This window comes from Chamaea fasciata, unplaced genomic scaffold (assembly GCF_029207755.1).
Source record: "Chamaea fasciata isolate MVZ Bird 193981 ecotype frontalis unplaced genomic scaffold, bChaFas1.0.hap1 SCAF_9, whole genome shotgun sequence".
Classification (NCBI taxonomy): Eukaryota; Metazoa; Chordata; class Aves; order Passeriformes; family Sylviidae; genus Chamaea; species Chamaea fasciata.
Genome location: NW_027094094.1, coordinates 25,385,951 through 25,512,125, shown reverse-complemented (window position 1 = coordinate 25,512,125; position 126,175 = coordinate 25,385,951). Strand labels below are relative to the sequence as shown.

Sequence of the window (126,175 nt, the reverse complement as noted above, 5' to 3'; positions counted from 1 at the left end):
GTTAACATAAAATTCATTAAAATAACCACTAATCAACACCTGAGCAGGACTTGCCTGGATACCATAACCCTAACATGCATAAAATAGCTCTTAAACATCATTAAGAAAAAGAAAAAGCAAAGAATTGGAAGCTACTTTCAAACTCTCTCTACCCTCAGAAATCCCAGGAGAGGTTGATTGGGAAGCCCATTTCCTGAAATGAAGGTCCAGAATTCCTGAGTTTGGTTCTTGAATTTATTCCAGGTAATCCCACTAACGTTGATGGATTTACTCTCGGTTTGCTGATGGTGCCTTGAAGACATGATCTCATGGCTGATTAACATTCATCAAAGTCCACAAATAAAAGGGAAAGTCCTGCCTTCATTTTTGCCTCCTTAGGGCTGTCTAAAAACTCATCCTTCTGATATTCCTACCTACCCAGCCGCCCCAAGCCAAATTCTGTTCTTTTCACAAGCCGCACTCTGGAAATCAGTTCAAAGCTACTATGATACTTCAGGAGCCACCAGAGGAAGCTCTTAGCAGCATGAGGAGCCAGTACTCCTTGAAACATTTTATGTGATAAAATTTGGTCGTCTTTTGCTCTTCATTTGCACTAGAAAGTACTACCTACCAGTTTTAGGTACTTAGATGAAAGAGGAATGACAAAATCTGACAGGTATTTCCTTGTACCTTAAGCCTCGTTCTTTGGAGTATTGTGATACTTAACTGGACTTCATTATTACCTCACTATTGCTCAGAATAATAACAATAAGTCATTAAATGAATTTGTGTTCACTTTAAACAACAGCCAATTTCTTCTCATAGTGCTCTGCATTTTGATCTATGAAAAACTACCTGGTAAATGTTTTACCCATATTAGAGGCGAACAGCATTAAAAATTGTCTGATGGCATGCTAAAAAAAAAAAAAAAAATCTTTTCAGCTGAAAACTACAAATCCCCAGAATAGCAGTATATATTTTGTGCAAAGAGGAAGCAGTGGAGATGACAGGTTGGGGGGAATTTTATATTTTTTATTGCTGTTCTCAGCAATTTACTTCACCAGTCAATGAGACAATATCCAAAGGTCATAATTACTTTGGGCCGGATATGATAAAAATGGCTTTGTGATGAAAAATTTCTTACTCTATAGCTGCTTAAATTATTTTATTGCTTGGCTGATTGTTTATTAAAAATAGCAAAATAACTCTACCAATGCTATTACTCAGAAAATATTCATTGCACGGAAAACTTCAAATTAAATTGAAGTAAATGATAAATCTGAGAGAAATCTAGACAAACTTTAATGTACTTCTGGGTAAAATTAAGAATTTTAGTTAAGCCTGACTACTTTTTTATCAAAAGGGGAAAAACTGAAGGAGGAATGATGGAGCATTTTTCGAAATCTCCCTTTAACTGACAGTCCAAAAGAAATTCCGGGGCAAAGCAGGTTTGACATCAAGGCCACCCTTCCCCCTGAGGCATTTTGAGCTTTTCTCTCTCTGACAGTCTCCAGTCAGAAACCGAGCAAGGAAAGAGCTTTATTCCCTAAGACATTCACTTGCAACACAGGATACAAAACTTCCCTATCTTCTGAGGCATGGTTATTACTTCCAGAAGCAGGCAGAGAATCCACAGAAGACTGACCAAGAGCAACAGAAATGTTAGCAGTGAACAAGATATTCTTTTGAGAAGTGAGAAGTGAACCAGAGTGCTGTGTTTTGTGTGTGTAAACAACAGTACTTTGAGTATGTAAAATGTGAACACTACTCCTAGTCATTCTCTTCCAGCAGGTTTTTGAGTAACATTTATTTTGCTTTGCTTTTGAGTACAAGACAAAATATTCCCCTTTGTTTGTGGTTTTGTTTTGTTTTTCTTTCAAAGCAGAATGATCAACTCAACTCCCCAGTTACTGTTTTGACATCAAGTACGTGAGCTCTTTTCCCTAATTGGAAATGGTATTCACATTATTATAGGTAATATTAGTCTGCCCAACTGACTGTCAGTTATTTGCACAGTCTTCCTTACTTGCAGGTTTGTCACCGGCATGGAGAGAGCTTGTATTTGTCGTCCCAGAAATAAGCTGTGTAAATGCTAACAACACGGAGAAGGCCATCTGCTGAAGCACACATGATGGCTGCAGAATAGCTACACCAAAGTGTGCAAAAATACCCCATAGCTGCAAAAAGGCAATTTCACTGCTGCTTCAGAGGTGTTTAAGCCTTTTGCTTGCCAGGAAGACCTCTCATCAGCATTTCCTGCCTTTACACACAAACCTTCTTCTACCTTTCAGTTTATGCAGTTTACTGTGAGCCTCAGTCTTGAGACAATAGCACCCTTTAAAGATGCAATTTTAAAGAGTCAAAGAAAATTAAAAGGAAGAACAATGGAGAGAAAGTCTTGTTGCTGTATTTTGTAGTTTAGTTGCTGAAATCAAACTGTGTTGATTAACAAATCTTAATGAACATATTTTGAGGGGAATAAAAGTCCAATAACAAGAATAACATTGAGTCCTGGGGAGGATTATAAACAACCAATGCTAATTTTGAACCCATTCTGTGAAACCTAGTATTTAAAAATATTTTAAGTTTACAAACTCAGCAAGATTAACAGGATTGGTTTTTTCATATCCTTAATATGTTCAGCATTTCATTGGTTCACAGGCCAATAAATTCCTTTTCTCTGCTATTTTCCTTAAATCCCCTTTGCCTTGAGATCTGAATTTTTATTATTTTTTTAAATAATTCTATTTCCATACAGGACTTGAAAAAAGCCCAGGACAAATTAGAAGAAAGCTTTTATCCTTTTCTTAAAAGACTGAATTTTAATATATTAGGAAAATCAGAATTACCATCTGAATAATGACAATAAAGGATCTGCGTTTTCAACCGTTAGGTGGAAATTTATTGTTCCAAGAGATATTATAAAGAAAGGGAAATGGACATTAATGGCTGCGTGTGGTTGGCTTTACTCATTCCCCTGCTGCAGTGGTATCTCAAGATAAACCATTTTACCCTCTTGGGATAACAAGAAGAATTCAGAGTTCATAAGATGGATGTACCAGCAGTGACTGATGTAACTGTAAGGAGAACAATTCACTAAGCATCACTAGTTTGTACAGATAAGCAAATAGTCTGTTTGGAAAGGGTATGGTTTTAGGGCAATTAATCTAATAAAAGGTATTGATACCTGGAGATATTACACAAAAATAGAAAAAAAAAAGATGCATTAGGGATGAGAAACTTGGGAATTATCTTCTCACAGTTCAGTCCTCAACTAAGGTCACACAGCACACACTCATTCACTTGCATGGTTTCACTCTATAATGCAAACAGATAAACTGACTTATTTTGTCTCCTAGAGGTATGCAGAAGTGGATAAATTTGGTACAGCTCCACCTAAAAGTAGATAAACTTATACTCTTGCCCACACTGCTGTATTTACTAACTGGAGTGACTTAGAGTTTGCAGGCTGGTTTGCTCAGTCCGTGAGTGACAGTGCTGGATTACAGACTTTTCTTACCACTACAGTCCCATTTACTTACACAGGTTTCAGAAAAGCTGTGATACTACTCCTATAGCAGATATGTTGCGTAATTTTAGTTTTACACCTTCATAAATCTGAAAATAAGATATAGTGCAAGAGCAGTTATAGCAGAATGCATCTCAAATAGATCCAATTCCCAGCTAGTTTGATAACACTTTTGACACACCTGGATATCCAACATTTTAGCTCCCTGCTTCAACTTTGGACTACATTCAGCTTCATGTCATTTAGGTTTCTAATCAGCAGTTTGTCTTAGCTGTCAATGGCTGCCTGCTAAAGCGCACAAGCTGTTAAACACTAAAGCATCACTGCAACTCATCTTCCTAAACCTTAAAATACTTAGTGAGGGAAGAATTCATTTTGTTTCTTTTAAGTAATGCAGAATTTGCTGAACTAAAATGCTATCCTGGCTCTTTAAAGAAGCTTGATGGTTTTCCATCAAGTTTAATGTATATTTAATTAGAAAATACTTGTTTCCTTACACAAATTTCAGCTCAGAACAGAAACTAAGATATTTTCAAACATGGAGACAAGGCCACAGAAAAATCCTAGAGCACGCAGAGAAAACAAACGTAGGCAAGCATATGGGTCCTGACATGGGTGCAGAGGGGAAACATATGGCTACGCTCGCAGAAGATATTCTCTGCATCCTGACATGTTTCGAGTAGAAAAAGGAAAGCAGTCTGAAAACAAGCTGTGCATTTTGTTCCACTCAGTCACAGAGGCATCCTTCTCTACAGTACTTAATATTAAATTATATTACTGCAAACTAAGTGTCAACAATGAGGAAAATTCTAGAAATAGAGCACTATGCACTTCTGTCATCTATGTACAGAACAGGGGAGGCCAGATGTCCACTGGCACTGAGTGACCAACTCCAGGGAAAGCAGCAGATAATTTCTGGACGGAAAACAGAAGACATTTCTCCCCTCAGTTTGCCAGAAGGCACAGTGATGGGAGGGAGCATTGTCTGAACACTGCCAGAATCTCCAGCTTGCTCCCTGGACAGTTGCACTGATATACACAGAATATACTCAGAGAATTTTTTAACTTTTAATGAGATTTATACCATGTGCTGCTGTTTCAGTGGCTATCTTTTTCTGAATAAACAAATAATTCTCTTCAAAACTGTATTTGTGCAAGTCTTACATCCTCGGGGGACTCTATTATCCAAGGTGTTATTGCAGTACCTAACGCAAATGAAATATCATCAATAAATAAAACAGGATTTTACTAATATTTCAAATTGGATCTCTTTGACATCTGTTTAATCAACTTATATTCAAGTCAGAATTCACAGATATTTCTATATCACCCATTGCTTTAATTCTAAACATTTCAGATAAATTAATTAATGGGAATTCCACAATAATCTCTCCCAGATATATTATTTTCATTTTGCAGATGTTGGATTGGGGCACAAAGACTAAGAAATGTGACTAAAGCCTAGTAAAATCCATTGAAGAGGAAAGGTAATAATTTGTATTTCCCAAATTTCAGGCTAAATGTTCAATTGAATACAGTTTTTTCTTGGGTTTTGCATATTTCTGAATATAGGGTAGAAGTTCCTTAATTAAATGCTTAAAATTCAGACTGTTTGGGTGTCAGACAGTTTCTCTTCCAGCATACGTTACTTGCAATATCTTTATATTCCCTGGAAAAGACAAAGTCTGTACAAATATTTATCAGGTTACGTCATACACAAATACAGCAATTAGAAAAAGTGCAAGCTGCTCTATTTAAATATTTTAACCTCATAATAATTCATTGATATAATTAACATTAAAAAAAATTAGAGGAATACATTACACTAGTGTTACTGTTTCTACTACTTCATTTCAGAGAATTAATTATATCCATTATCTTGTTGCCGTTATGAACCTGTCGAAAGTTTCAGAAAGTAAATCAAATCAAATTTTCCTTTTTAACGATACAAAATTATCAAGTCTCTAAAGTTCCAACAGTAACTGCTGTTGTGCAACAGAGGTAAATAGAGCTTTTTGGGGTGTGCTGATGAGGAAAGCTGGTCCCTCACAGCAGAGGGGTCGGGGACAGCTGTGTCCCTGCAGATGCAAACCCAACACGCCCTTCTGGCCAGGGGAGTTAAACAGCTGCCTCTGGGGTGCTGTGCTAGGGGAACACTGGAAACACACTTTTTCTTCCTGCATCTGGGAAGATTGCAAAGAAATTGTAAGTTTGGGACTTGTATGTGAAGTCACTTCCAAATACAGAAATCCACATTAAAAGGAGACATGAGGCCTTGGGATCACTCCCCAAGCTAACAGAACTCAGAGGAAAAATTGGGGATGTTCATAGGAGTGGTTTTATTGACCCATTTGACAGCAGATGAATTCTGACCCTCCTCCCTGAAAGTACCTGTTGAGAAGGCACTGTTATTTGAGGCTTTCTTCAGGAGAGAATGATCTAGCCCAAATTAATTATGTGCTCCTATAGGCTTCTAGGGTTTAGTTAAAAAAACCCCAATTTTCTTACCAACTACTCTTTAATTTAGAGCACATAAACAATTGTGCAAACAATTTTATACCTAAACTAGCAGTGATTCTGAGATATATGACTTTATTTGGAATTTAACCTACTTGCAACAAGAGAATTTGGCCTTTTATATGGGTGAAATTTTGTTTGAGATCACTATCCATGTGATCCACTATATCCTTATCCCTCCAGGGAAGAATTTAACTGTGTGGATTAGAGAGCAATATGAAGGTAGTTTCACTTTTCAATTCAAATCAATAAAACTTCAGATACAAATCTAGTTTGCAAAGAAATTGGACACCATTTATGTTTTAAGACCCTGCCTTGATGTTTTCATTACACTCTGTGCTGGTATTTTTCATTAGAGCAGTATAAATGTAGAGTTGTTGCACTTTACCCAGATTTATGAGAATGTCACAGAGCTCAACTTATTACAATTAACATTCTAATTACATTTCCAGAAGAATTTTAGAAATGCCATTTAGAATGCTTTGACAGGAGTTTGATGCACAGTTCACTACGACAGCAAATCACACTTGGAAAGAGAGCTGGAAATTGTACATGCTTTGAAACTTGCATACTGATTTTGGCTGAGCAGTCACAATGGTTACCTTCCAGAAAATTCAAGAACAAATTGTCAATGTATGTTCCACCAGCTTTCCCTCTCCCTAAGTGGAAAATACAACTCAGCAGACAGAAAGTGGCACGTATGTAATTGTACTCACATGCACTTCAACCACACAATCTCCACTGATGTATTCTCCTTACACAGCTCATTTGCAGCCTTGATTGAAAATAATGAAGAACTAACATACACAAAATGCTTTAGAATGTTCTAAACCTTATCCTTTATGTTGGGCACTTAAATTTGATCTACTGACTCTTGTCCCTAATTATGTCTCCGGAGTTCAAGAAAGAGTGACACACCTCGAAGTACACCACTGAACCACACTGAGCTCTCCCCTCAGCTCAGCACAGGTGCCAATCCCAGAGCTGGGCTCCAGCCGGAGAAGAAGGCAGCCTCATAATTGGGGCAGGCTGTGGTGGGATGGTGGAAGCTGTGGCCCAAGGCCAAGGTGGATGGGCTCCTCCTGCCCTGGGCTGGGAGTGACAGGGGCCTCACTTTGGGGAGGGAGCTGCAGCTGAGTTACAAACAAAATCACAGACTTCTCAAGCTGAGGAAGACATTTAAGATTGAGTCCAAGTGCTAACCCAGCACTGCTGGTTTGAATCTCTGCATGTTTTTTGAGCACTTGAAGCAAAAGAGTTTCGGCAGAAAGTGAGCAGATTATAGCCCTGGGGAGGATGAGTGAAAATACAACGTGGACACCAATGATGCAAAGAGGGAAAAGCAGCTGAAAACCATACTTGAATAAATAGGGGGGACAACTCAGAAGACACGGAAGCTGGAACTTGTGATTTCAAATGGCAGGAGAAATTCTTCTGCTCTTCCCTCACATCTGAATGCACAGGATTAGTTCAGTTCTTGGCAGTTAATAGCAAAGGGAAGTGAACAAATTTTGTGGAAGGAGGCTTAAAAGACATCTCAGTTAGTAATGACCGCCAAGAACCCTCTCATCTCAGCTATCACTTGAGCTTCCAGCTCCAGCATTTTGCCTTTTGCCAGCTGCTCCCTTTACTGAACAGTCAATACTGGCTTTCCTTTCACTTAGGAACCAAATTCTAAAAATCCTGCATAATTTTAGGCAGTCTAAGAACAATTTGCTGTTGTACATAGAACTCTTGGGAAATCCTTCATGCACCCAGCTATGTCGCAGTCTAATAGTTTAAGGGATTTCCCAGCTCAGCCATGACTTCCCTTTCGGGTGGCTTCTGCCTGCAAAATTCAGCGTATTTGATATTTTCACGCGTGACTTTGGTTATTACCTTTGTTACTGTTCTAGTTTTATTTTTCTTGTTTTTCACTAAGTGTGCTTTTAAGAAAATCTTCTAATTCATAATGCGAAAGGATTTTATCAAGTTTCCAGAGTTTGTCTTAAAACCAACACTTAATTGGAGTCATACCAAATTACATTAAGCCTGATACATAGCATGTGCCTGACATGCATGGATCATTTCCCCCTTTGGAGTTAACTCTTGGCTGGCATGAGTTAGTGCCACTGAAGATAACAGCACTAGATCAATTTCCACTTTCCAGTTCTTTAATGGCGCCCAAGTTAAAAATATTACCGTGAACTGCTCAAAGCAATACAAAAGCACTCCACGATTGTCCAGACTGAGAATATTTTATCCTATTCCATTCTGAGCTGGGATTCACGGACCCTTGATGAACTATATTCTTAGCACTTACATGGTTTACCTCCCCTCACCCCACCCCATTATGTATATGGAACCAAGAAAACCCCTATTCTTACACATTAGTGAAAAGTCTGAATGGATGTAAATACTACATGAAATAACTCACTGTGAAATCAGGATGTATTTCAGAGGAAATGCCATTCAGAGAGATTCTCTAATTGCCTTAGAGAGTTAAAAGATTGCCCTGTGGATTTCCCCACTCAAAACCTTTGAGTATTTCCTATGATCTGCTGCTTCATTTATTCAAGAAAAACTTAGGAATACTAAGATCACTATCAAAATTAGTTTTAAATTAGACAACAACATAAAAGACAGAGTTATCAACTGTGTTTAACCTCAACCCATGAGTTTTGCTGCATGGTTAGGAAGGGCACCTCCACGATGTGGGAAGTGACTGTTTCCGAAGCACTCTGTCATGTCCTCTAGCTTTTGTGCCATGCCAGGATGGAATCTGGGCCTTTCCCATGGCTTTTTTTTCTCCAACTTTCACTTTTGTAAAGACATAAACAACAGTGAAACTTTATTCCTAGCCACTCCTATCATACTGTGAAGTAACACCTCAGGCATGCTATTCCCCCCATCCTCTTGTGGCCTTATTCCCCCAGGCATTTCAGAGAATGCTGCTGCAGGTCCCGTGCCCTGGCTCTGCTCTAGGAGTTGGCAAGAGGCCCCACTGAAATCAATGGTAAAATTATTCTTTCATCTCAAGCTCCATATGGCAATATCCAACTGATTGCCAAAAAGAGAAATTATTCACAGCTATTAGCAACCTTTTCTCACACCAATCTTTTTTTTACTTTAAATACCTTGTCTTTTTGTCTTTTTTATTCTTTTAGCTCCCTATAAAACCGTAATCATACCAAAGTTTTAGTAAAAATCCATAAAGGTGTAACATCAAATAGGCAATTATACTTTCCTTAGAAACTTAGATTTACAAATAGAAACTATTTGAATGAAGCACTGAGAAATCAAGGTCTCTGATTAATCTATTTATATTTAGAAGCCTATGACTGATGTGTTATTTTTTGAATGTCAAAACTTTTTTTATATTAAGGTGAAAATACATGCATATACAAGCAGCATTCATTATCTCCAGATAATCATCACAGGAAGCGATCCTGAATGTCAAATTCACCTGCGAAATTAAGAGAGAAAGTTCCAAAGAGAGAGCAAAACAAATCGGATATGACAGAGCATGACTGACACCTGATCATGCACTGATGGGTGTACATCTCAGGAGCAAGCAAAAATATAATAAAAGTGCAGCACAGTGTGGAAAGAAATAGAAAAACTTTATGTGTTGTGCTAACGAGAACAAATAATCTTTCCAATACAGAGCCCAGAGAGAAATGGGTTGAGCTATCCATTATTCAAACAGCAGCCAACAACAATGTCTGTATTGCTCCTGCTTTTCTTGAAATCCAACTCGCCATACGTTCTAGTCCTTAATAGGAATGTTATGAGCCAGAATTTGAATTCTATTTCTAACAACAATGACACAAGAGATTCAGTGGAAATGCCTGGTAAAAATCTCATAGAAACCAAAGTCCATCAGACTGGCTATATAAAAGTATAAAAAAGATGTCATGAAGTTATTGTCACATTTAAAATAAGCTAAGGCTGTTTCTTCTCTAGTTTAGGCTATCTATTTTTATAGGTTTGTATAATAATAATAGCAACAACAATAATAATACTTCTTATAGCAAATTAACATTTGTGCACTATTTCACAAAGAATGAACTCTTTTAATAAATAAAATAAAATTCTATTTTATTATAGATTACATAATTACATAGATTTATAGATTTAATGATGAAGTAATAAATTTTATTCACTGAAATTAATTATTGTGAATGTACATTTCACTGTCCTGAAATAATATTGAAGAATAAAATTACTATGTGATTGGTGTTCAGTCTGTGATACTATGGTTTTGGGGTTCTGAGTGAAGGAATTTGTTTCTCACAAAGTTCTACAAAGTCATAGTGCAACGGCAAGGTTGTAGTTTAGAAAAGAAACAGACAGGAATAAATAAGTTTTTCCATATGAAGAAAATCTTTATGAAGGATCTGAAAAATGCCTGTAAATACTGCACCAGTTTGCAGTTACAGTTTTTGTAATTGCAAATCTCCCAGAAGTCATAAGCTAAATCAATGTTTATTTGCACATGTTATCTATATTGCTGGCGCTGCAGTAAATCATCTTAAAACAAATGCACTTACATGACCCTCTTTTTCATGTCTACAACACAGGGAAATAAAGACTCAAGAAAGAAAAGGTACTAATCCTTTCATATTGTGACATACACACAACAATAACCATAGGCAGAATAAAATCCAAATCCATAATACATGCTCACATCACAGTAGGACATGGACAAAATCCAACAGCATAAATTAACTTACCACGATGCCAATGCTTCATTATGCACTGACAAATAAAATTTTTAAAGCCATAAAGCAGAACAATAGTTTACTCTGTTAAAAATATAAAAAACAAACCACCAAGCATAAAAAAGTTGATAATTTTGTCTTAAGATTCTTCTTTTTTAAAGCGATACTAAAAACTGTAGGAACAGATATTTTAAAACCAGTCCGCCTCAGAGAGAATGGAAAAAAACCACTTGAATGAATTGGGGGAGTGGGGGTGCAGGGAGAAGAAAGGCAAAGGAATCCCAGCAGATCACTCCACTCCAAAACCTTTGGATAAGCATGAAGCCTCATGAATGATGAGATAAATAAAGCATAACTCAACTCCTCTGTAAGCGTTGAACATCCTCCTAAATTGAAAAGCTATGTTAGCTTTCAATACCCTTCATTTTGGAGAGAATTCAACAATACAAAGACACAAACAAAATAATATTCAGCACTGTGAACCTTCATAATGTGCAGGTGTAACAAGGGATGCTATTTGACTTGCATAAGTCTAAAGGTCATGTTGACATCTAGTACTGAAGATTTTTATACCAGAAAGATACCAAAGAAAGTCACAGTACTTTTTTTGCAGTTTGCCAACTATAGATTAGTTCAGCTTGAAATGCAAAAGTAACATAACTCTATATCCTTTCCATTTATGCTCATACTTACCTAGAAATTCTTATACTTCTCTGTATATTCTTTTTCTCTTGTGTATAATTGCAGTAATCTAAGCAAACAAGCAAATCAAACACAAAACCAAACTAATATAAAAACCCCAAGAACAACTTTAAAAAAATCCCCTAGTGGATAGAAATTTGCCATGACAGAAACAGAGAATTTCCTCTTTTCTATTTTAAATTTGATGCTACAGGATCTTGTTGTAGACTCACTATGTTTATAAGTACTTTAAAATGAAAATTGTTTTAATCCATAAATGTGCACTTCTAGACCGTGGGCAAAATACATTTCAGTCCTATTGATTCCTTGAGTCTCACCATAAAATATATTTATATGTCTTCATTAAGGAGCTTTTCCTAAAATTTGCCATGTTATCTAGGAAGAAAACTACAACATTCATTCCAGTAACAAACTCATCTTTGGTCTATACAGAGTATTGTTGGTGTTCAATAGTCCATTCTTTCCACAACTAAGTCTCCTTTTTACCTCTTCTCTCAGTTCTAAAATATTAGGGATTCATTTGCCCAAAGGAATTTTTTCAGCTGCTTTTTCCCAAATCATGTTCCTCGTGAAAGTGTGGCCTACATTTTTCTCTTAGATGTATGCACTTATATTTCTCTGTGCTAAGGTACAGTTAACTCTTTAATTAAATAACTCTTTCCCAGATGGCTGAAGTCATATCTAGGGGATAGTTACAGCCCAGATACACAGCAGCAGCTCTCCTCAAGCACAGGAGAAATTCTCATGCGAAGAAAATTCCCCCCTGAATATATCAGGAGCACAAAGAGCTGTTCCAAATTCCACTGATTTCAGCATGAAATGGATTCAGCTCGGGAGACCTAAAGAGAACAACACAATTTCAATTCTCTGGGTATCATAAGGGAAGGGGGGGGGGAGTACCGCTAATGACAGTGTGGGAGTAGAGCAATTGTTTCCACAACTCTCAAATCAAAATGCACTAAATTATGTTTCAGACTGGGAAAAGCCTGAAACTTTGATGCAGAAAAGAGAGGTTTAATTTTATGTATCCAGGTCTTATCAAAACAACAGGAAGAAATTCTAAACGTGAAAACTTTAACCACACTTTGGGTCCAAAAATCCCTTAAAAATAAAATCTAACTGATGGTTTTCATGGTGGAAATTATCTTTTGAGTTTATTACCATTGTGCTACGAGGTTCTGGTTGTGATGTACTTGATGTACATTTCTTTGCGTGAAGCTTGACAAATTCTGTACATTACCTCCATGCAAGTTAATATACTGGATAGTTTTAGAACATGCATGTTCATTTTCCCTACAAATCTTTGACAGAGCCCCTTTGTTTTTTTTGATTCCTTATATAACAAGCTACACCTATAGGAAGGCACAAATGGTGGAACATCAGGTTTTACCAGACCTGCTGTTTCCAAACCTTCTTGGTTGAGTGCTTTAGTCTAGTGCAACCTTTCTCCCTTGCCCCTTCTCCTTTTCCACTCTACAGCCTAAGAAACTGTAAAAGCATCCAAGAAATGACAATACACAGCAATGCTGTTTGCCATCATTTCTTTTAAAGATGAAATAGCAATTTAAAACAATAACTGAAATTATGCTGCAACAAAATGTAATTAGCTACAGCTACAGAAGGAACATAACCTCTCAAAACGTTACAGTCACAGGAATATCGTAAATTGGGCATAATGGGGCGTGGCTGAGGCAGATCTATATATCTCTAAAACTGATTTATAACACAGTAAAAGAGATTCCAGCTCTATTTTCCACAAAACTCTAAAAAAAACCCCTCCACAAATCGCTTCCTAGTGTTCGCACTGTACAAATACAGGTGCCATATGTACAATTCGATTTGATTACTTCAAAAACCAAACAAGAAAAATAACTCATGTATTCTTTTCCTCCCTCAATTAAAAAAAATCTCCAGGTTTTTTTTTTTTTTTTCCAGATTAGATCCACCGCCCTGACAAAATCAAATGCATCCTAAAGGGCAAATAACTTCACCCTACCCATCCCAATTACAAACTTCCTTTTTTAATAGTTATTCATCCCATGATAGGTTAACAGTGTGCATGCTTGTAGATCATTTTCCTGTACTTTAGGGCTTTCATTCTGTTCACAGTTGAAACAACACCCACAGTAACCTCACTGACTGAGCAAAGGACAGATCCTACTGGTGCTTGTTCTCCAGTCCCCTGCTATACCTGACTCTGTTAAATGTGGGAGATTCTAACAGGCTCTTGCAATTCCTGTGAAAGGCAATGTTTTCTCCTCAGGGTTGGTATGTTAGTAGGTATGAAAGAGCTAAATGCCAATTTGCCACATAATGAGGGAAGCATGTTTTCAGAAGAGGCAAAGAAGCCACGCATTCCTCCCCTCCACTTCTGGTCGAATACCATTTCCTCACCATTAGCAAATGCTTGTGCACCAGGCTATCTGTGAAACAGAGAAAAAGCTACTGATTGTACACAGGCATGCAAAGAAATCCAGCTGCTGCACTTAATCCATTCCTTGTGGAACTTTACTGAGTTCTAGGATGAGATGTGGCCCATTGCTTGCTGACCACGACTGAAAATGAAAAGGACTGCCACGCTTGAGCCCCATTCCCCAGAGTGACAGCAATTCTCACTTGTTCAAAACAATTCCTGATACACACAGGTATCTTAGAAATAGCTAGATGCACTATGTGAAAAATAAGGAAGTCCTTGTTAGGGCTATTCTTAGAGGTGAAGGTGAAGTAGTTAAAATATATAACCATCCATTCATAACAAAAAATATTTTCTCCCTCAGTGAGGTTGAAAATTGGATTCAATAGCAAAGCAATTTAAAGTGAATTTCCCAGTTTGCGAAGTTTATATGGCATGCAGCAGATTATCTTCCGTCTTCAGGTACAACAATTAAATCCACTGAATGAAATTAAACTATCCGGGCTATGCAGATGAGTTCTGTTGCTATTTCTCCACCAATACATTTAATGAGGAATTGTGTCCAGTGTTGTGAGAACAAAGAACATTTTTACATTAATTCTTGTCAGCCTTTTCATTTGATAGACTTTTCTTCATCACTCTGGGGATTTATAGGATTTAGTATAATGAAGAAAAGAACTAAGTTATTAAGTCTGATATCCAAACCACAGCAGTGACCACCAAAGAAATTATTTACTCTGTGATATCAAGGAAATTATTTATTCCCTCAAGCATAAATATATTTTCTTTCTTTTTTTTGTATATTTAAAAATAATTTTTCAGTGCAATCATAACTTACTAAGGGAGCTAGAATTTAAGAGTAAAAAAAATTTTGACAGACTATTTAAATAGACATGGAAATAACAAGAGGCCTTTGCTCTCTTCACACTGAAAATAAAAATTGAAGAAAAACTCAAAAGACAGTTTAAAAACTCCAGATAGGAAATTATCTACAAGAACTGCCTTTCTTTTTCAGAATTTTCTTTTCTCTTAAGAGAACTAGCTTATGGAACTAGGCATTAAGATATGTTAAACCCCCAAAATCCAGGAAAAAAAAAATCAGCTAAAATATACTCTCAATGACTGCAGTCCTACAACTCACTTTGATTAGATTTCTGATTTTGATAGTGAGCTACGCTGTGTCAATGGGGTGAAAGAGCATTCTGGCATTCCACAAGACCTAAATATTGTGTTTCAAAGTAAAATGAAGTGTGGAACGTGCTGTTCCATATCCCTCCTTTCTTCTCCTGATAGTCAATCTACGTGTCTTATCTGATTTAGGTCCTGTTCTGCAAATCCCCCTCTGATTTGAATCTAAAATGGGACACTCAAGGAAAGAATAACAACAGCACACATGAGCCTTCATTCAACATCTACATTGAAAAAACTACTTCTACACAGGGGGTCATTTGAATTTAAGATTTCACTAAAAAGGTGATTTCTAGAATTTTAACAAAACATAACACAATATGCTTTTAATATATGCCTTATATATAAATTCAGAAATACTGACAGATTACTTTGGAAGTCTGGGGATCACAGCATAGGTTTTTTTGTGGGTATTTTTTTTTTTGTTCTAGCCTTTTCATCACAAAATTCCTAGACTGGATGATTGCAAGACGCAAACAACTGCCTGTTCTCCATTCTCTTGAAATAAATTAAAGCAAATGATTGAGTAACAAAAGAAAGGAGAAATGTGTCATTCTTGCTCTTGTGAAACATACAACTACTCATTCTTTTTTGCATAGACACAAAGAGCCCTGGTCGTGGTGATATGTTTTGGCTCCACTTGTGGCAACTGCTGGAGATGTGGCTGGTTACAACTCTGCAACTCCTGGAGCTTCAGTGGGGGACTGCTAAGGACAAAGTACTTCTAGGAAGCAGCAAAGAGCCACTTAAGTGGACAGGGATAACTCTAAAGGGATTATTCAGTCAGGAGGTCAGAGGCAGGCAGGTGATGCTGAAGGCAACAGGACACACACGCAAAAAGCCTCACCTATGATTCCTTCTGTATAGAACCATGCTATGAGGCCTCTGAATGCTCATCATCTGCATAAAAAACATTCACATTTCTAGCTAAATACAGTAGCAAACTCCCTCTTGGGAAGACAATGGAGATTACTTCAGAAACCTGAGCCAAAACACAGTAAATATGTAAAATTATTTTGCTCTACAACTACTTGGGCACAAAGCTGACAAACTGAAGTGTAACTGATACAAAGTCCCATTTTAAAGAATGACAATTATTTTCTTTGCTCAAGACATATCAGCATTTCAGCCAGGTAGCTCTGTTCTCACAGCAGGTTCTCAGGGGATTCCTTTATAGCTCCCATTTTTAGAGGGACATGTTTTCCTACTCTGTAGCCCAGGTGCCATCAAACAAGTGGGTGATGACATCAAACAAGCACAACAGAGAACTTTTCACCTAGAATGTTTTTCTTCTCTGTATAAACCCTCGGCAGGCAATCCCTGAATCAGGCAGTAATTTGCAAAAGAGAAAGGGGTGCAGTGTTTGCTAAAGAAGTGTTTGACAACGACTGAACACGACAGTATGCCTGGCATGAGTTAATATGATAGATTTTGTTATCCAGGGAGCAACAAAGTCTGTTAACAATATTTAGCATTTCTCTGAAAATTTGTCAACTTTTTTTTTTCAAAAATTGTGTTCATTTACAATTGACTGATAAATTTGACTCAACCACACAAAACTCACAGGAAAACATGAGAAAATCATTTGGTTGAAATCATGTAAATTCCTACAATTTAATGTCAATATCTATCATTCATCCAATGTCAAATAATATGGTGATCTGTAGGGGATCTTTGTTTCCCTAATGAATAGGCACTAATTAAATTACTTCAACTAAGTTCACACTGTAACCGCTCAACTTTAAGAGCTACAGCCATTTCTCTCTGGATTAGTTGGGCAGACTCCCCTGGAAAAACCTGAAATCTCATGGTAATTATATAGTCTCCTTTCTTCAGCTTGCACTAAAAAATGCTATCAGACTTAAAAGTTCATGTGCCACTTCATCAGACTTTTAGCTGGTGCAAAGGTCGATGATTAAAGAATGTCAGAGAAACTCCTAAGGTATTCTAATCTGTTTCCAGGGTTATACCTGCCCATGGATTGCCTCACTTTGTAGCATGACACTTTTCCTTTCTTACTTTGCCCTTGGCTGAGCTGAATACAAATTCATAGTTATTTCCTTCTCCTTCTTCTTGTAGATGGACAGAAATATCAATGAATTTCAGCTGTCTTTTGAATTTACATTGGCAAGTAAAATAGAACTTAAAAAAAGAACCCAACAAAACAACTAAAAAAGCCAACCCCAAAGTGAGCAAAAGTGAAATATGAAGGTTGCCAGCCTTTATTTGTAACTCTGAAGCACTTCACTATGAAAATTGGAAATTGCACCCTTTGTGCATCTGGTCCAGAGTTCTCTTATAGCTCTCTCTCTAGTTTTAGATAAGGAAGTACTGAACGAGCCTGAAAAAAGTGGAAGCTTAAAGGACGTTGCACACGAATTGGTAAAGATTCCTTTACAACTTTTGGATACTCCTTTGAGCCTGCGAAACAACTTCAGCAAATGGCAAAGCCACTGTTTGGAAAACACTTAGTGGAGAAAACCCCTGGACTATTACATCATGATTTCAACTTTGATTCAGTAAGCAATGCAACTATGAAGTTCTGTATATATATTAATAAGTACAGACTTGAGGGAGCAGAGATGAACTGCCCAGTGTCTAAAAAATTCCCACATGAATTCTGCCTGGCTAAGCAAAAATCACCTGTGAATTCTTTGAAATGTACATTTTATTCATGTTACTCAAAAATACTTTTATAGTAAAGTAAGCTTTATCTAAATAAAAACTAAGCCAAACTTCTACACAGAATGCAAAGTTTCAAAAAAATTCACTCCTACTGTACTCTTCCCAATCACATTTTAAATTCTTTTCAAAACTACTTTTCAGATTAAAGATTTTTCTCTTAAAAAAAAGATTTTAACACTCAATATTTTACATGCTGAATAAATATTTCATAGATTTGACAGTGTCAATGATATTTGAATATAATTATATTGTATAAAAATGCATTTCTTTGGCACACTATACAACTTTGAATATGTCAGAGGCTGCAGAGAAAATGTAGCAGACATTATTTAATTAGTTGCATTCAAATAAAGCTTTGCAGAGCAAACATGAAAATATAGAGCTTCTTAGTCCTTCTTTACTTTCCAGAGGAACTGTAACAGATACAGTCTCATTTTCTACTTATCATAAAAAGTAGAAAACTAAACACTTCCAAGACCTTTGCAATACAGATGGTAAAACAAAACCTTTTTGCATATATCCATAGATTTTAGCAGCAGACAGAAGAAAAAGTTATTACTTTGCTCATGCACTCCCAGCACATTCAGCTATGTTTTTTACTTATTTTTCATATCCTTCTTGGTTAATCAATGGTCATTCTTACTTATAGCATTTCTTTAACTCAAATTCTGCTATATCTTTAATAAATGGGTAAAATAAATATCCCTAGTTTGACAATACTACTGCCTATAGGAACAAAACGTAGCACTGAAGTTTCTCAGGAATATATTGCCTGTTCCTGCAGCTGTTGAAGTTAATAGCAAGATTCCCACTGGATTTTCAGAGACAGGATTTTACTCCAAAGTTCCTGGCAGGTCATCAAACTGCTTGAATTAAAAGGCCCGTTCTCTTAGGAAAACTCACTGGGGGTTTGGAGCTCATTTTGTGAGCTGCATGCATGCAATTGCTCTTTGGGTAATATAAGCTGGCCATGCAAACTTACTTGAACAGGGTGCAATTCCACCTGCATCCCCAAACAGCTTCTGTCATCACATATGCACAAATGCTCTAATACTGCAATAATTATTTGTAACCAATGTGGAAAATTACTCAATCTAAATGCAGAAAGTAATAAATACAAATTTACATCTCTCAAAAGTTGGGCTTATTCACTCGTTTTCACTTAAATCAAAAAGTAAAACGTGCCAGTATATTCATTCTCTCTGATTGTCCAGTGCTTCCCAGTGGAATTCCACTACATAACTCTATTTTCAAGGAGATTCTCGTCTCAACATAAATACTGTAGATCACCAAGATATCACATCACTGCATATATATGCACAACTCAGAGGTGCTAAGAGAAAAGCCATAGCCTTTCCTCGTTTCCCTACAGCATCCACAGTGGAATTCATAATCCATTTTTTACCACGCATATAAGTTATTTCACTTTCAAAGGAATATAACCTATTGGTGGTAACCCATCTCTTCCAGAGATTTTACTTCTTTGGGCATTTGCAGAAAAAATAACTATTTTTTTCAATTCTTAAGGCAGAACACCAATATTAGAGAAGTGCACAAAAGTAAATAGAAGACATACCAGGCTACCAGTGCTTAGGTAGTGTTTACAGTTGTCATTGTGTGCTGCCCCTCATCACTACTTGTTGGATGTGCCTGTAGAAAGGTTGCTGGGACAGCTGAACAGAAACAGGATTATTCTTGGTAGTAAGATCTGTAGAGTTTCAACGATTCTTCTTGTGTGAGAGCAGGAGAAGGTGAAAAGGCAGGTTTCAATCTAATTCTAACTCTGCCTTTTCTAATTCTAACATAAAGAAAGTGACCTTTATTAAATTACAGCAGTTATATGTTATATATTTGCACAATATACTAAAATGCCAAATACCACTGTCACCCACTTAGTACGCATGCTCCTGGAAAGATTAGCATGATACTGTGCCTCATTCCTCATGTCACTGTGGAAGAAAATAGCTGAAAAAAGTCAAAAGTATTACAGGATTCTGTAGTAACATTTCTATTTATTTTTCCTAATAATAAATCATAAGAGCACAAGATGTTAAAAGGCATGTCACCCTGTACCTCCAGGTGGGTTAGAGCAAAATTATTATTCCTTGATCAGCAGGGTGTCTGCTCTTTAGCCTAATCTATAAAAAGTATTTTTCAGTAGATGTCAAAGGATTTTAAGGCAGTAAAACTTCTCTCTAAAACATGACAGAAAAAAACAAATTTATAATTACAACCTCACCAAGGGTAACTGTTCCTCTTTCCATAGAAAGAGGATTCCTCTTTTTAGGAATCCTGTGTTTAACACCAGTCATGCTACCTATAGTTATCTGAAATTCTTTCAGCGAAGTAATTTTTCTTATAAACTTAACCAAACTGTTCCACAGCCAAGAGTTGATTCAAGGTCAAATCCTGAAATGAAGGAGGTTTACATCTCCTCACCCAGGGTCCTGTGGTGAAGAAACTGAACCTGATTTTATGATCAGAATCAGTTCGAGTAATGAGGCACTTATAAGAGAACAACTGAACTAATATTGATTGTTTGGCCCCATTTTCTCCCAGCTTTGTCTTTTTTTTTTTTTTTTTTCCCCTGCAGAACTGACTTGCTGGTGCTCCTTTGCCTGTTACATGCCCACACACATGATAATTTGTGCCATATGCAGCTTTAGCACTCTCTGAACAAAATCTAGCTATGAGGGCTGAAAAAGTTCCTCCTTTGCTATTCACATCTGACACTGAGAAAAAAAGAAAAAGACTCAGACTTTGTTTTGGCTGGAAGATGAGGATCTGAGTTTACAGAGTGGAGAAGACAACTGTTGCCAGTTCATATGGTTAAAAGTCAGAGCAGCTCCTACTCTGGCATAGTTCTGGGTGACAGCAAACATTTCTGCCAGGGCAGAGCCCAAGGGAGACAGGACAGACACAAACCACATTTTGTGTGCCTCTTCTGCTAAAGCACAGGAATTTAAAGTTTATTTGAAAGTGGCAACTATCAATACCAAGCGTACGCACACTTTGATTGTAACTCCAACGTTATTTTAGTGTTTCTCAGCCTGCCATCAAATCATCTTAAATGTAGATGGAACACTGCAAATCAGAGACATGGCTAAGTAGTATGCAAACAGAGCTGAATGATGTCTAACTTGCTTTAGTTCCTGAATTAAACAATGCAGGTGTTTGAAATCAAAGCTGTGAAACTCTTCACAGCCTGAAGGAAAAAAAATTTAGTAAGCTCATTTCTGATGCCACAATTATCTGTACAGAGCTTCGTTTAAAGCTTGTTTAATTCTATCTGGTTCAGTAGGGTCGAGGTCAGCTTCTTGCAGGCAGATGGCAACAACCACCACCCCCCCAGCCCATCACCCCAACCCCAGAGGAGGTATGTACATAAATCCACTGACTTCTCCCCCATCATAATTGTTTTTATCTCAAAGAAAAAGGCACATTTATTTAATATTCTGTTAGAGTAGCTGTATTTAAGAACAGCAAGAAACAGATATAGGCATTACAGGTAAAAACCATTATTCCCGTGAACAATATGGGGGAAAACGCAACAAATGCTGTGCAAGGTATAATAAATAGACATAATGTTAGCTTAAAATTCTCTCTTTGAAAAGGTAGCTGATTACAAGGCACACATTATGAATCTGAATTTTAGTAATGATTTTTATACGATTGCACAAAAATATTAGTTATGGTGAAGGAGGAGTAGCTTCAAAGAGCTATGGACAATGTTATTTAATGAAAATATTATAAGGGATAAAACAAAATCAGATGGCAAGGAGGTTACCAGTTCTTGAAGGACTGATATGAAGATTAATATTTTACATATTGATATGTTACATTAACTAATATGAAGTAGGAATGCATTAATGACAGCCATTATTGACATAAAATGTGGCATTTTAAAAATGAATGTGGATTATGATTTTACAAAGATAGTCTGGTTGGCTTTTGGAAGAGAATAAACAGAAATGAGATTAATATGGAGGGACTAACTTCTGTTATTAAGTGGAAAGCTCGTCATTTGGGGATGATGGGGGAGGAAAAGCTCACATGTGCTAATTGATAAAGAGTCAAATACAAGTTTGAAAAAAAAAGACATTAAGAAGCTGAGAAAATCTTCAGCATCAGCCAAGTGCACCTGTGATATTGCATGAAGTATCTGTTCGAGACGAGAATTTATCCCAGAGAACAGAAGAGCTTAACCTACTTTGTATAGTAAACATAAAACGTCAGAGGAGATGGAATTTCTGCCTTTAAATAAATCAGATGGGTAAACTCTGGGGGAGGCAGAACTGGGGAGAGCATTATTTCATGGTTATTGCCAACCTAACACAGAAACAAACAATGTGGTAAAAAAATCGTAATGTTCAGTTTGGTGTTTAAGAAAGGGATATCAGTAAACAGCCACCAAAGACCCTCCAGTGTCTCCAGAGGCTTCAAGCAAGAGAAAAACCTAAAATTTAATTCAGTATTATTAATTAGTGAATCCTGCATGTATAATTTAGCTTTCACTCTTCCAAGATATCTAGTAAATATTAATCCTCCCATAAAGCTGCCCAGCCTAAAACTTTTGTATAGAAAAAACTACATGGAACATTTCTGTCTTAGAGGGGGTATGAGAAGAGGGTTTATGCACAATAATGCTTTGAGTACTAGTTAAATTTATTTTCAGGTTATTGGAAGTAGAGCCCAGAAAAGTCACAACAATGCCATCTAAGTATAAATCACAGTTTCCTATTACATACACCATGAAGTTTTACTGCTTTTTATCACAAATAAAGTGCTCAGGCAACAGAGAGTTCAACAGGCAAGAAAACTTAATAAACATTTTCTTTTCTTATTTTCTTGTCAAAACAAAGAGACAATTAAAAACCATGTTCATAATGTTTCAAATACTCTAGTTGCCTCTGAATTGATTCATCTGGTGTTTATGTGAAAAGAACTAGAAAAAACAGTCTGATAAAACCCAAATAATCACCCTTGTCAACTATACCCAAATGTTTTAGTTCTAGGCATATATTGATAACACTGATCCAATAACTTTCTGGCAGATGACAAAGTACAAAAATCATGTTGACATCAGGGGAAGGTGCAGCTTTTTTAAAGGAATCAACACTTATATCTGATGCAGTAAATTCTTCCTCAAGAGATTAAAGATTATTCTGCCATTCTGCTATATGATACTGTTTTGATGGAAGCTGGGGCACTAGCTAATCACAAGTTATAAAGAGATCAAAAAATGTTTTAATGTAAGCCATGCACATAATCCTAAAATTTCAGTGATGGTTAAAGGTAGTTGTATATAATTTATCCAAGATAAATCTAAATACGGAAAGGATGAACAAAGGTAATTAATTCTATTAAGCGGTATTAAATTCAGATTCTGAGGGAAGGTGTGAACAAGCTCCTCCAAATTACTGGTTTTTTTTAAATTGCTATCTATGTTTATCCAACCTACAGCTATATTTCATCTTACATATATAATTTAAATCACTAAGATCTTGTATAATAAAAACAGCCAAACCCCTCAACATCTCTTGCAACCTACAGGGGATACAAAGAAAAATTCAGACCCTTTCAACAAAAAAACCCCCTTTTACCTCTACACTCTCTCATGAAAGGGCTAATTTAGAGACTGACATAATTTGAAAAGACAAACCATTTTTAGATGCTAGTATATTTTCCTTTCAAGAACTGGTGTTGGCCTACTACTACTTGCATTTAGCCATTGGTGGCATTTTGCTGCAGGGCAATATATAAGCAAACTACAAGTTTGATTCAATTTCTTAACCTATAATAACCAACACAAAAACCTCCTGATCTGAAAAAAATCTAAAATTGTGTTTAAGATCAGTGATGGAAGACAGAAGTAGTTATGCTTTCTTTTTTTTTTTCCTTCCCACCCCTAACCAGAACTCCTCTGCTCTTTCCTGCCAATGGGTAAACCAGGAAACATTTGAGAACTAGAAAATGTTACAGGATCACAACATTCTTCCTTGCTACCTATTGGTGATAAGCTTATATGGATCTATGAAAGTTACCCATTCTTCAGCCCCAAAAGAAATTGGATCTGACCATAGTATTTAACAAACCGGTATTTCTTAGGATACTCAGTTCTGGGACTAAAAAGTAATTATTCTGAGATGAATTCACTACTACTTCTTCTCTTGACTTGAGAAAAAACTGCAACTGCTTCAGACCCCACTGGGGCACACCCCAACCTGGGCAAGTGTTCTTGGGCCCTGTGCTGATGCTCTCAGGGCTGGAGAGAGCTGTGCTGCTGCTCTCAGGTTTTGTGGTGGCAGTTTGTAGCTCCATGCGCGATGGAAGGAGAGGAAAGGAGTTTGCAATGCACAGAGAGCATGATGTGGACAGAGAAAGGTGGTTGTGCCTTTGGAGGCAAAGCTGCATCTCAGTACCTCTGCCCACCTCTGTTGAGTTCCATTTCCAGCAAGGCTCTGGCTGATGGTGGAACATGATCCAGGCTCTCAGCTTTTACTCTACAACAGAACTAATCCAATTCACCTCTGCCAAAAACCAGTGCAGCTACTGTGGAAACATTTGTGGCTCCAACCTTCCCAGACTGTCCTGACAAAACAAGTATTTTCAGAACCTCACTGTTAGGTTAGTTAACATAGTTAAATTTATATCCCCGCATTTCAAAAGTGTTTCTATTTTTAGTATATTGGCATTTTTTAATCTCTGCTAGTGGGTTTTGAAACATAATGTCTCATTTGAATATATTAGCATATCAGTACTACAAGGTCATTTCAGAATGCACGAGAAGAAAGCAGTTTTACATGCTGTTATTTTCCAAGAAAACTGGGAGAAGCAAGAGAGTAAATAGCCTACTATTGTCTTAAAAAGACCCCCAAAACAAAACCACAAAAGAAACACAAAAGCAAAGCAAAACAAAACAAAAACAACAACCAACCAACCAACCAACCAACAAAAAACCCAAAAAACAAAAAACCAGAAATGATTCAAACAATTCATTCAGCATCAAAGTGCATTGATGCACCTGTGTCATGGATAGCTCTGATCTAAACTGTTCTGAATCCTTTTGCTTTTATGGATTCTAAAAACACCTAATATTGTTTTTCACATGTGAACATCACAAAAGTTCTGTGATGACAAATACAACAAAATTAAAAGGACTCACAGTAGTTTATTAATTGTTACTAAGCAACTCTACATTTTTAGACTATTACATTTCTGGTCAGTATGAGTAGCAGAGCAATCAAAAAAAACCCAAAAAAAAAAAGGGACAGCCTGTTCCATACCTGTGCTTAAGAGAGAGTGCACAGGTACTGGACTGGGCTTGCTTTGACAATCATTGGAGTCAGGAAAATCTTTTAACCAACAGTGGTACCACGACAGAGTTAATTACAGTCTCCTGTCTTTGCCAATTCAAAAACAGTCTACAGAGATGAGCAATCCAAGATAGATGGTTTCTTTCATTAAAAGATCCAATTCAATATTTATCTGCAGTAAATCGGCAGATTTGAAAATTTCAAAAATTATACCTGCATATAATCATACTGTAATCCAAAACAGAAACTCAGGATGGTATTTTATATTACAGCTATCCAATAAATTCCAGAAATTCAGTGGAAGGCTAACAATTAGAGGCAACATGACATTAATTCTGAATTGGTTTAGTTCTTCAGGGTAACACTAGCTTTAAAATTTGCCAAGGAATTTGATTTTGAACTTACTTGCTCTTATCGTACATCTAAATCCATAGCTATAATTTGGATCCATCCATCCAAAGTATGTTTGAGAATACACAAACCTGAACAGGAAATGAACCAGTAGAATATAGAAAGGTCATCATCAAATTATAATTCTTTTTGATGTTATCAAATTCCTTCATCGCTCATTTACTTTCATTATTCTTCAAAGAGACTTAAAGAATTACTCCTCTTTTTTTGATCAGTACAGCAATCAGAAAGTCCACAAGTTAATATTTTCCACTAATATATTGAGAAATTAAGGTGAAAATTAATTTAGGAAGCATAAGGGTTTTCTTAAATTATAGGATATTTCAGCGGGTACTTACACTGCTTCTTGAACTTCTGAATTTTCATATTGAAAGACTGAGCAAAAAAGCTTCTATTTGCACTTTATGAGGCATTCATGTATCCAATTAAGATGTAATAAAGGCTACAGAAGTTTGCAAAAGCATCCGAGGAAAGGATCTGAGGATTCAAATGAAGTTTTCTTTCACTTTTGAGTTGTGGTGGAAAAATAATATACTTGTAAGTATGGCACTTTAGGGAAATAGAAACACCAGTGTATGCTTTGCCCATTCAATTTTTTTAAACTGTTTCTTATGCCTCCATGTCATCAGATGTGCCCTACTCCTTTTGACAATGAGAAAATTTGCTTTCCAGACTTCTGTCCACACAGATGTCCTCTAAAGTGTGCTAGATGGAGGGGATTACTCTCTCTCCTTGCTCTACTGGTCATGCTCCTCTTCATACAACCCAAGTGGACGCTGCTCGACTTGCTGCTCATGCCTTAAGTTTTAGCTTTCATGATTTTCAGATACTGTGCTGCCTAGGGCTGTAGTTCTGGGTTCTTATATTAAGTGTTAGTCAGCTCTCTTCACAGAGTAGGCAGACAAAACAAATCCTTTTCGTGCTGGAGACCAAGGACAAGGGTTACAAGTTTTCAGGCCCAAGAGCAAAAACAACAGTGGACTGAAGAGAGAAAACAAGAAGGATGGGACTTCATAATCTGAAGCTGTAATTGGACAATTAAATCCGAATATGCAAAACTTATAAAACTTATAAAAGTGTGAGACCTCATGACCAGTTGTCCATTTTGTGACCATTTAAATTCCACCTTGGGGAACAGCCTTGGTCAGGGCTCTTGTGCTGCCCAAGGTGTTCCCTTAAACGCCTTTCAATAAGTATCTACTTTATTCTCTAGCTCTGTTCAGTCTCTGTTCCTGGTCAGCCTTCCCAAAGCACCACTGCCAGGGCACTTTCCTTGCCCACATTCCACTTTCTGCCCAGCAGGACCCCCATGGTCTTTTCCAGAGCTGCTCCCGGGCAGTGCCCAGCCTGCCCTGCTGGCAGAGCCTCCTCCTTCCTGGGCCAGGACTTGGCCCACGTCCCTGCTGAGTTCCTCATGGTCCCCGTCAGACCGTTGCTCCAACCTGTCTGGGTGTGAGGGACAGCGCAGGGTCAGGAGAGGTGGACAATGGGACAGGGGAGGGGAAAACCTGGAGTAAAACCAAAATAACCCAAACACCTGGGGATAACATGATCAAACCATAACTCATCAAAACTTATCAAAAACCCACCACCACGGACCTGCCCTCAAGCAGATGAGCTGCTCCCCCCAGGTGTGTCACCTGCACATCTGCTGAGCCTCATCCACCCCTCTGCTTAAGAAAATACAGAGGATGGGGCCCAGGACCGACCTCTGTGCTACTGCTTGTCTTACTGGCACCCAGGCAGAGTACAACCCCCTGCTCTGGGTTTGAGCATACAAACTCTTTTCTTACTCATCTGCTTGTCCACCCATCCAGACTGCAACATCTCAGCTAGGAGAGAAGAATGCTATGTGTGACTGAATGAAAAATCACAGCAGCACTTTTTTAAGCTGGTGGCTTGGCCATCTCTGAGCACTGAGAAATGCTACAGGTTCACAATTGTTAATTATTTCTTTTTCTTTTCATGTTCTTTTACTTCTACCTGCTCTAAATAATTTTATGCTCATGTATACAGCAATTATTATTCTCTCACAAGGAAGAAAAATTAACATCTAAATTACTTCAAAAAGCTAATAACCAGTAAAGCTGTTTGAGCTACTCTGACTGCAGCAAATTAGTAGAAACAAAACACTGTAGGATATGAATTGGACTTATTTTTAAAGAAGAGTATTTAATTGAACCAGGCTGAATTTATGAAGACTGCCTTTTATCTGACAGGGTGCATGACTATATCTATTGATATTTAGAAAAAACCTTCTCTTGTTACTATTTCTGTAATGAAGGGAATTATCTCAGCAAAGTATATCCAGTTATCAGTTCATATTCCAGACCCAAGAAGAGGTTACTTAAAAACCTTTAATTAAGAAAAAGAAGGAAATTCACAAAGATTTCAATACTCATTTTCATATCAGCAACTTTTAGTTAGCAGAAGATAATTTTTTTGTCAAAAGCTAACAGAATCCACAAGTCCAGAAGTAAAGTGTTGGCAGCAATTATTTCAGTAGGGAATTACTGACAATGTTATATAAAATTTCCTCAAGGGAAATGTAAAGTCATGCTACATTATTTTAAAGTGAGTTTTAATGTCTTAGAACTAGAATTTAGGAGTTTAAGTATGGAACATTTACGTCATTACCAACACATGCAGTTGTTACTATGACTATGTACAAAGAACAAAACCAGACAGGGTGTTGCAATTGATTTAAAATATACTAGCAAGCTTTTCAATGACACCAAGCTCTGTGGGGCAGCTGACACACTGGAGGGAAGGGATGCCATCCACAGGGACCTTGACAGGCACGAGAGGTGGGCCCACACAAACCTCACAAAGATCAACAAGGCAAGACAAGGTCCTGCACCTGGGTCAGGGCAATCCCAAGCACAAAGACAGGCTGGGATGGGTTTCAAAAGAGAAAATGGATTGAGAGAGCCCTTAGGAGAATGACTTGAAGGTGTGAGTTGATAAAAAGTTCAACATGACCTGGCAGTGTGTGCTTGCAGCCCACAAAGCCAATCGTGTCCTGGGCTGCATCTAAAGCAGCATGGCATTTAATTTTTCTTTTTTTAATTTTTTAATTTTTTTAAATTTTTTTAAAAGTAAAAGGACACAGAAAGGAAAGTACATTACCACAACTCTGGAAAATACAAACAGAAATCTAAATATTTTAGCAAACAAACCATTCTGTGAGCACAACCTTAGTACAAGAAAGTTTCGAGTCATCTTGAAATGTGCAGTTAAAGTGCAGTGGAAATTATAAAATAGACCTCTGCTCTGATTTATCTATATCTCCCTATATATGTATAATGATACCATGAACACATTATCTGTCCTAGTGTGTAGGACTATTGTCACACACAATTTCACTATTTCAGCACAGCATTTACTCCCAAAGTTTGTACCCCTCTTACTTTCTCGGAATTGAGAATTATTAATTCCTGTGGCCTTATTCACCACAACATCTCCAAGTGTTTTATAAGCATCATTGGACAGATGGGAAAGCTGAGACAGAATTGTGAAGCAGCTTTCACAAGGTGATGCAGTAAGACTCCAGTAAAACCAAAAACAAATGTCATGGTTTTACCACCTATCTGTGAGACACACAGATATACAAATATTACATCCCTTCATCATTCCTCCTACCTTGGATTTAAAAGCAAAGACTCTTGTAGAAATTTATGTTTACCTTGACAATATATATATTTTATAGTCCTTCATATATTAAAGATTTTAAGTTTATCCTACCTTTTGGTTTTGTTCTGAATTAAATATTATAGAAAATATTGCCCATTCTAGTCTTCTAGCTTGGAAAATTAGCCCTGGGAACAGAGACTGAAATCTACAAACTGATGGAAAACACAAGTTCTTATGACAGATCAGAGGCAGTCACAGGTGATTTTTCAGCAGCCTGACACAGCTGGAAGAATACCGGATCAAAGACAGACAAAGAACAATATCCAACCCTGAGATAGCAGTGTTGTTTTGCAGAATGTGTTTCCAGGTGTCTGACAGCCTCCAACCCTCCTCGTGCAAAGACAAACAGGGGGTGTGTAGAACAAAATGCAATGTGCGTGTATTTTTTTTTCTGTGTACATATTTTCTGGTTTCTGTGTACACTCTCTCCCTGGTATTTGTTTGTGACTCATGGTGACCACACCTCTAAGGAAAGCAAGGACATGTGTCCCTGGAATTTCTGCATACAAGCACTTCATGGACATCTGTAGTTTAACCACTGAGCTCCCTTAGGTTGATATAATCCTTAAACTCAAACCCCACCAGCAAGCATCACTCATGTATGGATCTTTCTAGCTTTTCCTGGGGAATTTATCCCATCACTGATCTTTCAACATTTTAAATAGCTTCTCTAAGAATTCACAGCAGTAGCTATTTCAAATAATTTTATCAGTGTCTCTACTGCCTCTTAAGATGTATTCATCTTTTTTGCAAGCATGCTTTTCCTGTAGTTTCTAGACAGTAGTGCAGACTACCTATTTTTCCAGTAACTCTATACAGGGATGAGAGACATGGTAATAAATCGATTAATATTAATCGGGTTTACTCCTGTGGAAAATGAGGAAATTGGGATTTTCAGAAACTTCTTTCAAATTAAGTTTTACCTTTTGTGGGTCCTTATTTACCAAATATTTCTGTAGTTTCAGCTCTTTATACACTTTTTTTTGAAAGCAAGTTATAAAAGTCTGTCATATAACCCAGAGTTAGTAGCCAGTCCGTGACAAATACTTTTGGTATCATTTCATGAAGGTCAGTTCACCAAATGTGCATGTGTCTCTCTGCTTGATGCCCCAGATATCCAATCTTCAATATATATGAGTGTATTCAGTGAAGCCTGATTAGCTTCTTCCCTTTGGTTCAAGTTTCTTAACTGCAGTGCCCATAAATTCTGTTGATATAGACAGGCTCAAATTCTAGTAAGATAAATTCAATTTCCCTTCATCTAGAAATACAATTAAAAAAGTGAACAAAGAAGTAAGAGGAATATGGGGAAATAAAACTAAAAATACAGCTCTCCATGAATCTGAAATTAAATTAAATTTACAGGGACAAATTGGGACTTGCCTTATGGTAAGCACTAAGCAGATCAAGGTTACAGAAGCCATTAGTCCCCCACAGAGACCTCTTCTTTTCTTTATTCTAGTGAGACCTTTGCTGTGTGATGTCTCAAAGACACAACATGAAAACTTGAACTAAAGATTAGTTTTCCAACTCAGCCACAAGTGCATATTTATATATTCTTAAGTGGACAAGTATCTCAGTGCCTTTGGGCAGTCCTGAGAGCCACAGACACGTCCTATTTGGAACCAAGCCACTGCCCTTAAGCTGAGAAAAAGTTTTTGATATATTTAAGATAAAGAACTATAAATCTATAAATATGTTCAAGGTAAAGGTTAATGACTGACTGCATACTTGGGAGTTCTAAAATATAACATTGCTTACATGTTTAATTCTTGCTCTGGAAATATTCTGCTGCGGTACAATAAATAATTTCCAATTGCACTGGACCCTAAAGTGATTGAAATATTTATATAGTAGCAGAGTTAGAGGAATTATTCCATACTGAAAGATTTAATTATCTTGAGAAAGGTTCCCAAAACTGAATGGTGTGAAAAATTACCTTTTAAAATCCATTTTAGAGATATTATTACAATCTTGATTAAAGACAAGACAAAGATTATTGTGGCATGTGAAAGCCCCCAACAAGAAGTGGATTATTTTAGATATAAATATTGTGCAATTAGTAATTGCAAAGACAAGACAAATTACATTTTCTTCTTCACAGAAGATTCTAGTGCATGAGCAGATTGAGCATATTTGTATGTTTAATATAATCTCCTCTGCTCCTCACTTCAATGCATTCTGATATGGCCATTACTATTTACTATCTCCACAAACAACATTTAACCTCCCCCAGCTCAGAAAAGTCATGAAAAGACTATCTTCTTTTAGACCTCACTGAATTTCTACATATTCATTTTACTTTCCTGACATCTCCCACACTTACGAATTATTTTAATTTTTCTAAACAATTTTAGCAGAATGATGAAAAGGAATGTGATAGAAAAGAAGCATAACGTCCCAAAGACTTTTAAGTATTTCTAGAATTCCACTAAACTACAATCATATATATTCTTTCCTAGCTTATTGGCAATCAAGAAAACAGATATACAATGGTGCACATCGAAGCACCTTAAAGTATCCAAAGCACAATTCAGAATAATATGTGTAGAAGCCAAAATGTTCTTTTTAGTTAAGACATATATTCAAATCAGAAACAAGCTGCTTTGAAAATATTTTAATGACTTTTGTAGAGATTCTAATTACCTGGTTAGATACCACTGGTTATGTACCTTTATTACATGAAAACTCACATAGTGTTCTGAGGGACAATTCTGTCCCAGTTTTAAACTGGATTTGTCAGCAATGGCATAGATGGGGGAGTATTTTGTGAGAGAGAATGTCACAGTAGAAATAGAAAAAAAAAGTTTTGAATAGAAATAACACAGTACACAAAGCTGTGAGTGGTGTTTACCATAATGTGCATGACACACTTCATAGCTTTGCAGCCTCACTTTTACGGTAAAGGTAGCATCACTTAGAATTTGGTACCTTAATTAATGTATACACAAATTCTTTTAAGATATAGAAAATCTGCTGTACATAGGTGGAGAAGGAAAACATTTCTCAAATACAAATAAGCACACCTTCAGTGCTGAAAACCAAAAAGAGCAGCAAATTACAATATAGACTGCGGGATCCTGCTCTCTCTGCACTGCTTTTTGCCCAGAGAGTTTTGATGTTAAGCAGGTTTCACACACATCCACTTTTCAGAGAGTCACTATGGACAGATGTTCCCTGTTGTACTGGTTTACACGAGGTATTAAGATCAAAGACTGCCAACAGGAATGGTCTTTTCCCACCAGATCCTCTCAACAGACATGAAGAAAGCAGATAAGAGCCATCTGTTATTTTGCCAGTACAGATGTTAGTTTGTTTTGTGAGACCTTTGCTGCATATCCCCTTCGACTGGGATAAACTTCACTTTGTTTACACTGGGAACGAGGAGCAGTGTGTACATTCTGAGAGGCAGCTAACAGCCCATTAATGGAACTATAACTTCTTGTAGTGAGACAGAATGGCAGGATGTACAGTTCCAAAACAATACTAAAAATAAGAACCAGTCAAAAAATGAGAGTTGGCAAAAAACTTGCATCACTTTTGCCAAGAATTTGATTAAATGTTTGCTTGAAAACTTGGTTTGTTAAATTTTGAATATAGTCTGATTAGCAAGAATATTCAGGGGATCTCTCAGCTACATGGATATTCCTTTTATTTCTATTTTCCCTTGTTTCTTTTTCCATTATCTTTTCTTAAAATTATTTTTGCAATAAAAGTCTTACAGCTGCTCTGTTCCTTGTTAAATACTAACCCAATCATCCTCCCCATTTTAACCAAGGTTTCTGCTTTAAGTCTTGGCTTTCTGTTAGGAATTCTATCCTATTATAATGTCACATGTTTTTATCTCCCTAGTCAGAACTGGGGAGATAAAAACCCCAAAAGAAAACAACTTTATTGTTCTATAGAAGCAGAATAATCTGCTCATTCCTAATCTCTCAAATTGATGTTATGATTTGGTCTTGGTAGTAAAACTGGGATAAATGCTAATATTCTAATAAGAGCCCAAAATATGTATATATATTTGCATGAAAAAGATACAAAAATTTTTTACCTGTAGCCTAAGACAACTAACACAATTTTAAGTATACTTTCTTAATACCACTCTAATAATTTTCAGTTGTTTTGTTTTCATACTACTAGAAACATGCAAGTTCTTTTAAATACAACATTACGAAGTACAGCAAAAGCATTTCACCTCATATTGGCAAAAACTTACCAAAAGGCAAGTTCCTTATTGAAGGTCCCCTAGTCATTTGAAGAACAGGCAGGAAGGTCAGGACCACCACATCACACCATCAAGATGCAAATTTCTCTAGGAAGAGTTTTTCTCTAGGAGACACATGTCAATTCTGAGCATCAACTCTGTAACTCTGTTCTCTCTCCACATGCCATATAAATTCCCCTGAAATATGGCTGCAGCTTTACTTTGCTCTCAGGGACAGCAGACACACATTGCAATGCAAATGGAGTGCACATGTGACACTATGAGATTCAGAGACTAAAGTTCCATTTCTGCCTTGATTTTCAAAGCAGAAAAAAAAAATTTCCCCTCACCTAAAATTTAAATTTCCATGCACCTTCAATCTCCTTTCTTGCATAGTTTCATAGCCCACCAGTCAGAAGCTCTCATGCTGGTTGACTGTGAGACTAATCAACATTCCAGCTCTGTTACCTGCCAGGTAAATACAGAAGATTCTTTATCCGAGCCAAAACTCATATTTCTTTCTTTGTGGTTTCCTTACAGCACCATAGATCAATCTCTCAGATTCAGAAATCTTCAAGAGACTTTGATTTCGTACATTATGAGGCCTTTCCTTTTAAATTGCTATTAGTGCCATTTCAACATAATTATCTCTTCTGACAAACAACTTATAGAAATCTTGGCAGAACACAGATTTTTGCTATATCAGCTAGAGACAATTATTGCACATGCCCGAGACCATAAGGTGCCATTCCACCTTTCCTTACGTCTAACCAACCAAAGATTCAATATGTAACCACAAAACAGCAAAGCCAGCACACCAGTAATCTAAAAGACACTCTGTGAAGTAGCATATTTTCACTTTCACTTGGTTGGGCAGATGGAGACACAGCAAGTTTTTCCCTCGGTAGATCCGCTCCACATTAGCTATGAGCCCTGCTCTTTATAAGACATTGTCACATGATGCAAATCCTCTTCTATTCCAGATGTAGAAGCACAAGCTAAACTTTCGATGAAAATTCAATAATGAAATGGGAATCATGCACATTCTGATCATTACATTATTTTAATTTTCCCGCAGTATTCACATTGAAAATAATGCAGTAACATTTTGAAAGTTGTGTGAAAGACCAATTGTCACATTTCTATACACTTGTGCCTTGGTAGCTTTTAAAAAATGCATCTCTTCTGCCTGTTGTCAAAGTACTGAAAATAATTAGCTGATAATGACTAGATGTGGCAACTCTAGGACTTCAGACATATAACATTTCCATTAAACCATCTATAAATACAGTCATTAAAAGTAAGTAATTACTCCTGAGAGATTGTCACTTAGCACATGTGAGTCAGACTTCAGAAATACAGAAAGACCTTGTTTCTACAAATGCCTGTTCCAAAAACATTTAAAATGGTGTTCTCCAACATAATTAAAGTACAAAGAAAAGGATATTTGTTATTCCAGTTGATATATCTGGTGGCTAGTAAAGTAACTTTAAAAAACAATAAAAGCATCAGTTGCAGAGTATTCCTTTCTGAAAGGGAAGTAAAACAAAAGAAAAAGAAAGGAAGCTGGGAAACCTTTCAGATGTTTGTATTTCTCTGTGCAATCACAGCTCTCCAACAACTCTGTCCATGCTCCTAGTCCTTTGGGGATTGCAATTATTGAACTATTAGATCTGCCCTGCTGCCAGTCTGCTGAAAAATTCTCAAAGAGAAGTGCATTGATTAATTTTGCTGTCTTGCAGAGATTATCTGGTACATATCTTAGTCCAGAAAAAGGAGAAAAGAATGTCAAGTTGAGCACTACCATCATCAACCTCATATTTAGGTTAGAGCGCAGTCCTTGAACTAAAGAATTTAGTCCAATACTGTGAAGAAATACAGGAAAGTACAAATACAAGCCATCAACATTACAAAGGTCTTTGGATGCCTCATCCTAACAGAAAAGTGGAAGAACCTGTCCCCTTTTCTTTTCCTCAGCCCAGATATACCACTGAGTACCCATTTACTAAAGAAACAGCAGGCACAGGGGCAGACTGGCTAAATGACACTTCTGCAGTAACAAACTCCTTCCCACACATCAGCACACACTTACTGTAGTAATGATCAGCAAGGTTCAGCAGGCAAGAGAATATATCTGAAAATTAGAAAAAGGACTAAGTTTTAACTTCTACACTTCCTCCTTCTTGGGTAATACCCACACCTGTAGTTTTCATTTTTAAGTAGGAGAGAAAATAGCTTTCTGCCTTCAGAAAGTCCTGCACACGTACAATGGAAGCTGATATCCTGTTCAGTTACACTTGCTAAATGAGAAGGCTTTTGTGGTGATGGTGCCTCCTTTTCTTCCTCTCACTAGAGAGTAAAGATTATTTGCTGAAGTCAAGAGGGGGCTTTAGTGATGAATTTGAGAATCAGAACACTGAGTAATTTCAGAAACAAAGAATGATTACTTTTCATACCAGAAAAAGTGCAGTTTTAATTTTCGATGGAAAATTAAGCAAACATTTCCATTTCCTGAAGAAAGATGACAGTAGTAGATATGATGAGTGAGGACTAAGGAAGTAATAGTCTAAAATAAATCTAGACTATGATCCAAGTCCTTTTCCAGCACTAAACATTTAATATGTTGTATTCAGTAATTCATGCAAGTTCTATTTTTTTTCCAGAAACAGGGAAATGCAGTTGCGCTGCTCCAATATTTTAGCGGATTCTAAAATTTCTTGTTTCTAAGCCATCCTAGATTTACACTAAAATTTAAGTAGTTATATAATGTTATTTCATGCTATGAGTATGCTGAGATGTGGAATTGTATATGCTGAGAGGACTAGGTAAACTGAGATGACCAAAAACAATATATCCTCACTTAGGTTTCAGTCTCTGGTGCAAGTTCTTCTCTGTGTTTACTTGATAATTCCTGGGCCACCCCTGGGGATGAAGTATCTCATTTCCACAGCAGGATTGGCAGCTGTACAACTGGTATTGCAAACAGCATTTAGATCAACAATTCTCCAGAACTGATTAGACTCAAGTACAGACATGCCTTACAGTAATTCTGAATTTTTTTGTTACATCTTCTAACACTAGAAGACAATCTGAAGTCAGATGACAGAAACCTAAGGAGCCAGGAAACAGATGATATGTGACCCCTGATCATTGTTTGCTGGGCACATGAGATTCCTATAAAAAGATTATGCTAGCGTTACTGAAAAGCTTTCTGAGAGAGGGAAAAAAGAAATCGTAGTTAAGCTGTATTGTATTTCCAGTGGCATCCAAACACACACAAAGCAGAGCATGACCAATTTGTGTTCATCAGGAGAAACCAGAGAAGAAATAAAGCACCCTTGAACACATTTTTGTACAAGCAGACTGCTTGATGCAGTTTTGTTAAAATTATATACAAAAAAGCTTGCTGAGTATTTATCTTTTTGTAAATGTTCGGACAGCTATATAATATATAAAATACACGCATTATAAAACATACATGAAATACGAGTCTATGAGTACACAACAAATTCTGAACAAAAAAGTGCAAACAGGCCACAGAATGTAAGTCCTAATTTCTCCATATTTGTCTTCAGGGTTGTGCTGCAAAACCTTCTCTCTTCATATTTACCAGGAAATCTCTAGCCATTCTTACAAATGTTCAAAACCCACTCAAACGTCAAGGGCTAAGTGCTCCCACTATTTATAGAGTGCATTTCAAGAATGCATTCAGTGAAGCAATTTGTGACTTACTTGGGTAAATTACTAGCATTTGCCCATCTATACTTTTTGCCTTTGTCTTTTCTCGTGTTTGTTTAAGTGGTGTTGAACTTTCTGTCTGCTTTAGGAACTTTCACCAGTTGGAAGAATTGAGAACATGCTAATTAAGAGAAAATTACCTCAGGAAGAGCAAGCATAGAATATACAAAAACTTAATAAAACTAACGCCATTTAAAAATTTCATCCAATATGTGATTCCTTCAAGTAACCATGCTTTTTTTGAATGCTTTTTGATGAGTGAAAGATTAAAGATTGCTTACTTTTTTTTCATCATAGAACACACGAGATGCAATCTTATTCTTACATGGAAAAAACTCAAAGATTCAAAGAAATCTTCCAGCAAGGTCATGTCTCTCAATGCTGCCTAGCCTAATATAAAGGAACAGTGAAAAAATGAAGCTGCTCTTCCAGCTTTAATACTGATCTGCTGTATATGGGCAAGAAGTGATTTCATTATATTGCTGCATCTTTTTACCTCTTTGACTCTATACAGATTACAAATTCCTTTAAGTGGACATTTTTTCTTCCTGTACCTTATACACAGGTTTAGATAAAGACTTTGTGCACTTCTGCGATGTAAGAAATAAAGACCAACATAACAAATAATAAATTTGGTGAGCATACTCACATTTAATTCTACACTGAGAGCCTTTAGGCACTTATAAAGGTACAGCCATCAGAATGACTTTTAAACCCAGGTCAGGTCTACTTACAAGCACCAATACTTTGCATCACAAGAATATCTGTTAAAGTTAATGGAATATCTGACAGGAAAACACAATGGTCATATCAAAAGTAGGATCTTGTCTTCTTAGATTATCAGCAGAACCAAAATTCCAAACTCTTTATGCATTTAGATGTTTGGGGTTTTTTTTTATTTCTTCCCAGGATGAATTAATTATTAATGAGGAATCTGTATAAATAAGCTGTTCTAGGTCAGCCTAATAAGATACATCAAAATGGCTTGTTAAATATTAAAAAAGCACTCAAAGCTCTGTTCGTTCCAGGGCTACACATATACAGACTATCTGGTTTTGTTGTTATTTCTATTTTTAAGAGCCAGTTACTCTAGCAAGATATTTATATACCATATGAAATATCTAGAAACTAGAACTGAAATCTCAAGTATACTGAAACAGAAATAAAGACTGAAGGACAAAAACAAATGCTATTGATGCCAAATGTACATTATTTTCTATTATAAACAGAGAGGAAAATAAGCCTACCATTTGGTTTCACAGATCTCAGGTCTGGAGAATTTTTAAGTTTGCTGAGGACTGGATTTTCAAAGATTTTTTGACAAGCGACACTCAAAGCTGTGGCACGTCACCTTCTCTACCCCCACACATACACACCTGTTGTTCACCAAACTCCAAAGAAATAGGTCCCTGTATCATACAAATCCTTACCCTACTCATTATATTCATAGACTTCTGTGTTACCTCTGCACTGGGGAACTAAATATTTTAGATAGAGATTATTCTCAGTTTCAATCAAATGGTGCTGAATCACTGGCTTCCCTCCGAATAGCACTCCGAATAGCAGGGAACAGAGAATCTTCCCTAAGGAGAGAAGGATCACAACACTGACACTTTTTTTTTGTACAGTTTAGCAGCCAGCAAAGACTTTTCTGGCATGGTATCAGAATTAAAGGAATAATTTTACACTGTTTTAAAGAAGGCAATACAAAATGTTAATCATTGTCAGCTCCTAGAAGATGTTGTTATGCAACACAGACACAATATCTGCCAAACTTAATAAAATGGGTGAATATCCTGTCAATTTCTGAAATATCTAAAGCACAGAATGCCTGGAGTTGGAAGAAATCTTACAGATCATCAAATTCCAGCACAGTAGTTGTGCTCACAGTAAAATGATTTCTCTGTGGCTTTTCCTAATGCTAGAATTCTGGAAAAGTTACAAATTATAGCCAATCATTATTCTGTTGCTCTTCCAAATTCATGTACTTTAAACAGTATAGCCATGGTTTCACACAAAAGCAAACTTACAGCAGATGACTGTTCGTTCAGTGTCCTAGCATACTGTTAATAAGGAAAAGTAAAGAAAAATCTTTTAAGTGTTGTAAGAAATTTTCTCTGGAAGCCAGAGCCCAAGATATTGATATTCTTCTATATCCTGCCTAAGCCCTGAAATCAGACTTGATGCTCAGACCCTCCCTATGCATAGATCTTCTGCTTCTCATCTCTTTTACATAGGGTAAATCTTCACAAATATGTGCAAGGCAGACATTAGAAAAGGGGATAAAAAGGTCAGAAGTCCTTGCCTTTTCCCCGCTTGCCCCCAAAAGACGGAAAAGAGGAGCAAAGTCTTTCCCATAAGATCTGAAAACATGATATTTTTTCAACTGTTCAATTAAAATTTTAAACCAGAACTTTTGAAAGCTACAGCCAGTTAAAAAACTTAAGAAGCCATTTTAAATGAAGATCAAATTTCTGTTCAAAAGTGCAATAAACTCGAGTAAGGAGAGCTGCAGTGAGGTTGCCAGGCTGACAGATGAAAGCGTACCCTGACAATTTGTCCTGGCCATGAGAGACAGTTCAGTGCTTCTCAAGTTTGGTGTTTAAAAACTCAGCGATCTCCTGCCAAAGCAAGAGAGGAGATGGAGTTCCAATTTTTACCAAAGCTGGGAAAATAACTCTGAAATTTCAGCATCAGTGGTAGGGAAAGTCCACGGCACAGACCAAAAAATCACCGTCCTCTTCTCAGTTTCTGGCTCCCCCTGTTACTGCTGGGAGGAGTCATTGCCTCCATTATTACATCATCTGCTTTCTTTTGTCCCACTCAATCTGTCCCCAGCTGCCTTTCAATATTCAAGGGGTATCATTTTTCAGTACTATTACACAGGACCTTACCTATAATGTCCTAAGCACTTTTCAAATGGAAACCAGACAAAAACATTTTCCTGGGGTGGGGTGGGGGAAGTGCCTTCTCTTAATTCCATTATCTATAGTTCTGATTCTGCAGAAATCATCTTCGCTTCTACGTACCACAGAATCTAATCGGAGGAAAACCAACACACAAGAACAAAAAAACCCCCCACCAAACCCTATTTGAAACACTGTCGCATGTTGAGAACACATTTTAAAGACGGCACTGAACGGTGGCCAAGAGCTTCCCTATTTTCCATTCTGCAGGCTTGGACCACATCTGCACCAAGATTCTACACACTATTTGCGGAAATCCTCTTCCCCTTTTCAATTTTATCCAATGAAACATTTTATTCTGTTATGCATTTCTCCTGAAGAACACAAATAAAATTATATACTGGAACATTAGAGCTTTTGATTTCACGTTACCAATATGTTATCTGAGTGATAAATAGAATGGAATGTTAAGACATCTTAAAGGCCTGTAAGTGTGCTTTGACAGTCACTTAGCTACATCCTTCCCCTAAGAAAGGAATATTTACTTGAAGTTTCAATATTTGAAAGAAAATTTTAAAATTAATTTTGTGTATTTAGTGTATTTTTGGTCTTTTTCTTATTTACATTCCTCTTTTCTTTTTTCTATTCCTTTTCAACAACTGTCAGTTTTTCTCAAGTCCAACCTGCATTTTTCGCTCTTTCCCTCACATTTAACTCATTCATCATCTACTCTAATGAAACATATACATTTCCTTCTCTTTACCAAAATTGTTAGATTGGAATTCAAAAAATGTTTAAAAGCCTATAGGATTGCTTTTGGTGGTTAGGGACACATAACACCAGCCATAAAGCATATCTAAATCAATACACTTCCACATATCAGAACAGCATGTGGCAGTACAGCATTATGAAATTTATAATTGCATCAGATCCGTGATTTCCCAATAGCTCTGCCTCTATAATAACTAATTTTAAGCTAGAAGTCCCACTGGTGACCTACAAAAGAAAGAGAGAAAATGGGACATTTCACTGAGGAATGCTAAGCTGATGCTGCAAGGACTATGCTCCACATTGTAGAGTGATTTATTGTACTTTCTTGTTACAAAAAAAATTAAATTAATGACTTAATGAACATTTATAATCTGACCTTTGCAGATAATTTTAAGGGTTTTATTGTCATTTTTTTCCCTTGTCATTTACAAAAATAACCCTATTCTGATGTACAGAACAGAACAACAGAATGTATTATTATAAATATAAGAAAATAAAATACCTTATTTAAATAAAAATAAATAAAACATTGTATAAATAAATAAAAACATATATTTAAAGACAAATAGTTGTCTGACAACATAGGACCTCTAAATATGAACCTAAGACTCAAGAACAGCATGCTTTAGTTTTTAAGGTTTCCTCAGAATTCTGTCTGAAGTGCACATGGAGAACAAAAGGATCCATAACAGATTCCTGCCATAAATAAGCACCACATGTCCTTTCCCCAAGAGGGAAAGGTGCAGTCATTTAAAAGGTAAATGCACAGTCATAAAGAGCAAGTTGGGATAATTTTGGGCAGCTATAAGAATAAAAAAAATTACACAGGTAAACATTCCATTCTGTATTCCGAATCACAACATTAAATTAGTTGGACAAAAAACCTTTCAACATTATTTGGTTATAGACGAATTGTTCACAGTGGTACTCTATCGTGTCACACCTGCCTGCCTAGTATAAAATACATGAAATATACATACTCCGTTGCAATTGTAAAGCTAGTCATACTTTGTGGCTATACATTACAATTATAATAATAATCACGTGTGACAATCCTTCAGGGAAAAAAAAAATAAAAAAAAAAAATCACGGCTCATGGCTGGTGTCCCCCTGCCCTGTGAAAGCCACCGTGCCACAGCCTGCACAGCACACTGGCAGCCAGGGAAGTTCTGTGACTGCCTGGGGACCCCCTGTGCCTCCCCACCCCGAGGAGCCTGCAGAGGTATCTGCTGTTCTTTGGTCCTCATTATAAATTTTGGGTATTCAAAGGCGCATCAGTCCAAGGTGCCCATCTGGGAACAGGCTTGGGCCCACGACCCAGCTTTGTTTGATTTCAGTAACTCAGGCACTAGTAGGAAAGATGGAGCACCAGCAGCTGTCCTGATGATGGCACCTCTTACTCACAGGGCAGCCTTTGCTCTCAAACTCCCGGAAAACTGGTAGGCAGAAATTTTGGCACAAAGCCTGCGGGCCCCAGGAGCCAATGTTCCTAGGTCCATTCGCTCTATGGTACAAACTGAAACATAAAAGCCCCTGAGCTGGTTTTGGCTGGGGCAAGGTTGATTTAATTCACAGTGGTGGATGTGGAGCTGAGTTTTAGATTTGTGCTGAACACAGAGTTGATAATACAGAATGTTTTTGTTGTCGCTGAGCAGGTCTTGCACAGAGTTGAGGCTTTTTTTGCTTTTTGTGCTACCACACTGGTGAGGAGTCTGGGAGGAGACACAGCTGGGACAGACTGACCCAAGGGATATTCCAGTCCACGTGACATCCTGCTCTGTAGATAAAGTGATGGGAACAACACTGTGTGCCAGAATTCAGTATGGGCTCCTAATGTCCTTGCCACGGGACCACTCATGGTGCCCCTAAAAGCAGACAGCTTTTTCCCCCTGCTGAATGTTTAGCACAAATGTTCCGCCACTACTTCTAAAGTACAAGTCACTGCAGAACCTTAGTTTTGCTAAAAGCCCAAGGGTGCACTTGTCATCTAGAGCACAACTACCACATTCTACAAGGGAAACCAAAGAAACACAATTCCATAGACCGAGGAGAAGAAAGAAATTAAACCAGCTCCATTACAGAGATAACCACAGGTTAAATTTTGTTATAGGGTTTTATGAAATTACTCATACACTCCCATTACTAAGAGGAACCAGGTTTGCTTTCATGTCAAGACATTATATACAAAAGTTCCTATTCTTTTAATATTTCCCTTCCATATATTTATGTCTCTATTAAAAGCATCACTAATTATTTGCTATTAAGAATAAGCTAATTAGATCTTGCACTATGTGAAAGAGATACAAAGTATGTAACTCATGTTCCATTAAAAAAACTGCAAACAAATGAAAATACAGAGCTCCAAGAAAAATTAAGGAGCTGACAAAGCAGCTATGCTTTGGTTATCTTGGATGACAAGCTAAGTTAAAATCTTAGAATATAAATACCAACAACAAAATTAAAACAACCCAAATCTATCATATTTGACTTTTGCAAATGTAGCAGCTGAACAACCTGCAGGGAAACACCTCAATTACATAACAGTCATTTAGCAAGTACCCTTGTTCTACCTCCCTAGTGATTGCATTTAAGTCGTAGAGTTATAATTACAGAATTTATAAAAAATAATGATCTACCAATTACTGTTGGTTTACTTTGTTAAAAGTTATAGTTGAGGTTTAAAAGGCTAAAATTATTCTAATAGAATAAGATTGCCTGAAGTAAAATATTTTTAATTGGTAAATAAAGTGTTTTGAAACAAACCCCTGTATTTGTAGAACCAAATTTCACTAGGCACCTTGGGAAAGATGCTATGTAGACATGGAAGCCACAAGTGGATTTTTGTTCGGTTCAGTTTTGATAAGCATCTCTCCCCAGTTCCATTTTAAGGAATAATAACTTTTATACAAGGACCTGAAGTAGTCTCTTGTGAGTCACCTTGTGACTTAGGTAGCATTCATGCTGTGTTAGAAATCATCTTTGCACTGTTTTGGAGGACAAGAGAAATTTTTAAAGCTCACCATGTTCTGCTTTGACTACAATACATTCTGCAGATTGGTACAAGTGCCAAAACCCCATGTTTGATATGGTCCCCATCTGCTGATGAGTTATTTATCCTTCACATGTAAGAAGTAGCAGCTAATAATGGGGTCTGCAAGTGCAGACAGATTAGTGGTCTGAGGGGTGTCAACTTGCCTTTTGGCTCAGGGCCAAAAAAGAAGCAAGGTTCAGACTGGAGTCCTTCAGATAACTTACAAAAACCTGCCCCATTAGGAACTCCATCTAACAATTCTTTCCTGTTCAACATTTTCTTACAAGGGGATTTTAATTAATTATTGATTTTTAATGCACTCCTAATGTCTGAACGCTTACAGACATAATTAGCACTTCTATAAGGAAAATGAAACTCAATAAATTAATGCAGTAATAGAAAACCATTGCCTTCCCTATGTACAGAACCTGAGCTATTAATGCTTTCACACTCTGATCCTTGAGCACATAGTGAATTGCATGACTTAGATTTTTCCAAACTACACAGATAAAGCCTAAACATGCAAAGTATTTCATGAGGCAGCTGTTTATCCAGAAAATGTTTTATCTGAAAAGACACGTTTATTTCTCATATTCTACAAGTTATATAAAAATTGGATATTGAACATTGTAACCTTAATAGAGGATAACTTAGAAGCATAATTATGGATATTCCAAAACATGTAGCCCTGTAATCCAACATCTTAGTTCAAACACCTAAAGGCAAAACAGTTATTAAACACCAAAACAAACAGTAGTCATGCAGTAGTATGCAAAAGTTCTCACAGGTCAAGAACAAAGGAATAACAGCCAAGTTTTGTAATCAATTCTATACATGCTTGTACATACAGATATATGCATTAGGTTTTCTTTCTGACAACAGTAAAAAACACATGACTCTACTTGAAAGAGCTTCTGGTGGGAACAGCATTGTTTCTATGCTAAGAGTGTAGAAGAGGAATGCAATGATAAGTAAAATCCATCACATGAAATGAACACAGTGTCTCTTCAAAACTAATGAAGAGTGCTCATAGTCAGAGAGAAACCTCCAAAATGTTGTTCTCCTAAATTCAGAAAATTATGAAGGTGAGAAACATTATCTCAGCAAAAGTGATTGTTTTTTTTTTTTTAATTAACATTAATTTACTGTTCAAAATAGAGCAGCACTTTAAAGGTCAATCATCTGCTGAGATCCAAGAAAAAAGTCCAAATAAGGAAAAAAATGGTACCAAGCCTGAAGGACACAAAGCCAATATTTTTCTGATGAAATTTATCTATTAATCCGTTGAATATCTACAAAGTTATCCTCACCAGAAGGTGAGGGAAGATGTTCACAATTAGCTCTATTCTGATGTTTAGCTAAACAAAGATTGATTAATCCGATACTGATTATCTAAGGACTGATAAGAGGAAATCCCGTGGTTCCCATCCTCTGAGGTTTCTCAGTAACAGCCATGCCAAGGTTTTGATTTTACCATGACAAAACACGGGAGCTGAATTTAATAGTACTTATTTTACTACAATTGGTAAGATGTTTGATTATTTTCGTTAGCAATTGTGATGAAAAAAATCACACCAAGTCAAGCTAAGCTACGAATTAATTAAGGTTTTTGGTACAGAATACATGCCTCAAGGCTTGCAGTTCCAAATGTCACTGTATTCATTTTATTAGAAACACTTTTTCAGAGGAATAAATCTGTTTTCAGCATGCATGATTGATGTCAGTGTTATATAAAGGTAAATACTTCTGGTGTGAACATCTGATAAAGAAACACATTAGTAAAACATGATACGTCACTGCCATTGTACCATCTGTCAGGTAGTGTGCAATTATGGCAACATGGTTCTTTTCAAACCCTTGGATAAAAAGAGTGGGTCTGGCAAAGATGGTGAAATAAAGGCAGCTTCAGTCTGTAATCATTAAGTCAGTGACAGTTTTGAAATTCATTCATACCCGTTTCTACAACTACAGCATTGTGCTAGTTACAAGCAACAGCTTTTAAAATTATAATGTAATTTATACCAGGTAACCTCAGAACTGTAAGTGGTGGTCAGAAGTGAAAATTTTTAAAGTCTCCTTCTGTCAAAAAGCTCAGTATGGAGAAAACCAGGGTTCAAATATCACCACTAGCTCCCTCTCCACATGACAAACAAGTTATCATCAGCCACGATCCATACAACATGTTGAGGAACAAATCTGCACTTCGATGTATAAGGATATGTGTGTCTAGATATAGTCAAATACAAATAGATATGCAAATGCTTAGCTGAACAAACATAGATAAACAAGTGACTCATTCAAAAACACATATGCAATGACATCATCACGTAACTAAAATCTCTTGAGCTATTCACTTGGTATGTCACTGTTGATAATTATAAATTTATAATTAACTTAAAAAAGTAAATACAGAAAATAATATCTTCTCACATTAACTTTTCAATATTAGGGCCTGAGCATAGGCTTGAAAATACAATTTTTCACTTTAATCAAAAGTGGAAAAAAATGCTGTTCTTAGAAGTTTTTAATCCCCAGTTAAGGATGACTTATGGAGATACAAATAGTATCCACAGTACTGGGAAATAATGCCTAGGGATTTGAAAGACAGAAAACGTAGTTAAAAACTAAGACCTCCTCTTTACATATTCACCTTCATTACATTTGTATATGAACAGAACTGGACCATGAATTCCAATAGACTGAACTGCAAGTGCCAAATCTCAATACATTTTAGATTCCATAACGTTAACTTCATCACTTACTTTGCTTTCAATCATTTTAGAGGATGGTGCAAGTTGCAAACAAGAGCATTTGAAACCAATTATTTGACCTGTAAATATTTTTACAGATTACTTTCCTCCCTAGGTACTACTTGTAGTACAAGGAGTACTATAGTCCTTGTGCCTGTGTACATATAAAAATTATGAGCAAACTCTGTCTTTTAATGGCTAATAAGTGCAAAAACTCATCTTTTGCTTGTAGAAATAAAATACACTTATATAAAGTCTGCAAAATAGACAAATATATAAAAGCCGCTGAAATACATTAGTGGTGAGTGGACACATTTAATCCATCCCTCAGGGATTTCCCTTTCTAAGAGATTAAGTGTATTCCTGAGTCATGTCCCCACCAAACTACAAATATCATCAAAAATTAACCTGTTCGAGCACAACTGCACGTGCCTTGTGTAAAAGTAAATTGGAAGAGCCTTAGCTCCAAAATTCAGCCTTAAATTGGGGAGTCAGTGCTATTGGAAGGAACTGCTTTCTTTATTGCTTAGCAGGATTCGGGTTTAAATGCTGTAAATTGAACATCTTGTCCTATCAGATATTTCACAAGGCAATAGATGCATCCTACAAGAGTAAAGATGGTTTTACTGAAGGGTTCTGGGGACAGGCTTTTCTCTTTTTGCAGTGCAATATTTTTCGGTGTTATTTTTAATCATTATTTTGGTTTGTTTTTTATTGTTTGGGAGGGTTGTGGGATTTTTTTTTCTGTTTTGGTTTTTGGTAGAGGATTTCTCCAGGTGATAGAAAATAGCAGCATATAAGCATTATTTAGCTTTCATGCACTCTGAATCTATTATCTAGGAAAAATCCATATTGCTTAATTAGTTATGGTATAAAAAGTTGCTAAAACACTTGAAAGCTCCTGTTAGGAGAGTGTTATGTACTTCTAATCAAAAAAGCTACCATCTATTCATTTACGACATTTTTGTGTGTTTTTTTTTTTTTTTTTTAATTTCGCAAGACTCTACATAAATTAGTGAAAGATAAACAAATACTTCAGAATGGCCAGTGAACTCTGTGCACATACTCGCAAGCTTCCTTATGAGAGACAAGATTTATTCTCTGCATTCAGAGTGGCCCATCGCTCCTAATTTTGAATCAAATTTTGGTTCATCCTCATATCATTGGATTGAAATAACTGGAGCCTGGACATAATTAAATCTCAGTGAAACAAGCAGTGCAATTCAACACATTTGCTGAAGATTCTCCACGTGAGAGAGATCACCATTGTTTTTTGTTTGTTTGTTGGGTTTTTTTGTTTGCTTTGGTTGTTGGGTTTTTTAACAACTTCCCACTGCACACTTTGGTTTTGAATGATTTTTTTCCCCTGTTAGTATTTAGGCATAAAACTCTCTAATAATATGATCAAAAAAGTCTCAAAAATATTGTAAACTCAACTTTCCATGGGGAAAAAAATTAAGTGTCCTTTAAAATAATATTTTTTTATTAATGAATGGAAGTCTGGTCTCACACCTTTACTTTGGACTTGCACTCTGCCATTGTACCATACACCAAAATATTCTAAATAATCAACTCTGTATCATACTTACATTGTATGAGAGCTGACTATTAAGAAAAACTGAAGCCAAGAAAAGTGACTCTGCACTAGATCCATCTGCAGTCGATTGCTGAATGAACAGCTTAGAGAGGCACCTATGACAAGAATTTCATTTGTAAAACTTGGACTTCAAGAGGTTTAAATTTACTGCAATCACATACAAGAAAATCATGTCCCATCAAGAGCATTCCAACTTCAACTTCTTTGGTGCAATCTATGCAATGTCTCTGCAGATTCAATATCTTTGAATTTGATAGTAGCATGTGTAGCTCCATGCTGGATCTGTAACATCAGTATCCAGGCTCATTACCAATCTCCTGAGCCATCCATTCTTCCTCAGTTGTGAAAACGTAATAAATTGCTTTTTTTCCCTAGTGTATTTAGCACTCATGAAAACTGACAGATTGACAGCTGGGAGGCTGAAGTATTCCGTTTAAATCACAGAGAAAAGGAAAGAAGCAGCAATGACAGACCAAGGAACCAAAACTGAATTAACCCTTTGCTTAAGCAGCCAGCTGAAGGCAGAATGTCAAGGACTCAATGGAGCAATCAGTGGCCTATGACTACTGAGATATTACTTGGTGAAGACAGACAAAATTAAATAAACCCCCCACATTCTGGCATACAATTATATTTGCATATTCATATGCTCGGCAAAATGTCTGGCCAATTTACAGTAAAATTATGAAGAAAATCTTGCCCCATCAGATATTTGACACATTAGCTCATTCAGAAAGTAAAACTTATCAGCAACACTGTAAGTGCAGTGTACTTACCCTGCAGAGTAAGTTGAATGGCTAGGATATAAAGGAAAAATAAATACTATTGGGAAATTTTCACATTTTACCCATTCTTGTGGTTTTTAAAGCAACTTTCAGCCAGTCTAAGACCTACTGGCTACAAATTCAATATTCAGCCATCACACAGCTCATTAAATAAAGCTGGATTTTGTAGAATATTTACAAGTCTATCTCTTCTGATAATAACTATTCGTCAAAATTAATGAAAAAATCTTGCCTCAGCTTTCAGCAACAAGATGTAGTAATGAGTCTGAAATGGTAGACTCTACCCGTTTATCTTCTAATGGGGAAAAAAGAGAAAATCTAACCAGGGAAAAAGCTTTCTTTAAAAAATTGTCTGCCAAAATCAGAGGTTTTCAAAAAATTCATTTGGACATGAACTAAAAAGAACTAGATGAGTGAAACTTTTGCACATTAACAAAAGTTAAATCACATTAGTTGTGATTTAAGCATTAGAAGCAAATCCTCATACATCTAACTCTAGTGGTCTATTTTATATGCTATGGCCAAATAATATTTTCCCCAGTGGAAGAGAATGAGCCTGAAAATTTGCTAAAAACATCACAGTCAGTCCCATTAATGTACCTGACTCATCACATGTGTCCCGAAAACAGGCTGTGGTCACCAAAAATGCAAGGTCCTGTGCCAGCAAGGACACATGCAGAGAACAGAACATGCCTCAAGTAGTTACTCAGACTGGGAATTGGAACTGCCTATTCTAATCCAACTAAAAAAAAGGCTCCAGGACCTATAAGGTCCTCTATAGGACATCTCAGGAAAATGAATGCTACATCAACACAAGGATCTGAAGACACCTCCAGTGCCTGGACTGAGAGTTGTGGCCAGATTTATTTATTACCAAATAGAGCAGCCAGATTTATTTATTACCAAATAGACACCCTCAAAGAGACCTTTAGTCAGCGCTGTTCTACAAAAGGGCTTCAGAACAAATCTAACTTTGAATAGCTACAGAAGGATGTAGAAATGTCACCGAAAATAAATTTTTTAAGGTACTCTGAAAACAAACTTCACAACAGTGTCAAGGATAGCAAATCAAGCAACACTTTTTAGACAACAGGCTGGTAAGTTAACCATCAGCTTCAAGAACAGTAACATATATCACTGAGTCCAAAAAATGCATGGTTTTCCACAGTCCCTACACACATTCTGCACAGCAGAAATATGCAAAGGGCTATTGAGATTTAGAGAAGAGTTTTCAAGTAATTTTCAGCTTTATTTCAACTGTGATCACATTTACTTATCAAAAAATATAATCAAATTTATAAGAACCATGAAGTATTATTCCCTGAAATAATATAAAGGTAATATTCAGAACTGCAATTTCCAACTTGAAGTTATAATTACAGCAAAGACGAGAATATATATGTCTATGTCTATCTATCTATCTCTATTTTTAAATAGAGCACAAGGAAATTTTCAGGTTCAGTGGAAGATGCTGATCTCTTAAACAAAAAATTAAGAAATAAGAATTTCTTTCACCAGAAGGAATTTGACCTCTAAAGGTACACCACAGAATTGTCAGTGCAGGAGACCAGGAGAATATTTTACATATTCTCCATCTCGTCCCATAATGTGAATAGGCTCAACCATTTGCACACCAGCAGGCATCACTCATGTTCTGCGGGAGCACAGATTACACTGACAAAAGGCCTTCTCTTGAGAATGAGCCTTTGGGTACTGATGTGCACACCCACTTAATATAATAACACCATGCATGGGTCACTGCTGCCACTTGTCTCAGACTACTCCTTCTTTATCCCTCCTTCCGTGAATATGTAACATAAGAATATGTTCAAAACCATGAAAGTTTGACAGAAAATGACAGAAGAAGGCCTTGTGCTAGTTTTTGTATGAGTAAAGGACAACAAACCCAAGAGGTCACTTGTAGCAAGACACAGGTGACTATGAATGAAATGAACTGAAAGCAGCAGTGATCGAAAGGGCAATCTGACTGTCCCACGGAATTTGTAATCCTTTTCCTCATTTTGCATTGCTTGAGTTACAACCCTACAGCAGCAAAGTCCAGTGGCCGTAACCAGCCCCACCATTTGGATGGTTCCAGGGATGAGCTGCGGTCATGAGCACCAAGGAAGCCTCACACAGTTCTGGTGCCTGCTTAGCAAGGAGCACAATTCCTGCTTTGCTGTGCAGTGTTTCCCCCTGGGAGCCGCACACGTGTGTCAGGCTCCTCTGCTCTGGGACACGCTGCTCGCGTGGATGATTTCCTGCAGACAGATGTTTCTTCCCTTCTGTTGTATTTTAATTTCTCAAGTGGGTGGGAAAAGCAGATGTTACCACACAAGTGTAACAATATATGTAAGGTCTCCTCTTTCTCACATGATTCTGAAAGAAACACGGTATTCTACTGATGGCTTGATTCAATCTGCAGATTTCATAAATACAAGTTTACACACGTGCATAGGCATTGAACCATATATATATCTTTAAATACATATGGCAATGGTATGTGTATATAATATGATAATGTAGAAATATATTTGCATAGGCTAACATATATAATTTTCTAGATTGAACCAAGACCAAAGCCTAATGCGCTACCTGTTTCAGAGCGTTTAGCATTCTGGGTGCCATAATCTATTTTATACATACATAATCTTTGTGGAAAAAAAATTAGACATCTCTGCAATAGATGATGGAGAAACTTATCTAGTAACTAGCATCATCTGTTTTCTCTCTCTTTTTTTTTTTTTTTTTTTTTTTTTTTTTTTTTTTTTCTTGCCATTTGTTAAACGCGTTCAAGGAAAGCTCAGGGAAACCTGAATGACAAGTAGTTGCTGAAGACTGGCCACAGTGAACAGCCTGGACAGTAAAGGTTCAGTACAGTGATTTTTTATATTCCAGCAAGTTCACTGCTGTCGCTGGGATTGCCCCCCGCAATGTTATCAAAGCTCAATCTAACATATGAATCCTCTAATTTCCTTCAAGGTCTCTGATCCCTTTCTCTTTCAGTAACTAAGCGTTAGAGCTAGCAAAATGTAGTGAGAGCAGAATGTGAGAGCAGGGGGATGTGTCACACGTGTCCCTCCCATGGCAGGTGCAGCCTCTCCCTGCGCTGCAAGGACAACACATGTGGTAATGTGCCACTAAATTCCTTCCAAGTCCACCACTTCTCCCTTTGTGTGGCACTTCAGCTGACAACTGAACCAGCCAACCGAGCAACACCCACCGTAGCACAGAAAAGATAAAGTGCAAAAACCCTTACTAAGTGTATCTGTATTAATGAAACAAACTTTCAGAGTTCTCTGCCAAAAATCATCATAAATCATAATATCAGTCTCAAGAAAAGAACAAAAGAAAAATTTTTAACTGATAGCCTAATTTTTTAATTAATAGGCAAATTTTTCAATTAATAGCCTATGTTTTATAAAACTTAGATATAAGCTTTATAAAACACAGGCTATTAATTAAAAATTGTTGCAGCTGGATATAGACCTCGGTTTTAGAGCGATTTTTTTAAAATTAATATAAGCACAAATCAAATCTGCCTTTACTACCGTGAAACATTAAAAATTACTAACAGACCTTTAAATATGTAATCAACAATTGCATAAGTAAAGAGCAGTGAGAGAGCATTTTACTAATAGTATCTTCTCTATTAAGCTTAAGGGTTTTGGTTGTTGTTTGTTCTTCAGAGTTCATGATGAAATGCAGCAATTGTGATTTACTAAACATCAACTTAAAGGATTGCTTAGGGTTTGTTGTTATTATTTGTTCTTTAGAGTTCAGAAAATCTTCTGTAAAGAAAGAAATAAAAATCATTTGAAGTGCTTTAAAGACAAAAGAAAATCCAGGTGGAATGCCTGGTAGCTACAAATGAAAATTACATATAATTCAAAACTGGCATTTGTATTACCTCTGTTATTGTACTGAAAATAATAAACTTCTTTAAAAAGAGATACAAAAATTAATAAAGCTAAGCCCTATAGTTTTGCCAGTAGCATATGCCGAAAGGGAGAAAGACCAGGATCACTAATTGCCAATGATTATTTAATTTGTAGGAGAAGGGAATAAAACACTGCTGGCTGCATATGTCAAATGCGCATAAAGGATGAAAATGTAAAACAATGCATACATTTCAAAGGGTAGGCAAAGATACACTTTTTTCAGACTTTCAAGTAGCATTTGTCATGGTGGCAAGGAACCTGATGTGGCATTTAACAACATTTTACAGAGAATATTCCAGTCTGAGTTTGCCTACTTGAATGACCAGAGCACTGCTATTGGCACACTGAAAACACTTCTATTGGTTCATGAAGTCATCCATGTTTGTTGTCTCTAATCATAAAAAGAATATTGCAAAAGGATTGCAATACAGTTTACTGTCATCCACTAACCTCACAGCTTGATCAAAACCATTATTTTGGAAATGGAAAAAATACTTCAATGTGAAAAACAATAACTGAGATTCCCACTCATAAGCCCCAGCAACAGACTGAGAGATAAGAGACTAAGGGCTAACTGCCTTTCTAACCTCTTTATAAAGAACTCTTCATCAGCATGAATAAACAATATATTTTTCAGTCAAAACAGTCTTAGTCTATTGCAATGATTTTTTTCTTGTTTAAAAATAATACTTTTAACGTCATTTAAAAAAACACATTTAAACATTTTCCCCTATATCTTGATATATAAATTTTTTTTCAGAGACACTACTTTGTTCTCTGTCTTTCCCATTATTACATACAAAGGTGACTTTTACATCCAATATCATTCAGAATTTCTCAAAAACAAGGTCAAAATATGCTGAAGTTGTTTGTAACAAAGCTGAACGTTCAAGGGATTAGAATATGATAAAGTCAGTTTTTGTTCTATCCCAAGGAGCCCTCAATAAAGATAAGAAAGAGAAAGGACTTCACAAATTCTCTCTACCAAGTTTTCTATCATCAATCAGTTAGGAAATAACGTTAAACCACCTATGAGTAGATTCTTTCTCATAATAATGAAGAACCCTGGCTTTTACTATTGCAGATAGAGATAATTCATTTGACCATAATCGAGTTTAGGATTTACTTTTGGCTGCTGTAGAATTTCCTTGATAATAAAGAATAAACTGGACACGTGTTTGTAAAATATTAATTTTACATCAACAACAAGATGATCTACCTTTTCAGCATTTGTGTACACTCACAAATCTGGCATTCCACAGTCTGGGGAGGGTTTTGCTTTCAGAGGATAACGTGCATATGCACAGCTATCAGCACTGGAAGCAGATTCTTTAATATTTAAGGCTTTCATTTTTTTATTTGTTCAAGAATTGGAAGTTGCAACATTGAACTATATTGTGCGTATGATACTTTTGAAGGGAGCATTAAAACAATCAGGAGAATCTCCAAATCAGGAAGCAAATAAAACAAATATTTTTTAACATGTTCTTCATTATACATGCTGTAACAAACCTACCTTACAATGCATGTGATACTAGCACAAACTAGCAGAAGAGTTGAACCAAAAATCACTTCACAACTTTTCATTGCAATGATTTCTGTATCTATTTTAATGTATCTGTAGAACCTGCACCACTCAAGTAACCGGTAGGCCCTGAATGCATAGAATAATTTCCATGTTTATCAGGGGGCTTAGCAAAGACTTTATTCCTTTTGTTTTGCACAACAGAAATCTGCAAGTATCTCCAGTCCCAACTGGCTTTCACTATTCAGTTGCCCACGTATCTGACCAATATTGCCTCCCAAAACGAGCATGTGAGTGGCTGTTCTGATTGTCTGAGGGAGCACTCCCCTATCTTCATTTATTTCATTCTGATAGAGTTCAGCTGTGCAAATCAGCAACCCAGAGTACGCACGACAAGCACAGCACATGGCAACACCTTTACATCAGCTAAGAACATCTGCATCTTGTTTTCCATGGTGAACTGCCCTAGATTTTATTAACAAATGCTTACACTTTTTCTTCACATGTGTAAAAATTCACTTTACTGATGTTCTGATCTGAAAACATCCTGTTTTTTCTCGGTATTCATTATACTGCAGGGAAAAAATTATGTTCCGTACCTTTTCATGTATTTTTAGTAATCATATAAAATTAATAAGATTACTATTGATTTTAAATGGATTCTGTGGCATTATGTGGCTGAGGTTTTATCTATTTGGGTAATTTTCCACACCAAGGTAATCTCCCACTTTATTATCCCATGTATTAAAATAAGCATCCCAGAAATCCAGCTGAAACCTCAGAGCACTCACATGAATATAAAAGTGATATAGCAGAATATCGTCAGAGGAACGTAAAAATCAAAACCTGTTTCTTGTTCTGCTACAACCCAGTATCTCCATCTCCCTTTTCCAGTCTCTCCTTTTATGTCTCCTGTCTATTTAGTCCATAAGCTTTATCTGTCATTATGAACACCACTAATGATCTGAATGTAAGTTTTGCTTTAACCACAACGGAGGATATCAATAAAGATTATTTTGTTCAAACTAGAAGACAGCTTTACATGAATAGATACCATCTCTATTTATTATTCTTTTGAACTTAATACTACTGAAACTGTGAAGAGAAATATCATATGGTCACAAAAATGGTTAAAATATTTCTTAGTAGTTCTAGGTGAAAAGACCTGAAGCTTGAAACAGTTCCCACATTCCTAGAATCATTTTATTCAGAAATAGTACTTGGCTGGGCATTTTTGTTTCATGTGGGTTCAGTTTACTCTGTTGTGATTTTTAGAGAGCAACAAGATTCAGGAAACATTAATTTACAAAAGTAAGCTAAGTTCACCTGACACATCTGAACTGCGTGTAGTTGTTTGTTGCAGTAATTAAATATAATGTTTAGGATTGAGTTTAAAGGATTCCTGAAAAGTAGTCTAAAAACTAATAATAGTTTTGAAAGGAAATAATAATAATAAATATTTCAGAGATCCCTTTGTACAAGAGACTTCCCCAAATTCTTTAAACAATGCTCTGTGTCGTGCTAGACTTTTACTAATTTTCTACACACAAAACTCACCTTCAAAATCAGATAGTCAACAAGTTCGTTAGGAAAAAAAAAAAAAAGAAAGATAAGCTAATTAACTAAGACAACTGAAATTTTCATGATCTACAGCATGAGAGGAAATAGGTGTAGGTGGTGTGCATGTTAATAATTTTCCTGAAAATTATTTTTGGTGAGGAGAGAAGGGGACAGACATGACATTACCCAAACCTGAAATTCTCAGATCCTAAACCTGATTTTGTCAGCATTCCCACTGGGCCTGGCAGTGCCAGGGCTCCAAGTCAAAAGGACTCAGCTGGGCAGATATTGGGCAAACATGCCCAGCATGGTTATGAACCTGTGCTGGCCTTTCTCTGCCAATTTGGTGACTCTGCAACTTGTTTCATTTCCATGCGATATTTGTAAGCACAGAAAAAAATACAGTTAATATCTTTTTGAACATTGTCTACGAATTAGTATCTTTGGAATATAAAATACACTCTAAATTCTCATTAAAGGATTTTCAGTGCTAAATTTTAAGGTTTTTTTCCTGTCTTGGTAAAAGAATGAATTAAATAAGCATAATCTATTCTATACACAAGTTGTTTTCAGAGTAAAATTCTTTTTGCTCATCTATTTAATTAATCAGAATACATGAAGTAATGCATCAAAGAAATGTTAAGAAGAAAGGGGTTTTTTTTTTTCCTAAGCAGCAATAATCAAAACAAGTCCATAAATCCATGCCTTGTTCTTCTGAATCTCACTGAAGTCTCTGGTTTGCACTATTTTATGATCCATTTTTGAAGAGTGCTTCGACTCATTCGCTGTATTGCTAAACATTACATAGAAACACCTAGTAAGATATAGAAGCATGTAACCCATAAATGCAAGTGAAAACATCACACATTTTAATTGTGGCAGTTCTTTCACTGACAGACCCTATCTTTTTCTGGAATTAGGCAGCTCTGTGAAAGGAACCTTTATTCATTTTCCTACATTAGTTGTAGGAAAGTAGCATTTTCCTCCGGTTTGCCCTGGGAGACCTACCATATGACAAGAAATGCCCCTTTTGTTAGAATCAGACATCATTCAGACAAAGTAGCTTGAGAAATGAATCTGGTAAATTGAAACAAAGGATTTAATTTTGGCTATGATATTAATCAGTGCAGAGTTTAAGTGTAATATTCATTAATTTCCTTGCCTGAAGACAGTTCCTTGAATTTCAGAACTTCAGACTAAATTTTAAGAGAGTTCAGGTACATTGTACAACCCCTCAGTTTTATGAGCTCTCCATGTCATTGCTGATAACTGAACATGACTAAGTAGGGTTCCTTGGCCTTCTGCAAACACAATCATCTACCCTCTCTCAAAAATCTAATTACTGATAGAGAAAAGTCAATCTGCTGTAAAGGCAGCATGGCATGTTCTGTTTGAAGCTTTTCTTCTAATAACAAAATTTCTTCCTTAGCTCTACTAGTTATTTCAGCAATAAAATACCTTATTAGAACATATTTTTCTTTCACATTTGGCACATTATGGCACATTGCCCAAAACATACATGCTTATTGTTGAAACTAATAGATTAATACCATGATGAAAATAAGAATAACCTACATTTAAAACTCTTCTCATTGTTATTTCACTCTTTTCCTTCTCTTCCCTTATGTTCTAGAAGGACAATGTGAACATTCTCTCACGTAAGAGGTCCCTTACCATTTTGCAGCATTAAGCAATGTGCCTTAAGGAACATTTTGTCGTGATCAGGGACATGGCCAAAACGTTTTTCCACTCCCACATGATAACTCACATAAAGAAGGTGGGTCATGTATTTTCAAAATGCTTCCTCATAGGGAATTTTCACAATGAGAAATATCGGTCTTTGGAATCATCTCCTCAGGACAGTGACCTTGGACACATGAAATTTGGCCAGACAGGGTGCTGGGCCACCTTTTCCAGACCTTAATTTTGCCAGAAAAAGGTTGGAGCAGCTGATCCTTGAGGACTCTTCCAGACAGGTATCCTATCACTGAAAATTAAGAAGGAGAAGAAGAGCCAAAGCACTCCAAAGATTTTAGAAAAAGTACAGACAATAATGACATCATAATCAGACCTGATTGGAGCTGTTATGATTTTCTTTACGTTCATCCTGGAGGTGCAGACACCATGACCACTTTACATGGCTGTGCAGTAGATCCCAGCTCCTAACAGGCTGATGCTGCTGTTTGTCTAAGCCTTACAGACAGTGCCTATTCTGTGGAAAGCTGAAAAACTTGTTGCCTCTGTTTGCTGTGAATGTCACCCTTCTTCAGATATAGGCAGGAGTGAAACCAATTGGTGCCAGCAGCAGCCTAGCTAATGGACAATTTAGGGCAGTCAAACAGTTTCTCCATATGGGGAAAAAAATTAAAAAAGGAAAGGTCACTGCTTTGGTGAAGCATCACCTCTCCTGCGTATCAACCAGATCTGGAAGTTATGGAAATGACAGAAAAAAACATCAGGAAAGAAGCCAAGAAATAGGGTAACAGCAACTCTCTGTCACAGTCAGTTCCACCACCAAACTTTCCTGAATGCAAGCAGTCTATCAGGAATTACCTCAAATTGTCCATTGGGCTGCTCTGACCTCAAGTTCCAGATGCAGAATGAAAATTTACAGAAGTACTGGGAGTATAAATGTTTTACACAATAGCACTTTGTAAGATCTCTACGAATTCACATCAAATGAAGGTCCTACAAAAAACAATATCTATGTCATCGATATATCAAGTTCATTTTCCCAGCAATACAATCAATCATGTTTTTCCTTCTAACTTCTTTTCTCAGTTGAAATCACCTGACCTAACTTGAATCCTGCTATATTCCAGTGCAGCTCTTAGCAATGCACTTTTTGTGGAGTAGTTCCTAATTGAAAGAGCTTGAGTCCAGGTCCATAAATTCTTTCTGTACCACTGCGTATAATAATCTCATGGTGCTCCTATATAGCATAAATAAATTCAGGAAAACCTGAAGTTCTTTTACACGATTCTCGCTGCATTTCCAGACATGGTTTTATTTTTGATAAACCCTTGCAGAATTGTTTTATACAGCATAGATATTCATACCCATAAACTGAAAGAGAAGTTATAATTACAAATCAGTTTGACCTAATATAAAATTGAAGCATTACAACAGTAATTGACTGCTTACCAGGGCCCTGAAATTGCTAATTGACTGGTGAGGCACTAATTTTTTAACCTAACTCATTAGGTAGGAAACTCTTGGCTAGGAAATGACCCTGAATAAATATTAGTATCCATTCGGAAAAGGTCAGATATTTTGGTTTTTCATCATTACATTCTAACTGCTTATTTATAAGCCATTGAATTTCAAAGGAAGGTTATTCCTAATGCACTATCTCGCACAAAATATTTACTACAGTATCGCAACTCTCAAATATAGAAAGGAAGGAATATTCCATACTCTTTTAAGCAGGAGCAGCATGAGTTCATATTATTTCTCAGACTGGCATGAAAATCACTGGATGTCTTTCACTCCAGATCAAAGGGAAGAGCTTTCAAACTAGGTCCATTCTTGCTTCCAAACCATAACCAGACAAACCCTCTGCTGCTTTATTTCCACTGGCTTCAAATAACAGGTGGTAGTGGACTCTACCCCAAACAAAAAGGGATAATTAAAAGTGCTTTCAAACTCCCTAATCAGCAAGTCAAAAGAAAAAAATTCACTTAAGTTCTGATTTTACAATTTTTAGACAAGCACATTCCGTCAGTGTAGACACAGAACGAAAAGAGGTCAAACCCCCTCACTCTATATCAGCTCTGAAAAAATCAAGTTTCCAAAAAAACATAGACTTTTCCCTGATCAGCATCTTGAAGCACAGGGAATAAGTTGTACAAATCATCAACATCACAAGAGCAAACCTTGGTACTTCCTTCTCTTTTTTACATCCCCGAAGAAATACATTTACACATTATTTCCTTCAGCAGAAGAAACTGCTGCAAAAATTACTCAAAGACTTCCCAATCCCTTTATCAAAATTATGGGATAATCTAACAAATATTTTCAGTCAGTTATTTGCCTGCCTTAGAAAATAAATTGGCCTCAGTATTTAGGTGTGCAGCACAGGATTGCATCAAACTGTTGAGAAAAGTATATGAGGGTTTTTTCAACAAAAGGCACAAAACAGAATGGAGGAATTAGAAGCAGTATGAAGCCTTATCATAGAGATTCTGGAGAAAAGTCCTAGCTATGGCAACCAATTACTGATGTTAGACTCATCTTTTTTCCATTATCATCATTCATACCAGCAGTACTGAAAGGCCTCTTTCTGCCAGCCAAAAGACACTGCTTCTTTAAATCCAAGATTTTGCCTGGTGTTATACAGGAACATTATTGTCTCATTGGGGCATATTCCTTCAAACAGTATAAAATGTTTCAATTACCACACAGGATATCCAGACCAATTCTTCATCTGGTTATTTATAAACAATCATGCAGAAAAAGCTTTTTTTTCTTCTTTTTTTTTTTTCTTCCCCCAGGGTATGCTTTGCTTAGAGTTTTAAAACCAAATTTCTTGGCCTTACTACAGAGGGAGATTTACCCACATACTATGCGTGATGCCACAGACCTAGAACAGAACTAGCTGACAAAGTTATGTAGAAATATAAATTGTCATATCAAGGATGACAAAAGGAAAATAAACAGCACTCATGCATTACAACCTACCTTTTTGTAGGTCTCCTGTGCTGGGATAGACACGCTCTCAAAACCACTGAGACATGACCTTTGGTCTCCCTTTAGGTGCAGAACACTTCAATTCAGCTGCTGGAGGGTTTGCAGTTGTGTTGGCTGAAATCCTCCTTCAGAGATTATTCTAGAGGAGAAAAAAAGACAAACAGGCATCATCACCCCTTCAGAGGATCTCAGGTGCTCCATATAATTTACAGGTACTGCCTAAACTCATTGCCCTAATGAAATTTTAAGTATCTCGACTTTGGGATTTTCCCACATCTTCCTATTTAGCAAGCTGGGTGCAGTTGGTTTAATATTTCCAGCCCACAGCCCAGACCCCACACTACCCTACTCTCCAGAGTTGCTATGGGTGCATTTCAGCATCAAGCTACCAGGCCATGCCTTTTTGTGCCAAACTGTAAATATCCCAGTCTCCAAAATTCTTCCCCTGAGAAGCACAAAGGCAAAACTTCATTTCAAGCAGAAGTTTGTGTGTGAAATCTGCGTTGGAAACCTGTGGAGCCAGTGGCCAGCAGGCACTTCCCAGGGCTGGCACATGGTGAAATAAGGCTTTTTTCCAAACACAGAGTTCCAGAGAGCAGGAGAGACCGAGAGGGGCAGAGAGGGGTGTCACTTTGATCTTTTTCAGCCTTCTGACGTTTCGTAGTGGAGTTTCTCACAGATTTTCATGTAAACAAAGTGATCGTTTGTCATACCTCCCTTGAGGAGGGACAACTGATGGACTTCTAGTTTGACCAGTGGGGTTGGAGAGGTGGCAACCTCATTGTCCAATCCCTGGTCATTGTCCAAAATCTATATAAGCTGAAGTAAAAAATAAACTTTTCTCTTTTTACCCTGACGACCTGACTGCGTGTGTGTTTTTCTTTTCGTGTCCTACAGTGACAGACAGGCACAGAGGATGCTGTGCTATGCCCTCACCACACAGGGGGAGGCTGCCCAACACCTGTGTCCCAGCAAGAGCACAAAAGCTGGTGCCAGGCAGACCTTGGTCTGACTCAGGTTGAGCTCCGTCCCTTCAACATCTCATGCTGGATGCTGTGCCAAAAAATACACAGTCAGAGGTTTGTGCCTTTTTCTCTTTTTTTTTAATAGGCAGAAATAATGATAGCTCTTAGAAATCTGAGAAAAGTTAATTACATGTTTCCATTTTGTACCTTACAGTATTAGTAAGCAGTAGAAAATCTGAGTGGTATGAAATTTGAGGAATTTTTTTCTTGTGTTCTTCAGCAATCTTACAAGCTATTTTTACATGCTTTAGAGTGTAAGTTTTATTCCATTATCTAATCCATGTCTACTAATTAATCAAATCGCTTTAAACAGTGAAATTTGATCTAAAATCTTTTGTTCATTTGCAACCAAGTAAAGTTTGATAAAAACAGACAGTTTGGCAGTGCCTGTAAATCCTTGTGGAGCAAGGAAATTAACATCTTGGCACTCAGCTCTGTAATGATGTGCCTGATTTCATGGAAAAAAGACAACAAATTCATTTCCACACCTCAGTAATGCTTCTCTTTTGCTTTAGCCTAATTAACTCATTGAAGGATGAAAGCTGAACTTTTTTTAGGCATACCTGGTTCCTAGAATGTGCAATAAGGTGGAAAAATGATAAATCTGAAGCTTTGTGATAAGAATACTTCAAGGCAAAAAGCATTTATATGCTAAGAATAAATTCATTGCAGTCTATTTTGTAGCTGAAGAGTCAACAAAATCATTAGCTAGAAGTACTTTAAGGGTTATTTTATGTGTGACTAATTCAGCATTGATGATTTGCTTGAGCTGTAGCTTGCTGCTCATTGCAGCTCATACTGTTTCAGGAGAGTTTCATAAGAAAGCGAGAGGAGCATCCCAGACAAAGCTGTGAAAGGCCTTCTAATGTTTGTTTTCCTTGTTGGCTGCTCTAATGCAGAGATGCCCACCCCTATTAAGTAAAATAAAGGGAAAATTATGTTGCTTGCAATACTACTCCATGTATTTATTCTCTTCCAAGAGTACATTACAGCAATATTTAACTCTTCCCGGGTATCTTTGGATAATATGAGCCATGCATATGTTTTTGTGCACTTTTTTCCTTTCTATATCCTCTCTCTTACTGGTAAGATACACTGGCATAAGGTTTTGCTATCAAGTAGGAGATAAAACACCTTCCAATAGTTTCAGTTGTATGTAGTTTTCTTTCCTAAAGCAGTATTCTTGAAATGAAAAGCATGATATTTACTATTTTCACTTTTGAATCTTCACTAAGTGCAAGAAATGAACAGAGATATTTAATACATTCCATCTAATCCACTCAAAATTTCTAAATTTGTACTATAAGTATTTAAAAGAAACTCACTGACTTCTCACACAAACCATCATAACCTTTTTTCTTAACGTCTTCTTTCTTAATTTCAAATTTGGAAACATGAATATTTCTATGCCTGGAGGATCTTGATATGTGCAGAGCCATGGTGAAAATGAAAAAAGAAAAAAACAAACAAAAACCAAAACCAACCAAAAAACTGAAAAAGTCTAAATGGTTTGCTGGTTAATTTTAAAAATACCTAAATGGGGAAATCATGTTATCAGCTGTTGCAGGTGTGTTGAGTTTTAGTCAAATAAAGGTTTTTTTGGTGACAAGTAAATTTCCATCTCTTGCGAAAATACCCAACAAATCATAAATATGAAAAAAAATTCCTTCTGTTTAAACACCCAGAGAATACCTGACAACACACCCTACTTACCACCTGGGATGCTCTGAACTTTGTTTTGAACTGAATTAAGAAAAAGTTACATGTGTAGGAGCTAAGCTTTTAAACTTACTTGTTGATACCTTTGAATAGTATTTTCTCAATTGCAGGCTAAAAATGACATTTAAGAGGTTTTTAATTTTGTTGAGAGATAGAAGTTCCCCTAATGGCCTGCAGGTGAAATCGACACAAATAGTTTACAAAAAGCTGTGCAAAGAACATCACTCAAGAGCAACACGACCTGAGAAGCCTGCCTGGAAATCTTGTTCACGTACTACAGAGTGTTAAAGGAAGCAAGTTCCCTGAATTAAAAGAAAATAAGATCATAAAATTTGGAAAACTGGGACAAAATATTAAAATATCCCACATGAGGATTGTGGAAATGTAATTTCTTATTATAACTTAATTTTGGAAATACTTCCTTGAACCTCACCCCCACTAGCTGGGTCTTGTTTTGATTAATTTCTAAATGTTTGAAGCAACACGTTCCCTTCCTGTAGTCCTTTGAGTTTCATACCTAGCTATAATATGCCATTTTCAGAGGTGGTTAATTTTAAATGTTAATTTCTTTTCAAGAGTTACTTTCAAAATCAGATCACACATTTATGTATCTAAATTTTAAGTACCTAACCTTAGATACCCAATTTTAAATATTCAGGAATTAATCTTCACATGAGTAAAATTAAATTCACATTTTGTGGCTAGAATCAATTACTCTTGAACATCTTTAAAATGCTGGCATGCTAATTCAGTAAAAACTAGAAAGAAAAATGATCCAGAAGAGCCTGTTTAAAAGGAAGGCTGCCTTTGACCAAGCCAGGGAGACTGCGTTATAGTTATGGGCACTTTATTCCTGTAACACCAGAGGTAGCACCAACCTACAGGCAAGTTCATTAATCTCCCCAGCTCCAAGGAAATGGAATGTCATGCACTGCGATGTATTCTTTATTGCTATTCCTGCATAGCTTTTCCATTAAGTTCTTTGTTAAAGATAAAACTGAGAAAAGTTTAGATGGGATTCTAAGAATTTCAAAGCTATAGGCTCACAAATATTCTTCCCTCAAGATCACCCACAGGTCTGCCCAGCTCTACAGTTTATAGGGAAAGAATGTAAAACATGGTCACTATAAAATTTTAAACTATCTCTATATATATGAGTGCAGAGATAAAGTGATTATATGTATCTATCTTATAATGACAACAAAAAACCCCTGACCCCTAAGACAAAAAATCCCCAATAATTCTGCTTTATAAGACTTGTTTAAAAATGCTAATATGCTATTATTTAGTGACAGGTACAACATACTGAATATTTAATCAATTTCCTAATTAATTCTGATCTGTCCTCCCAGATTCATAGTTGTCATTGATTTGGATTCCTGGTCACAAGAAGTCAGAAAATCAGTAAAAATAATATCACAGATGGTCTCTTTGAAGCAGAAAAAGTCTCTAAATTTAAAGAAGTTCATGAATTTAAAATAAGCGTGTATCAGTATTGATAGAAATACAAACGCAGACTCAGGCATTCTCAAGTTAAAAATCTTTAAAAGTGTGATAATTTAATTACACTTGACTTAATAACTGCAACCTCAACCCAATAAAATTCTAATAGTTAAGATGCTTGACAGCAGCAGTTTTAGTATGAAAACACTTATTATTTTAGATAGAAACACAGAAGAACAGGCAGATTTCATATGGCAGATATTGAACACATTCCTTGAGTACAATGTCCACGATAAGAATATTTGGAATATCCTCCATAAAAAAGAAATCACCTGCAGTACTACTCATTTGTGTTCTTGGCCATATTTTTCTTCATGTTTACAAAGAACCTGCGACTCTGCCTTGAATCTCAGTTTTCTTACTGAATATTTCAAGTCCTCACTTTGTTCTTCAAAGGGAAACCCACCTGATGCTGTACCTTTTACATCCACACACATTTTCATGCCAGCACAGTTTTCCAGCTCTCCTTCTAATGCATCACAGAAGAGCTGAACAGTAAGCATTATTTTGCACAAAGCTTGGGCTGTTTTGTCAACAGGCTTCATGGAATTTTTCCAAGATAAACCAGCACCTCATAAGGAAACAGAAATGCAGAAATGCCAAGTGATTTTACCAACTTCATACAGTAAATACTGGGAGAAGCAAGGACACAACACTTCTGACCATCAGCCATATTGTCTCAGCATGGAATCCCATTGCAGTTTACTTATTAGCTGTGTTGTTCTCATTAAAACTTGTGAAATAAATCTGGGACAGGTATCAACAAGTTACACAACACTGATGGATTTTCCTAAGTAATTACTGAGTCTTTCACTTTCCTCTGCCCTTCAGTCTGCAAAATGTTCAATATGGGTTGCATCAGTCTACCTTTCTCTTTATCTACATGGTGAAATGCCTGCAGTCTTCATAAAAAGTAAGTAATGTGAACCTTCAGGCCCAGAAAATGCAACATGAAGGCTAAAATAAGCCGTCTGGCTTGGGCAACGTGACTACAAATGGAGTTGAAAAACCACTGCAGGAATTGTCCTTCTGAGAACAAGTTATGGAAACTGCTCATGTAAATAGAGTTATCAGCACTAATTAAAATTCTGATTGATGCCTGGCTTGCATAAAATTTCTGTAGTGTTTATTTCACATTGTCTAGCATAGGTGAGAAATAACCAACTTATACTTTGCAGCTAAACTTATATCTACCCATAATGCTTGCCAAGTTTAATATTAATGAGGATTTGGGAGGGGCTTGGGGGGTTTGCTAGGTGTGGGTTTCTTTCCTAAATCTCTGACAGGGAGGAGACTGGCTTATAGCCTTCCAATAAAGACAGACATTTTGCTACAACCTTATTTACTCTCAGATTTGTCTTTTCATTAATTTTGTCAAATCATCAGTTAAAAAAATCATTAATCAGAAATTGGGTTAAAGGAGAAACTTAAGGAGAAACTCTACATTTCCCCAAAGTGCAAGACATACACAACAAGATTTGTGATCAAGAGCACAAACCTCAACGTCAGTTTCATATTTTCTGTCCCTACAACTCCAGCAGTAAGAATTCAGGCTTCTGAGCACCTACAGCTTGCAGTTATATTTACTGCAATTTTAAAGTTTCCTTTGTTATTTCATATAGAATCTCCAGAAGGCTCTTGCTAAGACAATTGGCTAACTCTTTGAGTATAAGAACTGAAAGAAGATCCTAGTAATTTATAATACAATCAGTGACCATAAGGTAAATCAATAATTTATTTCAGAAAAATAGACTTACATGTTCCTGATGCTATGTCAAATTTTTAAAGCTTCAACCTGATGAATTCCAGTTTTATGTGGATAGAATTATACCTATAACCTTGCCAGACTTGGTCATTATCTACTGATATAAGGCACATATAATAGATTTAGGAAAGTATTTTTTGGGATAATTGAGATTTTGGGATATTAATTATTTTTTGGGATATTTTTTGTTACGTAATTGAGACATTCTTTGCTTCTCCAAGGGAAAAGATACATGAATTAATTACTTGCAACATTTCGTATGTTACATCAAGATTTTGTTTGAGCTGCATAATATGTACTTGGTTTTTGTTTTAAATCAGAAATGCATACCATAGATGCTTTGACAATTCTATTGTACCATGCTTTACTGATTTGTGGTTTACGGGGAAGAAGAGGGGCTAGAAAGGGAATACAAAACTCTCAGTATAAAATGTGGGATTACCATCAATGGAGGAAGAAATCACAAAAAATTTTAGCAATGACAGTATGCTAATAAGTATGTGATCTTTTAACTCTATGACTTTTCAGTTCTGTGCAGCTGTAAATGACACACCACTTAGAAGCTCTTGGACTCAGAGATGTCCATGACCATGTTTCAGTGCAGCTGCCTGCACGTGATGTGTGCCACAAAATATGTGCCTAGAGATGTTGTTCCAGATCAAAAGTGGCACCAACTAAAAGGTAATTTTCCATGTATAGCAGTAACAGTGACAATAAGTGGAGGGATTTAGACCTCCTCCAGGAGAGACACTGTTTTAGTAGCAGGATGAATGCATTTATATGTGAAATGTGCATGCACGTATTCTTGCCTTAAGCCTTCAACTCTGTTCCTATGATCACATGTGGTAGGATATTATGCTGATCACATTCCCCTGATCACAGTTCCAAGGAAAAAAGCTCTCTCAAAAGATCTATAAATTCCTAAAAAATGAATGCTCACTGAGACCAATGCTTATAAAACTAATGAAATTGTGTCACTGCCTTCAAGGACTTCACTTCAATAATTTCTATTTAGAAAAACAGTTTGTCTAATATCATCCTCCAGAGAATCCTGTAACCATAATGAATTCATACAAAAATTACAATTTTTTTAGATGTACACAACAAGCTTATTACAATGAAAAATTCACAGTGTATTATTTATTTCCTAACACATTTTGGATAACAAGCAGGATATCAATTGACATCTGTTACCAATGTCATAATAAATGAAAAATCTCGGCCTAGTTTAAGTTATTAGTATAAAATGTAGTTTATTTACTACTAAGCAACGTAAGAATAACACTAGTCTGTGAACCCACACACCTGTGCCCCCACTGTAAAACAAAAACATCTTGGAGCTTTATGGAAGTGTTTTGTAAGGATTTTCAACGACAGAGTAAATGGTAAGTCTCTTAGTAAATTTTTCAGGTCCTGGAGAGCTGTTATATTGGCATCCCATGGATCATATTGTTCATTTTAATGATGTAAAATGCTGGCATTGACTTTCACATAAATGGTCTCCATGAATTTGAATTGTGGGATAGAGGCCTACTACTATAGATTGGTAAATTAATTTTCCCCTAATGCTACAAATGCTGTCCTATTTATCATTGCTAAATAAATCCAATATTTCAGTCATTAAGAATTCCACACTGGAAACAACTGGACTTTTTAGATTTAAACCAGGGAATAAATTCACTAGCAAAGGTCTATAAAACATGGTCCTAAGTCTCTGAAGGATGTTAGAACCAATCAATCAGTTCTTTATTAAGGAAACAGTATTTATGGAAACTTCAAGAGTTTAAATCAGCTGTTGCCCAATGAAAAAGGATTTCTTTCTCCCCTCTCCCCCTTTTTTTTTTTTTTTTAATTTTAATTTCTCAAGGCTTAGACTGTTCCAAAATAAGAAGCAATTTCTGCTGTGTTTTCAAGGAATGGAATGATAGCAGAGCTCTAATGCTTAAAAATAGATTGCCCTGCTAATCCCACATCATACCCAGGTTATTGTGTTTGTTAATCTTATTCACTACTGAAGAAGGATTTCCTGTCTATGGATTTTAACATGTGATATAATCTCAGATTACAACTCTCTTATTATGTACAGGGGGATATGAAACTGGGACATATGGACAGGGATGGGTTAAGGAAGTGAACTTTAAAATAAAATAAATTTCTTTTAGAAATATGCAGTGAACAGGAGTCAAGTTTTAGGGTAATGGGAAGCATACTGAAGTGTGTTTTAATAAAACATGAAACAGATCTAGAAATTCTTCTTGTGTGCATCTATGCTTTTATATTTAAAACCCATGCATATTAAGAGAATATTTTAAAGGTTCATTTCAGATCTTCAAGATATTGACAGTGTAAGTGTGAAATATCCACCACAGGTACAGACATTTAAAAGAGAGTTTCAATACCAGATGTTTTTTAAGTTAAGGTATTCCTTATTAACTGTTCCTAATTTTTTTTTTTTTTATTTGCTGACATTTGCAAAAACTCAATTAATGGTAATTCATGCTTTATTATTGGTTATCCACTTCTATTGAAAAGGTTTCTCCTATGAACAACTTAAGCAAATACTATTGTCACATTGAAGAGTGTCAGGTGTGTTGAGTAAGGGAGGTTTTTGCATTAAGGGAATTTTGTGGATGTTCTGAGATACCCTATTTGAGGGTAGGTAGAGGGCAGCCCTCATCCCCACAGTGTTGTATATTTTCCAGTAATTCAACAAGCTGTATTCACTAGCATCTGGCAGCTCCCTTCTTGTTTAGTGCAACACTAAACACTACTTTCTGATTTTAATTTGTATTTATTCATTATATTGCTAATGAAAGGTATAATTAAAATAATTTTAATGAGAACAATGTCCTCAATTTAGCATTCAAGCTTCCAGCCTGCTGGAGCCAGAAATTTTCTGCCAATATTACTCAGGAAAAAACACAGTATGAAATATTGTACATTAATTCTTTCAGTTTGACTATGAGGTAATAACCTTGGTTCACATCGCATGGAAATCAGAGATCCTTTTTACAAACTTTGGAGATGCCTGACCAAAAACACAGACTAAACCATCATTGCAATAACTCCCTGACACAGAAAAGATTTAAAATCAGAATACTTGTATCAGCTATAATATTAATATTACCAAAATATGCATACTCTGAATTACTTATATTTGTTTTAAAAATATACATAAAGAAGAAAAATATAAGAAGTAGAAAAAATGCCTACAATAGAAGAATAGGAGACATTTTAAAAGGTTAAAGGAAATTTTTGTAGTTAATCATCACAATAAAAACAAATAATTAGATATAACTCCTGAATATTAAATGTTAATAAAGGGAATATTGTTGACGTTTCAGGCATAATTTCAAGAAATCTCTCAATTCATTCAATATTTTTCCATTAATATGTTATCTTTCAACAGAAATTTTTCAAAAGATGTACTTCTAAGTACAAAACTATTCCTTGTAAACAATATTATATGTATGGAAATAATAGCATCTATTTAATTTTTAGTGTAGACAGGAGGTTTGTTTCTTTTTAAATGAAATAAAAAATAACAAGGAAAATCAACTGCAGAAGCATCACTGAAATTTTCAATCTGCCATAATTACAGAGAACTGAATGACCAAAATTTGGAGTTCTGAAAACCTGGACCCAAAATCATCCAGCCTATTATTTTCAACCACAAACATGGCTGTGTTTTGCATGTGTCCATGCTTAACTGAGTTAGTGATGCCCTGTGGTGGACAGCCTCCAACAGCTGATAGTGAACAAAGTCTGAGCAGCACCTTGGGGTGGGTATGAATTAAAACCTGCGGATGGGCTTCTGGAGGGCACTGCCCTGCCAAGCTGCCAGGATCTGGCAAAGCCTGAGAGCCCTGGCAGCAGCCCTGCTCATCCCATCTGCCCCACTTAAACGCATTAAATGTGTGTGTGTACCCAATGATGCCCCTCATTTCATTTCAGAACAGTGAATCCCATAATCTGCTCCTTGCCAATTTTTTTTTTTGCACCATTTTCTATTTCCAGTTCCTGCAAAAATGGTATAAAATCCTTTGAACAAAGATTGGGAATGTCATCCTCACCTTCTTAGCCCTGAAGTGCCCACATTCCGCTATAGAACTGTACTTGCCTTCTCTCTGACATGAAGGAATATCTGCCTTTCCCTTGAGACACAGTCAGTTCCATATTTGACTGTAGACACACACAAACCCACTCTCCAAAATTAGAATGGGAAGGTACTCTTTACTGGGTGCATTCTACAGGTGCTGTTTGGCAGATTGCAGTTGAGCAAAATATCCATCCATAAAATGATCGCCTTTAATTGCTAACTAACATTCTTATGGTAGTCAGGCACGCTTTTAAAGTTAACCCATATTCATGAATTTAATTAAAAAAACCTTTCATACCTTGACAGTACTGAGAGGTGATATTGCCTAAGTAACTGTCAGCTTCTTCAGGTTAAAAGTGTCTGAACTAATTACAGATACATGGAACCATCCTAAAAAACTCCCAAAAACTAGACACCAGCTATAAATAACATATTTGCTATGTATATCATTTTACATAGCTGCCTATTTTTAATTAATTTTAATCCATTTCTAGGTATTAGTCATTAGATGGCAAAGTATCACTATATATGCACATTCTCTTTTAACAAAAGCTAATATTACACACTGCAGAAGGACAAAAAAGAAGAGTGTTCCTTTAAAGTATCATTATTTCACACAAAGCAGAAATTGTAGATATATATTTCAAGAAATCTCTTTAACCGATACAATGTAACTGCATCACTTGCTGAAAGAAATTCCATTTTAACTCCTAGTGCCACTGAGCTATGTTTTATGACCAAAATTATTCCAGTGACACATAAAAATAACCTATATCCATAATTTCACCATGAGGCTCAATAGATTAATTTGTTCAGTACTTGTTTTTCGTGGACGTAGCTGGCCCAGTTATGCAAAACAGAAACCCCACATCAATTTTTGTGTGGCATTTATTGGAGTTAAAGAGAAATGGAAGAAATTCTATTTCCCCCCAAATACAGGCTATGTTCAAGTTTCTATGGAAACCTTGAACACCTCTACAGAGATAAGCAGCAAAGGGTAAAACCATTCTCCCTGTTTTTCACCACTTTCTCTTTTCTCTCTTTGATCCATGTGCAAGTGTTTTATGTATAATTCACTTTCTGCTGTCCCTTATTTCTCTTTTCACTCTTCATGTGTTAGAGGGAAATCTGGGGAAGCTTCCTTCATTATTTGCTTCCCATTGGGTATCCAGACGATTTTGAAGCGTGATGACTAAAATTTAAACATTTTCATGTGTCTGGTCTATATGCTTTTATACAATCATTTATCTCAAGTCACCTGAGCAGAGAAATCCACTAGAAACTCTAAGAAAAGTACTTAGAACTGGCCACTATAACTTTGATGATCCTGTGATATTTTCCTCAATGGCTGCTTCCAAACTCTGGGTTAAGCGCCTGTAAAATCTCAGCAATCGGACCAAACCCAGTCCAAAATGGATATAAATGACACACATCAAAGAGGTCCCTAAAGAGCCTTTGAAGAGTTACATTTCCTTCTCTTGAAATGAAAGACTACAAACTATGTGAGCTAAGCATAAAAAATGTTATGTACTAAAATGCAGTTTTTTATCTGTAGACCTCAGATGACTGAGGAAACAGACTAGAAAACAGCACAAATGCAAATTGCATTTTGTCATCTAGATTTTCTTTATGTTTCTGTCAACCCAGGTGCAGCTTAGCTCTGCCCACACGCATAAAGCACTGGAAATTACTGTTTCATCAGAGCCAGTTGGGGAATGATTTGGAAAAAATCTACTTATTGAAGGTAGAGTACAACTTGCCACATGAGGTGCTATAAGGGCCAAGTAATTTAGGGTCTATAGGTCATTGTAGAGCACTCTAATGAAGATTTCTAGAGGACAAACTATTCTTCCCTGACTGGCAATGTATTTTTGTGAGACTTATTCCCACTCACACAAGAAAAAAATGTAATGTTGACTTGATACAAATTTTAATTGGTTGAACTAAAATCTTAAAACTTCAATAAATCCTATGAACATGATTTGTTAGGTGACCTGGATAGAGATAAGAAATACAATAGGAAATCCTACCAGCTCACTAGAACTTGTAAGTAATATTTAAGGGGATACATAATGGCCTAATTATGAAAGGTCCAAAAATAAAGTGATATTTAAAAAAGCCTCTAAGCTAAAAACTGGTCAAATTTTGTAGAGGAGCTCTTATTCTAAGAGCAAGGTCCTTCACAAGATAGTCAACTATTTTTATTTTTTTATTATTATTTCAAAAGTTTAAATTTTTCTTATTATTACACTTCTGTAGTTTGATAATTTGCCCCACTCCTTCAAAATATTTTCATGGCGGCAGTCACGTAAATACAGACTGCACTATCCCTGTTAGTCCTCTGTTAAACCAAGTATTTTAGCAACAGTACACCTGTAAGAAACAGGCACACCACAAGGCCGTTTCTGTCATACTCCATTTTCATCTAAGAATGTCTAAATATTTTTTAAAATTTGTACGGCTTTTTGAATATGACATTCAAAGCATGGTTCCATCAAGAAATTAGAGTGGTATTGGAGCCCAGTGCATAGATGCCAAGTTTTCATGGTTATTTAATACCACTGTAATTTTAATTTCTCATAATCAGAAAGGCAGTTTGTCACTTATTCTGCTGGCACATTTCAAAAGGAAGTACACTATTTTTTAGATAGTATTTTTAATCTATTGTATTATAAATATTGATCTTGAAAGTTTGGTTCACAAACTATCAATGATATATCAATTAAAACAAAATAATAGAGAACTTCAAAGCCAGTCTGGAAAACTGTGAACCAGCAAACAGCATTTCCCTGTGATATTACACAAACCTTATACAGAGGAAATAGTTGATAAAAATATATGTTACTAATGTTTGGAAAAAATAGACACAGATCTTCAAAAGCTCTTGATTAAGCAAGTAAGTGACATTACATCTCCAGAGGTACAAATGCTCGGTTGACAATAACTGTCTTGTTTGCACACCAAATCCGTGTTTTGTCATGCAAATTCCAGAACCTTCCTTGTGGCACATTAATATTTTTCAGTGGCTCACCTCTTCCCTGAGGTTTTGGAAAGGAAACAACCACTGATAACGTTACTTACACTGCAAAGCTTTTCTTTCTGAGGAGGGTGATGTGTCTCTTCTGATGAATTATTCACAGACTCGTGTGACTAAGCGTGCAGCTGATCTGAAGTGCCATTTATGTAAGAAGTGTGGTACTAACAAAATGGCTGCATATTTTCTCCTAAGCTACTTAATTAGAAATGTTGAAAGCATTCTTTTTGCAGATGCAGCTTATTTCTTTGTGATCAAACACAGTTAAAGGATTTGGTACTTCCCTTTGACGCTGTAAATTAGACAATTTTTTTTCCACGGAAAGTCTTTTAAAAATTATCACAGTACTTCTAGTCCACATGTAAATCAGGAAATCTGTGTGGAAATAAAGCATTAAAGCCATGCATTTGAATGATAGAGCTACTATGAAATGCATAAAAATGCAAGTCATATTGATGTCATTGCTTTTTAACATTTGATATATTAAAAGAAGTGTTTAATTGGATAAAACTTTAGGAAATAGAAAGCAACACCTATTGAACTGAAGTCGTTAAGGTTGAAGTAATTCCTTAGAAGTGTCCGTGGTGGTAAGAAACCAACACAAAAAGTTCAAAATAAAGAAATCTTGAATATTTACAGGGTAGCTTTTTCAATATTTCTAGATCTGATTTCTTTTCCTGGGAGAGGCTGAGCAACCTGTCCCCACAAAGGTCTGCAAGATGTTTATGTATAAACTTTTTTTGCCTTTCTAGGGGAGCATTCAGTTACATTATGGGTGGTGCATCAAAACAGAACATGTATGGGTGAGGGGAGTTCCTCTGTGACCTGAAAGGTAACTTCCAAGGAGGCCAGAACTGTCCTTCCAGATTAATTTCATAAATTCTATACTAATCTAAGAACTATGCACTCAATTCTAACTGCATATTTTGTAATTTTTCACTCCCCTGTTTTTAAATCAATTTGGAATTATTTACATACCGGTTAAATCACAGAGGTGCCTGGGAAGCTTCAGTGGTACCATCTTTTACAGACCACACGAACATTAGCATTGAGAGTGTTGCTGAATGCTTATTAAATCCTGACAAGGAAAATTCCTTACAAGAACAAAGAAAAGTGTGGCAGTGAAGCGCTTCTACCTCCTGAGTCCTCTGTTAAAGAGCACAGACACTGAAGAGATTTCAGTATTATCTTGGGTTATGATTATTAAACAGCAGAAATATTTTGAGTAACTGAGCTCATGATTACTTGTAGGCATCAGTGATGGAGGAACACCTTTTATTATGTTGAAGTTTACTAAAATCCAAACAGACAAGGCAAAGAAAATATGAACTGACGCTTCCATTTTACAGTTACGGTATTTGGGATATTCAGATATTGTTGGGCAACATAGAAATTGAGGCAGAAAAGGAAACTTTTCTAGTTTCAGCTAAGCATCTCATCCACAGGATTATCTCTGCTCTGCAAAAGGGAAGGTTTTACAGATCTATCTCTATTTTGAAGCAATGCTTCCAACTAATGAGATAACTTCATTAAATACTATGAAGCACCTTATTTGCTATATATAAAGAACATGTTAAGTCACAAACATTCATATAAAATTGGACATGAAAACGGCTAATTCCTTTTGTTTTTTCAATTCCCTATCTCATGGATCCCATTATCTTATTGTTTTGTTATTTGTTTTGAGTAAATATTAGTGGTTTATCCTTTGATCTTTCTCCTCACTGAGTTTGTTTAAAACTGCATACTGAAAATGCAGTAACCTCTAAATTTAAGGTCTTTACTAGTCATAGACAAAATTGAATGCTGCAATTATGTTTTGGCAAATTAAAACACATTAAACAAGCCCTGTTCCCTCCAGTCTGAACTCACTACATGTAATACAATGACACACATTAGTTTCCCCACCAGGGAGTTAACATGATGAGTTCCTGCAGGCCAGTACCACTTGTCACTTCTCACTGGCTTTCCCTTGCACAAAATTGTTTCCAGTTTTCTCTAGATGACACAACACAGTGTAAAGCTGAAACAAGTTAGCACTTGTCATCACAAGGGGTTTTAAGCCGTTTCATTAAAAAGGGCAGAAATGTGCAAATACCAAGCCAGACTCACGTTTTTCTGCTTTCTGTCAAAACAGACACAACCCAGTCTGGGACAGTGTAGAACTTGGGCTAATGATGCACACAACCTATTGAAAATTGCCTTTAAATGAGAAATGCATTCCTTTTTTATTCTGCTGTTACTGAGCAATAGTAAACTGTGGCCATTTTCACATAGGTTTATCATTAATTCATTAAGACTGCATGACCCTAATCTCTGAGGCTGCATAATCACTGAGATAATTCATATAACACACAAAATATTGATGAAGCATTACACTGAACAGCTACTTAACTTCCAAGCCTCTGGATCAGTGTATTAACATGAAATGACATAATAAGTAAAACAGTTGCTGAGACTAAGCACTGGCACATTTACAGTACTAGACTTTGGGTTGAATCTCATGGGTCAAGCCACCTAAAAACCGTTTGAAAGATTACATATAAATGCATGGATATGACTTTTTTAGATTGCTATAAAATGCATAGTCTTAAACTGCATGAAGAGACTGACATAATTAGTAGTAGAGGAATTGTTCTTGTGTATGCAGAAAGACATGATGCCACTATTTTGTAAATATATATGTGGGTACTGGGAAAGGCAACTAATACGAAAACATGACTCTTACACTCTTCCAGGGTATTCAATTACAAATATTCATTGCTTTAGTTTGCCACTGAAATAACTTCACTCCTTTAGTTTCAATACATAACCACATTTGCAAAGTGCAACAGAAATATTTTCTGACAACCTCTATGCTCATTTCTTTCCTTGAATCACTCTTGACATCAATCACTCACTATTGGCCCTGAGCATGATGCTTTTTCTCCTTAGCTAGCTGAGAGACAATAAGCCAAGATCAAAACCTTTATCACCCTTGGAGAATGTATCAATAAAAAAAACCACTTACATCAAGGAGGTTCCAAGTTATGAAAGATTATATTATTTTTGCTAATTTCCTGAGCAACATGCTAGACTAAAGACAGGATTTTTCTCTACTTCTTCAGCTCTGGATTTACAGTCAAACACTCATTCTTTCTTTTTGAGATTCTCTATGTTCTGTCTCAGGACATGCCAAAGATTCATCAACACCCCAAGAGGAAGGCCTCTGCTTCTTCAGCAACAGAGCCTAGCCATCCTGACTCCAACTGTTCACTGACTGGCTGCAGGGATCCGTTTGCAGACTGTGACTGCAGGCTTTTACCCAGCTAGAATGTGACTGCAGGTTCTAACTACGGGCTCTAACTGCACACCCAGACTGACCTTACAGCAGTGATTCTGTCCTCAGGATCCTTCTTCTTCATAATCCTCATGTTCATGATGCTCCATGATAATCCTCCACCAGCTAACCCACTCCCTTCTATCACACTTCTCTTTATTGGATACAGCTGTGACTCATCAGGGGTGAGGCTGCATTGGGTAATTAACACAGCTGTTACTTATCAGGGGCCAGGTTACCTGTATTGCCTTCTATAAATTTTTCCAGGACCTCAGTGCTCTGCATGTTTTTTACTTTCCTACCTCAAATACCATCCCTATTTTTATTTTGTCTCACTTGAAGAAAGTGCCAAGTAATAAAGCCCAATACTATTGCAACAGCTGCTCTAATGCCCTGAAGTTTGAGATTTTTCAGACTTTCTGCTGAAGAGAAGGTGAAAGAAGTGTAGAGCCCTACAGCTTTCTGGACATCACAAAAATGCTGACAGCTGACGAAGACGCTGACAGCGAGTCTTAGAAACCCATATGGAAAAGAACATTTTGAATATTGGAAAGATACAAGTGGCATAAAGTGTCTCAGGATGCACTAACTGTGAATTTTGTCAGTTTGCCACGTATCTAATTCATACCTTCTTCCCCAGCTTGAGAAAAATGCTCTGAAACAATTCCCATTTGTTACATCCAATTAACAACACCAGAGCATTTTGACACCACCAGCTTTGCAAATGGCATTTAGTGACATGACTGAATTAGAGAATGGCATGGCATTGTTCTCTGGTAAGAGAATATTTTCTCCATTGAACGATCAACTGAGTAAATATTTCAAAATAGTCTCTGTGCATGAATTTTCATCAGGAAGGAAACATCATTCATGATTTAGAAAAAGCCCAAGGAATTCAGAACTTGCTCAAGAACATATGACTCAAATGAATATTGCAGGACCAGGATATGTAATTAAGAAATCCCAGAGTAAGAACGTAACATCATTTTCTTTCATCACTTAGCCCACCACGCACTTAACCTTGGACCTCTCCACCCTGCTGCTTCCTTTCACAGAATTGAGAATGAGGATGGCTGACAGCTTGCTGAGCTCTCCATCCCTTCGTGTGGAACTTGCATTGTGCAAGTTCACTTGAGCTGTAAACAAAATTTTTAAAAATCTATTTGTTTATGTGAAGCTTCTCCATACTTACAGTTAGAGGCACAAGTTGTAGTTAGGAGTGTAGGTTATAATGAATAATGAATAGCTGTCCAAAGCAGCTCACATCAAAATGCTGGCTTCTACTATTCTTCAGGTTAAATATAGCAGTTTCGAGGATTTCGGTTTTACGGTTATGCAGTGTCTTGAATCAATACACCGTATATCTAGCCAGTCACTTGCAGCCTACATTTCATTTAATATTTTATTGTTCTACCTGGAAACCCTAACTTCTTCAGCTAAAACCAAAAGTTGTTAGTGCATGATCTTTTGTGTCATCATAGAAACAAATTCTGCCCAGTTGAACACAAAAAGGCACTTTGTCATTATCTTGTCCAGTGGCTACCATGATGTAGCCAGGCTTTGTAAGCTCATTATAAGAATTAATTCCAGTAAAGTCTTGAACAAAAATTTCATTATATGGTCAAAATGCCTCCAGCAGAACAGTACCACCATCAGGAGAACAAAAAGTGGTAGACAACTTTAATAAAACAGAACAAAAAATCTCTACTTCAGACTTATTTGAAAATGGTCCAGTGGTGAACAATTTTTAATCCATAAAAACAACAAAGAAAAAAGCAAGACCATGTACATCCTCTAAGTTAAGAGCTGTAGGATTGTTTCTGTTTCTGTATAAATATTTTCTAAATTTTTTGTTTTCTTTTGAAAAATCCCACTAAATATACCATACATGATGGCTAAGAAGAGATCAATACCGAATTTTTTCCTTAAGACAAACTATATATATGTCTGTGTCTGGTACTTTGCATGGTGAATGGATAACACAGATGTCTTTGCTGTTAAAAAAAAAATTTAAGTCAAAGCCAAGAAAACCTCTGCCTGTAAGCAGCAGTTATTTGCTGTAGTGTCTGTAGCATTTTGAACAATAGCCACAGCCTGATGTACCATTATCCACCAGCAATGAAGCTTAAGACATTGTGAAGTGTCCTTGTATTTTGAGTGTGAAAAGAACAGGATGCTAAAGAAGCTACATAAATTTCTAAAATACCACTATGAGGATTTAGAAGTCGTAAAGATGGCTGTACATATCTAAAAAAATAGAGTCCATTTATACACTGCAGGACTAGTCTTGTGCTAATTTGTTCCCTTTAAGAAAATAAGATCAAATATAAATTACATATCAGCACCTTGGTTTTACTAGTTTTGTATTTCAGTTGTATCTTGTCCCAAGCTTGGAAATATTAATCGCATCCACTCTAAATACTGTAATTTATAGTGGCAAAACACTATAGGTGCAACGTATGTAATATGTAATTTATAGTGGCAAAACAGAAATTGCTCTCAGTCAATCAAAAATATCCCGGTATAACTCCATTTCTTATAAGGGGGTATTACCATGATTTAATAGTAAGTACACAGTACAGATCTGAGAAATAGATTATAAATTGTATCTTAATTTAAAATATTACTCAAAACACTCAATACTTAAAGATAAAATTAAATATTAGTAACATGGCCAAACTGCAGGATAATGACTTTTAAAATAAAGGAATATCATTCCTGAAACAAGAAAAATTTGATGTTGCGGTTTACTTTGCTTTCAGTTGTAAATGAAAAAGAAATTGACACAAATATTTTCATCAATGTACAATACACATTTTAAAGAAATACCGCGCTCGGGTACACATAGAAACATCTGATTTTATGGAAAGAAAATTTGTGTTGCATAGATGTGCACTGACTTTTTCTGGTTAACACAATAAACATTTAGGCAGCTAGAAAGAAAAGTATTTCTCTCCTGTTCTTTTAAAATTAGAAGCCTGATAACAATGACAGAGAAATACAAAATACATTATCAGCTTTCAGTTCAAGCCTCAGGGTGATTAGGACCTATTTTTATAGTGGCTTAAAACTTCATTTTTGTGTATGTCACAAATTTCAGATGAAGCCCAGTGAGAGACTAGAGGAAGGCTATAAACAAAATGCAATCCTCAACTTGGGTACTTCAAATCTAAAATTATGATTTGTTTTTCATTTGATCTCTTGAGAAACTGGGTAGTCTGACTAATTAAAGGGAATGAGATGCCTTGACTCAGTTATTGAATCCTTCCTCAAAGGATGGTTTTGCTGGTTACGATGCAATTTACACTCCAATACATTAAGGATATCAAAACTGCTTTTATTACTGCTTCATCTTACAGTGGGAGCTCAGCTTCTGTTGGGCTGGATTACCTGCCCTGATTACATAAACTAACTCTTACCAAGGACAGGCACAGGAATAAATTGATGCAGACACCCCAAAGAGACCCCAGGAAAAACAAATGTGTAAAACCTAAATTAAACAATTTCATTCCAAACAAAAGCTGACCTTTAATATAATCTAGTTATGAAAAATTCATATGAACTGTGACTAGTTTGATTCCCTTGTCCCCTTTGATTCCTTCTTAACAAAGGGTTAGGTCCCCAAAAGACTTTTGTCTAAAAATTCCTTCAGCCACCCAATACTCTTGCCTTTCTACTAGAAAAAAAGGCCCCTTCCAGAGACTATAAATAATTTCTGACCTAACGAGATACCTCAGAGCACTTCTCTCATAAGAATCATTTAATCCCATATTATTTATGTTGAATCTCAGACTATTCAAAAACACGAGGGAACACTTAATGCTTTCTGTCTGTTGACTTCCGCACTACTGCCAAATTTTTGAAGACTTGTGTCAGTGCAACAAGTAAAGGACACAGGTGGAGATCACTCCAGCTGAAGAGTTCTCAAAGCTCTGAAATCGCATGAACTCACCTAAAAGTGAGATACCCTAGTGGCTATCTCAGCTCAAATTTCTCCAACTGATTTGTCATTCCTTGATCTCAGGTGAGGTCAGGGCAGCTCCAAATGCTTCTGCAGAGCTGCTGTGGAGCCGCGTCTGTTCTCAGACTGGTCCCTGGGAGAGTTCCCACATCCTGGTCTACCCTAGTGCCCTGACTGGGCTCAGCAGCTCCTTCATGGCTAACGAGGGCTGCTGCTGCCGCATCATGCAAAAAGAGTTGTAAACTCATTTTACAGCTCCGTTTTAATACATCAATGACCTAATAAGTTTAAAACCAAGCAATAGCAAGCTGCACTCTGGGGAGCCCATCTTGAACAGGAAACATCCCTCCCTGCACACACAAACTAGCAGCTTACTTTTTCTGGAAAGGAAATCTCAGCACTGCTATTATCTATCTATGGATTTGCCAGTAAAAGTTTTTTTTTTTTGGTTTTTTTTTGTTTGTTTGGTTTTGTTTGTTTGTTTGTTTTAATCTGAAACTAGGACTAGTCAAGGAAAAAAAAATTATTATTTTAAGTGAAATTTAAAATGTCATTTCTTTTTCTGTCAGCTTTCTCTGCTAACTTTAGTTCTCTCCAGCAATTTGAGCTCAGAACATGAGAGTATGGTTTGTTTCTGAGAGCAAAGATGCTTTCCTTGGCAGGTAAGTTTTTCAAGTTCTTGCAGCTTTATTATAAATAAATTCTTAGTTTCCTGGATACATATTAACGTTTTAAGAAAGCTCTGTTACAGAGAGAGAATTACAAATACAGCTGCATATAAATTACAACAGCGGGTGACAGATTTTGCAAGTTGGCTGCAACCAAAATGTTGAATTTTGGTTTTTTACTAACCCAACCATATAAACATAATTTTCTTCTTTAGAAATTGTGATTATTTGATGTGTCATGTCTAATAAACTATTAAGGGAAAAGCCATGAGAGTTGTAGCTGCCCGTGTGTTAATTCCCACAGATCAAACCAGGGGATACATTCAGATTAGACTCAGGTTGTAGAAGGGTGACTAAAATTATTCATAGTTTACAAGCTGGTCAATAAACACTTCAGTTAAATCCATAGCACTGATATATCAATTAATCAAAGTAAAAAAAAAAAAATTGCAGATGCCTTCCAAAACAGTAATTAAAGCGGGCTTTTTCCTGTTTTGTTTGTGTGTGTGTGTTTGGTTTTCAAAGCAGATTTCATTTTGATGGGCCTTTAGAAATAAATCTCATGAAAAACAACACATGTGACTACGGCAGCATAGTACAGATAGGGTGATGACATGCTGGTGAAAAGTAGTGTATGAATGCTTCAGACTAGATTAACTAAATGACTATATATAACCTGGAATTTTGATGGATTAAAGTTCCAGTTTGCAAAAAGAATATATGTCTGGAAGCACATTGAGCCTTTCCCAAGGAAGACAGCAAATATGACATCGTAGTAGAAATGAAAAAGCCTATAGAGACTGAAAATATTTATAATGAAATATCAGTTATTCTATTATTAGGGTAATTAGGTTAAAAGAAGTAGAGGAAGATGCTGATATTGACATTTTAGACTTGCATTTTATGTGTATTCAAGGAACAGCCAAATAGAGTCACAGGAAGAGATGTTTCTGGTTAAGGATCCAGACTTAGTTCAAAATGGTGTGGAAAAAGGGTATACTGCTGCAGTAATTAAGCATCCTCCACTGTAGCTTCTCTGTGGGTGCAACAACCTCCCAAAATAAGCTTTAAAAATGCTTTCATCTCCAAAGGCAAGCTACACGAAAACATTAAGATTTGTTGGAATTAAACCCAGGGGTCAAATCTTTGCAAGGTGGTGGATAGAGTTGAAAGGTACTGTTGTGGAAGTCTGGAATAAACGCATGCAGGTAATACTTGAGAAAGGTGAAAATAAGCCCAGGAGGATTCTTTTTTTCATGTAAAACTCTTCCTGCTTACTTCACTCTACGGAAGCTTATTCAATAAAGCAAACTAAGTGCAAATCTAATTGTTAAAGAATTAAAGAGAAAAATACAGAAATCGCAAGAAATAGACAAATAATAAGAATTTAAATACATGTTTCTCTACCTTCTCTGAGGAAGCAGTAAGCCAGAACTAGGTTTTATGCAAAGCATAAATTTTTTAAAAAATTGCATCACTATTTTTTATAGCTCTGATGCCATTTGAACAGATTCACAGAGTGTTAACTCTTCTAGAAATTTCTATTCCTTGATGCATTTTTCAAAACTGTTATTTTGCATATGTACTAGTAAGTTAAGCTGTTGTTCAAATTGTGAAGGACCCTGCTTACACTGAAAATGGGTAAGACCTTTAGATAAAGCAAGTGCCATAAGCACTGAGGTGCTCTGGCCTACCATTTCACCTGCAACACAGACATATTTTGGAGTCAGATTCTTTCAATTAACACAATTGAAAGCTCAAAATTTTCTGTTCTAATCAAAGATCTTGAAATTTTGAATTAACTGCCTGCAAAGCTTGGCAATCTCACCAATCCTGAACCAGAGGTCCATTAATTTAGTGAAGAATATTATCTCGCTATCCTTACACACTGCAAAACCTAGCTCATTAGAGAAGCCTTTATGCAGGAAGAAAAAGCCCAAGCAAGAAAAAGCAAATAGTGCATCCCTAGCAGAAATGTGAAAATTAACACTAATCCAAGCATAAAATATCCACACAAATGCAAATACAATTTTTCCCCCTTTCAGTTTTCATCCCAATTTGCAGGTCATGAATCAGAGGCAGAGCCAGTCCCAGCACTGTACCACAAACCATAACCTGTCCCATAAATCAAAACTCTTCTCCTAAACAGTGACAAAAACTTCCTCCACATTACCTGTGCCAATGCTGCCTATAGATTACTGATAGTTTCTAGTTGCTCCCTTGCACCATGGAAATCTGTCACAATAGTCATCAGGAAAAGAGATATTTCAGAGGAACCAGACATCTCTGATGTCTCTGGGATCCCTGCATCTTCTCCCTCCTCTCTCTGGATAAGGAGAGAAGAAAAAGGAACAGTAGGCTTTTTCACTTCTCTCTCTTAATTTCAATTTATCCCAATATATTGTTAGGATTATAACAAAAAAGTCTATTATAGTTTATGACAAACTTGTCTTAAAATGCAGGACTATGTCTTACTTAAGAGTCAAAAGAATACAATACAGTATTATAGTGAAAAGAGGACCTCAAAATCCACACAGTTCACAGCTCTGAGCCATTCACAGATCTCACTTTAATGGAAACAACAGCTTTTGGAACTCTCGAATGCTTCCTTTCCCGAGGAGATTTAAGCTCATTTTGAAAACTAAGTTAGTGCCAGACACATCACCTTTTACAATATGCATCATGCCCCAAACCTCTGAGTGCTGAAAAGCAGCATGAGACACACAGAGGACCCCTCTTGTACACATCAGTCATCTCCTACTCCTATAGGGAAACAAACCAAAAGCCATTATTCTGCTGAAGCTGTCCAGGGTGTTCAGTGCATGATGAATCTCTGAATAATTTTTTTGGAAGATGGAATAATTTCTTCTACCACTGATTGAAAGTGAACCAGTCCACTTTGGACTGATACCAATCCGGACCAAGGATTGATTCTGTTTTGCCAAGTTTTTATTGTATTCATCACCAGAAGAGGTTTACTAAAAAAACCCTAATGACATCTAAAAATCTGTGAATTACTAATTATTGATTTAGAGGTGTTTCATTTACTGCTCTCAGAGGTTCATGAATGGTTGCATGAGGAATGAAGGTGTTACCACATTGCAAAATTTCCACTGAGTTCCTTTCACTTGGAACTTTGCTACTTACACTGAATAAATTCACTTCATAAAAGCTGAGAAAGGAATACAAAACAATTTCAATCTTGCAAATAGTTTCCCAACATTGAAAGAAATGGAAATTTCCATCCAGCTAGCACAGTGTTTGGAGGAGAACTTATGTAGTAATTAGAAATTTTGCAGAATAGGGAGGAAAAGGAGAATGGGAAAAACTCAAAGAACTAAATGAACATTTTAAATATAACAAGGACTGTCAGCAAAATGAAGGGAAGGCATTTAGTCCATCTTATTTATGAAAACTTAAGACCAATTTGAAAAGTGACAGAATAGTGAAGCGGTAGCCTCAGCATATCCGAAAAAATTTCAAAGATAAAGTTGTTTACTTTGCAACAGGTTTCAACACTGAGTGTGCGGCACTGGATTACCAAAGCCCTGCTTGCTGTAGAGCCTGGAGTGCTCAGCACCAATCCCCCCTCCTGCTGTGGCCACTTGCTACAGCTCCCACTGGGATGGAGCAAGAGCTCTTTGCTGGGGAGGGTGTGCACTGGCCATGGCATGACTTGGTGAATCAGCGCCAGGCGCTAGGATTACTGCTGCTGATGGGCTACACCCACAATTTCCTCACTTGCATGAAGGGTTATGGAATGGATCCCAGCATCTCAGTCACCAGCGTGAGGAAACTGCTCTAGCAAGCATCACGTCTTTGTCCTTTTCCAACCTAACCAGCTCTGCTTTCTACAAATATTTATCAAAAATCAATCCTAGAGCAATGCATCTTCCCATTTCAATTTCTTCAAGTTCGCTCTTGAAATAGGGATTTAATCAAAAAAATAATTTTATAAATCCTCTAAAGGCAAGAAATTTTTGAACTTCACTGCACCATACGAGTAAGATTAATTTCCTTCTAGTGATCTTTTAAGAGCTCTTCCAATAATGCTACAAATTATATGTTAATAGAAAGTTCAAATGTCCATTATACGTCTGGAAGAATTGTGATAATAAAGATGAATATGAGGAATACGGACTAAAAGCACTTAAATAGATGCCTCATCATTTCCATTTTGAGAGGTATGGGTTTTTCTTCCTAAGCTTCAGCAATGAATGACAGAAAAATCAAAGAAAAATCAAATAACAGCAATTAAATAATTCTAGAAATAATAATGATTTTAAAAAGCTCATTTCCTGAGATTTCCTACCACAAATTTTGGGAAAAGTCACTGTCACATTCAAACCCTCATACTAGCTCTCACTAAAGACAAAGGATATGAGAGGCATCTACCCCCCAGCTCCTTTTTCAGCTCTGGTTCCATACAGTCATAGTACACCCAGACAAAATACACAAATCACTCTATTTAAGGTACTTATTCATGAGCACGCTCAGCCAGATGAGAAAAAATTTCATATCTGACTGCAGGTAGGGAAGTTTATGTACTTTCTCAAGGGGCAGGGAAAGGTGAAGAGGGAAGAGTGAGATAAATTTGAGAACTTCAAAATAAATTTTAAAGGCCCTAACTACATTTTAATCCTTGAAACCCCAGTTTTTCAGATTTCACTGAAGTTCCTGCCTAAACACTGTTCTCACTTCCAGTATCTGGTAGCACTGAGCTCTAAATAATTAAATACTTGAGATTTTGCATGAGAAATTAGTTTTACATGTATTTGCTACCAGTTTTTCTATGCAAATAATGGTATTTGGGTTTTTTAGACCATCTCTATACAGAGAGTCAGGAAAAATTTAAGTAAGATACCTACAAAAGAGTGAAAAAGTATCTTCATCAATCCGCCAAAGAAGAGAAATTGGAATTGTTACAGCTTAAAATTTTATGCAGGTTTTATTAGACTCTATAGAAGCTTCTCAATAAAAGATTGCTTTCCATCTACAATGTCTAGAGACACAGTCCAGAAGGTGAAGCTATGATTCAGCTCTTATTGGCATTTTATATATTCAGGCTGTCCTTTGCTGTTTGGTTACAGAGTCAGATAGGAGTCTGTGCATAAATGAGCAGTTTTGGAAAGCAAATCTGCATTCTCTCCACAGTCCCTGAAGGGCGTATTGTGTCAGGAGGATTCAGAAGAGAACTATGGTCAGTCTCCATTTGCTTCATAATATTTGAGCCACGTGGAGTGAAAAATCTATCTCCAATCAGCCAGCAATTGAAAGGTAATTTGTAATTGTTATTATAACTCCTTCAAACACCCGATGAAACATTGCTTTTATTGCTAATCATATCCCCAGCGATATCATGTTCCAATGTATAGAAAGTTAAGCATGATTAGGAACACTGAGAATCATGCATTGCCTTTAAAAGCCTTGCACTATCTTTTAATTTTTAGTCACTTTCCAATACTCAGATTAAATCATACCTTTACCAGTTTTAGTTCAATAATTACAATTATGAATGCAAAAGGAAGGATGTTTATTTCAAATTTGACTCTACAGTCTCAAGTATCATTTTAACAAAATCAACTAATTCATTAAATCTTTATTCCCTGGAATTTTCCATCAATTGAGCCCATAATGTTTTAGTCCTCCCCTAAAACACTTAAGATCTGGATATCTTTTAGCAGTGAACATTTACTGCTTTACAGATGGACAATGGCTAATACAAGCATCGTGTAAATGCATTATTACTCATGGATATGAGCTTAGTTTTTTAATTGGTGTACCTCTCCTCTCCCATCTGCCTGCATGCCTTTGCTTTTTCAACACAGATAGGAAAACAGTTTCCATTTCATTATATATTTTATTGTATTACTGACATTTTCCCATGTCGTCCTCTAAAAATAGGAACGAACAATAACAATCTCTTTACTGGCTTTTGGACACCTCATTTACTCAAAGCCTAATTTGCTGCAGTTTGTTGAAGTCCATGAAAATAAGACATTTTGTTAAAGCTAATCAAGTACCCATCTGCTTCCTGCTTCAAGAATAATTTATTCTTCTTAGCTAGATAAACTTCTTGTTTATTCCTTAAACCTTCAGATTAACAAATTAATTGCATAATTGCTGAACTTCTACAGGGCTTAATTCTGCCAGAGAAATGAGAGACTCACTAGGAATGAGTTTATATGTTTCAGAGACTTTCAGGCCTCTTGCAGGGACCAGTATAAACTGACAAGTTTAATTTTAACAAACTAATTAGTTAATTAGGATGGCTTTGCAGATAGCTGTTACACTGTTCTGGTCTAATTTAGCTGACACTTCCCTATGGTCAGTATGTCCTGTAATTCAGCATTCAAAGAGGTATTACCAGAGATCTCTTCTGTGGACCTGGTGTCACCAGTTACTGATTTCCATGAAAACACAAAGGAAAAGACAAAAATGGCTTGAAGCAAACAGAGAACAAGAGAAAATGTTCTGACATTTAATAGTGTCTCCAGCCATTCCTATATAAATCAGTACCCTCAATATATTATCTGTGCATTATTAAAGATCTTCCTTTAAAATCATTGGCTTTCTCAAGTATTTCAGTGAATAATTTTAGAGGTTGATTACTTTGATGGGGAAATAAATCCTTTATCTCTGCCTGGTGAAGTTGGGTTTTGCAAGATATTGATAAAATTCAACTTTTTTCACACTGTTTAAAAAAATTATAGGGCACATTAATTTTCCGTTTCTCTGACCAGAGCTCTATATCATGAAAATAAATATATACATTGATATAAGTATTAATAAATCTATTAAATATAAGATGTTAATATCCAAAGAGTATTTCAAAGGAAAGCACATTTCTCAGCAACTGTGCCTTAAAACAGATAAGATTTTATTTAAGTTGATTTGATTTTTTAAGTTGAAACATTCTTTAATCTTAATGTTTAATGCATGAAACAAGTGTGAACAGTACATTTTGATTTTGATATTTCACTTCTGCTCCTCCTTTAACCTGGAGATATTAATTGGATGTGATTCTTAGAAATAGAAAAAAAAATCTAGAGGAACCACTGAGGTTTCCAATATTTCAGGTAGTCATGGCAAAAAGAAGCAAGTCACAGATAAAAGAGAAAGGTTTGGAAACCTCAGAACAAGTTTAAACTTCCTGCTTTTCCTCTATTTTTTTTTTCCTCCTAGCCACAGCTCTGGGACCTCATGACTAGACATTCAGGCTGCTGCACCATTCACTAGCTAGGTACAACATTTACATTTAATTTTCTCTTACCAGAATCAGACTAAATAATTACTTCTGTGTGTCTGGTTCTGGTTGCAAGAAGCTTGCTCTCGCTCTAAGCTGGTTGATGTAACTGCCTCGGCACTGGGGTCCTGTGGAGAGGTTTTAGAAAGCCTTTCCTAAGTGATTTAGAAACCCCAGTTTGTGAATTGAGAATTTTAACTGGTATTCATGTAAATGTTTTTCCTCCTGGAAATTAAACACTGAAAGGAAGAATAAAAGGGTTTAGGAGTTTTCATTCAATCATCACTCAATTTGTGAATACTGATATCATGGAATAAAATGTTCCATCTTCTCTTTGGGATAGAATTCTAAACATCCCCAATCAACAGTCTTTGTCATTTCTTATTCAAGAAACTATTCTACAAGGACTTAACTACACGCTGTACTTCATAAGATAAAGAGGTTCCAGTAAAGACACTGAGTAATAGAGAGCTGAAGTCTGAGGGAAAATCCTAATATGGAAGAAAATGAACACTAGGCTTATATTAAGACTCTTCCATACCCAACTTCAATGTAGAGGTTTATTTAAGACTTTTAAATTAAATATTGAGTATTTAACCTGAGAGGTGCATAACCTGGAAATCCAGCAAACATCACCTCAGTGTCCTGAAAGCCCATGCTTCAAAAAATAGTTGGAGAATGAACTTATTGCAAAAGAGAATTTTCTATGGGGTATTTAACAACAAATAGGGGTATATAACAATTTAACAAGTGATATTATGCAAGGGTGCAAATATCTACAACCAATAACAAATGGTTTGTACTGCCAGTAGCTGGTGGACTGTAAAGAAAGGAGCTATACAAACCCTTCCTCTGCAGCACTCCACCGGGAACAGAAAAAGTTACTGAAAAGAGTAGAAAAATGTTTAGAGAGTTTCTGACATTCAGTTGTCTTCAGAAATGAGTAGTGAACATTTCTGCAGACATTTGTGACAGATCCTACTTGTTTGCCAGTGAAAGAATTCATCAATACTAAATATAACTCGGCACAATGACACCCATTTTATCTAATTCTGAAAGCAAATCCTGTATCTACATTCATAGCTTTGAAAGAAATTCCTAAAAAAATTGCTTCCTTTATATGGCAAATAGTGAAAAATATATATACTATGCAACCATCTGCACCATAAATGTAGATAACTGGAAGGGATTTTTAAATAGGCATTTTTAAAATTTAGCACTGTCTGATTTGCAAAGGCATATAAAAAGGTCAGAAATAATAAGTGCCTTACAATAAAATAATGCAGATTATGTGGCACAGACCGTCCTGTTACAAGTTTTACAAGCAGCTGACCATTATTATTCTGCAGAAACAGCCATGTATTCAATACACCTTCTTGTCAGATAAGATGTGTTGCTAGGTTGTACAGCAGGGCAACGAATAAACAAAACAAAAAGAATGAGCAGATACCTGGCTTCAAAAGAATGGCTCTGTGGGATACAAAGAAGCAAAACATGGAGGTGAAATGAATTGGAACTGAATCTATTTGCATTACAGATTGAACACGGTGGGAAGGCGAGCAACACTTCACTGAACAATAGTGAAATAAGTTAAATATCCCAGCAATGGTTTTATGTTCCAGAAATGAGCTTTCATTGTTGTTAACACTTCAGCTATACTTTTTTCACCAAAATTTGTAAAGAGAAGAAAATCTTGGTTTGCATCTCTATTTTGCAGTCATGGCACAGTTTTAAGTATGCTCAAGTGCTATAGCAGAGTTGAGAGATCCTATGGCTTTTTCAATTACAGAATTCCTTTGAAATTTTTTGAACAGATCCAATATTGTGCTCTCACTTTCTCTCATAAATCTCTTCTTTTCAGAGCTTATACACATGGAGAATCAGTTCACACTTGAACAAAAGAACACTTAACCAGAAGTCTAAAAAGCTCCAGTTTGTCTAAATTCTGTCATTTGCACAGACTTAGAAGAATGGAAAAGTAATATTTTGTCTTAAAAATGAATGGTAATGCTCATCTTACCAGTGATCAGAATTTTAGGCCCATCTGGCAGACTGAAATTGTTGGAAATTTAGCATTGAATTCAACACATGCAGGTGAAATGTGAACTCCACCTTTCCTCAGAAGATATATGGAGGACATTTTTCATCTTTTACCCTGAATGAGATCTATGTAGAACCTAAATGCTTTAAGAGAAGAAGTAAATAACTTTACTTCTGTAAGAGAATTTTCCCTGAAGGAAAGATTTTTTGAGTAAGGATGCCATTTGTTTACAGGCTTATCTAGAAAAAACTAAATCCGGAGAAACCAACTGTCCCCTGATATTTTGAGTATTTCATGTTTGACATCATTCCTGGTACAGCACCACCTACCTCATTTGGCATCTACAAATGTGAGAAAATGTACAAAAAGAACTGTCCTAATTTGGAGTACAGGAAACAAATATGAAGGAATAAAATCCAGAGTCCTTTATCTACACTGATGGACTAACCTTACAAATAATACTCCAAAAATGGAGCACACATTCGGTTCCACAGGAAAATGCTTTCTGGGAAATTTGATCAATCTGCAAACCCAGGATTTTCATGGGAATGGGTTGTGCCAAGCCACCTCAGACATATGGTAATTAAAATCCATGGTAATTCCAAATTTCAGTATCACGTGAAAAGAAACAAAACAGCTATTTCATAGAGATTTATAGATCCAAAAATCAAGCCAGAAAAATAATGGATTTTGCATGAAACTGACATGGGAGAATGATGAAGTCTTAATGGACAAATAAAGGAAGTTTAATTAATTCAAATGCTGTTACAATGTGCACTCAGCTAAGGAAGTATTTGAAATTTTATGAGCTCTTAAATAGAACCAAGTTATACTCTAATGCCCAGTAAAAGTTGTCCCTCACCCTTTAAAAATGTAATACTTTGTAAGGAAGGACAAAGTTTCTCATGAGGCCAGTCCAAGTATGGAAACAACCTGCTTAGGAAATTAAGAATCACCTGCCTTGTGTACAATGCAAATTCACTGACCACAATTTCCCTGGCAAATATGTCAAAGTAAAGGTCTTATGAACAAAAATCAATTACTAGAAGACGTAACTTCAAAACAGAGGTACTCCACTTGATTTGCTGCTCCTTCTGAGAGGAAAGGATCGAAGTGTTATGACGACCATAAAATAACACATAACATACCCTGAAAGCTGCTCAGGTGCCCTGCTGGAAGGTGACATACACACGTCATGTTCCATACACCCAGTAAAAATTACTGAACAACTCACATGACTGATCAAAATGACTTGATTGTGTATTACAATTTCACAATTACTATTAATTAGGGAAACATTACATTTGCTGCTGCTTCTTCACTGGATGGTGTCTGTCCAACTCAGCAGGTCTTATGCAGTCCACAATTTATCCTGGTATGGAAGAAAATGAACACTAGGCTGATATTAAGACTCTTTTGCTAGAATATCCAGCTTCAATGTAGATGCTTATATAATGCTTTTAAATTAAATATTCAGTATCTAACCTGAGAGCTGAAAATCCATCAAACATCACCTCAGTGTCCTGAAAGCCCATGCCTCAAAAATAGTTGGAGAATGAACTTGGAGCAAAAGGGGAATTTTCTGTGGAGTATTTAACCAGCTCTGTAGCACCAGCAATATTACACAAAGGTGTATATAACTGCAACCAATAACAAATAGTTTGTTCTGCCAGTAGCTGGAGGAATATACGAAAAGGAACTACACAAACCCTTCCTCTGCTGCAGCCCACCATGAACAGAAAAAGTTACTGAAAAGAGTAGAAAAATATTCAGAGTTTCTATGTTCAGTTGTCTTCAGAAATGAGTAGTGAACATTTCTGCAGACTTGGCATTCTGCAGTATATCCCAGAAAATTGGTTTGCCTTAATTAAACATGGTGCATTTAATGTACTGCTGAGTGTGAGGGATAGGATGGGTGAACTCTTTAGAGCTGCTCCAACACGCAGCATCCAAGGTCAGATGATGACATGTAAGTTTTAAACGAGAAGTAGAAATCCTGGTGGAAAATGCATTATTTTCAGCAGTGGCACAACAGCTGAAAATATCCATGTTGTTGTCTTTTTAAAAAATATTTTACTTATTTATGATGTGGGATTTCCAAGTCATCATCATTAAGCTTCCATTTGCACAGCAGTCTGCCCAATGTTTCTAGTTCTTTTTAATGCAGCTCTGTATTGGGCTGAAACAAAGTTCTACAGGAGTGTCCAATTTCTTTCAATTATCTGCAGTATGATGCCAGATTTGTTATGTGCCACCTCATTCCATTTACTGCTATTTACTGTCCTCCAGCTGTCAGCATCAATGTTTATTTTCTACCTGCTTGCTGCCAAGTTGCATTTCTAGAGTTGTTATGCATCTACATTTCACCCACACTGCTCTTTTTATCATTATTTGTAGCACCACCTATAAACATGAAATCCAACCCTCAAATATCATGCAGTTATCCACAAAAGGGCGCCCAAATCACTAAATGCAGGGTTCTCCACTCATATCTTCAAACAGAGATTTGATTTAGGTTGAGGTGTCATGCAAATAATATCCAACTACACTCTGAAATTAACATGCAGAAGAAAACATTTAGTCTGTTCCCTCAACCAGGCTACAGCAGTAAACATGATTGTCACCAGCTGTATGTTTTTTTGTCCCTCTCTTTCCTCAAAGAGAGTTGAACTTGTAGTATTCCCAAAATAAGCAACCACTCAACAACCTACTGTCATAATATTTACTTGTTTAACACTTTAAAACATCAGCATGCCGTGCTTAGGATACTGAAAGCAATTCGGAACATTAAACAATAACAAATTACCACTTCCTTCAAGCAAAAACCAAAAAATAATAATCCGTTAACAAAAACGTAATTTCCATACGTTCTGTTGCAAATTGCACTCAGACAACAGAGGTGAGACAGCCTCACAGAGCACAAATTTTGCCTCCTACCTGTTTCAGCGAGGCTTGAAATTTATCATGGATTAATTAAACATTAAAACAACCAAAGTCGCCCAGGCCTTGAGCCTAATTCAAAAATAGACACGTTTACTCTAAAATACTCCTGCACTGGTGCATTGCACAGTTGGCAGCCTGTGGGCACTGGATTGGAGAACACAACAGGATAGAGCTGCAGGTAACATTTCTTACAGGAACTGGCAGCATGGAAAAAAGCAGACACGGTTCTGGACAAACAAGGCCTCTCTCATGTGTGATATCAACTCAAATGATCTTTCACAATTTGAGGAAATCTTTGTCTTTCCCTAATACTTGTCAACCTTTATTAAGGCATTATTGCCATCAGCAGTGCTTGAATTGCCTGTGTCTGACACATTAATATGTCTGTAAAGGTCAGAGCAGTACCAGGCCCAGCTAGCAAGGGGGATTTCTTGTACACAGGAGCACGAAAAACACAAACAGTTTTTTATTTTGGAGTGCATGACAACAGGGAACAGCACAGAAGCTTCTGCACAAGTTTTGGGAACAGAATTCCTTATCAACACAATTATTCATTAACTTCAGTTCATATTTAAAGAGATTGTGTCTATTTGACCCCAGGGTCATTTTGCTTCAGGAGTCTGCTATCCATGCAGCTTGGGAATATCTACGAGAACTGATGTAACAAAGGACAGGGGAAAAAAAAAAAAAGAATGAAAAATGCAAGATGAAAATGCAGCTCAAGGACCAAAGAAAATTAATCAGTGCATTTTTTTTTTCTTGATCCTCTTCCATTAGAAGTATAATCTCACTGTTTTGAGATATACCTTTTAACACTAATATTACAGATTCTATAACCCTGGAGAAAGAAAATACATATTTGAGTCAAAATTGAAATGAAACTACATCTACTTTATTTTTTCTCCTACTTTCAGATCTTCATTATTATCCCCATAGTAAACATTTCTTCCAAACATAAGATTGCTAGTTTTCTTGAGGTATCCAGTATGGCAAGAAGCTTTTTCTGACACAATACATCAATATCAATAATAATCTGTTATTGCAGCAGATTTAAACTATCTCTATCTAGTTTGAAGGTGATTCTGTTAGACTAATTTCATCTTGGAAAAGCAGTGACATTCTTACAGCAAAGCTTGTGATCAGCAGCTTAATGTAGCCAATAGCCACATGAAGGGAAAATTCAAACTATTCCAATGTGCTGCTAGCACTCCTCAAAGCACAGTGGGCAGTCTACTGATTATGCATCTGGAAGACTGCTCCTGTGAGGGAATACTACTCCTAGGTTCTATGAAAATTAATGTTCTAAAGCCTTTATAGGCCAAATGATAGGATAAACTACACAAACAATATGAGTAGTTTATTATATTCATCTTAACATATGCACTTACTTGTACTGTCAAGGAATATAATAGGGGTTTTATAGTGCTTCTGTAATTTTGGCATTTCCATGCCCCTGCTGGAGCACCTGCTAATGTTTTAATAGACTAATTTGGAAGTTATATTGATTAATAGTTGCTGTCATGCTTGAAAGGACAAGTTTGCCTGATTGTAATCCAGCAAGTGATGCTTTTATACAAAATACATATGGCTTTGATCCTGAAACACCTCTGTCAGTGTAGTGGGACCAGTCACTTTAAACTTCAAAAATTCACATGAGCAAAGCTTTAATACTATGCTACAGTAGCTTAGAGAGCACAATTTTATCAACTTTGAGGCAATGTTTAATCCTACATTTTAATCATGACCTTAACCCCAACAATTTGAGAACAATGGGGCCCACAGAGCTCTGCAAGGAGCTGTCACTTCCCCACACTGGATGACAGTAAATTTTCTCCATTGCAGTCTTTGGTGGGCTGTAAAACAGGGATAGATGATGCTTACACAGCACTTAAATTTTCAGTCACAGACATCAAAGTATTTAAATACCTGCCACAAAATGTGATTGCAAAGAGAAGAAAAAAGAAAGTAGGAAAAGTTGATAGACATTAATACATAACATGGAGATTATCGGAGAATAGATTTTATTTGATGGATATGGTAGTGTTTTAGATTTGGAAACTGAGCTCACTGTATTATCATAAAGTATGAGCTGAAAGATATGTACCCAGATTTGTCTCATGCTTGACTTACACAAAAGAACAGTTTCTTATGTAGAAATACTAATTTTCTTGCTATTTATTTGAGTGTTTAAAATTATATTATTAATATTGTCCTCTGTTATGTGCTTTTTATCTGAACTAAGATATGCTGTGACTGAATTAAAGATTCATCATATGCTTTTCTTGGACAGCATTCTTTTATTACTCATAATTTCCCTTTAGGAGTGGACACAGCTGATCATCATTATTAACTATTGGGGGATCTTTATACAGAGAAGCACTCTGCTTAGACAAAGTGATTCTTAAAATGCCTGAAACAATGCATCACCTTCAGGGTAACTGCATTTGTTACCACAAGAGGGACTGAGCCAGGAGAGGGAAAAGAGTAAGGAAGGAACCATCCAGGGAATCCTCAACCTTTACACATTTCTGACTCTTCTGTGACTTTACTAGATTTACAAACCAGCTGAAATTCCTCCCTAAGGCCCCATAAAGGTTGGCCAATATGTGCTCAAATTTAATAGCAGATATTGTCTGCTGTCACTGAGCAACCGAGCTATTGCCCCACACATTCACTTAGGTCTCCTCAAAAAAAAAACATAAAAAAACCCCAAATCCAAAAAAGAGCAATAGAAAGAAGGTGTCTTTTATACTCGAACAGTGTCCTCCTAAAGGAAAAATAAGGGGCCAAATCTGAACATGCCAAGATGATGATTTATCTTGTATAGAAGCTAGAATTCCATGGTGGAAATAAAGATATCCTGTAGTACATTACATAAATTAAATAATACTTGAAACACCAACCATCACCACCCAAAAATAAAGAAGCAAAGCAAATTTTGTAATTTGATTGGTCCCTCAAGTGTACAAAAGAGAAGAGTTTCAGTCTGTAGGATATGACAAATAAGATATCTTTCCAAACATTACATGTCTCTTAGTAATTACACACATTATTTTCATTAATCCTTCTTTTAACTCCTAAGTTTGCTACCAAAATTTTCCAAGCTTGAGGGCTTGAGTGCAATCTTTCCATTTTGGAACAAATGTCTTCATGAGGGTGAACATCCCTCAATTATATGTCCAAGCTGCAAGAAATGACAGTTTGAAGACAATACTGATTTTTCCAAATTTTGACAGTGGAAAGACTGAAATGAAGAATTTGAGGTCAGTCTCCCACATTTCCTTCTCCCCCGGAAGTTATCCCATTAAAGGAAAAGTAGAATATTCAAGTACAAAGAGCCATACTTTTAGTAGAGTGTTCTTTACCCCAAGATCACCTCCACTACTGTAATAACTCATATTTCACACCTTTCTGCTATGCAGGTTCAGCCCTTGTACAGTTGTGTGCTCTCTTTCAGAGCGTCAGAGGGATGGCTCTGTACTGGACAGTGAGGGGATGTTTGCCATGTCCACCTCAAGGGATGTGGCATTCTGCCTGCTGGGGACCACAGGGGGCCCTGCACACAAATGGAGAGCTGAAGCCCTGAGCAGATACCTCAGTCAATCACATTACATGAAAGGGTTTATTCAAAATTTGAATACTCTAAAAAAATTCAGCATCTATTCAGGGAAAAGACCAGAGTGAATTTGCAGATTCTGAAGCTGTTGTGAAACTGTAGAAAGACTGATGTTCTGAGATAACTGAACTCTGTGAGAGTATCAGATATATGAATGTATAGACCACATTATATCTAAAGAGACCAAAACAGATTAATCCAGACCTTGTCTGTACAGAAAGAAAAAAATCTACAGGTCACTCCATCCAATAGGAAAAGGGACCATAAGCATGCTAATTTATATGTAAATTAATAACCAATCTATTGGGGGGGGGTGTCCCTGAAAGATATGTGTATACTTCTGTATAATAAAACCTGACTTTGAAGAGATTTGAAACTCCTCTGTTGCCAGCCTCCAGTGCTCTGATATAAACTGTGGAAAACTCAATAGTCACAAATATTTACATAGGCATAATGCTATACCTCTCTGCAAGTGAATTTCTCCTGTAGAACTCAGCCCATACATTACAAATCAGATCTATAACTTCATAAAGATTTTTCCATTTCCTGTTCTCACAATAGATGACATGAGAAGTTAGTTCCATGGCAGATGAGCACCCTGGCAGCACTTTGATTTGTCACAATAAATAAGACTCCTGTAGAGCCTAATATATTAAGTAGATGCCAGTACTGACAAAAAGAGTTAAAGAGCTCCCTCCAGAACAGTAGAGAGTATTTTCATGTTTGGACACTTTTTTGCCAGTTCAGAGTTTTTCTCAAGCTTCTAAATGGGGATTTGAATAATTTTCTGGCAGAAGAGTTTAAGTCTGTGGATTTAAAAAACTATTTTAATGAGGAATGAGGAATGGTGAACAAGAATTAGGGTGTATATGTTGACTTTAACATGCTTAGGCTTGCATTGGAATGATTGGGAAAAATATACCTCCCATCCACACGAAGCTGAATTTCTTCCACTCACTCTGCCCTGTTCCTTTCCCAGTGTGGCATGTGGGTTATTTTTTAATTTTTATTTATTCACACATGTTTGTATCTCCCACAACTTTTTTTTTTTTTTTAAGTGAAAGATGATTTTGGAATCCTCTGTCATCCTGACAAAGACGCACAGAGACTGCACTTGCAGGAGTTAACAGAACACTACAGTCAGCCATCAAAAGCACTTTTCAAGTTAAGACAGCATGGAAAACATATTCCCAAGGGTCAAATTAAGATTGCAGTGATACAATGTTTCAATGTTTATTCACACAAACATCATACTGTTTTTATAATGGAAAAGTGAAACAAAGGATTGCAGAGAATAATTGTCTCACTTTTGTTGTGATGTGTATATATCACTGTGAATTGCTATGCATGGCTTACTCTTCCAAGGGAGGACTATTTCTATGATAGAATTGTTTTCTTAAATATAAAGGTGAGAGAGACCTTTAGCAGATGTTCTAACTATTCTTATGAGTCAAAGAAGTTGTTAGAGCATGAGCTGGGACTAGGCAGAGGATAGTTCATTCCAATGTTATAAACTGCAAAAAGCAGCCGTATATTCCCCAATATACTCACAGTTCCCCAATATTACATAGACTTGATTAGTTTTCATTTTTTGGTAACACTTATAATTTTGCTTCTTTTTTCTTATCTCTTTATCTGGTAGAGAAGGGGAGAAATGGAGAATGATCCCAGAAACATAAATAATTTAAGTAAAAATTGTTTTGCTACAAGTTTTCAAAATAAAGTGAAACATTTTTTTACAATAAAAAAGTCCATAAATATTTATTATCTGAAAAACATAAAAAAGCTTGACCAGTTCAAGCTATAACTGGTTTTCTTAAATAATGGTGCACAACAAACTTGTCAAGTAACAGAGAACACTGTATTATTTATCACTCAGATGCTTTCACAGCTGGGGATAGCAAGGCAATGAGTAGTAGCAAAAATGGAGCTGTCAGGAATAAGTTGTGTCAGACCCAGCCTGATTTCCTTTAAAACTCTTTACTGGCCTAGGGACTTTGTGACTGGGGAAGAAGTAGAAGACTCAGACCTTGTGACTTTTATCTGGTGTGTCCCAGAGGTCATTCTCATGAAAGACATGGGTAAACTTGGACTAGATTATAGCAGTGGGATGCACAAAATGTGCAAGAGACTCTGAAAGCTACATCCATGTGGATGGGACAACTGCAAAAGGAAAAGTTCAGCTGAGATAACCAAAATTGGTCTAAGTAAGCACAAAGATCTGATTCTGCCTCTTGTAAAGTTTGTGGTCTCCATATACAAGAAAAGATTTGATGCATTCCTGTCAAGGATGCCAGAGGTGCTTCTAAAGCCTGTTCTGAGTAAAAGGGACCTCTTAAGGCTCAGTCAGCTATTTTTTCATAGTAGGCTTAGTGATGTTCTGAAAATTTTACACATACTGCAATGACACATGAAATGAGGTGCAGTTGGAATGATGACTTTCAGAAGTGGGTTAAACCTACATGTAAAAACACCAGGATCAGGCAAAACATGGTTATTTTTAAAAAAGCATTTAAAAATGTACAACCACTTAAAATAGCTGTCCTACAGAAAAGTTTAAAAGCATGATCATGCTCTCCTCTGATTTTAAAACTCTGTCCTCTCTTGAGGGGATCCTAGAGAAGCAGGATTCAAAGCTAGCAGAGAACTTGTCATTGTACTCCCCCCTCACCAAGAAGCCAAAGCCCAGGGCCAAAGTTCTTGCTACCTGGAGAGCAGGATGAGAGGATGGATTCCAGCCAAGAGTAGCAACATTGGAGAATTTTGTTTCAGTACGCTTCTACCATTCTTGCAAGAACTAAAGTGATCTTATACTACAGGAATATTTTGTCATGCATGCTAATAGAATGGGGAGCTTCTGTTTGTACACACATATCTCAGTAACCAGCAGTGACAGGAAAGCAAATACAGAAATGTTCAGGACAGTTAAATGGGAGTTGAGATACGATAGTTTCTTAAATTGTGACTAACTCCAGCAGGGTATTTTAAAGCAGGATTTCAGACAACGTCTGAAAAAGTGCATATCAAGCAGCCTTGAGCTTTTAATTTAATTTATATCAACCAGCTTCCTTGGAGTTTTCAAATTGATTCACCAACACTGTTTGAGCATTCTGTGACAGGAGCAATGCATAACGAAGTAGCTAAAGTTCTCCTTTCAGCATGCCTAATTAACTGTATTTCTGTCTCAGGGAGTTGCAAAATATTAGAATATAGATGCATTCTGGACATCAGACAGCAAATTTTAACAGTTGTGACTGAGTAAAATTCGTGATTCGTCTATGATGCCATTGAGCATCTTCCTTTTTCATGATGGCATTTTTAAGTGTCCATTTACAATGAGGTCAATGAAGTGATAAGGAGTTCTCATTTCTCATCAGTAGATGTGGTCATGTTTGTGCTTAAATAAAAAAAGATACCACAGTAGTCTTGGAAATACTGAGAGGATTCAAAAACAGTGATGCCATCAGGAAAATTCAGGTTGCAGGTAACAGCTGAATGGTGAATACAGAAAATCTCAGCAAATATTATGTATGAGACAGTTGCTTGAGCATTTTGGAAAAACAAACATATTTATAACAATCTGGAAATCACCTGCATGGGAACTAAGCATTCAGAATAACACACTTCCTCTGAATAATTTATCCAGTTCCAATATTTACTCTCACAATACCCTAGAATTGAATTACTTATATCTAAGCAACCATAATTGGAAGAGTATTTAAATTCTATTTTCTGCCACAGTTTTCTCTATGACCTTGAGCAAGCTGTACACAATTTTTTTTGTGCATTTGTCCTGCTTTCCAAATTTAGTAATGAAGGAACTGACAGAACCGTGAGGATGAAAATATCCTGATGCCTATAAGTAATGTTGCAGCAACATGGGCACCTAAGAAACCTGTACTGAGCCCACTGGAGAGAGAGCTTTGGAGAGGAACTTGCACCATGGAGTTACTATTAAGGTCTAGATAAGCAGTATAGTGCTGAACTGTGATCAGTGTTGCAACCTTGTGTTTCTCCTCTTGCATTTCAGCCTTTATTTTCGCCTGTTGTAGCTATGAAGTTTCTTCAAGAAAAGAGAGACAAGATTGAAATCCTTGAGACCTCTATATCTGAAAAGGGTCACTTAGTTTGTAAGAGAAACAAAATGTATCCAAAAATCATGAGAAAAGTATCAGAATACCCACAGGCTGCCCATAAATTTATTACCACTTAAAACAGCACTAGCAGAAAGAGTTAAACAGGCTCACTTCCCCTTTTGTCTGTTCCTGCACACTTCACTTGGGCTGCAAGGAAATCAGAGCTGTGACAGATCATTTATATTAATACAATGCACCTGCCAAATTATTTATACACCATAAGCATCAATCTGGAGAAAGTGCACTCTGGGAACTTCATTGGTAGAGAAGAAAGGCTTCACTGGGAGGAAGGCATGTTAAAATAGTGCAGGATTTTGATCTCAGATATACTTTGGTAAATAGAGAGTGATGCCATTGAAGCCTGTAGACTTAGTCTGGATTCACACCAGTGGATGTGATTGACAGGAGAAAAACTGTAAAATTGCAGCATAAGGTGATAAGTCACTGACAAGAAAATTGGAAAGAGAAATACAAGTTAGTGTTGGATTGATCTACTATTCTCTGTGTTTCTCCTGGAACAAATGAGCTTCCCTACCAGACTTCTTTGACTATAATCAGTTATTTGCTAATCTCTAGGAGTACATTAACTTTAAATTACTTGGTGCCCCTAAAGTAAGAAAAACTAAAGAAAATCTACAGTTTAAAAGAGCATGTTTTCACAAGTACTAAAGAAACAGAAATATTTGGTAAACACTGATCGGTTTGTCTAATACTTAGTTTTATTATTGAACAGCTTTTGTATCATGTGCCTTGCTTTAGAGGGAGTTCACATATCCAAATGTCAACACTTATTAGTAAAGGGCTCCAGATCTGCTCTAAACAAGGTCCTTCAAAATTTATATCTTAATCTCAGCTATTTTAAAATTAAATGTGCTCATATTTGGTTCTTTAAAGAGAGGTTTTCAGTGCTGACACAAAGAAGGATTTAGGGGAAGCCCTATGCTTTATTCAGCACTGAACATTTAATTTACTGTGTTTGATCCAGAGGTAATTAAAGTTTATTGAACTTTTTTTTTCAGCTGATTGCACTGACTTCAGCTCAGGCCCCATTACCTATGATTTCATAGGATCACATGCTAACGCATGATCCAGTTTCTTCACTCTTAAATCAACCTGCACGTGTAATTCCCCATCAGCATTATTCCTTTAGCTTCCTCACTTTGAGCTGGCCTATATGAAAGTATATGTACTCTCAAACCAGAAGGAGAACTTAACATTAATCACTATGAAAAACTATTAAGCAGAAATTAATTAACAAACCAAAAACCATTTTTGTCCAACCCAGCAATCTGCCTTTTCTCCAAGCTGACACTGCATAACAGAAAATAATCTTGCACATTGATAAATTCAGAGAGGCTGACAACACAGCATACAGTCCTCCAGGATGCATATCCTGAATGACTACATAGGTGCTAGCATCCCATTTCTAAGCAGAAACTGGTAGATATACATAGTTTATAAGAAATAAATAACACAAACAAGATATTGACTCTTCTATTTTCAGAACACGGGAAGCAAGCATGAAAAATGTTCCTGTAATAGCCATGTCTTTAAAGGTATTATTTATCAGTTATCTACTTACTTTAATCAAGGGAAACACTGTCCTTCATGCCAGTAGGTTTTGTTTTATACCCATTTCACTTTACCTCTTCAAAATGTGGCCTGTGATCTCTGATTGAAATATTCCAAACAACAAATCTACATCATCTCCAATGAAACTTTGTTAATAAACAATATTGCGTAAGAGATTAACTGGGAAGGTTATTGTCATTCTTTTTCACCAGAGTTTTATGCTAAAAAGACATGCTAAAAAAAAATCAAAGTTGTGTTGTGGAAAAAACCTCAAAATAACAGGAAAGTGCATATACCCCAAAGGACCTGGGAAACTGTGAACTCCTGGATCATAATATCCAGAGATCACCCCAAAAAAGGCTAAAGGAGGACATCATAAGGAACATCATAACAGGCAGGGAAAGAATGCTAAGATTTGCACCTGACGGGCCAGAAGAGGGAGATAAGAATTGAACCAGAGACAAAATATAATAATATGAACAGAGGCTGGGAAAAAGAAAAACCACAGCAAGAAATTGTGGAATGTGCATGCTCATCTGAGGCAACTGAGGAACCCTTAGGAGTGGGGGGGTGACACTGAAAGCTGCTGCAGGGCACCAAACCACCAGCTCTGCAGACTTACACATGGGGAGTGCTCCCAGAGCTGCTGGGCCAGGGCTACAAGAACTCCACACTGCCCTCAACTCCAGAAGGAGACACTGCAGGGTATGGTGAAGGTAATCCTACTTCTTTCTTAGAGAGGATGAATGAAAACCAAAATACTTTTGAAAACCTACCCACAGAACAAGAAAGATTCTCTGTAGTAACAATGGGAGGACATTACATTTGTGTGTTGTGAAAAGAATTTAATCTCTATTATGCATATTAAAATTTTACTCCAGCTTCCCTTCATTCTTTTCTTGGCCTCATGATGAACTTCTAAGATGCTTCCTTAAAGCATAGGCACTTGAAGTACTTTGAACTGTGGCTGCTTAAAAATATGTCCTTGCACAGAATATGATTTACATATTTATAGACTTATTCCCATACAGTTATTTTAATCTAAGACCCAGCTAGCACTTTGTTATAGTCAGAGCCGAACAATTAAATCAATTGGGGCAAGGAGATGATGTATATTTCTGCCTTCCATATAATTTATGGAAAAATTTCCAGGTTAAACATATCAGTAGATCCTCAGTTCTTATTCAGCTGTAAAGTCAGCAACTCTTTTAGATTTCAGGAAGGGCTAGGGACTAGAGCAAACAGAAGGTTGTCTTTTCTAATAGCAGGTATTGATACTACAACCTTGACTTGCCTCTGACCTTAAACTACTATTTCCTAGGTAAAGCATTTTTTCACTCAGAAACCACTCACTCATTTTGTAATTTTCACTCATTCTCCTCACTTTGTAATTTCATTCAGGATTTTGGAAAAGTGTTATAAGGTAAAAAAGTGACCCAGCATCTTATGTCCCTGCCCTGGGAAGGGACAGAGGGTGGAACAGACATCAGTCAGAGGGGAAGGCGTGTGATGTTTCACAGCTCAAACCCCACAGTTTCCCACTTCATGGTCCCTTTATTTGTGTTTGGAATGATGGCTGCAGGATGCAGTTGAGCTCCCAATGCAGACATTGCAAACATAGCTCCTTGAGCAGACATTCCTATAGATTAGGAGGTGCTTACATGTTTTATATCTAAGAGCAACAGTTATTGCTAAAAAAAATGGGTTAACTTTGAGTTTTAAAAATTACTCCTTTAGGAAGGAATTATCTACACAGGTATTTTTCAGTAAAATTACCAATAACTATGTTTATTTGATTCATATTATTCTGTCTTCTGTACTAGTAGAAGAAATTCTGACACTAGGATTTTTTGAAAAACACAGATTTCTTTTGTAATGGTACCATGTCACAAACAGATTGGTGTGAAATGAAAGCATAAAAATGCTGGGAAATTACTTTGTCTGTATTTGAACAAATTTTGATAAACTTAATAGCTTTATTGGGTCATTATAATTTTAAATAAGTAAAAAATGCAGTCAGAGTAGCTTATCTGTAGGGGACATTAATTTTGGTTTAGGGTTTTTGTTATGGGGATTTTTAATGCAAAATAAGTCACCACCTAAATTTCACTATCAGGATAGTAACCAAACAGCTTTGCCTAATACAAAAACATTATTTGCGAGATAGAAGGCTGAACTAAACTATTTGATGAATGGTTTAACATTTTCATTTTTGTATTCCAAATGCAACAGTACACTCAATGAGTTCTAATTAAAATCTTACTGTGGCTTGATGAAATACTACTTACTGAAATGAAACCCACATCAGCATGTTGGTTAATTTCTAATCATTTACCCTATAACAGTAAAATATAGTTTGCAGTCTCTTCACTTGCTAATCATGAGGGTGTCATTATGCAGCCTCTGCTGTCTACTTCCAGAAATAATCAGTGTAAAAATTACTCGAAATTTAGCGACAAATTGTTGTCCAAGAAGAGTTCCAATCTGCTACTCTAAATTTAATTAAGTGCATATTCAGTTTATGCTTCCTCCCCCTCCACAATGAAGTTCCTGTTGCACATTGGGAACAGTTTAAATAGATTTAAGTACAAAACTAAGGAATTTAGCTTGGTGTAAATGCGTGGGTGTCTGTCTGTGTGCCTGCTACGTGAGGAAAGGAAAGGGAATTGTGACATCTCATTTCCCTGTACACCAGTAAAGATGATCAGGAAACAGCCAGTACATGAGGCATCAGTAACAATGTTCTACACTTTGAGAAGAGTGAAACCAGAAAACCAATTGGAAATAGCCTAAGCACCACATTAAAGAAATTATTTCTGCTTACCTACAGCAAATCAGAGGGATGGAAACACTGACCAGTGTGTGGGGGATTCAGCAGCAAGGTCAGAAGAATCTGACGAAGAAGATCAGCTATTCTGATAACTGCATTTTTTTATTTTAAAACCCCTTCAATTTCTTGCAACATCAAAATGGTTTGTTTGTCTTTTGAAAGATTTTCTTCACAGCATGTCTGCAAGACCTCGTGCCTCAGCTAGTGAAAGTGTCTTTCAAGCACCTAATGACTCAGATATTTCTTAACATTCATGGAAGTATAAGGGAACAATAGAAATAAACTGGTTTAACAGGGTATTTTTTCTGTTACAAGCCCCATTCTGTGTGGTAAAACCTTCTTATCCCAAAAAGATAATGGGATGCTTTCAATAAGGAAGAAAAGTATAATTCTCCTTTCCACAAATAAGAGATTCATCTTGAGTGGTTCGGGAACTGAAGAGTGATATTTTGCAGACAGTGACCACATGCATGATTTTATGCTTCTAACACTCTTTGTAAAAGGAAGTGCTAAATCAAAGCTTTTTATGTAGTGTAAATAAATTGAAACTCTTTCTCCTTATATTTCTACTCCCTCTGCTCAGTCCAAGCCTGCCTTGCTTGCCAAATTTTAAATACCTGTCACCGTGAAGTATGTTCTGAGCCCTTGGCTGATGCTTTTACTCTAGTGAATAGAATTTTTTGCCTACTTAGTAGATGCCAAACTGGAAAATTGTTAATAAATTTCTATTACTGTCAACTTTCTCTGGCTCCTTTTGTTTTAGCAAAATTGGATCTCAGAGGAGATACATATCTATTCCTCCTTCATGTCTCAATACTAATTAAGTAATATGGACTTAATTAAGTAAAAGGCAGGCTCTGCAAATATATAATGTATTAGTAGGTAGCATCGACCTCCTTTCCATGACTTATAGATTGCTACCACATAACATTTGCTAGATCAGTATCTTTCATTTCCCATACTGTTCAGCATACCCTACTGCATGGCTGGGAATGTTCTGGACTTGCAGCAATTGCTTCCTACAACAGCAGCAATAAAGAGCTGCTACTGAAGCAGATACATACCATTCTATTATTAAGGCTGCTATAATTCCCAGTACAAATAAATAAACCTTCTCAATGCAAGCCTATCCTTCACCTGACTGAACTCAGTCTAACACTGAAGTAGTGCGTGGGTAACAGTATGAACAAGGCAGCTCACACAGGAGGTGAAGATTGGAAACCTTGCCCTTCATTTAACCTTTTGACTATCTAAAGAACAGAGACATTACTGAGATCTGCTGACGGCCTTTGTCATGTTAGCCTTGAAAATACATGAGTAGCAATAGGCTAGAAAGAGGCTCTTATGTTGTCAGTACACATTTTAAGAATTTTTCCTGAGAAAATTTGGTGCCTCAATCATGATGAACAAGTCTAACAAAGCAAAACTCTATTCCCTGAGCTGACAGCAAGAGCATGTGCTGAGATGCAATTGATCCTGGCTGGAAGCTTTCAACCAGAAATTGTAATAAGTAGATGAATGACATTAAGGTGCTCCTGCTGTGTAGGCTTCAGGTTACTACTAGATTTGCTCAATGCTCTTGTGCCCCACAACACTTCTCACACTCTTCTCTTGTGAGCTGAGAGGAAAGAACAAAGCTGCAAGCAGGATTACACTAATGCAAAGATTTCCAAAGTGAAACAAAAGAAGACATTTAAACTGTGTCTGAACTACAGGAACCACAGTGGAAACTCCTTGAAATTAGTTCCCTGTGTGTTCTGGGCTGCAGGGAAGCCACAGCATGCTGCAGACAGGTTCCTGTGCTGCAGACCCACCAGGCATCTCCCCTGCCATCTGCACAGATCCTCAGAGAAATCACGGCACTGTGAAAAACTGTGAGATTTTGTCTACTTATCTTGGCACATAAGTGAAATACTCACTTATCATTTGCGATCAACAGGATCATACTCACCAGGGAGTGGGATTCTATATGTAGACTGCATGGTTAAATGCAGCCAAAGTACTAACTAGGGCTCATCAGTAACGTTGTATTCATTATTAAACAGATCACACAATGTCTAAATATTCTCTTTTTAGATACACATTTTCTAATGTGTAATTTAACTGTTTTGTTTAACACACCAGAGTTAAACTCTTATTAGCTACTTTAATTACTTTCATTTCACTTACAACACAGCTCATTAAAATATTATTTTACTAGATATATTTACTATGGTAGATACTATAGTAACATTCTTCACTGCTCTTCCAAAATAGTCATAGGCTGCACGCTTAACCTCACTAAAAATACCATATCTTCTTTTTTCAATTTACGAGCAGCATGTCACCAAAGCCTTTACCATTTGGTGGTTTCTAACCAACACACCCACAGTGCAGTTCATTGAACTCTTGAACTTACATTTTCTCATCATGCATTTCCAAAAGAGAACACATCTCTGTAGCGCAAACACCTATAATACTACTACTAATTAGTATGTCAATAACCATGCAAAATTTACTACATCTTTATATAAAGTTTCTTTTCAATGGAAGTTTAACTGAGAAAGAGACACACTAATATATATGCATTGCATGTCAGACCCTTCTTTAAATAACTTATATACTTGTTTCTTTAATCTTTAAATCTAATGCAATGTGAGGTCTTCATTTGGTGTAAATATGTACAGGAGCATTCAATTAATAAAGCTGTGGTTTCATTCAGTATCACAGAATCTGAGCAAAGGTATTTTCAACTACACTTAGAAAAAAATATCTTATTATATTTTTCTCCAGAACATCATCATGAGAGTATTCATCAAGAGAAAAATCAAGTCATGCAGCAAACATGCAGATACACATGACAGAACACATATATGGATGAAAAATGTATCATCAGCTCAGGGCACCTCTCTACAGTTAAAGAGAGATTTGTGCTACAAGAGGGTTAAATTCTACAAGGTTCAGAGCTTCCTGGAGATGGCTTGACACAGACAGCTTTAAACATTCCAGTACCTTCATTTCATTCTTGGTTTCAAACAATAAGAGAATGAGTGCAAAATGAGAGAAGATTTATGGAGTTGTCATATAGGTATAGAACCCCAGATAATACAAAAATTCTGAAGAAGTAATTTTTCATCTCATGAATCCTGCTGTAATTATGAAAGAATTCACTTGCATCTCTAAACTTCTCAGAAGTGCATGCACTCTCCTCAAGTTACAGGTTGGAAGGCTGTAAACACTTGCGGTGTATGTAACACCACTGAGCAGCTATGCCAAGTTTGTACCTCCAGAGCCACTGAAAGCTGATCACTGATTAGCTCCCTACAGCTTTTTGAGTGCCTCACTGTCTCCTTTTCCTTATCTCTTACGCTTTTGCACACCCAGACATTGCAAAAGGTAAAGGCTTTAAGGGGCTGAATGGAAGTTTAGAAAAGAGATTAGTATTAGTGGCACTGTGCTTCATTAAACTAATCTGGCACTGATCAGGGGCCTGTCAAGCACTCTTAAAAGAGTCCTTTTTTTTTTCAGACTGTGTGAAGATAGATATGTTCCTACGAGACTCTGTAAAGAACTTAGTTGTGCACATGTTATTCCTTGCCTCATTAAAGTAAGGAGTCTCATCTACTTCTGTAGTTATTATATCAACAAGCCCTAATCTTTGAAAAATCAGTCCTGGATTTGGAAACTAGCTGACCCTATATCTGCTATGCAACCCCTCCCTAAAAGGACATATATCAAAAGATTGTGACCCTTAGAAACATATATAAATTATGCATCTATCCTCAGACTTAAATGGTAATAAAGTCACAAGGCCTTAAAGGGATTCTGGTTTATTCTGCTCTAAGAATAGAATCAGTATGTGTTAGCACAAAATATAAAAACAGAGCTTAATCCAAAAAAGACTAAAATGCAATTCAATTACAGAGGCTTATTGCCTATTTGCATCCTGGGGCCTCCCTATGTCCCTACTGACTTGAATCAGGCTCCTATGGAGCACAAAAGACCACTCCAACCTTGCAGTTAAAGGGAATTCCCTTCAGGGAAGCAGGTATCAAAAGAAACCACATGGCTGCTTATGGCCTGTTGGCAGATAAGATGATGGGACCTTCTCCTAAACAGATGCCAAAAACAAACTCCACTCCATCAACAGGCATTTATTGATGACATTTCTGACAGCTGCTGTCCTTTAAAAGGCATCCCTGCAGCCTGGGATGGACACATAAAACTTCTCCAAAAGATGTCAGTGTGACAGTTTTCATGACAAATAATCCACTGAAATGAAGCAAATGCCTGGGTAGTGGTACCCAAATCCCTCTCCAAAATGAATAATTTAAAATCAGATATTCACTCGCCGTTTAAGCTATAACTTTATTTAAGCTGTTCTTCCCCAAGGCAGCTATGACCAGAGTTTGGTCATTTCCACCTCTTGTGCCCATCCCAGCATGGAGGCAGTGAGGCAGAACATGTGGCATATCTGCACAAACACTGAGGACAGTCAGAAAGCAGACTTTAAATGACCTCATGCCAGGATTTTCAGGATGGGTTAGGGAAGTCAGGGATTCACTTTCACTGGGAACTATGTGTCAGAGTCCTTTGAGCTTGTCTAGAAGGCTCAGCTTAAATTAAACAGAATGATTGGGCAGTAATCTTCTTAGGATGGTGTTCCAGCAGTCCAGCTTGTTTTGACAGACTACCTGCCTAGAAAGTGGTTCCTTAGATTAAGGCCTGGGTTTCCAACAGGCATCTCAGCCTGTATTCTCAGTGGCAGCAGGTCTCTGTTAATAGTATTTTGGTTTGTTTCAGTCCTGACCCTTTAAAATACTCAGTTCTCTGGTTTGGATATGTTGGACTGTTATAACAAAAAATCACTAAAAATTTTCAAAGCCATGTTACAAAACCTACTTCAATTAAGGGAAAGGCAAAGATGTGTTCTACTGGCTCAAACCTAGTTTAAAAAGCAGGCAATCACATTTTTGGCTGAGTGAAACAGTAAAATACCTTTTATGCTCCACTTTCACACATGGGAATTTTTGGGGGTTTTTTTGCAGTGGCAGCAAATTACACACCTCATAGTTGGAAAAAAACCACCGTGGATTTAACTTGCTAATCCAAATGAAACACTAAGAAGTCTCCACACTAGACAGAACAATGGCTCCTCCATGGCTTCCCCACCCTGTTGCAGCCTCTGTTGGCTGATGCTAACAGCAAAACAACTGAGGGCTGATGGAGGTTTTCCCTTACCTTTAGATGGGTCAGATTTGTAGCAGGTTGATGGAGAAGGCACAAATAACACTGAAGAAGGCTCCAAGCAGCAGCATTTGCCCGTTCTTGAGTACAGCCTTTTATACCCTTCACCTTACATGCATTACACCTGTGTGGGCTCTCTGCCCTGCTGTGGTTGGTGAGAAACCCCAGCACTCCATGGCTCATCACCTTCAACGCTGCTCACCTGTCCCACACAGCTGCAGCCCCTTAGGCTGAGGCTCTGCCACAGCCCTGTTCCCAACCGCCACAAACTGTGTGTGCCCACATCAGGGGGCTGCAACAGGAGATTGGGAAATGAAAAGGTCTCATGACAGACCAAGTATTGCTCTGTAACACAGTGTAACAAAGTATTCTAAGGTACTGTGGAGGGTGGGAGAAAAAAAGGGAATAGAAGGCTGGATACGTTTAGGAAGTTACAGGCAATAGCTAAGAAAGAATAATAAGCATAAGAAGAGGAAGCTGGAATCCGGGAGCAGAGGAAGTGCAGGTGGAGGGTTCTGTGCCACTGGGGTGGTTAAAGGGATGGGTGTTAACAGCACAGGGAGGTAATGGGATCTCAGGGGATGAAGTGATTCAATGCCACAAGGAAGGAAGGCAAAGAAAGAAAAACAGTTCTAAATGGGTGTGTAAATGAAGGACTTTCCATAAGAGGTGGAGGCTTGCAAAACATTGAACAGATTGGAAAAATAGAACGACTGGATGAATTATGGACTTGAAATTTTAAATTCTACTACTTCTGACAGCATAGTTTTACTTTGATAAAGGCTACGTAAATGACATTTTCTGCCTCAACAGATCTGCAAACAGCTCTTGTTCTGTGTTACGTGTGCTGACTTGAAGATGAGCCCTCCCCAACTGCCCCAAATTTTTTCTTGTCTTTTTTGTCACGGAGAGATGCAGACTTTCCTGCCCTTTTGGTGTCCCCTTGGAAACTCCATAGAAATACTGATGTGCAGATTCAGTCCTGAGTTTCTGAACATCCCTGTTCTCAGGCCTTCTGTGGTAATGCTGCTGAGAGAGAGATGAAAACAATTCCCAGACAGGCAGCAGAAGGTTTGTTCTTGTTACTGCCATCTGTGCAAGCCACTACACACAGCACAAACCAACCAAAAAGCACCACCCATGTTCTGCAGATGGCCTTCAGTTACAACTTGCAGATTAAGAACTGTGGCTGGTACCTAAAGTCTAAAAACTTGCTTTTCTCTGTGTCCTTTAAGAGTCTCAGATCAAGAAGAAAGATGAGAGTGGCCACCAAAGTTAAAATCAAGTTTCTCAGAAGACATAATCTGAGCAGAACACGCAGATGTTGTACCAGCATTACCCATACAGAGTTACATCCCTATTAGAGATCCACTGGATCCCAAAACATCAGTCCAGAGATTCTGCACATTCTGTAGAAATGAGGTATTGTGCTTGGGGGTTTGTTTATTCGTTTCCCCAAAAATATATGATTTACCATTGTTTCACCCAAAAGAACTGCCCCAGGTCACAATTTTTCTCAGGTAATTCAATCATTTCTGCACTCAGAGTGCAGTGAAGTCCATGTGAAAACACCAACAGCCAATTTATCCATTTTTTAACACCATCTAATAAGAAAGATTTTTTACCTTTGGACATGGTGAGTAGGACGGAATGATCTAGGTGGAAACACTGAGCAATTCCCGACATTCATTACTGAACATGATGAGTCCCTGTAATTCCTGCATATTCCATATTCTTTCAGTTTTGATGCTCAGCAGAAGTTTTTCTTATTTCACTCAGCGGCTGTTTGTTCTTTACTTTGCTGGTATTATATAGAGCTGATTATTTGTTTACAGTTATTACTTATATGTTTTAATGGAGAGGAGGAAGCCAAGAGTTTAAAATACTCAGCAGAACTCCCTCCATTTACGGAAGAATACAAACAATTCTAAGAGTACTTTAGTCTTTTATCATCATTGCTGTGTTCTCATTTGATAATTCACATTTTTCCATTACTGTGCTGTCCTTGGCTTTGTAGTCAGCTTTAGTATAGAACACATTTTTTTTTTCCAGCTTTTTACTTGAAAATAAGATATTAGAGGCCTGCTGTGCTGATCAGCAATGCTAGTCCCCAGCAGATCCAGCAGCAGCGTCAGGGGAAAATTTGGCAATACTCTCAGTTTTCTTCTTTCTAGTCTGTCTGTACTTATTCCCAGGAACATGTGACTATGAGAATCCTGACAAGGACAAATGGATATCCTTCTGCTGTATTATATTCACCCCACCTGATCTGACTGAAGGTTTTGCCATGAAAAACAACCTTCACTGGTGTCAGTAAAACTGATAAAGCGATTCAGAATAATTCCATTTGATGGTTTGCAAATAGATTTGTCTGGGGTTTGCAGACACATTTTTCCCAAGTATTTAATCTTCTAATCTTGGGATTTTCCACTGCAGAACTAGGTCCTAAAACCCAGTCAAATGAGTGTGATGTAGATTCTGACCCAATTAAATGTATTAATGGCTAATCCAAAAAACCCCAACCAACCAAACAAAAAAACCCCACAACCGAACAACCTCCCCCCACCCTCCCCCCCAAAAAAAAAGATAACTAATAGCACCATAAGATTTTAATGGTTGTTCAAGAAAAAAATATGAAAGTGATTGAAATGTTGTTCTCAAAGGATCTATCTAAAAGTTAATGGAGGATGGAGCAAAAGATTTCCCTTTCTTTCTCTTTTGTTCCAAGAAATGTGCACAGAAATGCTTAGCAACTTGCAAACCTCATGAAGGACACACAGGACAGAAGGATCCCATAATTTTGCTCTTATCTCTTGTACCAATCCTTGCTACCTAAGCAAAATGTGTAGGAAACGTCTCTGTTGTACCTTGATAACTTCAATACACTTTAGTTACAGAGTTGACAGTTTCAGTTCAGCTGAAAAGCTGAAAAGCAGAATTTCTTAATATCAAATTCTCCCAAGAAGGGATGTAGTTACTAAAGACATGGATTGTCTAAAATGCTCATTATTTTATCAGCAATATAAAATTAAAGCAACTGAGTATCCAGATGCACCTCAATAATTTCATGCAAAACTTGACTGTGTAAAAGCTGTCAAGTCAACAATCTCACTGTGGCTGGCAGGAAATTATTCCAAGGTCAACATGTTATATAAGCAATCATGAGAAAGCTTATCTGAGACTAGGCAGCTCATGCTGACTCCCCATCATGCAACAAGCTCAATTTACCTTTCAGCCAAAGTCATGCTCTAGTTTCACTCAAGTAACAAGTCCTGTATTAGGTCCCCTGAAGACTTTTTACAGTAAATGCACAATCTGAATTGGTTAACAAAATATTACATATTATTGCCTGTTTCCACCATACCTGAGGTAGGAAATAAGATGATTTTGAAATTAAATCCACCACTACCTGGTTTTTTCTCAGCAGACATAGATAGGAAAGATGATCTAATTAGTATTTCCCCTTTTGTCTCTGAAGTAATTTCACATTCAGATTTATACTTCTATAAATTTCTTCATTATGACAAATGAAATATTAAGCTATAATTCAGTCTTAGCTTTTTCCAAGATTTGGCTTTCATTATGTTTTGAGAAACTTATTGCTCCACTTTCTAGTGTTCAAACATCTGAATTCCATTGCAGTTCTGCTGCTTGGTTGGGTAAAGTTATGTTTACTCAAAAGGAAGCAACATTCCTTAAGTGAATAATGAATCCTACTATCTACGTGGGAATTGTTCTTGTCCACATGAAAGATTAGTGTTGCATTAATAAAATCCTGCATGAATGTTCATGATGAAGCAAGTAAAAAAGTATTAAGGATGTAGACAAGATGAAAAGGAAAACATAATTTCTAAAAAAACCCAAAACAACCCTTGCAAACAGGTTTTCAACTTTTAATGTCAGTGCAGAACTCTGAATGCCTCATAAAAAAAAAAGGTTAAAATATATAAAAAGGTAAGGTGATAAGCAAACATTTATTTTCTGTGTATTCTTGTCATTTACCTTGGAATATAATATAAGTAAAAAATCTTGAATAAATAAATAAAAGTTCTACATTGTGTACAATCTAATGAATACGGAAACCCTATGTATATTTGAAATTATTTTCTCCTCTCATCTGTTTAAGAAAAAAAAACAACATTACATTTTATAATTCGGATAACAGAAACATTATCAGTTCTGTTGCAAGCACAGAAGCATTTATATATATTTTTTGAAATGTTAGCTAAAAATAACAAAGCGATCAATAGTTCAATTACAGCTGCAGCTTAGTATAATTCATTCCAGTATTTTTCTATGTTGACTTAAATGTTTATCCTTTTTTCTCCAGTGAAGAAGAAAATTCAGCTGAAATGTTTTCTCTCTATGCGATCCTTATTCTTGTCCTGCCTTGGCTAGCTCTCCTTTTGTTAATAATAGCACCCAAGTGAAAATATGGGAGATCTGTGGCTTGCCTACTTAATAATGAATAAAGGTGATGCATTGTATGAAACTGCCTCAATAATTTAAAAGGTAATATCAAGCAAAGACTAACTGTAGTGGTCTGCAGAAAATATATTGAATTGAAAAATTATTTATAAGTTGCAGAGATGTTAAAATGCTAAATTTAAGTACAAAGTTCATAGTCTATTAGAAATATTAAAGTTTTGACACCAAGCACGGCTATTTTCCTACTTGTTTTAAGTTCTAAAGTATTTTCTATTCTTGTCCTTTTGTATACATATTTAGAAATAGAGTCATTTAGAGACATTCTTTTGACAAGATGCCCTTTGACCTTCAATTCAACTTAGAGAAAGACAAAAGAAAGGGATGGAAGACTTCACCATAATCACTGCTTCTGGTTTTAAGTGTACAAGCTGCCTGATATCCAGAAGATGGGCAAGCAATCCACTATAAAGTGACTTCACTTTGATACTCAAAGTCTAAGTTATACAATAGATCACTTCTGATTATTTAGTGTATAACTATACATTTATGCCCATGTTGAATTATGAAATTAAATAACACATCCACACTAATAAGAGCTGACTCGTGCCTATTGTGTTTCATGAAAGCTTCTCCAAAACCCATAGTGAATAAAACTTCCAATGCTCTCCCATCCTATGAGACTCGAATTCTAGCCAGGTAAAGAGATTAAATAAAAAAACTAGCGAAAGACTGAACATAATTCTGGCAGAGGAAATAGTAACTTGCATAACAAATCTTTGTCATCCAGTCAGAAAAAAATCAATAGATTTGGACCAATCACACGGTTTAGACTAGAGAAATAATACTCCTAAGAAACAGCTTCAAAATTATACCTAGTCACAGACTTATCCAAACTTGGCCCTTTTATGAAGAGCTATCAAAAAAATCAGCACTGCAGTATAAGCATAGGCCAAAAACAAACCCCAAACCATTATTATTGCTAAATGCATTGTTAAATAAATAAATGTAATATTAAATACATTGTTTGTTGTAAAACATTTGACCAGATATACTAAAAGTGTTTTTTATTGTGGGCAGTCCCCTCTAACTGAAAAAGGGTCTAAATACATTAGCATATGGCAAAATATTTAAGTCTCTGTCCTATTATTCATCCTCTCCCTGCAGAAAAAAGCAATGCCTGTAAGGGGACACAGGTACCTCATTCCCTTGCACACAGGACTTGTCTCAAAAGAGTAAAGCACAAGGAAAGACATTTTTAACAGGAACACACAGATACAGAAGAGAGAAAGATAACTCTGATGTGCAGTGTAAACAGTTCAGCTTTACGCCAGAAGTGTCCCATTTCCCAGGACATGAGACAAGACATTTGAGAACAACACTGGTGCTACATTTACAATCTGGCACTAGCGGGCAACTTGTAAGGGGCAGGGATTGCCAAGTTGTGTTGGGGCAGCAGAATTGTAAGTTGTGCTTTATGTGCATTTGTATTTCCAGGAAAGTTCCAATATAGACCACAATGAATAGGTGGTGGAACATATATATTATTCCTGATTTTGTATTAATACAAATTTAGATGGCAGAGTCAAGAAGTAAACCCATGCAGTTTTGAACCTTGGGGAGTCTAAAATGCAATATGCACACAGATGTCCAAAGTCATCAGAACTGACTTTTTAAAATGATGCCAATTCTGCAAAACTCAATGGACTGGCAAGAAGGCTTTGAGCTACTTTATCCTGATACCGATGACATATAAATTTTTTGGCTTTGAAAAGAGCAACAATGACAACATTTTAGTGTTATACTGTGATTATCTTCACTTAAAATAAACCAAACCAACTCAAACAAACAAATTCAGTAATAACAGCAACACATAATGTTTACATCTCCTAAGAAACTACTGCCACACTATGTTGTAAACAGTGATTTACATTATGTATTCAATAGTTAGATGTGAGTGCATCCTGTATTTTCTAGCTAATTTTGTCAAATGAATGGTTTTGAATGTGCCTGCTTGACAATATTTGTCTCAAAAGCTTTCTCTTTCTTTACTTGGAGTTAATAGTCTTTGCACAGAGTCCATATATAGGAATTTCAATATAAATTCAGAATAGCCATGTTATTGCAACAGTGGTCACCATAAAAATGTCATAATTTACAGAGGAAACAGAACGATAGCACCATTATTCTAGCTAACTAATACCCCAATGCATCCAAAACTGTATAAAGCTTAAAATAGTTCGGAAATAAAATAAAACTGGATTTACTTGACTCTTTAGATGGAAGGAATAATTTGATAAATTTTTTTGAGCCGTAATATTGAATTTAATCCTCCATTTCACACTTGGAAAGTGTAGTGTTTAACCACGAAGTACATTTTAAAATGTTAAATCTGCTTCACTTTCCCCTTCATTTGTCAAAACAATAATTGCAAGCTTTGATACCAGGTTTGTTTTATTAGCTCATTTAGATAAAGGAACTTTTGGTCAGTGACTCAGAAGAACATTATCTTAAAACTTTGTGAAAAATTGTGCAACTTCAAAAGCACAGTGAAATACAAAGATGCTATTGAACCTTTTGTCCTCACTGGCATCCTGTACAAATCAATTCACACAGTTCCCCAGCCCTGCCAGCTATTAATAAACTGATTTGTTTTAATAGGAGGGTGTCAGAGTTCAATACACTCTGGCCAGAATACTTTGGCTATTCCATGCATGGAGGGGTTTCTATTTAATATAAAATGTACTTATTTAAAAACAACATGTATTACAAAGGATTTCTGACTTAGCAGGTCACTAAATACACTATAGGGTATATCACCATTTAGCAAAAAAAATTTGGAATAAATAGTTCAATACCAATACCAATGTGATTTCCAGTGCCAGTCCTTGGATTATGCTATCAGTACGCTGGGAAAGAGCAGGGAGTTTACAGGCGGCTCAGGCCCTTGCTCTCTGTAAAAAGCTTTTGGCAATTGTTTAGGGTTTATACCCTTGCTGGGCAGAGCCAGCTGTCCAGTTCTGCCCGGCTGGCCTGGCTGCCCCTGGGGCTCATCCACTCCTTTGCCGGGCTCCAGGAGGAACACTGAAGGCAGCGATTGTTGCCGTTGGTACCTGATCACCTCAAACGAAGGCAGCTGCACCCCACTGACCGTGACAAACCTGCAGTGGTCTCTTAGTATCACACACACAAACCCCCTCTGCCGTGCTCTGAGGCTGCTGTCATTTATGGGGTTATCGGCCAGTCCCAGAAGATCAAGGTTATGAAATTCGTTCTTACAAACCCTACTAGAACTTCCATACGGATATCTCTCCTTCCCTTGAACTGCTATAGAAACACGAAAGATACTCACGTGGTTACTCATTCTTTTACTGTGATGTATTTGTAGTTTTTCAAGTACCAAACCTGCATATGTTGTCAAATGCCACAGATCCATTTAGGCTGCAGAAGCTACACATCAAAAACTGCAAATGAAGCAGCTTCATGAAAAATGCTTATGCAGATAAGATACTGCAACTCCATGAAGGAAACAGGGCAGTGCCAGCCCACTATTCAGTCAGTTCTGGGTTTTAAGCAGCATTTAAAGTGATTTCTGTGTACACGTATAAAAGGCAATTGCCCTGCAATTGGGCGTATCAATTACTCATTGTTAGCTGCATCTTTCTTAGGGGTTTTTCTGCAGCTGTAAATCCATTCTGCAGTACTTCATAGTCATTAACATTGGAAAAGCCATCCAAGATTGTCAAGTTCAGCTGTTAATACACACTGCCGTGGACTAAACCACATCCCCAAGAGTCACATTCACACAACTTTGAACACCTCCACGGATGATGATTTCACCACTTCCTGAGAAGCCCGTTCCAACACCTGATCCCACTTTCAGTAAAAAAAGTTTTCTTAACGTCTAATCTAAACCTCCCCTGGTGTTACTCCATTGGAAAGGAAATAAATTCTTTATTCAGTATAAACATTTGTGCAAACAGAAGCCAAGATTTGCAAGTTATAGTGTCAAGAAATTGTTTTTCAGTGGGAATAAACTACAATCTGGGTACCCTACAGTGTACAGTTTGCTATTTTGCTCTGCTCTTTGCATGATCTCTCATTTTGAACTCAAGAGCCACTAGTGCAGATCCACACCAGCCACAGAAACTTACAGCTACTAAATACAAGCTTTATTATCAACTCCTGGCAGCATTTTCATGTTTGGACCTGTTGGGGGACCCTTCTTGCAGGTGCTTTCAGAGTTTACAGTAATTACTATTAGAGAACATCAATATTTGTCAGAAGACCTCATTGGCAATTCCCACTAAAACTGCTTCTTTCCAAAGCAAAGATGGATGAATGATTTCCAGATACTTTAGGGGTCAGATCATCTGTGATGTTAAATCTGTTTTCATCAGATGCCATTGAATCATGCTGCTCAGGATTCAGCTCCTTGTTTTCCTTTTTTTCTGTTAATTTTTCCGAACCAGATACGATTACACCACAAATTTAACAGCAGAACTGTAACACCAGTAATCACACAGTACTAGAGGATAGTGATTTTGTTTTCCTGGCACATAATATAAAGTTTCTTAGAAGAAGAACCTTTTCAGGTGAGTATTTGACATCCAATTATTTGAATAGATTTACTGTTAATAAATGATGCTTCTATAATTTTCTAAGGCAAAACAATAGGGGAGAAAAAGAAAGAGATCCAGAGAGAGAGAGAGAGAGAAACCAGGCTTGTTTTACAGGTTCCTTCCATATTTCAGATACTTTATTTTCATTGTTTATCCTTGTTTAACTCAAGAAGAAAAAGGTGAGCTATCCAGACTGATAGGTCCTAGCTTTAGGACATTTCTTTCAGAGCACAAGTTGCAGGCTCTCCACATTGTGAATGAAATCTGAAATGAGTTAATGTGGCAGAAATGCATCCTTGAGGCTACAGTTGTCACAATATATGTACAGATACACTAATATCATTCCATTAGATCTTTTTTTCCCTGAGATGTTGTTATACAAGCAAACTTGAATTTAGCCAGCTCTTATACCATTATACTCTTACATGGCTGCAGGGATAGTAAAGGATAATTCCTTGACTATTCCTCTCTAGATCGACAAGTTAATAAAATTTTAAATGTATTATAAGAAAATATTTATATTAAACATGTCTTTTTGATTCTGTGAAATAAACTGTCTTCCTAAGCACTTAGAAAACCCTGCATCTTTAGGCAGGAACACAGTCTGCAATAATTTCTCAATGTTTTTGTTAATTTTAACTTCTATTAATGAAGACTCTTAACCGATATAGAAGCACCAGCTCACAAGAATAATTTTTTAGCTGATAAAGATGTTAACTCGTATTTGAAACTCTATTAAGCTTATTGCCTGGGTGCCTGAAAAGCACCTTGAGTGCTGTGTCCAGCTCTGGTCCCTCAGTTTAGGAAGGACATTGAGACGCTTCAGCGTGTCCAGAGGAGGTAACAAGGCTGGTGAGGGGCTTGGAACACAAACCCTGTGAGGAATGACTGAGGGAGCTGGGGTTGTTTAGCCTGGAGAAAAAGAGATTCAGAGGTGACCTTATCACTCTTTACAACTCCCTGAAAGGTGGTTGTAGCCAGGTGGGGGTTGGTCTCTTTCTCCAGGCAGCAACTGACAGAACAAGAGGACACAGCCTTAAGCTGTGTCAAGGGAAATAGAGGTTGCATATTAGGAAAAAGTTTTTCACAGGAGGAGTGATAAAGGATTGGAATGGTCTGCCCAGGGAGATGGTGCAGTCACCATGCCTGGATGTGTTTAAAAAAAGACTGGATGTGGCACTCAGTGCCATGGTTTAGTTGAGGTGTTACGGCACGGGTTGGACTCAATGATCTTGAAGGTCTCTTCCAGCCTAGAAATTCTGTGATTCTGTGAACTTTGTTTTCTCAAGCTGTCTCAGGACTAGGCAGGATGCTCAGGAACAAGCATCATTTAAAGTTCATGGCACTTTTCCAACACACGATTCAAATTTTTTACGTTTCTCAAATTTTAGCTGTCAACATTACTGAGAGAGGCTTCAGAGCTCCTTAGAGCTGCCTTTGGATGCCTCAGGTGGGATGACCTTGCTGGCCAAGATCAGCAGCCCTGTTCAGAACTGCAGATTTGGCCTCTTTTCTGCATTCACTCCTGAAATGTCTGAAGGACACTCAGCATTGTTGAGTTCTAATAACACAGAGGTCCTACTGTAGCTTCATCAGTTTTTCACAAAACTAAGGGAACACATCTGCTACAGGGGATAATTACAGCTCTCACTTACTTGAACTACTGCTTCCCTTCTCACTATTTTATAAATTATCGTTATGCTGTGGACCTTAAAAAGTTCCTGAGTGTGCAGTGAAAAATGTGCATCATTAATATATTGACTATCGAAAATGTTATTGTCCTAGGTACACTTGACTCCTTTTATGTCCCGGACTCATAAATTTGTTCCTAAAACTGATATTTTTCACAGTCTTTGATGGTTGCTTCCAGTGAAGAAAGAAAATACAAGTTATGTAACTTGGTACATTTTTTGAAAATATTTTTTAATATGAATAATTTGTTTATGTATTAAAAGACAAGAAGTAGTTTACCACAATGGGTGGGGTAGCATAAACCCCTAGCAAGCATAACATAGTTTAGGTAAGTTTTATTCGGTACAAAATTAAGTAGAAATAATTTTACATTCATTAGACAAGTATTATGCTTAGGATTGCACCAAGTTGTGAAATAGTGATCTGTTATGCTGTGCATTTATCAGCTACAAAACACTGCCACTCTCTTTCAAACCTTATTACCATATTTCTAAACACTCATTTATCTGCTAAAGAATAGTCCCTCACAGCTTTATTTGTTCCATTTTCTTGCTAATAGTCTACCTTTAATCTTCATGCCTTTAGAAATGCAAGGCTCCTGCCTTCTGCCAACATCTCTAGAAGCATCTGCCTCCTATGCACATGCACATTAAGAATTGTAACGTGGGTCTTAGATGCCTCTAATGTGCAAGTGCCAAACTGCTGACAGGCTTCTGTAAGATGGTAACAAGGTGGTCCTTTCTTTAAAGTTAATCTCCAGCTCAAAAAGGTCACTTTATCCCTTTCATGACCCTTTTTCTCCTTCAACTAACCAGACAACTTTCCAACTTTTCCAACATTAATGTTCTATTAATAGTAATAGCATACCCAGCATATAATTTTTAATATTGAGTCTCAATTATGATTTTCTGAGTTTATTTTCATTCTGGCAATTTCATCGTTAAATAGGAAATGTTATATATGCCATAGGCTGCTATGTATATTTCCCATGAAAATTTAAAGGAACTCTCACATCCATCAATATGAAGCAGAATTGTACCCATGCTATTACAAGGTGAAGAGACCCTATGAATACAGATTGACCTGTCCCTGCCCTTATTCTCCTTTCCAAGGACCCTGATCATAATTAATTATTCGTATGTCTTACTTTCTGTTTAAATATTATTATTGCCACTCTGGCCAGCTCAGTATTACACACAGTTCTGGAGAAACCCCATCCTCTTTGTGTACTCAGGGGTGAATGTCCACAAAAATCTGTGCCTCTCCTTTCTCCTCCACTTTCTTCTAGCTAGATATTCCTTTAAATCTTGTGGGAGCTAAATATATCTCAGACTTGTATCTTTTTATCCAATTGAGCTAAAATTGGATAGCAGCTTTAAAAATGGTTGGAAAAAAAAATGATGGGCAGATCACACACACACACACACATACACACACACAGAGTACAAGCAATTATGGAGGAAGTTGGGTTAAAAGTTAAATTACATCAGCACAAACAATTTGATTGTAAACCATGCAGAGTGAAATGAAATGCCAAACTGTAGAAAAACATTTGAATTTTTACAGAGGTTACATGCAATGTTAATATTTTAAAATCTGATTCCTAACAGAAGTCAGTGATTCATCCTTTATTTCTTGTGAGAAAATGAGAGGTTTACATCATGTGACATTTCTGAACTGGCAGACCAACTTGTACTGAAGCTCCATTTGGTGCCATTAAGGAATCAACTGTCTTGAAGTTGTTAGCTTCTGAAATTCCCTTCTGTCAGTGAATCCTTGCTATTTATACTGTTTGGAATGAAGGACAAGTTTTGTTGCAACAGAAGAAATGCTGAGCTGCAGCTTGTTCATTTTTTTCTATTGATTGGCATGTACTTTTCTTCAGAACTGAACAGACAGCTTTCACCATGCTTTTTGTCATGTTTTTCACTTTGCATTTATTGCTACCCTTAGCAGGAGGGGTGACAAAGGCTGTGGCTCTTCCTTTAGGTTCCTTCTACCAGTAGAGTTCTAACATACAACAAGATAATAAGCAAAAATGTGGGGGTTTTTTTATTATTTTTTTAAGCAATTGTGAAATTGTCTTCTGCTTCCAGGGGGAAGAATTTAGTAATGGAAATATTCCACCAAAAATAAGCTCAACAAAACTGCTACAAGAAAAGTGTCTTCCCTTTAACCTGTCTACTGTTTAAAACACAAGTTGGGCTGTATTTTACAGAGAGCGGTTGACACCTGTTTCCAATCCTAAGTGAAACCCATGGCACTCTTTCGTCAGGACCTCCAACTGTAGCCACCAGCATTTCAAGTGCTTCATCCAAGAGTTGGAGTTACGCTTCAATTGAAAGGAAAAGAGTGCCTAGACAGGTAATACAGCCAAAAAATCTTGAGCCCCAAGATGTAATAGGATGAGTTCTCTCTTTCCCTAGTTCCACAGCTATAGGCAAAACATAAATGTCTGATGCAGACTGGTTTCACAGTTTTCTTACATTTAGCTGGCATTAAGTGAGTTTAATCCAGGTCTATGGCATTTTTCTACACTGAGGTGGTAGAAGTGCTAGTATTTTCTGGGAATTGCAAGGCTACATTTTTTCATTCCAGATTCATACAGCAGATGTGCTAAGCTTCTACAGATACAGCAACTGTGGCATCAGAGTTGTATCCAGAAATGATGAGTATAGACTATATCTAAAGACAAAGTGTTTGTCTCTGTGACAGAATTAAACTAAATGACTCTGCTAAATTATTTAATATATTTCATATTTTCATTCTTCTTTTTTTTTAATGTTTAAGTGATATCAAAATCTCTGTCTTTTATAAGAGAGAATGAAAATTTTCCAAACCAGTAGATGAGGCTGGATCCCAATCTCCTGTGCATAATGGCATGCTTCCCCCAATTGCACCTTTTCACATATGTAACCATAATTTCATTACAAAGTTCTTGGTTTTGGTGGTACAGTTACAAAAGTGGATGCGGGGAACTCAAAACAGCATGATATGTGTGAGGCAGAACAGCAGCGATGCAAGAGCAGCATTGGTACCAGTGGGATCAGTACCAGCCCAGCCATCTGGAAATATGATCCCTTGTTTTGTCAATATGTCTCAAAATCAGTCTTGCTGTTGACACTTCATCTGACTGAGATAATACAGGGAGTTCATTTTTGGGAATATTTACCTGTTGCTGTTTGGAGGGTTCATGTGGTAAAATCTGCTCTTTAATTACTTTACCACAAATACTTGTTCCAATGAAATGCCCACTGGTACTTCATAAAAATATGTCGTTACTGTTCAATCTTGCATGCATTCAGATTAAAAATGTGCAGATGCCAGCAAGTGAGTCAAGCAAATTGAATCCAAACTCCACATCAAACAAACTCAGCTCTCGATTGCTTTTGAAGAAAATATTAAATGGTAAACTTCAAGACATAATTATAGAAACCTCTAATAGACCCATGTGTAAGAAATTTAAAGAAAGAAATTTTAAAAAATCACATATTTTTAAGTCTTAAATACTAATTTTCTGTAAGAGGTGTTTTCTATTAAAGCAGCTCTTCATTTTTTTTTCTCATTTTTCACATCAAATGAAAGAATTGCAGCAATGGTGCAAATTTTTCACCCCAGCATAGTCATATTCTAATGGGATTTTTGTCCTCACAACTACAGACCCCACAATCATTGGCACAGGAGTGTCACAGTAGCTCAGTTCCGGTGGCTGCCACAGGGTGTTTCACTGTGCAGCAGCTTCCCCAGGTGTGTGCTGTGGACCTGTCCGTAACATGGTGGATCAGTCTTTTATAGGTAGGAACAGGAACACTCTGATTTCAGCTACAGTGAGGCAGAGTTTTCTTGGCCTACTTATTTTAAGTTTGTCTGATATTTTTGAACTTTGTTTTTAAAGCTTATTCTCTACTTATCTTTCCCCATCTATAATTGCCTCTTAAATGAATCTTTTTTCCATTATCAGATCTGGATGACTTGGTTTCCCTCGCTGAGGAAGCAAAGTTGCCATTACTTGTCCAAATAATTAACTCAGGGTGTCTATTTGTGTTTCCTCTGCTGGGCAGCACCCTGGCTACTATTGCAAAACAAGAAGTGTTGCTCAA

The 126,175-nt window shown here is 36.7% G+C and overlaps 1 long non-coding RNA gene across 2 annotated transcripts; it reads right to left on the bottom strand.

Moving 5' to 3' along the window:
- Nucleotides 1-4,606: 4,606 nt before the first annotated feature.
- On the bottom strand, nt 4,607-111,417 carry LOC136294105 (uncharacterized). 2 transcript variants are annotated; one of them, XR_010722311.1, is made up of 3 exons: nt 111,331-111,417; nt 60,625-60,772; nt 4,607-5,691 (listed from the first exon to the last, which is right to left on the bottom strand). It is a non-coding gene; the product is annotated as an uncharacterized lncRNA (long non-coding RNA). The 2 variants fall into 2 exon arrangements; XR_010722312.1 differs by lacking the exon at nt 4,607-5,691 and adding an exon at nt 58,550-58,632.
- Between the last annotated feature and the right edge of the window lie 14,758 nt (nt 111,418-126,175).